The sequence below is a fragment of the Lethenteron reissneri genome, chromosome 17, assembly GCF_015708825.2.
Source record: "Lethenteron reissneri isolate LAM-NWPU_2019-01 chromosome 17, ASM1570882v1, whole genome shotgun sequence".
In the NCBI taxonomy this organism is placed as follows: Eukaryota; Metazoa; Chordata; class Hyperoartia; order Petromyzontiformes; family Petromyzontidae; genus Lethenteron; species Lethenteron reissneri.
Window position 1 is genome coordinate 9,684,516 of NC_083795.1, and position 144,179 is coordinate 9,828,694.

The window sequence follows — 144,179 nt, forward strand, 5'->3', positions numbered from 1 at the left end:
GGGGTGCGTGAGTTGTGTGGAGTGCGTGAGTTGTGGGGGGTGCGTGAGTTGTGGGGGGTGCGTGAGTTGTGTGGAGTGCGTGAGTTGTAGGGGGTGCGTGAGTTGTGGGGGGTGCGTGAGTTGTGGGGGGTAGCGTGAGTTGTGTGGAGTGCGTGAGTAGTGAGTAGTGTGCGTGAGTAGCGAGTTGAGTAGTGTTCGTGAGTAGTGAGTAGTGTGCGTGAGTAGTGAGTAGTGTGCGTGAGTAGTGTGAGTTGAGTAGTGTGCGTGAGTAGTGTGAGTTGAGTAGTGTGCGTGAGTAGTGTGCGTGAGTAGTGAGTAGTGTGCGTGAGTAGTGTGAGTTGAGTAGTGTGCGTGAGTAGTGAGTAGTGTGCGTGAGTAGTGTGAGTTGAGTAGTGTGCGTGAGTAGTGTGCGTGAGTAGTGTGCGTGAGTAGTGAGTAGTGTGCGTGAGTAGTGAGTAGTGTGCGTGAGTAGTGTGAGTTGAGTAATGTGCGTGAGTAGTGTGCGTGAGTAGTGAGTAGTGTGCGTGAGTAGTGAGTAGTGTGCGTGAGTAGTGAGTAGTGCGTGAGTAGTGAGTAGTGTGCGTGAGTAGTGTGCGTGAGTAGTGTGGGGTGTGCGTGAGTAGTGAGTAGTGTGAGTAGAGAGTAGTGCGTGAGTAGTGAGTAGTGTGCGTGAGTAGTGTGCGTGAGTAGAGTTCGTGAGTAGTGTGGGGTGTGCGTGAGTAGTGAGTAGTGTGAGTAGAGAGTAGTGCGTGAGTAGTGAGTAGTGTGCGTGAGTAGTGTGCGTGAGTAGTGTGCGTGAGTAGAGTGGGGTGTGCGTGAGTAGTGAGTAGTGTGCGTGAGTAGAGTAGTGTGTAGTGTGCGTGAGTAGTGTGCGTGAGTTGAGTAGTGTGCGTGAGTAGTGAGTAGTGTGCGTGAGTAGTGTGCGTGAGTAGTGAGTAGTGTGCGTGAGTAGTGTGGGGTGTGCGTGAGTAGTGAGTAGTGTGCGTGAGTAGTGTGGGGTGTGCGTGAGTAGTGAGTTGAGTAGTGTGAGTGAGTAGTGAGTAGTGTGCGTGAGTAGTGAGTAGTGTGCGTGAGTAGAGTGGGGTGTGCGTGAGTAGTGAGTTGAGTAGTGTGAGTGAGTAGTGAGTAGTGTGCGTGAGTAGAGTGGGGTGTGCGTGAGTAGTGAGTAGTGTGCGTGAGTAGTGAGTTGAGTAGTGTGCGTGAGTAGTGAGCGTGAGTAGTGTGAGTGAGTAGTGAGTAGTGTGCGTGAGTGAGTAGTGTGAGTGAGTAGTGAGTAGTGTGCGTGAGTAGTGAGTAGTGTGCGTGAGTAGTGAGTTGAGTAGTGTGCGTGAGTAGTGAGTAGTGTGCGTGAGTAGTGAGTAGTGAGTCGTGTGCGGGGTGCGCGTGTCACGCGGAGTAACCAAGGCGCGCCTCCCGTTGACATCAGCGCACTGGGAGCGCGCGGCGCGCACCAATGGAAGCGGGGAGAGGAGCGGGCATCCTTCTTCGCCTGCGAGCTCCCGCCCACCGCCCCCGAACACAACCATAAAAGCGTGCGCCTCGCCTCCCTCGCATGCAATAAAGAGCAGACATTTCCAGCGCGTTGTGCGACATGGAAAAGCCGAATCAACAATAAACGCGAGAGAGAGAGAGAGCGAGCGAGAGAACCTGTTGAGAGGTGTCCACCGACTGCCATCTTCTTCGTTTTTTCCTCGTCGTCGTCGTCATCATCATTGTTGTCATTTGCAATCAACATCAACGCCGTCAATCACATTCGTGGCCACGTCCACGCGCAAAACGAGATTTAGTCAATCCCGCGCCGTGAAAAAATTAGTGCGACCACTTAAATGCACGCCAATATGGACTATTTAAATTGCAATTACCTACGCGAGTCGTACGAGCACACCTTCAACTCGTGGAACGACTACCTGGGACTCAGCACGCTGGTCACCAAGAAGGAGAAGGTGGTGGCGACACCGGAGCCAGCCCCGCCGTCCATCTGCGAGGCTCTTCGAGCCACCCTGGGGCTCGACCTCCCTGCCAGCTCCCCGCTGCCCGTCGCCGCAGTCATCGGCGCGGGGCACCACGGCGCCTCGTACCCGCCGCCGCCGCACGAGCGTCGCGGGGCCCCCATCGCCATGCGCGGCTCCCCGCTGGGTTTGAGCGCCCTGGGACCCCCGAGCTCGGGGCTGGAGCTGCCACCCCACCGCGGCGCCGACTCGGACAGCCTGGGCAGCAGCTGCTATTCCGAATCTCCGCCGCACTCGAGTCCCCGCGAGGAGCTGGAGGAAGGAGGGGTCAGCGAGGACAGGGTCGCCTTCATGGCTGAGCTCGAGGAGAGATTCTCGGTGCTGAGCCTCTTTGGCGGCGCTGGTGGTGGAGGAGGTGGAGGAGGTGGTGGTGGTGGAGGAGGACGGATCGGAACCATAGGGGACCAGGATCCTTGGTTTGTCGACTCGGAACCCGAATCGTTCCCGTCGCCCTTCTTCGAAGCGGAGCGGAGGAACCGAAAGGTAAACATGTCGTGCGTGCGCGATTGCGTGCAGTAAACAACATGCGCACATGCACACATTAAAGCCTGGGCTGCCATAGCCGCGGGGTTGAGGATGTGCATGGCGCGCAGTGTGATCATCAATGATCTATACAGCACATCTCATTGTCTTCAATATTCTCGTAACGTCATTCAGTCTGTTCCGCACGCACACGAGTTGCGCGTTGTGTGTTTCCACGGCGGAATTCATCAATGCTCTCGTCATCCGTTCGAATGCGCCTTCCCGGCTAGAGGAATTGTTGACGATTGGGATTTGCTCGGCAGCGTCTTCATGGACATGAAACGCGTGTCGTGTTTCGGGACGAGGGCGATGCGAAAGAGACGATTGCGTTTTGTGGAGCGTTTGAAGGAAGAAGGCAAGCGGAGCGCTCCTTTGTGTGGCGCACTTGCCTAATAGGCACCACCGCCTCCCCCCATTGTCTCTTCCTTCACGAAATGACGACGCTTACTTAGTGATGATTTATGTCAATGGAGCAAACGATAAGTTAATCCACCGCAGATTTAGTTTTTTTTTGGGAGACGGGGGAATTATTTAAAACAATTACACCTCGGCACGGACACTCATCAATGAGGCTGTGATAATTAATTGAGGCAGGACAAACGCAGTTTTTAAAGCCATCTTTTGTTGGGTCGCGTGAACAGGTGTTTGCATTCCGTGCGCAAATTAGCACGGGTAACCAATTAGACAATGGAGGTTGTAACCCGTATGATGCCTGCTGCGTTGACATAAAGTTATTTTTGTTGTTTTTAATCCAAGCGCAATTACGTGTCTTTGATGAGCACGGAATATTTCCCTGTAATTGTCTGCACCGGGTTTTTTTTTGTTTCCATTACGTAAACATTGGCAGCTGCGAACTCTTCCGGCCATTGAAATGCCTGCTATGCGGCAGGGCAAGCTCGACTACACATTTGACATTTTGTCGAGACTGTTGAATGTGTTGTGGCATGCCTCAAGCGTGTCTAATATGACTGGGTGCTAATTATCTCGGTGCGACGCAATCCTTGATACGTACACGAGCCAGGGTGGTGAAGTATGGTCAAGTAACCCCCATGACCCCGCACTGAATGAGGTCTTGATTCAGCAGTGGATTGCACAATATGTTTGTGCATGTTGGTAGGCGACAGAATCCAGTTAAGGTTTAGAATATTAAAAAAAAATCCAGTGATCCAATACCTCGTGCTGTATTTGGTATAACTTTTATGCAGTTGCTTGTTGGCATGGTTGTTAGGCGATTTTAATTCGTAACTCATGTTTGAGCATGCACATACGGCACTCGATTGTGTCTGGGTGAACCGGTGATGTCACCGTTACTGTCGATCCATTTCGCAGCCAGTTTCACTCCGTGAACCACGAAGCGCTTTTGTGCTGCGTAGTGGCGATGTCGTGTGGTGGTGGTGGTAGTGGTGGTGATGTCGTGTGGTGGTGGTGGTGATGGTAGTGGTGGTGATGTCGTGTAGTGGTGATAGTGATGATGTCGTATAGTGGTGATGCCGTGTGCAAGTTGCGTGCTGCGTACGCGAGAACGATGAACGTTACGGGTCACGTAGGCATGGGCTAACCAGCACTCGCATTGTTAAGTGGGGCATTCATTCCTATTGTGAAGCCACTGCTGTATTGAACGCCACACCACGCCATGTCGGTTGTTTGGTGAAGAGGGATGGCGGGAGACGTATCCATATGTTATAATTCGTTACTGAAATTAGCCGTGATCGGGAATCGATATTTTATAGCCCAGTTCATATAATTCAGTGTGCTATAAGGGCGCTTTATACAATTAAATGATTATATTGTTAACCACTTCGACACCCTGTAGGGGGTAAATTAGGTGCGTATTAAATAACACCACCTCTTCCATGCCATGTTAAAATGCGGTTCAAACATAGACCTTTTTAACACGGTGTTTTCCATACTTTGTCTATTTTCATCGCTACAATTCTAACGTCGCTACATATAAATAATAACAATAATATAACTGGGAAACACGCCCAACATCATGTCAGAAGTTTCTCGAAACGTCGGACACGGCTTAATTTAAATATCTGCCAGGCCCCCCTCCCAACCCCTTCCGTGCGCGCCTGGGAAGGCGGGGGAGGGGTGAATGTATTCCGGAGCTCAGCTGCGGACATCTGCGGCTGCATTTCTGAAATTAATCCTTGGTCCATACTCTTTTAAGTTTTTTTTGGTAAAGTCACGTAGGTAAAAAAATTATAAAATAATAACTAAATTAAATCACGACGTCTCGGAGGCAACACAAGTCTCCTTGGTCGCAAATAATTCCAAACAGCACGCTGCGCAACCCAAAGCCACGTGCATCATAGGACAGTGGTTCTTAACCTGCAGCCTGCAACCACGTTGGTTCTCAGGGCATCTCGTGACAGCACAAACGCAGAAACAAAACGTTTATGCAGCGCAGAAGTACAACTCGACAACATTTACTACGATAATGATGAACCAGCCCCTCACAATAATAATCATGAACAGGTGACGTCCTCCACATGTAGCACCCCCCCCTCATTAATAATCATGAGCAGGTGACGTCACTCCACATCGAACAGCCCCCCACATTAATAATCATGAAGAGGTGACGTCTTCCCAATGGACACCCCCCCCCAACATTAATAATAATTAGCGGCTGACGTCACTCCACATGGGGGGGCTCCCCCCCCCTCCTCGGTGTCAACTGACAACCCTCACTACAAAGGCAGAACCCTCACGTCACGCGATCTCAGTAACGCTGTTGAGACATCGAAGTAAAAAGGACGTCACGATGAACAAGGGATTATAACCTTTATAAATGAAATAAGTCTCTGTCACCGCGCCCTTACAAATTGCACACGAATCGATGCAATGAATATCACGTCGCGGTCTGCTTTTCGCTTGCAAGCTCCAGATTTACTGCAATACACCCGTCGTCCTTGGACGGGCAAAAGGCTAGTTATTAATATTATCGTCGTGGATGGCCGTCTTCCCACCCCCTTCCCACCCGCAGGTCCGTGGTAAATGCGCGGAGCCGCCACGCGTGTGCGTCTTCTGCCGCAACAACGGCGAGGCGGAGGCGGTGTACGCGGGCCACGTGCTCAAGGCGCCCGACGGCCGCGTGCTGTGCCCGCGCCTGCGCGCCTACACGTGCCCGCTGTGCGGCGTGAACGGCGACCGGGCTCACACCATCAAGTATTGCCCCCTGTCCCGGGACGCTCGTGGGGACCCGCCACCACCACGCAAGCTGCGCGCAGCTGCGGCTGCTGCGGCTGCGGCGGCTGCTGCCGCTGCCGCTGTGACGGCGACCCCAACCGCCGGAGCCCCAGCACTGCAAGCGAGGCGCAGGATTATCTGATGGGGATTGGGTCATGATGATGACCAGTGATGGTTTGGGTGGGTTTGATGATTGGTGGTGGTAGCGTAATGATGATGTTCTGTGACGACGACGACGATGACAGCGATGACAGTGATGACCACGATAACGAGTACAAATTATGGGGATTTGATACGAAAAAAAGTAGAAATTTAATTTTCGTGGAAATTAATTAACCCAAATGCAGCGGCAAATACTTCCCGGTAATTATCCAGTCCCCGTCCATCCACCCCACACCCATCGAAGTCCTGGTACGCTGCATAATATTGTTGTTTTAATTTGTAAAAAAAATATATAATACTTACACTAATGTTGACTGTGGATGCCACCACATCAAATATGGAAGGCAGTTAATATCTGCCACGTGGAAACTGCATTCGCGTTTTGTGAAGGGCGTGAATGGGGGAGCTAGAGAAATCACTTCACGAGTTGCCGTGCGAACATGGACCAACATGTGCCTAGTTCTGGAGTGTTTTGCCACTGATCCTAACGCAGTAGGTCTATTCATATTATTATTGGTACAATCTTGTCCTTCTTTCAGAGGGACTGATTAATGTGCAGTATATCTCCAAAGGAGTACTTGGTGCATTTCATTATGGCTATTTAACAGTCGCTTAATTTGGTTGTGGTATTTGGTTAATCATAGGCTCTGGCTGGGCATTGTGTTTGCCGTTGTTTCATACACTATCATATTATTTTCAGTTCTGCATTTTTTTATATCAGCTACTTTTTCATTTCTCGTGATCAAACGATTTTGGACAAAGCACTAAATTGACAGTACTGCTGGTCATATTTCAACTTAATTTCTCATTTTCATTTTACCTTATGCTGAAACGCAAACATTGTACATTAATCACATTTAAGCAATACATACTCACCAATGTATTAACATTATTTTGTGTGCTTTAATATACAACTTTATTAAACAAGTACCATGGTTGTGAAGCAAGGATCCTCATGACAGAGAGAAACGCATGTTCAATTGGTACACTGGGTAGGAAAGATTGAGTATCCCTGTCAATCTTCGTGTCAAGGCTCGGTGGAAGGGATAGCCCTTTCACCTGAGGGAATAAAACATTTCAGAGCTCATTTCGAGGCCCACTGATTGCCCTCGTTTAAAATGGCACTTTCCCACAAATTAAACAGGGGCCAATGCACGTTGAAAAAAAAGTATTGTTAAATGGATATGACACACACGTTTAAACTATAGTTGGGTCAATGACTGTTCCATTTGAAAAAGTTGCACTTTGCCCAAGCAAAGGTAGGTCTCCATTATCCCACACTCCAATTTTCTGCACGTTTGGACATATCTTGTGGGAAAAAAACGAATCAGCTGGTTAAGCAATTTCTATATTCCATCTCAGCATGGTTTCAAGTATCAGGCATAGCATAATACAGTTTTTTCTTACCATGTTCTCTTCACATTCAGTCAAATATCATGAGTTGTGCAACCTTAATTGGTAGAGGTGGATCGGGGTGGGGCCTGGAGGGTGATTTCACTCACTGCTTGAAATCTTGTTTCTGCCCTTGTCCCCTGTCCCCTAATACCAACCAAAAAGCCCCATGTGTCTGCCCCTTATTTTGTATCTTGCTGGCACTTATTCAAAACATTCCAACTCCAAAACTAGGTAAAACAAAGTCAATTTCAGACACAAGTCAATATTTGACGCATTTTATTAGATGCCAATTCGATTGGATAACTACTAGAAATTCAGTGTTTATATGTAAAGGGCATTACACAACATTTGTTCTCCTAAAAGGGAACATTTTGTGTTCAAAATGGTCAATAACAGGGGAATTACTCTTGCTGCTTTATATACATTATAGTCACGGAAGTAGTCACAATACAATTGTCTCCTAAATATATTGTTGATTACTGAACAAACGTCATCTACTTTAAAGTTATGAGATGTAATTGTGCTGTTAGAATTAAGGTCACAAAAGACCACACACTGCACTTGACAATTAAATGGAAATTACAATTCAGAAATAGCGCTTAAAAGCATTGTCTGATCAATATGGAATAATTGTAGAATGTTTTATTTAATTCTGAACACTTTTTAAATTAGAACCTTAAATGATGTAGGGTTATTTCTCTGATTTATAACGGTTGTAAATTTCTTTAGCTTCTTCATTTCCCCTAGTACGCATAGCCTCCATGTTGCACAATTCCTATTAAAATCAGCCAATGAAAATTTAATTATGGCACATTAAAAGTGCTGGTGATGTTTTTTTGTATTCCTGGCCTGGATAAGTATTCTGCAGTAGTTACACCTTGATGTACCTTGTACTATATGTAATAGTAATATTTGCTGTTTGAAAACTGTTTTACATATATGGCCCGCCAGAAGGGACTGTTGTGTTAAGCTGCCCTTGTATTTGTTTAATACTAATTCCTGGATTTCTTGGTGCGTTACACTTTTAAACTTCATACGTTATGCATTTTAATGAATTTTGTGCTGTATCACGTTTGCTACTGAAGAATTTGGGTTTAACTATACCATTAATATGCCAATAGAATGTACCTTATTTTGCCACAATCTAAAATGCTCCGTTTGTAAAATATAATTTTACAATGTTTTTAACTTAAAGTGTTTAGTGATCAAACAAATTTGCGTAGTATTTTGTGGGGTGCTTATAATTTAACCTGCATAAAACCCCCAGTATTACATATGAAAGGGAAACAAATATTTACTGTTATCAATTTATTTTCTGAATATTACACAAGGTCTGCATTTAAATTACAAAAAAATTGTTCCAAATATTGCATAGAAGTAAAATTGAAAGTACATTAAAAGAAAAAAATAACCTTTTATATATAGCATTTATATATTGGAAAATTTACATTTTAATGACCTACACCTTTCAAGCACTGTTTAATTTAAAACAAATGTACCCATGTAGCTGGTGTCTAAAAAAATTAAAGTGTATTTTTGCTAAAGTACATTGGTACGTTTGCAAACTTGAACAAGGCTGTAAATGGCCTTGTGTTTAGATTTATGTACGATCTTAAGTCCCTGAAGCACTATGGTTTCAGTGTCGCGCAATAGGCATTACAAGCCCTGCTACAAATGGGACCCAGTGTAACCCCGTTGCCTGAAGCCACAAATTCCCCAGTGAGTTCAGCACTGTATATGAAATTGTATGCTTTTTCCAATGAATGTAGCAATTTTTGTTTACTGTATTTTTGTTATTGACCAAAGAATATATGATATAAATGGTGTATTTTGAAATATTTTCATCAATATTGGAGGTTTGTAAAGGCCTTCTATGCTGGTGCAAATGATCAGAATATTTTATTAATAAATAAAAAATAGATTTCATTGACTGATTACTGTTACACTGCCTTTACGGAAGCTTTTTATAGGTTTTTGATGTTTTTGTATGTGATGATTTGTAGCTGTAATTTAAATGTTAAAATGCATAATACTAAAGTAGCCTAAATGACAATGTAAATATTTCAAATACTGAATGGAATTTAAAAAAATGTATCTATTTGCTGTTTATATTTGAGTTTATTGATCGGTCCATGTTGATTTATTGGTATTGCAGTAATTAACAAAAGTAAAAGTGTGTTTTTGATTTCAATTGTAAATCGCACATTTGAGGTATTGCCAGTGCTTTGAGTAAAAGAATTTAGACTGCGGCGCAGAATGTGAAATACCTTATACCGGCATCTTGTATGACGATGAAGTACTAAAAAGTACATATACACTTTGCTTAATAAACATGTTTATACAACGTAAGTGTGACTTATTTAATGGATGTTGAGTAAACTACGCGTAATTTTAGGTGGGTAGATATTTTCTCGGAATTGTAATCTCAAATATTTCTGGGGTATTTGTCGATGCTTGGCACACAAGTGCAAGGCCAGCCTATCCCATTTGTCCACAGAAATGTGTAACTTTCAGATGTCGCTTGAGTACATCCGCCAAGCTGTAGCACCCTGTCCTCCATGGCATTTTCCTTGGGACAGCTCTCCATACAAGACTGCTTTCAGCAGTGTCATGCATTTGAACATGCCAGCCCACCTTCGCCGAATGGCAGCAAGGATGGCTTCGATACTTGGCACAACTCAATGCTTCCCATCTCAAATAATGTAGTTTAACTCGAGCACTACATGAATTTAAAGAAGTTAAACAGAAGGCCCTTTTAAAGTGATGAATGTAATGTTGTTTATTGGACATTGCATGTTTACAGTGAAAATAATTATCCATACAACGTATCATTTAAAGTCATGGTATATTAGTTGTGCATGTGCACCACTGCAAATGCTCATGTTTTGCTTTATGCAATTTGCCAGCTGTGATGTACTCTAAAAAAGTTACTCCTAAATTGTTTAAGCAAATCACAATCTTCAAGGTAACTAAATGAAAGTCGTGTATCTAATGAACTTCTTTCGCAACGTACAAGACGTTCAGGTGGACAAGAAAGCATTTACAAGGAAATGAGTCTTCAACCGAGATTTAAAAACGCATAGCTCAAGTGGCTTCCTAATATCGGAAGAGCGTTCCAGGCAGTCGCAGAAGCGCATCTTAATAGGATTCCGCATACAGTACTGAAATTGGCCACATTACCAGCCACATTGTACAATATTCTGTGGCTGGTAATTAACATATTTTCACCATGACAAATCAGATGACTATAGTTGGCAGCATATGGAATTGACAAATGTACAAACACTAAAAACAACTTGGATTAATGCATCTCAAACAGCAATTTGGCCATACTAATTTTTGGAAATTATGAAATTGCAATATAACTGCGATCTCAACTTGGGATGTTTACTTAATGTAAACTCAAGCTGTTAACCTGCAAGATATTGGTTACTAAGGAAATTAGGCCTTTCCAAATGTGGGAAGCGTTAGCATTATGCAATGTATTGGTCCACACACACCAATTTCATACAATTTTAACTAGGCCAATGCAGGCACACTAGGGCTTGAAGATTTGGCAACTCTCATGCCTAACAAACCACATCTTCCCATCTATTAAGAAAGGCACACCTGTCTGCTAAATGTCGGAAAGTCTTGATATGAAACAGAGAGCCACAAAACCAGATAAGCATGTGATTTGGAAAATAACCCACGAGTGTTATGTAAACTTGAGCCAGAGTACATTAACTCGATCCATAGAATAATCAGTCGTCTTTTATCCCACGATGAGGATATATTCACACTGTGAAGCTGCAGCACAACAGAAAAATGAAAACACTAAAGGCTATTGCTCAAGACCTTTGTTTTTATTGGTTTTAGTATTAAACTTCCACACAACTAAGGAGAGTAAATCATGAAAATGCTCTGGGCTTCCAATCCACACGACTGTGTTTATAACCAACAAAGTCAAGTTTTCCACGAGAATACATTTTAACTTAATGCATCAGAAATGACAACAGGGCAAAGATTATAATTGTTAAATGCACATAATATTGAATACATTTAACCTTGCAAGCTAATTTTCCAATCTTAAATTTAATTTGGCTTTAATTACTCAAAAATAATAAAGCCATACTTCAACATGATAATCTGCAATTCTAACAAATGGTTGATACGCTACTTATGCTTGAGGAAAATGTTAAGCTTAAAATTGAAAGACATTGGGTTAAGGGTCAGGTTTTATCCTGTTTGACCAGCTTTTCAATAGTCAATCCCCAGAATGAATGGTACTATTTTCAAACTTAAGCCATTTTATCAGTCTAAAATCCTGTACACACAGCTATATCTTGTTACATTTTCAAAAGCTTCAGTTTGAATAAATATCTAAAATGAAGCCTATAATCACAATGGATAGGCAGCCTGATATAATTGCATGGCAAGAACACAAATCACACTGTTGAGGTGCATGCAGATTTTATATTTATGCATTTTGTGCCTTTCACAAGCAAAGCATATACTCCATTTGATTAATTCTGAGGCTGCAATAATTTGCTTCTATCAAATTCAGAAAAACAACAGATTTTAAACAAAACAATGTAATCTTTTTTGAAGTGTATGGGGCCAATTTTGGAATTTAGTATTACATTGGACGTTGTCCAAAAACATTTCTGTGCATGCTTTGGATAAAGAAATCTCACAACTCAAAACCAAAACCAATTATACGGTTGTGTGGAAATGTGGCTTTAGCGGCGGACAGTTGTCCAGCCATCGTCATCCGTCTCATTGCGGACTGGGCGCTTCGGAGGTGCAGCAGCAGCAGCTGCAGGAGCAGCAGAGGCCGGAACCTCGCGAAGCTCTTTGCGTGGTGCAGGCTTCTCCCTTTCAACGCGCTCACGATCCCGGTCACCATCTCGGCCCACGAAAGGCGCTCGGCGGGGGGCATCCCTATCCCCGTCTTCACGTCGGTCTTCGGATCGCCGCCACACGCCTTGAAACATGAAGACGTGAGAAGTGGGTTACAGGGGAAGGAGTGCTATGGAGCAGGTAACAATATATTTGACCCATTATTTGGATCCAAGACCCTCATATGATCATACAAATTGCATTGTATCAAAAAGTATATGATTACACAACAATGGTGTTTATTAACGCCACAAAAGATGTTTTAGCATTTGAGTAATTTAAGCAACCCATTTTGACACCAAGTGAGAAAATCTACTTTTAGGTAATAAAATGCAACATTAATAAAAAATCATTATTAAATTAGATATATCCTGTTTTGTCGAAAAACTACCTTTAGAGGTAGGCATTAACTAGCTTTTATATTATTTCAATGTAACATTGTATTGTATGAAAATACTGAGTTACAAAAGAAACAAATACACTTTTTTCAACGGTTTTACTTAACTTGACTCCTGTGTCGGTCAAATCTTGAAATCAAAAGTTAGTCTACTTTCTGTTGTCCAATCAATTCCAAATTTTGCACACGTACTCAGATCCGGTGACAATGCACGCCTGTATTAAAATCGGCATCAATTCATCAATTAATTATATATTTTTGTGTAGGTGAAAAACGCCGTGGTCCCTAAAGTGTGGAATCGGTTCGCATAAAAAGCAAGCCCCGCATGTTTCTTGTCATCAAGATGTCATCCACTTCCCATTGTCCAATCGAGTTATTTACTTTTTAGTGTACTTTAAAATAAAACCGTTTAAAAAAACTTTTTAAAGGAGTTTATTACCGAATGGCCTCTCACGGGCCCGAGGATCACACGACCACTGTTTCACCACCCGCATTTGTGTTTCTGGTCAAGCCAATTGAAACTGTACTGCTAAAATGCTTTGGGTGTTAGTTGGCATTAAATTTAAATGTCATATGTACTCTGCATTCCTAGTGCCAATTTTGGAATTAAGCATGAAATTCGACACTTCTGACCAAGTATTGTATATCAAAGGGCAGCCATGTACACACACCATTCTCAAAGGTGATTCCAAAGCTTATGTACGAATACCACCAAATGCCAACAATATTTTATGGTTCTGCTCACCTTCATCGCGATCTGCTCTGGGTGGCGGTGCACCCCTTTGGTCTTCCCAGTCTCCCCCTCGGACTGGTGGTGGGCCACGCCTCTCCCTGTCAAGTGGCTCCCGACGTGGAATATCTCGATCTCTCTCACCATCGTCACGCTTTGGAAGGTCCCTCCAACCGGCGGAAGCCTGAGAATCCTCTGTACCAGGCCTCCGCCATACACTTCCTCCTCCTTCCTCTCTGTATATTTTAATCACAAGACATTAAAGTGAAGTATTAGTCATCATCATCAGTAAGTCATAGTTTGTTCATGCAAAGTTGACATTTCCCGCAAAGATCCCAAGATGGCACGGCATGTCTTACGTACAAATGCAAGATTTATGTTTATATAATTGTGTAATCGTTTCTGTAAAAGCCTTAACACAAAGATAAGTTTGAAGGTTTCAACTATCTTATCAAATTCATAAGATAGAGCTAAAGTGACCTTATTTAGCTTGGTTGGACAAGCAGAGCATAACATGTGGGTTTTATCAATTGACTGTCCAAGTATTTATTTTCCCTTATCTCCCATCAGTGCAGCTTTCAAGGTTGACCGAGTTTGAGAGTTTTCAAACAACCCCCATAGGACAAACGAGTTGATATTTTATGTAAGCTGGCACAAAATTAAGCAGCCGCATGTAGAGCTTACAACATTTCCTTCATGTTTCATAATGTACATGAAATGTAAAATGTAAAAACAGAACAGAAACCAGGGAGAAAAAATATGGACAAGTCATGGCCATTAATTAAGAAAACATTTAAGCAATCAGTGTAATGTGATGGGTATCAATGCCATACAATACTTATGCAGCATGTTCATCTATGCAAAGTTGGTTAAATATGAATTTGCTTAAACAAAGATACAAATTTTCTATAATATAATGACACGTTTTGCTAAATCCTACAGTCAAATGGGGATAAAAAACTAGTTTATGCAGTACATTTGGCTTGGCCAGGGTACTAAAAAAGCATTTTTCAAAGTGCTATAAAAACATATTGCGACTGCAACTATTACAGAGAGTATGTTCATTGGATCGTCCGAATGTTCATCAGTATTTTAAAATATAAATCACCCCAAGTGCAATTGTACCACATCTTGAAAAATACCTTCCCTCAATGAGGTCCAATGATTGCAATGCAAAGGAAGTGCATCACAAGCCAGGACAAGCAAATGAGAGTCTCATTAGCAGCAGCTCGGATTAATTACTGGAATGTGATCTGGAGCTGGGTAATAAGGCTGTCACAGCACACCAACACCAAATTGCTAACCACCACCACATTCCCTACCTGCAGGCAACCAATGATTGCTAAATCACAGCAGATGAAAAAATAAAAGCTTTCAAAACCTGCCATGGCTGAGTGCTGGTGATCTAATCATGTTGTTACTTGAAATAAATCATGACTTGTAAACTCACATTTAATAACCGATGCAGCTACATTGCGAAGCTAAACATAATATGAATACCATTTTATTAAGATGCGCACTATGAGTTGCTATACTATAAGTGAGCTAAGTGGAAAAAACAACGGGTACACAACTAGTCACCAATATGGAAATGAAAATGCATACCTTGGTGGACGGCGGTCTCTGTCGCCAAAGCGGTCTCTGTCGCCAAAGCGGTCTCTGTCGCCAAAGCGGTCGCGGTCCCCGAAGCGGTCGCGGTCCCCGAAGCGGTCGCGGTCCCCGAAGCGGTCGCGGTCCCCAAAGCGATCTCGGTCCCCAAAGCGGTCTCGTTCTGGCGCTCGTTCTGGGGCTCGTTCTGGGGCTCGTTCTGGGGCTCGTTCTGGGGCACGTTCTGGGGCACGTTCTGGGGCACGTTCTGGGGCACGTTCTGGGGCTCGTTCTGGGGCTCGTTCGGGGGCTCGTTCGAGCGCACGTTCGGGCACACGTTCTGGGGCTCGTTCTGGCGCACGTTCGGGGGCTCGTTCGGGGGCTCGTTCGGGGGCACGTTCGGGGGCACGTTCGGGTGCACGTTCGGGCGGTGCTTGTTCGCGGTCCGCAAAGTGATCGCGGTCCTTGGTTTTTGCTTCATGGTCACCGAATTTGTCTTCCTCGCCCTCTTCGCGTTCAGCCGGTTCTTCTCCATCACCATCCGCCGACTGTGACCCCTCGCGAGGGGGCTTCCACACCTCATCACGCGCTTTCTCACGGTCACGCCACCCACCTGGCCAATGCAAGGACAAACAGAAATGTATACACCTCTGCCATTAAGGTGCATTACAATTTGGGTTGCTGCTCGTTACAATTTGTATAAATACTAAAGAACATACCCCCCAAAATACAAATCACATCTTATCAATACTAATAATTCACAAAATGTTGCCATCAGGAAAAAGTCCTCACCCGGCTTGACAGCAGGTTTCCAGGCAGAGAGAGGTTTATCAGATTCACCCTTGGCATCCTCATTCCATCCTCGTGGTGCCCTCTCTTCGTCCTGGCGGAACGGAGACTCGACACGACGCGGCGCTGGCTTCTCATCCTCCCAACGCGATGACGGAGCGGGGCGCTCATCATCGTTGCGGCCCCAGCGAGCTGGTGGCTTGTCCTCACCATCACGACGAAGGGGCAGTGGCGGTTTTTCATCGGCATCACGCCTCATAGACCTATCTTCCAGATCGCGCCTTATCGGCTTCTCAAAATCTCGCCGAGGGGGCATGCGTTCTTCGTCCCGGCGGCGGAATGAACGGTCATCGTCGCCACCACGGGGACGCCAATCCCTCTCACTGTACACAGGACCAATAATAAGTGAAATCATTCCGCTATGCAACTGTATATTTTTCACAAAAATAAGAGAAACTACTAAGTTGAGATTATATCTTATGAAGCTCGTTTTAAATAAAAGCAACAAAATATTGTTCTAACTTCATCACATTCCCACATAACCATCACCAAAATGCCTAGTGCCTTCTATTTAGAATGATATATTTAGTAAGAGCTTACTGACCCATCATCAACTGGACGCTTGGGTAAATCATCACGGTCTGCAGGAATATCACGTCGCCATTCCGAATCTCTCTCACCCCATCGACCTCCATCTCCATCCTGCACATGAAAAACAAACACGTTAAAGCTCTTAAAGCTCGTCTCTTCCATAAAAGGATTCATGTTGCTTGTAATTATTTAAAAACTCACGGGTACCCGTTTTGATTCTCCCATCTCTCGTTTCCGCTCCCGCTCTTCGATTTCTAATTCTTTCTGTCTCCGCTTTCTCGCTTGCTCCTCCAGTTTTTGAATCTGCTCTTGGTACTCGCGCTCCTCTTCCTCGCGCTTCTCACGCTCAATCCTTTCTGCCTCATCTCGCTCTGCAAAAATGTCCACGTGAAAAATTAAAGTTTTGCTTTGTTTTAATATGTAAGCCCAAGCCAGTTCTCATTTCAAATAATTAATTACATTTCATGAACGACGACATGCCGAGATGCTGCCCCCTCCGAGTGCAGAGCAAAACGGACACCTTTTTTAAGTTGCTCATCGTGAATTCTCTGTGCTTCTTCTTCTCTTTCTCGGTGAAATTTGAGTCTGCGATCTTCCTTCCTTTGCACTTTTCGTTCAGCAAGGCGTTTTGTCCGCTCTTCTTCCATGCGCTCTTCAAACACCTTAAATTTGGCCTGGAGTATGAACAAAATAAATTAGTCAGAAATGTAATGCCTGAATTTTCTCTCCACTTCAAAACAGGCTTTTACCGCCAACTCATATGTTTAAAACATAATGCAACTCCAAAACAAATGATATCATAGTTGGCATTTGCCAGTGTATTTAGGCACGGTTTCACATTTACATCAGCTGACAAAAGCATGTATAGTGCATACCAAGTAGATGGCACGGCGTGAGGATTTCAAGCCTGACAAGAATGAATCCTTGTCCTCTTGCATGCGAATCATCCTGTTCTTGTTCTCCAGCGCCTTTTCTCGCTCCAATTTCACAGTTGAAATCTTAAAAAATAAACATCATTATTTAGATTGTGTATTCACATGAGCAACATTTTTAATTCGGCAATAACAAATTAAAAACTCATATATTCACCCTCTCATCTTCTTGCTGCTCCCAGAACTCCATGTCCTTAATGCGCTGCTCTTCAAAAGCCTTCTTCAGCAATGGAACCTCCTCGACACGTTTGGCTCTCTCAAAATAGTCAATCTAATCAGGGAAAGAAATTAATTATAATGTACAAATAGTGAGCCTGACATGAACGAACAACTTACGTGTTAAATTAACAAAAAAAACATCAGATTTAGTTGCCTTCGATTAACTGTACCTTTTTCTCCTGGTTTTTCAAACGCTCTTGAAGCTCTTTCTTTTCCTTTTCAAGCTGCTCAACTTGCTTGGCCATAATGAAGTCAGGATCAAGTTCATCAAGATTCTGAACAAAAGCATAGGGATAACACATTAACATTTTATAAGAAACAGCCGATAATGTAAACTGCAGACTTACAGAGTACTACAAAATCGACATACACAAGTGATTATTCAAATTCATTGCACACACACGCACCTCAATATCAAGGTCTTTGAGGGCTTTGGCTCCAAGTTCAGTCTTCTTGATCTGCTCCAGACGCTCCCGAACATGTTTGCGCTTGATGCTCTCGTGCTCCTGCATTATGCGCTGGTTCTCTCGTTCACGCGCTTCCTTCTTGAGTCGCTCCTCTTCCTCCTGCCGTATCTTCTGCAACACCGCCTCGCGTTGCTCCTGCTCCTTGCGCTCCCGGGCCACGTTCAAGCTCTCCAGGCGTTCCTTGCGCTCTTCGATAGTCTGTCGCCGCCCTAGGATCCGCAGGTGCTCCTTTTTGGAATTCTTGAGATATGCCATCACAGCCTGTTGCTTCTGCTCTTCTTTCTCGGTCTAATGTAAGACAATGTTGATTAATAAACAAAACTAGAGTGCAAACAAATGCCAATCTTGACAGCTGCAAGTAAATCACTTATTTATACATATATGCAGAATGAAGAAATCGTTCCAGTTTAAGATTCTCTGTGTCTCAATTGCCATATGCATTTACAATAATATGCCGACTCGGTTTTTGGCACACTTACCAGAATGTTAGGAGGTTTGATAATGTCAAGGGCACGGGTCAAGCAGGAGGACATTGCAGTCAGTTGATTTCGAATCTGGTCCGATGGCATGGGCTGCAGGTATGGGCCTGTGGGGGCATCATCTCTTGGAGAGTAGTTGAGGTCCGATCCGAAGCTCAGTGTTCGTTTACTGTGGTCCAAGCGCACCTAAGAGTAGCAAACCACGCATACCAACAGCCAATATAAATCATCTTCTGGATAAAACCTTACCATATATATGAGGAAGTTCCATATGCCACACTTTAAGCAGCAGGAAAAATGGCAATGTTGCCAGACCAGAAGGGATAACTGTGGCTGCTGTTGGTTGGGTGCCAAAGTAGAGAGGTGTTAACTACCTCGCCTTGTATACAGGAAGACGTCAGTTCGTTCCAGACCCTGAAGTCTATGCATTTGGAGTTTGCATTTTCTACCCGTGGTTGCGTGGATTTTTATCCAAGTCCTCCGTTTTTCCCTCCACATTTAGAAATGTGCGTTTAGAGTATTTGGCTGCTATAAATTTCCACATAAGACACTTAGTTCAGCTATCATTTGTGGCCAGATCACTTCTATTATAAAAGCCCGGCGTTTTGTTTGCCGTCAACTAAATTATAAGAGCCTTTCAGAAGGCCTGAGCAAAAATGAGGCGGCCAGAGGCCTTACCTGCTAAATAAAAAAGTTTAGTAAAATAAAAAAGTATTAGTATAAGTTCAAATTCAGAAACATTTATAAAAAATGATACACTACTTAAATAGCTCAAATCATGAAATGCCTCATTCTTCTGTTCTTAAAGGGAGAGTGATTACGAGAATTAGACCCATTAGCCTCTTTCCACACATCTACATTGTTCAAGCAATTGTTCAATCGTGTGGTGAAAATATTTACCTGCAGATCACAGTGGCGGGCAGCATCAACGATGATTCTCTCAAGTGAAAAAGGGTCAATGAAGGGCACAAGAGATGCCAGCCGACTGAACTCAATGCCCTGATACACTTGGGCCACCTGCAAGAATAGCAAACGTTAAGCTTGTATCAATAAATCTTGACTTAAAGCATTCGTGACTGCAGGAATTCATATTCTTTGGGTCTTTCGGGAAAGTCACATACATAGGTTCAAATTAATAAAAACGAAACAAAAAACGACGACGTTTCGATCATAACACAAGTGATCGTCATCAGAAGAAAGAAAGCCTCCTGATGACGACCGCCTGTGATCGAAACGTCGTAGTTTTTTGTTTATTTTTATTCATTTGAACCTATCTACGTGACTTTACCGAAAGACCAAAAGAACTTGTATCAATAACTACATTTTATAAACGGTTCCTAAGTTAACATGTAGCAGTTCTTTGACAACCAACCTGCTGGAGTAAGCGGAGGATCGTGTTGTTTTGAAGGAGATTGACATAATGCTGCAGTTCTTGTTCTTTATCCGACTGATCTTTAAGCCAGTTTAGCACCTTTAAATACAAACATGACAAATTGTATGAACACAAGGCATGCAACTCATTAAGATGGATTTTGAAAAAACATGTGCATTTAAATGTTTAATATTGTTACTTGCTACTATGCAAACGATATGCTGTTAGGGAGTTTTACTAATGAAATGAGGAAACCATCAAGAAAATAATAATTCTAAAAAATATGGTCAGGAAAAAAACCGATTTATCCCTCAATTAAATCTGAAACCCTGAATTTCATTTTAATATATTGGTATGGTTTTCAATATTTTTCTTGTAAATGTGGGAAGTGTATGAAGGTGACTGACAGCATTGATCATAAAAAATTAACCAAGCTGTTAATTAACCAACAAATTTTCTCTAGCACATTAGAAATATCGCTACTCCCACATTGAGGGAGCAGGACAATGATATGTGCTATTACTGTGAAGCAAAATTTATTGTGTAGAGTATAGTTTGTAAGGTGTTTATCATTTGTAAAATAAGAGAAACACAGAAATGTAAAATTGACCTAAAATAACACGTGTTTGGAACTCTTTTGATCGTATTTGAGAGTGTATATACATGCTATGCTAGGGTATGTTTTTGACTGTAAAAAATTAACCCATAAAAACAAAGTTTTTCACTATAAATCCTTTATATGCGTGGCGGCTAGAGTCCTCTCGTCCTCTGGCTTGAGATGGCTGCCACCTATGGGTCAGATGATTGCCTGCCACCATTAAGCAATTGGTAATTACATATACATTTTTTTTCCTAAAAAGTGTAAAATTTTGGAAAAAAATTCACGAAAATTAATTGTCACGCACGAGTCTGTGTGGAAAATGTCAGCTCGATTGGATCACGGGAAGTGGGTTAAAAAACGACCGAAAGATTTGCACGGTCGTAAGCGCACAAGTGAACTTAATATAAAGGATTAAAAAAATCAAGCTGTCAAACCTTTGTGACACGCCCAGATAGTTTCAGCGGGTGAAAGTCAACCTCCAACCAGTTGTACAAGTCTTTCACTTCTGGCACAACGTACTGAATCACATTGAATCGCACCTGCGGAAGAACATTAACATAGAACATTAAGATAATTATGTAAATGCACCATTTCATCACTTTCCATCTGAATTGAAAGCACCATCTTTACTATGTTAAAGTCCTCTCATGATGACAATAAAATTACTAAATACTATCCGAAGGTGACTGACAGCTCTAGCTAGTGAACAAAGCTAGGCTGTTAATTTACCAACGTTATTGATCTTGCACAAAAGATATATCATGGCTCCCAAGAGTACTAAGAGCATGAGAATAAAATGTGCATATGCCAGGGTAAATGCCAACATATATAAAAAACAATAAATATGATCAAGTTCTTAACTTATTTGCAATGCACATGTACAGCGTATGACAAAATTACCCGACATGTACCCAGTTTCATATTTTGAAAGCTGAGCAGGTTTGATTGCGACTCGATAGTGCTTGGAAGGGTGACCACCATGCACACACCAGGGTTGTCATAAGTGGCTGCAGATCTATGTGGTGGTCAGCAGAAGATAGCTGAAAAAATATTTTATTGTACTATACTTCTAAGCTCCCCTGCCTTCAAAATCCTGCATTGGTCAGCATGCTAAGAAATAGTCGTAACACTCATGATCCTCAGAAGTGTGTGGGGGGGGGGGGGATTAAATTCACAGGTAATTGACAAGAGGGTTGCACATGTAGGTCGTACGGGTGGGTGGTATGTTGCATACCATGTCATTAATGAGGGACTGACGAGTGGGAGGACTCTGAAGTCCCAATAGACTTGAAAGGCGACGCTGCTTTTCAACGATGATCCCATCCATGTCTAACAGGCGAGCAATGTCTGTGCGCTCGGGAGTAAGAGGAATGGAGAGTGTGGCTAGCAGCACACGGGTGGCCATTCTGTTGGGAATAACGAACATGGCAAACATGGTTTAATGGCACCAACTAAAAAATATACTGCATTGCTAATAACTTGGTAAATATATTTATATGTTTGATGCCTGACCTTTGCATTTCGTCTTGAGTGAGATTCTTTCGCATCTCACGGGAGAGATGAAAAAGACGGTGGAGTGTGCAAGCATGAAAGAGAGCATTGCCAGACTTCCAGAACACCATAGAAACTTTCTGGTAATAGTTGGCCATTAGTTGGGGCTTCGGGGGTTTCTTGGACAGTGAGAAGAGCCCATGGATATCTTCAACGGCCTTAAATGCTTCCTGCATAATCAAGACAAGACAATACAATGAAATTATACATATTGTAATACTGGCAAAAATGTTATCTGTGGTACTTCAAAACAAATGTAAACATCAATGTTATTCATCTTGCACTGGGAAAAATACAGATATTAGCATACCTGCCACAGCTCCATGCTGATGGCACTATCCAGCTGCACCAGCCTTGTCTCCAGGTGCATGGCCTGGCTCTCCGGGTTGTTCAGATTGATGGCTGTGCTCTGGTTATGGTGGCGCTGAATCTGGCTGAGGTGCATACGCAAGTTGTCGCATAACTTACGGAATTCTGCTTTTCGTGTGTACTGCAGGCAGAATCTGAAAGCTGATTAGATAAGGAAACAAGATCAACATTAATTTATGTTGGCAAGTACTACAAACGTGATTTCAACAGTTATTTTACAGGTATCTTGCCGTTTGCATAAAAAGTCAAGTTAATCAAAATACCCTGTTGGGCAATGTCCTGGTAGAGACGTTCCACGCGCGAGTTGTTTCGCAAGAGATCCAGGCACTGGCGGTACGATTCCCACAGAAACTTGACCCATGGCGTAAGCAGGAGACGATCCGTTCGATCTTGGGTGTCTTCACCACTGACAGCACTCAACAAAACGCTGCACCACACACGCAATATTTACTCAAGTGTTTGACCAAAAGCTCTTTAGAGGGGTTATATTAAAAAATATGCATTTCTTTCTTCCTTAAAATTTATATTCACTTGCAAGGAAAAGCATTACAATTCTGCACAGGTCTTATCATGCGAATATTGAATAAGGTACCTTTCGGGGGTTTGAATCTGATCAAGATCTTCAATATCCAGCACCATCTGCTGAGATTCCTCCTTTGCAGCTTCAGTCTTCTCTTCTGCCAACTTTAGATATGCTCTCACCACATCCTCCAGAGACTTGATGTTAACCTACATCGATAAAATATGGAAATATCGGTTTAATATATGGTAAACCTACACTGTGTCATGCATGATTAAACATTTATTCGAATGCTTTTTTTTTATACCTGCTGACAGATGTTCTTGTACTGGTAGAGTCCCTCTTTGGCCAGGTGACTCTTGCGCAGGTCCACACACAACTCCAGGTACTTCAGCATGATGGGCTCGTGGATCTTTTGCCATGTTCGATGCTTTTTGCTCTTTATCACATCATACAGGACATCTAAAGCAGGCTGCCTCTTTCCCACCTCCAAAAACTCTGTACAGCAGTAAAAGGAAAATGACACACAAATATTTGATTTGTACCATGATTTGTGAATGTACCAACAGAGTAATACAACACCGAGTTAAGTTGTCAATAATTGGTATGTAAAGTGTAGGTTTAAATGTACATATGACCACCAAATAATGTAGCAGGCTTAACTCACCAATACCATTGCTATAAAAATCAACATTACATCAAGGTGTGAGCACAAAACGGTTTTGCAAACAGTAAAACAATTTCAGCTCAAAAGTATTAAGATGGTCCAAAAATGTCAATCATTGCATATGGCACTCGATTCACAATCAACTGCCATGGTTGGTTGTGCAATTTTTATAACCGTTAAGTCTGGACACCGTGGAAAGATGGGCAACACAAACACCCAGATGTTGGGGAGCACCAACAACTATAGTTTAGCCACTATTGAATCAAGGGCTCTCCACCCTGTTAAGAACAGTCATGATCTATCCACCGCTGGATAACCTTCCCACGTTATTACCATCCCTTATGGTCCAGAGATGTCACAATCCAACTCCTGCATGAGCCATGTTCACAATGTTTGTTATCAGGCGTAGTCTTTTCCCTTTGGCTGCCATTCCATGACCAGTTTGTGCATAATCCCTCTTAGCAATCTGTACAGTACTGCACAAGCCCAACTTGTACGTTAAACTTCTTTCGCACCGTACGTAGCCAACCGTGCTAATTGGAAGACTCCCCTAGTTGTATGCCTTTTGACCCACGTGTTTCATTAACTCTCATTGTGGTTCCATGTGCGCGTGGGGTGGCGCGGCAATGGCGGATAATGCAGTCAACTAAGAACCCTTGCTCGATTCCATATAATCAGTTTAATAAACGGGCTTGGCTACCTCCTCCCTTCACCAACCTGCACAAATTATCGTCAAGTATGGTCAAACCTAGTACCGAGACGGCGTAGTTAGGCCTTCATCCAGCAGTGGATTGGCCATGAGTTGTACAATACATCATTTCGACAAGCTTTACGAATCCTGCCTTTTGCTCCATGTGATACTTTTCAGTGTCAAATGTTTCTAATCCATGGCATCGCTAGATGAACGCACCCAAACAATAACATTCTTTGGTCATGTTTTATCCTACCGACGCCTACTTATTTAAATCACGTGAATTAGAGAAGCCCTTTATTCCGGGATTGATCATTTTCATCTGCTGTCACCAATGTCTCGAATTCGCACCTATGGTAAAACGCCTCAAAGACATTCATACCGTTTCTATACAGTATTTTTAAATGCCGTTGCATTTCACGCTGTTTAGTATTTTTTTCAGGATTGCACCATTACCAATTTGTGGCAAATCAATGATTACACGACGGATTTACTCGCGCCCGGCCATAGTAACGGGTAACGTCCAGTATATACGCTACTAGGAATGATTGACATGGCACAAGCAACACCGCCTACACGTCAAGTCTCTTGACTGCTGTTCACATTGCAAAGGTTTTCATTTCACGCCACGGAGTGAACGTGGCTGCCAGCAAAGGGAACAAGGGGGCACTTTCACTGCTCCCATATGGAACACGCGGACACCGCTTGCTGCATGCACAAACCACCCGAAGGCTGGGGGGGGATCATTTAAACATTGTTACGTACGTTTCTCGCGCGTATAAAGTAAATCAGCAGTTCATCTTTTGAGAGACAGAGGGAAAGGTGAGCGAGGGGGATGGGCGGCGAGTGGAGGGAACCACAGGCCGGAGCCTTCAGACTCCCGAGTCTGGCGATCCCTTTAAAACGTTGCACTTAAAGGGTATGTGCGTGCAAATTAAACGCGTCCGAATAAAAAAAACAGCGCATCTTGTTGCGCTCGAAAGCGAGCGAAGGGGAAATGTGGTGATGAAGAGGAGTGGAGAGGAGGGAGGGAGGGGGGTGGGAGAAGCCAGGCCGCAGCCTAAGCTAGACCACGATGCCGCCACCGCATCCTCCTCCTCACCGTTGGCCCGCTTGAGGGCATTCTCCGGCCTTTGAAAATACACCGGCATGTTTGCTGATGTCGGCTTGTCACCACGTGCGGTAGCGAACAGACATCGACGAGCGCGGCTTTAATGCGGGGAAGCGAGCGCAGGACGATCGCGGGCGGAGGAGGCGGCGGCGGCGGCGAGACGCGAGGGCAGCGGCGGTCTCAAGATGGCGCGGCGCTCGCACCACGTGACGCGCCCTCGATACGAGGGGGGTTCCATTTAACATTTTTATTTTTTATATTCAATACGGTCACTTGAAGCGCCTTGGTTTTTGAAGTAGTTTGCTGAAGTTGTTTTGTGAAAAATTAATTTTTAAAAAAAAAATTTGGGGGTCGGTGTGTGGGGGGGGGAGAGATAAAGGGTTATGGGGGTCACGTGGTGAGGGGTTAGGGCCGCCCGGCCCCTCCCCTTCCCGCCCTTCCCCTTCCCGCCCCTCCCCTTCCCGCCCCTCCCCTTCCCGCCCCTCCCCTTCCCGCCCCTCCCCTTCCCGCCCCTCCCCTTCCCGCCCCTCCCCTTCCCGCCCCTCCCCTTCCCGCCCCTCCCCTTCCCGCCCCTCCCCTTCCCGCCCCTCCCCGCCCCTCCCCTTTCCGCCCCGCCCCTTCTCGCCCCTTATCGCCCCTCCCCTTCCCGCCCCTCCCCTTCCCGCCCCTCCCCTCCCGCCCGCCCCTCCCCGCCCCTCCCCTTCCGCCCCCGCCCCTTCTCGCCCCTTATCGCCCCTCCCCTTCCCGCCCCTCCCCTTCCCGCCCCTCCTCTCCCCGCCCCGCCCCTCCCCGCCCCTCCCCTTCCCGCCCGCCCCGCCCCTTCTCGCCCCTTATCGCCCCTCCCCTTCCCGCCCCTCCCCTTCTCGCCCCGCCCCTTCCCGCCCCTTCCCGCCCCTCCCCTACTCGCCTCGCCCCTTATCGCCCCTCCCCTTCCCGCCCCTCCCCTTCTCGCCCCGCCCCTCCCCTTCTCGCCCCGCCCCTTATCGCCCCTCCCCTTCTCGCCCCGCCCCGCCAGTCACGTGCAATGGCGGTGTCGGAAGTGCAGCTGGTGCTGTCGGCGGGGCTCATTGGTCGGTGCCGTTTATTCATTTAATTCAAGTCATTGCCTTTATCATAGTTGTTGTTGTTGTTGTTACAATTAGTGTTGTTGCTCATAACGATATGCTGTGGTGCAAGTGGTGAGAGCATGCAGGCACACAAACCAGCAGGAACCCCCCTCCCCCCCCCCCCTCTTCAATTGAGCACTTTGGCCGGGTTGGATAAAATTTGTACCATTTTGTGGCAAAAGGCACTGGTTGTGTTGTGTTATCGTTATCAGTTTTGATGATAAATACCCCCTCCGTCATGGGAATGTCGAATAGCTCCTGCAGGCTTAGGGCTGTATGTAGGAAGTCAGGGACGTGCTGCTTGTTTGAGTGTGACATCACTGACTTTGGTATATGAACATGCACAAGTGCATCCCGAAGAGGGCTTCTCCAGGACATACGGGCGATGAGGGTTATTTGACCATAATACTTTGCCTCTCCGGTCGGTGTGGCTTGGTGAGGAGGCCTAGATAAGTGTCGAACGATCTGTGCCCTCTACTGCAGTTTACGCCTGCTACACGTGTTTTATTTCTGGTGGTAACACAAACAACAAGCACGATCCAGGCTCAATTTAGCAAAGCTGATGTTGGAAAGGATCGGGCGCATTTCGTGTGATTTTGTCATAGCATGTTGTTTAATTTTGACAGTGATTTAGCGTTCATTTACGTCCGTTCATGTGTCAGTGGTCCAGCCTTCTGTTTTGCCCGCTGACTTTGAAACGGTGCGAAGGGACGATTGTGATTTAACATATATAGAAAAAAAAGCATTTTAGTATGATCAGTCTACAGGCTTTCTTGGACCAATGTTTATCCAGAAGGGTTTAATCAAGCACAGACTATAGACCGGTTTAATTTTTTAGGGTTTCACCAGCAGAATCAAGCCTGCCGATACAATGCAGTGGCAAGTTGAATTGAACTGCATTGTACCACGTTATAGAAATTGCCCATTGAGACAGTCTAAAAGAAAGCTGTCTCTGGTGTGGACCAATCAGTTTGAAAGTCAATGCATATACTATCAGAGTATGTTTTTTTGTTTGCATTTTGACCGCAAGTTTATGTGGTAAATGCAGATATGATTCCTTGCAAAAGGTTTCAGTTTGGTGTTTTAACATCTTAACACCTGTTTTGTTGCCAAACAAAAGGGGAAAACCTATTCTCATACATTTATTTTGGAAGCATTTTGGGTATAGACTAGTGTAATTCGTGAACGTGCAATATAATTGGATTTAAGCGCAGCCAAAAATGTGCTGCTGAAGAGGCAGGAGAGGAGTAATTTCTAATTACACAAATCATCGTATTCAGTACTGGCCAATGTATGGATGTTGGAGGACTCAAGCTGAGACTTAAAACTCTCTAAATCTATGCCACGAGCCTTTTGCCCGTCCAAGGACGACGGGTGTATTGCAGTAAATCTGAAACTTGCAAGCGAAAAGCAGACCGCGACGTGATATTCATTGCATCAATTAGTGCGCAATTTATAAGGCAGCGGTGACACAGACCAATTTCATTTTAAGGTTATAATCCCTTATTCATCATGACGTCCTTTTTACTTCGATGTCTCAACAGCGTTACGGAGATCGCGTGACGTGAGGGTTCTGCCTTCATAGTGAGGGTTGTGAGTTGACGCTGAGGAGGGGGAAGGAGGCGCCTCGCCCCCTCATGTGGAGTGACGTCACCCGCTAATTATTATTAATGGCGGGGGGGGTGTCCACTTGGAGGAGGTCATCTGTTCATGATTATTAATGAGGGGGCTGGTAGACGTGGAGTGACGTCACGCGCGAAACAGACATTCGTGGCTCATAGTAGTAAATTCTACAATGTCTGTTGAATGTTCTCAACTGCAGATTATCTTGTTTCAGATCAAGAATGTCATTGAAACTCTATAAAAAAAGTTAATAATGTAACACGTTGAACCGAACTCGTGCAGAATGAAATCGTAACATTTTGCTGACTAAATGTAGCACATGTTGAGTATGTATTCTCTTTTGTCACGTGCAGAAAAGGACCGCAGCGGAGATGTTCTCTGGGTGTGGTGTTTCCCGTCTGTGAGCAGCGAACTCCGAACATTGCTTCTTAGGAAATGTCCACTCTCGGCAGACGGGAAGATACGCGACCCTTTTATATTTGGCCAACACCGCCGCGTTTGGTACTACATCACCTCTGGAGATGTCACAATCCCAGACGTTCTGCCCAAGGTACGTCTGTGGACCCTGTTTTTTAACCAACACTACATGTAAAGATGCGTACCATGCAAACTATGAACAAAGTACGGCCATAATCAAGATGACAAAATGGTTAAAAACATTTTCTCATCATTGCTCAGGAGAATATTACAATTTTCCATAATATGATTTGTACAGTAAATTGTTAGATGAGCACGTTTCCAGAGTTTGTATGTGTAAATGGACCTATTTTGTGAAACAAATTGCCTCTACTTTTGGTTGTTTAGTCTCGTTTTTCTCTTTTGACAATGCAGTAAAAATATTTTTCTTTCACTGCAGTGCAATAAGGTTTAATGTCGCTATATATCACTTGGCCAGTAAACATGTCACACTGTTGTCATTGCAGGCAATGTGTTCGTAGAGCATTCTTTAAGACTGCTGTTACTAAAATGAAAACAGTTTAAGCATTTCATTGGAAGACACTGTTATTTTTCACTCAACAGGTTCGACAGTACAGCCTTGTGCTCACCTCCAAAGACTTTAACCCAGAAAAGTACGCTGCTTTGAGTCGTATTCTCAGCAGGCAAGTAATATTGCAACGTCATATTTTATTTAAAATATATTGTATTATTTCCAAATTTCATCATGATTATGCTATTGACATCATGCCATGAGATAAACAATCTATTTGGAACTCTTTGTAAAGCAATTACATCTTCTCCCCCCTCCTCCCGTCTTAGAGAATGGATCACCCAACCAAATGTTACAAACTACCTGAGGTTCCTTCAAGTGACCTCTTATCGACATTTACACTAGGGGGCAACACCTTCCCTCCTGTCCCCGCTTCAGCATAATCTTTGTTGTATTTTTAATTTTAAGAGCTGTTATTTTATCGAATTAATGGACAGAGACCATCAAATTTCGATTTAAAGCTTTGGTGACTGCGTGGATTCATGTTCTTGGTTCTTTTGGTAAAGTCATGTAGAAGGGAAATAATAAAATAATAAAAATAAAACATAATAAGATTATATTCCTTCTACGTGACTTTACCGAAAAAACCAAGAACAGAGAACTAATTTTAAGCAGGTGGCAGCTGGGATCAGCAATCATTGCTTATTACCCTGATTCACTTTGCCACCTTGAAATTCAACACATTTCTAAAGTTTAGCTGTATGTGTGTGTGTATGTCCAAATATATATATCATTTAAATAATATCCTTTTATTTTTCAGGTTATATTGCAAATATGGTAGCCCTGCCAGCATGATGGAAGCATACCTCTCTGTGATTACCAAAGGATTGTGTCAAACGGAGGAGAATGGATCTTTCCTGGTTCAGGATTACCAGGCCAAAAAGACGTATTTAGCAGGATCAATTAAGGGTATGTGTGTACCCGATAAAGCAAATTTTTAATGTGATTTATGTTTGTGACATTACGTAATTAATCTTGCTCCTTAAAGCATTCCCCAGATACATATCTATTTCACCAATGTTGAGTGGACTGGTCCTATAAAATGTTTCATGATTTATCTGCATTAATTAAGTCTTTCATGTTTCACTAGAGGTGGTGCGGCAGTTTGGGTTGGAAACAATCATTATCTACACCGCACTGATGCTTCGGAAGCGTGTGGCTGTTTACCACCCTCAGCTTCAAGTGCTGCAGGAATTTACCAGGTGCTGTAAACAATAAGTAAAGTTTTCTACCCTTTAGGCACACCATACTTTATGGGACCTTCACTGACCTCATTAAGATTTAAGCTGAGAAAGAGGTCTGTGCCTTGAAAAGATGTTTGTGACCTATTCTGTGTTGTTTTCTCAGAACACTGCCAACTTTGGTTTGGCACAGACAAGACTGGTCCATTCTCTACCCATGTGTTCACTTGCAGGAAGATGAGCTACAAGCTCTTAAAATGTGTCCAGGTGTGCATATTTGTTGATATTTTATAAATACTTAATTATTTTAACCGTAATAAATAATAAATATTGTAGCGAGATAAATTGTGGAAAACAATTGTGTTTTTACAGGGTATGTGGCAGGGTTTCTGGAGGTGGAGATTGAGAACCGGACAGAACTATTTGATGTTTTCATCAATCTTCCAGAGACTGAGATATTGGTGGAACAACATGCCAGAGGTGATGTGTGGCTTTTGTAACATGATACATTATGTAAACGTTTTCATATTTGTTGGTGATAAATTAACTCTGATATCTTTTTGTAATTTCAGAATCCATGGCAATGGGAAAGCTGCACAAAGACATTGGGCTGCTTATCGTGCAGTCTGCAGAAGACCCAGAAAAATCTGATGCACAAGTAGTGAAGGTATGCTTGGGACTAACTAGCTGCTCCTTAAAACCTCTTGAATCATAGATGTGTGAGTTTTGTAATTCATCAATATAGGTGTCATGGTTAATGGTATATTGTCAATAACACTTCCCTAAAGAGGAAACAATATGTGATCGGCGATGTTTTGATCATTACGAATATGAGCCAAGAATGTGTGTGTGTCTCAGAGGTCGCAACCGGGTACCCGATACCCGTACCCTACCCGATACCCGGCTACCCGTACCCGGCTGGGTACGGGTACGGATACCCGTTTTGTACCCTGATGCGGCCGGGTACGGGTAAGGAATCAAAGCCCGTGTGCGACCTCTGGTGTGTGTCCTGCGTGTGACGTCACTCCACATGAGGCCCACCCCTGCGTGATGTCACACCACATGAGGCCCACCCCCCTCATTAATATTCATGAGTGGGTGGATTTTTACACTAACGCAGAGGAAGGTGGAGCCGAATTAAATAATTTAATATGCAAAGTAGCTGCAAATATGACGTTTCTTTACAGAAAGTGACGGTAAAAAATAAATTTACGCAGCACAGTGCTACATCTGTGCGTGACGTCACTGCAAAAGAGGCCTCCCCCCTTCATTAATATTCATGCCCGCGTGGAAATTTAGACTAACGCACAAGAAGGTCGCGCACTCCACATGCCGGACCCCTCCCCTCATTAATAATCATGAGCTGGTGAAGTCACTCCACATGCCAAACCCCTCCACAATATCCATTAATGGGCGACGTCACTCCACATGGCGAAACCCCCCCCTTAATTAATAATCATGAGCTGAACAATTTTTCTATTGGATATTTCATATTTACTGCAATATACACCCGTCCTTGGATAGGCAAAAAAGCTAGTTACTGTTAAAAGTGTAGTTTTATGGACAAATGTGAGTATCACAAGACATCGTATGAAGTAAAACGTGATTATACATTTCCTAAAACTCCCAAATGAGAAATAATTCAGAGTGGTTTTGTTTGTGGCAATGGCTACTTGCCTCAAATATGGTGTACACATTATATATTCAACGTCTTTTGGAAAAAAGTTATTACATATGTTGTAATTCATGACTTATTTCAAATATTAATAAAATAATGTTTTAAATATTCAAAATGAGGACAGGGATTTAAATGTGCATGCACACATGGATTAATCATACACCAGTCAGTGTTGCCAACATTAAACAAATGCTCTTTTTTATATTGCTATAGTGCTGTTTGTTGCTGGCTTCTTGAGTCTTCGGGCCTATGCTCCGCAATAATTTTAACAAAATAATATGATCAGTTTCATACGTTGATGTGTATATACATCTACATGCCAAAAGTAAACAACACTATATTCTTGATAATTGGTTTTTTACCCTTCTATCTGGCAACAAAACTGACACCTTTTTACAATGAGTCATGTTTGCATAGACCGCAATACCTGCAGTCATACAAAGAAAAGACATAACTCTGATAATGTGCACTGTCCTTGAAGTTGATTGGTCCACACCCGAGACAGCTTTCCCTTGAAGTTGATTGGTCCACACCCGAGACAGCTTTCCCTGTCTCGGGTGTGGACCAATCAACTTCAAGGACAGTGCACATTATCAGAGTTATGTCTTTTGTTTGTATTATGACTGCAGGTATTGCGGTCTATGCAAACATGACTCCTTGTAAAAAGGTGTCAGTTTTGTTGCCAGATAGAAGGATAAAAAAACAATTATATTTTTACTGGCAAATGAGGTTCCCATGGTGACTATATTCTTGGTTCTTTCGGTAAAGTCACGTAGAAGGGAAATAATAAAATAATAAAAATAATAAACAATATAAATTCTCACGACGTGCTTGTGTTGCAGTCGAAACGTCGTGAGAATTTTTATTGTTTTATATTTTTATTTTATTATTTCCCTTCTACGTGACTTTACCAAAAGAACTAAGAATATGAATCCCTGCAGTCACGAAAGCTTTAAATCTAAATTTTAACAACACTACTTTAATTGTTTTATTTATCCTTAGGAAATTGCACAAAAAACAAAGGAACTTCTGGCTCATCTGACATCACTAGCTGCCCCAACTGATGAAGGTGGAAAGCCAAGGATAACCATGGAGGCACTGCGGGAACGCCGATTTCCACCAGCAACAGAAAACTTCCTATTTCATTTGGCTGCTTCAGAACAGATGCTGAAATTGTGAAAATGTCAGCTACAGTGAGATGTTTCTGTGTTGCAATCAGTTGCTCATTGTTACAATGGAAAGTGGAAAAACTTGATTTGAATGGTGCACTTAATATACTTCTCAATATTTTAACCTTGCAATATATAACATGAACCCAACAGTAATTTACAAGATAACATTTGTTTACTTTCGTGACATTTCCAACTTTGGGTACATAGAGTAAATCAGTGGCATAGCATGGTTGGCATGGGCCATGGTACAAGGAATTAAATTGAGCCCCTTGTCCAATTTTCCTCTCATTGTAGCCCAGCGCCTGGGTCCCTCTGGCCCATTGGCCCTCGTGCAGTTGTAGCGAACAGTTTTGTGGTTGTCTTCACATCTGGCAAGTTAACAGTTTTATGCTGGGGAAAAAAACAGTTGTACTATAAAAGATAGCTTTATTAACACATTAATTTGTTATAATGTGGGTGAAGGTTAGCATTCACCAAATTAATATTTGAAGACTCTGTAATGTACCGTAAAATTTTCTTCGCAAAAAAAAAAAAACTTGTATGTTTGAAGTTACTTATTCTTTGGTTGTTTCGGTAAAGTCACGTAGATAGAGAAATTATAAAAAATAAAGTGAATACAAATTAAATGAAAACAAAAACCATGACGTTTCGATTGCAACACAAGCGGTCGTCATCACGACCGGGCGTCATCACGACTGCTTGTGTTGCGATGGAAACGTCGTGGTTTTTATTTTATTTTTTATTATTTTCATTCAATTTATTATTTTTTTCGATCTACGTGACTTTACCGAAAGAACCAAAGAATATGAATTCCTGCAGTCTCGAAAGTTTAAAGTCAAAATTTGAAGTCACTATATCCAATTATGTACTGTACTTGTAAATCATTGTTTTCACAAAGTGTTCTTTTTCAAATTCAACATTGCTTTTATGAAAAAATGTGAAACTTATTTGTAAAATTAAAATAATTTGGTCATATTTTTTATGAAGTTTCTTTTGTCACTTCTGCACATTTTGGGAATGTTACTGTGGTTTTAAATGGCAGGTGTTTTCCACAAGGTGGCAGCATAATTCAAAACAATGAAATGCCAATCCTACCATAGTACAGTACTGTACTGGAATACTTTATACATTGGGGATACGTTTTGGTTATTCGATTTTCAGATTTTTCCTAAATTTGGATTTTTATATTTTCAGATTAAATTTGTAACACATACTAAGTCTTTTCATTTTTTATGCACTACATTAAATTTTGTAAATTTTTAATTGTAACCATTTTATTTTCTTCCATAAATTCGCATCAGTAAACAAATTAATGATATGTAAATATTTTTTTTTTACCAAGGTGATTACATGTGAATGGAAAAGCACGGAAGTGGTAGCACATTTTAGGATTAATCCGAAACATTTTTTCAATCATCTGAACCTTTATACCTTGGCCTACTGGACATCTGTCAAACCCTGTGAAAACCTGGACATCTGTGAAAAAGAGCTTCATAGCTCATCGGATTTCCCCAATCTAAATACAAATTATAATTCTGGATATAAGGGATTAGCCCAAATACTGCATGAGTAACACCCCTCGTGGGCATGCATTGTAAAGCAGCACATCACCCCATTGTAAGAGGAGTTCTGACCAGCACGGCTGGTAGTCTAGAAGTGCATGAGGACCAAGTACAAGATTTACACCTCTGACTAGCACACAGCCTGGTCGAACATGAACGGCCGGCCGCCTATCCATTTGCTCAGGGTAGAGTGGTGAGGGAGAAGGCAGTGATGCAGCGGTAGACAAAGTGCAATAGCAGATGCACAATCGTTTCCAAGCTGTGGTATTGTTTTGCAGGTAAAGTTGCCTGGCTGATCGTAATCATAATTTAAACTTGTAACAGTATTTGCTCATTCTCGACGAGAGAGAACGACTCAGGTGTCAGGAATCGCAAACAAGCTGGAAAGCAGCCACGCGTTGAGCCGGAGCCAACAATTCCCCAAGATCTATGGTCCTCTATGTATATTAATATTTTCAGTCAATTAATGACTATACATGTAGGAGGAAACTGAAGCACCTGGAGAAGACCCACACGCCTGAGGGGGGCAACATTGTCTCCCACACACGATGGACATTAGCCCACATGTTGCTGTACTGCCTTCTGGCAAGCCAGGTTTATGGTATCTCGACATCCACAAAAAGGGAGTTTCGCAACATTTGTGTGATCCACATACCCTCGTCTCCACATTAGCAGATGCACAAACGTTGTTCCGTTGCGTTGGGACTGTGTCCCTCAGTTGGGGTGCATGTTATGCAGTGGGTGAGCGATGGCTTTTCTCAGCTCGGTCGGTACAGCTGTGTTCTGCGATGCGAGTCTTGGAGAGATACTCGGTTGAAGTTCCCCCGATGCGTCGCAACCCCCCGGCAAATCGTATTGCCGTAGAGGTCGCAGCGCTTCATTGGGACGATGAGCACGTTCGGCAACAGATGCAGGCTCATTATTTTAGTACATTTCCCCTTGTGATAGCACCTGCTCACCAAGCAACCACATGGCAGTTTACGATCGAGATGTCGTGTTCAATCACATGGCGCATAACTGGGGAAATATACTAACTTTTAAAGGCGCTGCATGTGTAATCGTCCAGCGTTTCAGCCTTTGTGCAGTTGGAAAAAGCTGCCAGCAGATCCGGGGAGTTACGTCAATTGACAAAAGAACATAGTAAAGGCAAATTATTTCTTGGCAGAGAATTACAGAAACCACATGAGGTACGGGTTATAGCGAAGAGGCTCTGTAATTTACTGGGCATGGCGTAACAATGTGCAGTCGCCTGCATGGTAGGTATATAATTATCAACCATGGTCAATCCACTGTTGGATGAAGGCCTCCCCAATCTGCCGCCATCTGACGATCCTCCAAATAGCAGAATGTGTACCTCGGACAGCTAATGAACGATTTATCGTAGTAGTATCGACATATCGTGACAACCCTGTGGTGTAAAAGCATAGAATCGAGGCCGTCATAATCGACCATTTACGATCTATGCAAATAACATTTAATACAAAGTATATTTTGGGCTTCTGGAGCTTAAGAAGAAGACTGTCCAAACGAGATAGACAATACCAACAAGACAACATTCGCTGGACAGACAATACAAATTTAATAACGTATGTACTAGACATTTGGTATAAAGGAGGCAGAACAAATGAGATGTAAAATAAATAAGCATATCTGTGTTCTCCACGCGGCGTGATTCGGTATTATGACAAGTAAGATTCTCCAGGGCTGGTTTGAGTCGTGTATGTATGGTGAACTTCTTTCGCATCGTACGTAGCCAGCCATGCTAACGGGAGGGCGGGGGAGGAACAACACATTAATAACAAAAATCAGCTCTAAAGAAATGAATTTTCAATCTAGATTTAAAAGTGCACAACTCCAGTGGCTTCGTAATATCGGAAGGAAGAGCGTTCCAGACAGCCGCAGAAGTGCATCCGAAAGCACGCGATGCGGTCTTTGTTCGATGGCCAGCCAAAAGCCGCTGCGAGGATGACCGGAGTTCGCATGATGGTTTATGCTCCTTGAAATCAGCAGGGTATTGCGGTTCATTTGTGGCAAGTACTTTGTGTGCAATAATGTGTGAAACAGCGTGTTGAGCCTGAAGTGTGCTAGACCACAGCTGGACAGCAGTGTTTATCAAACTTCTTTTGGCCCGCGTACCACTCAGCCGATGCAAATATTACTGGTAGGAACCTCCTGGTTACACCAGCCCACAGGGGATTATTGTGTCCGTCCGTCCGTCCGTCGTGAATCCAAAAATGGGAAGGGTGGGGCTGGGTGGAGAGGGGAGGGTGGGGAGGGGCTGGGTGGGGAGGGGCTGGGTGGGGAGGGGCTGGTCACCCCGTGGTGCCCTTATAAAACGCAACGTTTAACCTACTCACGCCGGCTTGTGCCCGCCCTCAAAGTCGGGCATATTTGCGGAATACACCACGCCGCCGTTGACCCTGGCCATTGACTGAGCAACCCAACGTTCCTACCAGCTCCCTCCGCAGGAATGTGTTTCCGTAAACCCCCCCCCCCCCCACACTCCTAGTGACAAAACGCAATCTCTTCTCTCTAAATACCAGGCGTACAAAGTTATTCATATTACCGGAACATACTTTTTTTTTACGCAGCTATAACTTTTTTTAGGGGGTGCATTTACATCTTAGGGGTCAAGTAGTTTAATGAGGGTAGTTTAACTCACTTCATTTTTTTTTTATTAAACATCACGAGTAAAATATGAATTAATGTATGTTTCCAAATCACCCTGCGTTTGCATCACAGTTCCGCGGGACCACCTGGAGGACTGTCCCGAAGCACCTGGTGGTCCCGAGATCCACACTTTGAGAGCCACCGAGCTCGAGAATGTTGCCACCCTCCGTGGGCGATCACCGTGGACACGTTGCCACCAGAGGGCAGTGCAGCAAAATCCAACATCGCACTGACTCGCGTGCTTAAAGTCTTCTTTTATCGTACGGCCGATGTAGATGCGGAGCGACAACTCAATTTTTTTCCGTTTCAGTTAGGCGGTCAAAGCCAGACAACCGAGTCAGGAGCAGCCGAGTGCATCGCTGAGATGTCCCCTTCGTATCTGTGGATCGGGCATTGCGTCGTTATACGTTGTCTGGTTTGTTCAGGATGACCACAGACACGTGGTGAAGTGTGGCAAATAAGCCCCACGGCCAAAGGTGCAGGGCGTGGTGAAACCCTCACTTACAAAGGGGCTTGCAATGTACCGCGTACATTGGCGAACAAACACATTCCTGCGGAGGGAGCTGGTAGGAACGTTGGGTTGTTCGGTCAATGGCCTGCAGGGTCAACGGCGGCGTGGTGTATTCCGCAAATATGCCCGACTGTGAGGGCGGGCACAAGCCGGCGTGAGTAGGTTAAACGTTGAGTTTTATAAGGGCACCACGGGGTGACCAGCCCCTCCCCACCCAGCCCCACCCCTCCCACCCCTCCCCACCCAGCCGCTCCCCTCCCCACCCAGCCCCACCCCTCCCACCCACCCCCCACCAAGCCCCACCCAGCCCCTCCCCACCCAGCCCCTCCCTGCACGACGGACGGACACAACAATCTCCTGTGGGCTGGTGTAGCCAGGAGGTTCCTACTAGTTACTAGTATAATAGTTCATTTAACGCGGGTCGTTTATTTACGTCCGAGCATACCGATGAGTCCCCACCAGAGGGCACCGCTAACATTGGAAAGACAATGACGCACCCACACGACGACGCACAAGACCGAAATGCTCTGCCTGGTCGCTGTTGACACGATCCGTCACCCGGAGCGGGCGGTTTTCTGAATAAAGCAGAGCGCCTGCCGCAATGACAACTCACATTTGACTGCCTTCCTAGACAGCAACGGAACCAATGATGAATGCATGATGGTGCCCAACCCAGGGGGGCAGCTCTTGACGAGCTTGCCAGCAACTGGTGCCCTCGGCAAACCATGCAGTCGGTGGGCCCCCACCCACAAGGGCAGGTCGAGGCTGAGGTTTTTGGTAAATTGGGAAACATTTTGGCCATATTTTCCGTTTTAATGTTTTTTTAACAGAGGCATAGTTATTCGGGTTTGTCCGTCTGTCCATGGGGCCGTCCATAAATGACGTCACGTGATTTTGGACGATTTTTGACCCCCCCCCCCTTTCGTCACACGGCGTCACAAAAAGTCAGACCCCCCTCAAATATGACGTCACAAAGCTCTGCCCCCCCCAAAATAAAACGTGCTTCAAATCGCTTTAAACTATTGTCATTGTAGTGCGAATGTGGCGTTGCACTCTGATGTTGTAGGAGAAAACATTTATCAAAAAGTATATTTAATTAAGTAGAACGTGTTGTCTATATTTATTTAAAGTTGCGCATTTTGATGTGACGTCACATTTCTAACCCCCCCCCCCTCGTCACACATCGTCACAAATGTCTGACCCCCCCCCCCTAGGTGCGTGACGTCATTTATGGACGGCCCCCCAACCAACAAATTCTCAGAGATGTTGAGAAGTGAAGTATAATTCATATTCCCTCTGTACGCGCACGGGAGTCGAAATAATTACATCTTAGTTATGTTGTTTGTATTTCTTATGAGTATTTTTTCCCCTCCAATTGGGCCGAGTTCGCCTATATCGACGGGCCGCCCCTATCCAAACCCTATTACGGGACTTTGTTTAAATGAGGTGGGGAAAGAGTAGGGGCGGTCATAAAAAAAATTCATGTGGGGGGATGGGGTCAGGACCGGATTAAGATTTTGTAGGCCCCTGGGCTACAGGTATTGTGAGGCCCCCAGTAATATTTTACAAAAAGAAAACGTATTTTTACAAGGCTAACAACAAATAAAATTCAGCATTGACAAATGAAATAACCTTTCACTTAATCTCTGGAGGCCCTCCAGCTCGCAGAGGCCCCTGGGCTGCAGCCCCGAGAGCCCCTGTGCCTTAATCCGGCCTCGGATGGGATGGGGGACACAACAGAGTCGATAGCTAAATAAACTTTCAAAAAATGAATCTTATGGCGGGACCCCGGGGTCCCGAATAAACGAAAGTCAAAATCATAATTAATACATAAAATTTGGTCGACTTCGTTCCACCGCGCACATCAACGCCGCGACCCACCTGGCGCGGATCATTCTGTTGTTATGTCATGTCTAAGCGCAGCAGCGAGGACGAATGCGCAGAAGAAACTAAACTTTGAAACTTTGATTAGCGCATCGTGTAGAGCTCCTCGAGAGGAATAGATTTCCGTGTCGTTCGCCTTCAACAGACATAAAATGACGTCGCAACGCAGTTTATGCGAGAGCCGGGGGCTTTGGAACCCCGGGGTCCCGCCATAGGGTTCAAATGTTATCCGTTGAACAGGAGTACTGTATACTGCAACTAGATGGTCCACTTTTGTTATTGTGCACGTTCTGCTCTAGCTGTCACCCCCTATATGAAAGGCTGTGGTGTCCATCGCTTGAATGAATATACGATTTGGAAAGGGGTCTGAGCCCTTAATATTTTTTCAGAACGCGGTTAGGCTGGCTTGGAATTAAGATTATTGGCACAAGGCACTATCACTAGAGTACAAGGTTCGTATATTCATAATGCAAGTAATCCTATTCTAATTTATTATATATCTCTATGAGCACCAACTAAGTATCATGATGACAAAATAAGGTGAGATGGATGTGCCATTCCAAAATAATTCCAGGAAGAACACTGGATATAAGGTTAATTCAAATATAATGATAATGGATCTTAAAGACTAGTTTCCAAAGGGACTGCATAAGTTGACGTCTATGCAAGAAGGGGTGGTGTGAGCAACACTGAGGCTTGACCCAACGAACCGTTTGCGTCTGCGTTGAATTGCTTCACAATGCAAAGCTGTGTGCTCTGTCCCTCACAAAATATGCTGAGCGGTTCATAAAACAGCTGCAAAAGGCCCTATGCGCTGTTAAAATGAATTCATTTTAAAGGCTTGTACTATAGTTATCAGTATAATCAGCCATGATCTATCCACTGCTGAGCCATGATTTATCCATTGCTGATTGAAGGCCCCCCCACTTCTATACTACCCCTTATGGCCCTTTGATACCACAGTCCATCTCACTCCTGCAAATGAGCCGATGTCATTACTCCATCTCCATGGTAGTTGTACTCTCGGGCGAATTATATCCTTTGGCTGCATTTCCATCACCAGTCCATTGACCTTCTCGCGATTTATCGTGTCCAAGCCTACTTACTTTTCTGATTTGTATTTGTTCTCCGATCCGTGTGTTTCTCTGATCCTCAGTGTAATTCCAAGCATGTATATCTCCATGCCTCTTTGGAGAGACACCACTGGAAAGCACGATGAAGTAAGTATATCCACGGCATTTTTTTTAGGGTGGACTGGGATGAAAGTGATAAAATAATGAGGCGAGAGCAGGATGGAGTGCTTTTGAATTTGATAAAGAAAAGCAACATGTCAATGCGCTTCAAGAACGTTTTAAATCTGATGATTACCTGCTATGGCATACAGATTGGAAATAGTGTGCTGTAGTTACTACTATAGTAAAATATTTGCAGTTCTCGACTGCCGCATCCTTCCAGCCTTGCAGGGGGCGCAGGCTGCAGTATGGATACCGTGCAGGAGACATTTTAAACGTAAGCGGGATCGTCAGTGCCACGTTACGATGACAACACATTCATACACAATTTGAAACAAATTCCTAATACCGCGTTGAATAGACACAAAGACAGCAGCTGTCAGTGCAAGCAATTCGTGCACGCCAATACTGTTGAAATGTTTAAGTGCCATGAGTGTGGCTAGGGGGGTATAAGGACTACAGTAGTTTTATTTATTGTGGATCGCAATCCCAAAATGTTGTAAACCACTGCAACAATATTCGACTTACATTCACGAGTTTGTATTTTAACTAATATGGATTTAAAAAAATAGAATAGATGCCTCTATAATAACCTATTGTGCTATGGGTGGCGTTCCAGTGTCTCTAAAGCCTCAGAGGATGTGAGACAGCTGTGTGGATGAGGCTTGTGATCACCACCCATCCGGGCAGTGGTTAGAGCTGGCATGACTCACACCATGGCCTCTAATTTGTTTCAGCATTACTGCAGTAAAACTTAATTTCTCCAAACATGTGGCTTCTCTAATAGGTGGGTCCGCAACAAGTTTACATACAGCTTTTCATATATTGCAGACCATAAACACGACGAATTGACAATGCGCACTTTTAGATGCACTTCTGCAGCTGTCTGGAATGTTCTTCCTTCCGACATTAAGAAGCCACTGGAGTTATGCACTTTGAAATCTAAATTGAAAACCCATTTCTTTAGAACTGCCTTTCGTGTTTAGTTTCTTGTCCTTCCACCGCACCTCTGATTAGCAAGGTTGGCTACGTACGGTGCGAAAGAAGTTCAACATAGTGCATATCAGTATATTATTAATGGCCATGATCGTAAAAGCAAACACTCAACATATCGTTATCTGCATTTCAACATTGCTGCAAAGGTTCTTGCAAATGTGATCCTGTAAGAATGTTGCCTTCCTCTCATCACAGGCACAACATCTGTAGATTTGCAGGGATTTACGATGTCTCTTGTTGGAAAATCGTGGGCAAAAGTCAGTGAGGATACAGTAAATAGCATATGAGAGCCATGTGGAAGATCTGCATGTGCTAAGCCTTTAATACTGCAAATATTTGGCAGTAAATCATTTCCTATATCTACGGTCTTCTTAGGGCACTAATACTGTCTTAAGGAATTTTGAGGCAACCAAGTGATTGGATGCCAGATGTATGCGTACGTGTACCCATGCACATGAGTGACGGATTCTCTTTGGTCAAGACCACCACCAGTTCTTCCCGAATCTCTTTCCTCCGCTTTTTATTCAAGCAGCAACGATAATTCAAGAAACACAGCTTGTAAAGTCAGTGAAATCAGTTTAACCTGTAGGCTTTCGCAAACAATATTATCCATAAGATAGTTTTTTGGGTTAGATCGCGTAAATATAAATGTGTCGTTAAACCCGCCACCAACCGACGCAGTGTAATCAACTACTTTAAATGTAAAATCGCCAAACGAACCCCAACACGTCGCTGGATCTTGACTTAAAGCTTTCGTGACTGCAGAAATTCATATTCTTTGGGGTTTTCGGTAAAGTCACGTAGATAGGTTCGAAGAAAATAACAATTTTTTTTTTACAAAAAATTACGACGTTTCGATCACAACACAAGCGATCGCCATCAGGAGGAAAACAGATGTGATCGAAACGTCGTAGTTTTTTTGTTATTTTCTTTGAACCTATCTACGTGACTTTACCGAAAGACCCAAAGAATATGTCGCTAGATGTCGCTAGATATACTGTACTCCATGAGGTCATTAAAATATGCCGCTTGACAATTTAAATTCCAGGAAATCGCCCGTTCGATCTCCCGTCGAAACAATGGGCAAATTCTCTAAATTCCCCCGCCTCTGTCCACCCAGCAGTGTAAACTACAACCAGTTAAGTCGATCGCCAAGGTCGCGTGTCGTGGTCTAAAGTGTGGGAACTTCCAACAAGATGTCTGGTCAGCGTTGAAGAGTTGGCCAAATTACGCTCTCGAGAACGTCTCTATATAGATTTCGCCAGCAGTGGCATGAGCATTTGCAGGACTACGCCTTTACGTTTCAAACTTTACATAGACCTCAGTGTTTTTGTACAGAGTTGCTTTTTGCGTTAAACGGGGGCTCCATAGTTTATATGGAGTGCTCCTGCAAATGATGCCTTGGAAATTCAGCAGTATGTATTAAGCAAGCCTGGCCGCTAATAAGATCCAGAAAGCTGAGCATGTTTCTGAGTTTGCTTACGTTGAACAAATGCTGCTTGATATTGTTTTGTGGTACTGCATTAGCAGTGGTGCATAAGCACAACATTCCACAAATATCAAGGGGCATGCCCCAAATGTTAGTTATATATGAAACCGGTTCAGAGTTTCTTGTATTTAATCAGTGCTGCTGAAATCATGGATTCCCTGGATTGTGAAATAAATATTTGTATTTTTACTCGGATACAGTATATGGAGACTTTTATCTATTTTGTATTGTTTCCTTTGAGAAGTGTTATTGACGAATATTTTGTGATGATGGTCGAGAAAGTAATTAAGGCTGATGCGCTTAAAATATTTGAATGTGATAGATAAATAACGACATTGTGGATAATACTGAATAAGTTACAAAATACATAAGCAGAAAATATCATTGATTAATATATATGTTCCTCCACATTAACAAAAAAAGATAAATTTACACATCCCATCAGCCATATGGCTTTCTGGCCGCGTTGAATTTACACACAACTCTGGACTGGTTTCCAGTCTCTCATTCGTCAGTCTTGCTTGCACTACTGCTGGTGAATTGGACATCTGTGAAAAAGAGCTTTATAGCTCATTGGATTCCTCCAGTATAAATAAATATGCTGATTCCGAACTGCCATATGTCTTCTGGAAAATGTCAGTTTTAAGTTTATTATATTTGTCAAACGGATGATCCCCTTGAGCCAATTGCCAGATATGTTTTACAAAGGGAGATCCGTGGTGCGTGTGCACAGCAGCAACATCATAACAAAGGCAAAAAAACACATTCCTCCGGAGGGAGCTGGTAGGAACGTTGGGTTGCTCGGTCAATGGCCAGGGTCAACGGCGGCGTGGTGTATTCCGAAAATATGCCCGACTGTGAGGGCGTGCACAAGCCGGCGTGAGTAGGTTAAACGTTGAGTTTTATAAGGGCACCACGGGGTGACCAGCCCCTCCCCACCCAGCCCCACCCTCCCCACCCAGCCCCTCCCCACCCTCCCCTCCCCACCCCACCCAGCCCCTCCCCACCCTCCCACCCTCCCCTCCCAGCCCCACCCAGCCCCATCCTCCCCTCCTCACCCAGCCCCTCCCTCCCCACCCTCCCCTTTCCACCCAGCCCCACCCCTCCCATTTTTGGATTCACAACGAACGGACGGACACAATAATCCCGTGTGGGCTGATGTAACCAGGAGGTTACTCCCAGTAAAACCCATAATCAATATTGCAGAGAACGACCACCGAGTCCTAAATGAATATTGCACAACTAACAAACGAGGTAACGGTCGTAAAGGAGCCTCTCTGGAAAGGGCCCACTCAGTTAGAAACTCGTCCATCCATTCGTTCCGAGGCTAAACGAATTTACATTCCAGTAAAATTGACTAAATTCCGTTGAAACTTACGGTCAGGTTCACATCCCCCCCTCCCCCCCTGTCCATGCAAGAGTGTAAATACGCGACACAAAAACATTCAATACGTTAACAGTGGTGGGCTCTGAATGGAATTGTCCTTTATGTAGAATGTGTGTACAATGTATATATTGTATACAGAGGGGTGGTGTAGCGGTTAGCGCGCTGTACTTCGAACCCGGCCACCCGAGTTCGATTCTCGCTTACGGCCAAAACCATTGACGGTTATCTGAACCAGTCCTGGGCCTCCCGTAGGTCGACTCAGCCTCAAATGAGTACCTGGTGCGGTGTGTAAACACCGCCACTGGGGGGATACAAAGACGGCCCGGCGTGGTGCTTGCCACTCACCCCTCGTGCGCCGTGTCGGCCTTCATAGGTGCTACTCACTAATAGCACTCGCCCCAGCAGTCTGTCTGGTTGTGTTTGTATATATGCACACACACACACTCCCCGGGTTGCGGAAACCCCGACTTACGGAATTACGGACTTACGGAAACGCTCCAAAAATTACGTGCCCAAATCGATAGGCGGAAATATTCGCGTTAGTTACGTAAGCGCGGTGAGGTTGCGGATTAAAATAAAATTAATCTTGATTTTTTTTTTTGGTTTGAAATTTGTTCAGTTTCGCACATACGGAAATTCGGGTAACGGATCGTTCTCGGTTAAAAAAAATAATTAAAAATCGAACCCTTCCGTAACCCGGGGACTGCGTGAAGTGACGTGGGTCCGGGAGCCGCCCAGTGACCCCGCCTCAGTGAGAGGGCGACGAGGGAGGAGGCACCCGGGACCCCTCCTCCTCTTCCCTCCTCCTCCTCTTCTCCCGGCCCTCCCCTCCCATGGCGGCTCGGCTCCCTCTGCCGTCTGCCGGGCCCCTCTGAACTATCCTCAACACACAACACAACACACAACAACAACAGCAGCAGCAGGAGCAGCTTCCCACCATCTCCCCTCCCCACCTCCATCAGTCGAGCTCGGGCCGCCGAGAAACGGTGTGGGGTAGGTGGGTGGGTGGTGGTGCTGGTGGTGGTGGTGCTCCTGGTGGAGGTGCTCCTGGTGGAGGTGATCGGTGGTCAAGGCGGAGGAACAGCAAGAAGAAGAGGAAGAGGTGGTGGTGGTGGTGGAGTAGAAGAATCCTCGCAGCTCGGGCTGGAAGGAGGTGGAAGTGGAGCGGTGCAGGAGGATTCCTGCCGAGGTTTGTGCTTGTGTGGTGGGTGCCCGTGCCAATTCGTCTTATCTGCTTCTTCTTCTTCTTGCTGCGTGGCGACGCACGCGTTTTTGAGCGGTGTGTTTTTATTGTAATTCTCCGTGGAGATCTGTAGTCTATTTGTTTTGGTATCGTGTCAATGTCGTGCTTTGGGAGCCGCTTGCAACCGGCCTAAAGCTTTGCCCATCTCGTCATGTGCGGAAGTGCTGGGGGGAAATGTTGTTGTTTTGTATTGTTTTGGCCATCTCCGTTACGTTGTCATTTTTGCGTCTGTTTTGTATGTTTGTGTGTGTGAGTGTGTTATGAAACATTTTCACAGTAAGGTACTGTGCTCCAGTGAATGTTTTGGAAGGTGGTGAGCAATATTATAATGGTTTGATGATGATAATTATACAGTCCTGTACAAGCGTTTATTATTTCCCCCGAAATGGCTGCATTGTAATGTAATGCCTGTGTGTTGCGAGACTATTTTCACGCTCTACTACGTTGGGTTCTGTGAAAGTGTTGTGGAAGGCGGTGATGAAGACGACGATGATGATGGAATGATGCTGGAACTGTAATGCAATTACAACTTCGACCACAACGCGATTACACTGCCCACATTGAACGTGTGAAGTTACAGCAGTTGTCTTTAAATAATTCGTAACAAACTAAACACTTTTGTCAGTCACCACTGTCTTAAAGAGGGGAAAAAATATATCTAAGCGATGGTTCGGGCAATGGTCCTACATAGCAAAGATGTGATTTGATCTTGCTTTTTTCATGTCTGCACTTGTGCTGCTGTCATTGCAGTATCACCATTTCCCTTCCCTCCCCTTATAAGAATGAATACACCAAGTACTGTACAGTGGTGTGTGAATAAGAATGAAAGTAAACACAAGCGGCTTATAAAGTCGTGAACCGTGCTTTGGAACGACACTTTAGTGATCCGATCTGGTTACTTTCCGTTATTAAATGTCATGAAGCACTTCTGTTTTTTGCTTGGGGTTATGTTCTATATCAGTTCACCTTACCACACCACGTGGAATGTTATTTAGCTTTTTCATTGCGTGGTTATGTTGAAGGTAGGGTATAGTATTCTGCGCATGCCATTGCAGTATTGTACTTGCTACACGTGCTTGTTTGTACCTGCGTCTTTAGTTTGTGGACAGTAGTTGCTTTCTCTCGACCTGATATTACTTGACAAACATTTGAGATGTACAGTAATGGCAGGTGTACAATAGTTAGAACCCTCTGCTACATGGACTTTAGTTGGCACTGCAGGTATTGGATTATCACAACTAAAATAATCAAATTGTTTACACAGAAAAAGAAACACGTGCAAAACCGTAAGTGCCGATGGGAACATAAAAAGTTATTTTTTTCCCAATGAGTGGGGAAGCTGGTCTGGTGATCAATTCCATATTGTTGATTCTCATTTTAAACTTTCCGAACCAAGACCACTGCTGACTTCTACCAATAAAAGCCGACAACACTCCCCTAATGACTAATACGGTAACAGTTAAAGAGAGGGGTCAAGCATATCGCTGCTAATGTGGACATTTGCAGATTCGCTTCTACTGCGGCCGTCTGGAACGCTCTTCCGATATTAGGACGCCACTGGAGCTATGTATGCACTTTATGTAGAAATGATTTTTGTGTTTACCTACGGTGCGAAAGAAGTACAGCATACAGTACATACATTTGAATGTGAACATTCAATCTCTGTACATTTCAGGATTCAGAATTAATCCTTTTTTTGTACAGTGCTGTAAAATTAATGAGGTAGGATAGCAAAATGTTACGAAGCCATATTAGAGGCATGTCAAGTCATTGATGTTGTCGTCAGATTTTCATGACTAACAGCTTTGCCTGGATTTGTCTTTATTCACCTTTGATCTTGGGATTTGGAGTTGACGCAAGGTGGAGATAAATTACGAATACAGTTCTATAATGCGCAAGAATCAAATAATTACCCAATGCTCAACTTCGAATGACCATCAACAAGTGACAACCCATATCACGAAACCTCCATACGACGAAACCTACAGCTACAAAGATTGCACGTTTGCACATCATCTTAAATAAACACACAGCGTTTGCAGTAGAAGACACGTGAGTTTTGTGCATGCCCTCGAGCAAATATGCTGTGGTCGTGTGAACAATCAAAACCTCCATAGTCAATGTACAGTGGCCATTTGTGTAAAAAAATTAGTACGGTTCTGTATATAACATCCCTCAATCGCCCGCTGTGTTCTGCCCGCGTCTGTGAACGATCCACAAATATTGCACGGCGATAACTCGGGTCGCGTTGGAGTTGTTCGTGACTTGTTATGACCCAGTGGCAAATTTGGAGCAGTGCAACAAAAAACACATGGTAAGCTCCACCACCACCAATCCACTGCTCGATAAACGCCTCTCTCTCTCTGTAGCAGTGTCAAGTCTCGTGGGGGTTGGTTTGATAGTTAGACTCCTCTGCTTCGCCATGCTGCTCAAGTGCGGCTTTAGTGACCCCTGAAACGCTGGGTTCAGGTGTCACTCGCCACGAAAGGTCACCGTTGCCCGGAGTCGAACTCTGTTCATTGGGTTCATGGTCGAGCGGGCACCGACCAACTCCACCAACGCTCCACATCAATGGCAATAACAGCCACAGCACTTTGGCACGTAAAGTCTTGCAACGCAAGCTGACAATGGTTGTACTTTAGATAGAACTTTAGAATTCGCAGCGTTGCGTAATTGCATGCATTTTTGAGTTCCAAAGAGATTAGTTCCAGTATTTTTGGTTAAATAGTAACGCTGCACACAGAACTGGGGGGCATACAATATTTCAGTTGAAGTAAGTTCCAGGTTTGGTATAGTACTGGTACTGTAGTTTACAAACAACGATAATGGTGTTTACCTTGTGAGAGAAAAGAGAACGGCGTCAATGTATGAAAAGTGATGAAGCCAAGCAGGCATTGTGCTTCATATTCGTTGGGATGTCATTTCGTTTTTGGAGGACGTTCGATTGCCGGCTGTGTAATTAACACTGCTGCAATTTATCAGGAGCTTGCTCAAGCGTAATTCAAGGTGGAACGTGTTAAAGTAAAGTACTGTATACACCATGCGTGCCAAATGCGCAATTGTTATGTGACGGCAGTTCTTGAAGTGCGCAAATTTGATATTGGTGCTTTCGCAAACAAACAGCCTGGAAGTTATGAAGTCGTTTGCCAAGGGCAATCTGGTTGTTTACACGTGTTTAGTGCCTTTATTTGACCGGATTACTATACAGTACACACAAACACCAGCAATTGTATCATTGCGGTTGTAGTTTGAGGTTTATGAGAAGCATCGTTATATATTTTTTCTTCTCGAAATGCATATGCGGTCAGATGAGAAGTATTTCAATGGAGAGGAATGCAGTTCTCGTTTTAAATATTAACAATGCCATTATGTTCAATTACGCTGCTTGAAACATTTCCGTGCAGTCATGCCATGAGCTAAGTTGCCGTAAAATGTGGCCACTGACAACCAGCGCCTATTTTCTGGATGTGCAGACAGACACAGGGGACATTATTTGATCTTTACTGTAAATAGCTGCAGAAAAACATTTAAAGGCCAATGTGGTCACCACAAACACTGTTGCCAGTGTCAAGGATTTGTGCATGGTGATGCGTGTTCAATCATTTCATTTTATTTGGCCCAGCGTAAGAGTTGTAGCGTAGCGAAAGTTAGAACACGCACTGGTTGTACACTGATTGTCAAAAAATTTTAGTTGATTGTCATAAAATATTGTGGTGCAGTTGTGTGGCGACAATAGAAGGGAGAATGTTGCAGCTGTGAAACTATGGCACAGTTTTGAAGTTCAGCACACACAAATCATGTAATGATGCATAATTAGCCTTAATTGTCATTAACTTTAAAAAACATAGACAAATGTATTATTATTACCGCATTATGTTATGCCAAGTTACAATACATTATAATCAGATTTTTCAAATTGAATTTTTTCTGTTTACGCATAATATTCAATTTCTCTTTGCTTTACAGTAATGTAGATGGAAGTAAATGTGGAGCGATGGCACATTGGTTAGCACACTGCTCTGGACCCGGCAACATCAGTTTGATTCCCGATCAACCCAAACCGGTCCGAGCCCCCCCCCCCCCCCATTCTTCACCATTGCACACTGAACACTGTTAAGTCCTGTACAATATTAAACAGCCCCCTTGAATTATATGGCATGGGACTTCATCCATCAGCGGATTGACAGAGGGTTGTAAAATGTTATTATTGTAATGTCTTTAATATCAGATCTTGTGATATTTCAATTTGTCAAGATATGAATGTGTAACTGAAATATAATCATAGTTAAAGTAAATACTGTAATGCATTCTCCTCCACAGAGGTGATAGAATTGTTATTAAGATCAATAGAGGAAGCCATATGGCACATCTTTGACTATTTGGCATTATGGGTGCAGTCATTTATTATTTACGTCCGAAGTAACGCATTAGATGCTGAGGCTGTGTTCAAGGAAAGAGCCGAGGTGCTGGCTATGGGTACAAGGGTTGGTTGGCCCTTGGCACACATTTAAGCTTGACTGGCAGCACAATGAAAGCTCAATGTCCTTCATCATAAGGGATGTTAAGATGTTAAGTTCACTGAAAGACATGCCATGAAGAGGCAGATGAAATGTTTACCGTGTTGCCTCGACATTCACATTGTTGAGGACAATTTGTATCAATCTGTACGGTATTTCATGTGGACATTTTAAGGAATATTGATTGTGTTTCGCATTTACCCCTATATCACATATAAGTTAGCATGGTAGATTTATTTGTGTGCACATGGATGAAAATGTATCATGTTAAACACTTTAATTAAACGTCCTTCCCCCATAACTTCGATTAGCACGGTTGGTTATGCATTGTGCGAAATATATTCAACATACATTCATTCATTACCAAAAACTTAATTTGTGAAATATCATTGCTTGGAATGTAATAATTTTCCAGTAGTTACACCTGAATAAGTTAAAGTTTGAAAGTTGAAATTGTGGTTGTGGGCATCACTTGGCTTGGCATTTCTGTTAATTCAGCATATTTATAAAAAAAAATAGAGTTTTTGTACCTTATATAGGTTGAGATTTTTGCCATCTGTACATGCATTGGCTTGGCTATTTTCATCCATTGCATAATATGCACGACTGTACTTATCACATCGCATACGTATGTAAAATAGTTGTAATGTTGTATGCTGTTCTTTTAAAGCATCGCCACATATTTTCACGTCGTCACTGAATGTGGTTAAACGCGTTTATTGACAGGTTGCTTATAGGGCAACACACATGTAAGTTTTATACTTCAGGGCACTGTTCAAGCCCCTCTATTATACTGTGTTTAAGCTCCTGGGAGAATGAGAATTTATACAATTAGTTTCCATGAAGTTCAATCACTTTAAATGCTATAGCTCAGTGGTGATGGCTCAATTATGAATGATTTTGTGGAGTTACACAATTTGTCTTCACTTAATTGAGCAAGGAACAATTTCCTAATTAAACATTTGCACTGGACTATAATCAAATACAATACAGTAAAGAGAAGGCATGAGTAGTTGGCACAGTGTTGATCACAGTTAGAAAAAAAATGGGTTAAATAAAGAGTGCATTGATTCAGTATTAGACGTTTTGTAATACGTTTATCTGAGCTTTACCTGGCTTAGTGTTGCCTTGGGGAGCTCTGGAAATAAAATGAGGATCAGTGTTTTTCTTAATTCTGCCTACTGTAGTCAGCACATCAGTAATGACCAAAATACCAACAGCATTTTTACAAACTTCCTCCAACCAAACTACCAATGTATTTTACGTATAATACTTTACAATTAAAATAAAAAGTAATAGCCTTACATAATATTCCAGTATACCAATACAGTACTTTCCAATGGCATAGATTGTCGAAATAAAAGGACCTCCCTTTTAGCAGAATAAAATTTGCACTTAGATGCCATCAATCCTAATTGTAAATTAATAAAAGTGTTTGAAGCAACTTGACATAACCCACTTTATTTAAGGATATTCTTATGAAATACTCTATTTCATAACAATGCATTTTTATCTGTAAAAGCTGACGAAGGCTTATAACAATTTTTTTAGGAGAGCCATGCAGTGGAAAGTTTGGTCAATTGCATAAATACGCGTTGGGAATGTGAAGAGGAAACTAGAGTGCTCTGAATAAACCCAAAGCCATGCAAGGGGATTGCAATCAAAAGCATTGCACAGATAGATTAAAAGATTGCATTGTTCTACTACCATCTTCTGGTCACCTTCCAGCAGAAGCCTACAGCACCTGGCATTCTTAGACACTCTCCCATCCAAGTACTGTATTAGCCAGACAAGCCTGCAAAGCATCGCAGGATCGTACGAGATTTGGTGCATTCAGGGTGAGTTGGTTGTGCATTGTAAAATGGAGTGGAACCATTATACAGTGCTGCACTTGAACTTAACTTTAACTTGGCATGATACATGAAACCTTTGCGAAGTCAGCTATGTTTGTTCCTTAAGGGAGTTTAGAGAGACATGTTTGGTCATTGCACCCAGCACTTTTACTAACATAAACTTGCAAAGGCTATATAAATATCTGGATCTAAACCTGAAGTTGAAATGTTGATATGGCAACACTGTTGTTAAAGGCCTTGGCAACTGGCTTGCATGTTGAGGGCAAATAATCTAGGCTTTTGGTCTGCTTTAACCACAGCCGCCCCTGTATAACAACAGTGGTATGCCATTAGTAGTAATGACAAAGTATTGTGGGTGTCTTGTTATAGAACAGGATGTTCCTTGCACGCAACACTCCTACTGTAATGGGTATATGGATTACATACATTCGTTATCTTTATAGAAACTGACAATGCTCTAATTGTTTTTAATTGCAAAATCTACTTGAAGGCATAGTTCATATAGGCGACAGGCATTTGTTGGGACCTCCGTATAACATACATTACACAACTCTGTCCCTTCTGACCTATTTGCCATGATTAACAAGAGCTCCAAGTTATTTGCATAGCAATTTGTACGACTACGTGAGGTTATTGTTAGAGGCACGTGAAAGTTGGCCATCCTATGTTTTATTTGCTTAAACAACCAAATACAGTATTACTGCATATTTAGCTATAACAAGTGTGTATTGCACACTTGCATTTTAAATAATGTAACTTTGTATTTTACATATTGTTACCAAAATGGTTCATGTATGCATTTGTAGTAATTATATTATACATTATTTTTTGTCTTACACGTTGCAGTATTTAAACTTATCTAAGGTGAATAGTTTTTCACAATCAGTTATCAGAAAGGAAACAGTGGCAGCTGTTTTTAATGCCTTAATTAATGTAAATGCTATTTAGATTAAGTAGTGTACTGTAAATAGATATAGTACCATTTTAAGCCTGCAGCCTTGATAAGAGGAAGAGTATGCCCTTTACGCCACCAGTTGCAGAAAATAGATAAGCCCTTGAAAAAGGGTCTTGTGATATCTGCTCTTGCTCTTGAGTATCTTGTAATCGCGTGAAAGTGAGATTAAGTTGATCAGTTTAGCATATTGTTAACTACAGTCCTGAAAGTGTGTGAAGCGTCAAAGTACTCGACTGTAAAAGGTGCTTCATCCACAGTTACAGTTCTGTGTTTTCTGCATGTAAGGTGGATGCACACAGTGCCATAGTATGTAGAAAAAATAACAGTGAAGTTTAAACAAAAATGATTGCATACTACACGTAACGAGGACGAAGAGCGTAATGGATTTTATTTTTTACGAAATTCAATATATTTTATTTTCCCACTTAAAAAATGTGTTTAAATCTAACAACTGATCGGATGTGCTCTTGGTAATTAGTCACAAATACAACCTTTGAATGAAGACGTGTACTCTGGAGTGATAAGTACTCTCTGCCATTAATTAAACTGAGCTAATGAGGAAGGCTGTGCGGGATATAAATGATCTGGAGCAGTGTTTTTCAACGCAGTACGCTGCTCATGTGTTAGTTGTTAGGCTGCTGGCTCCACAGTGATCCATTGTGTCTGTCTTGGCTTCTGGCTGCCTTCCCGCTGGGCCCACGCCCGGATGGCCGGCCCTCTGACGGGAAATAGAGCATGACCTGCAACCTTGGGGCAGGATGCGGTTAGGCCCCCTGACCTCACAAGAAGATACGGCCTGAAAAGTTTCACTTGCTGCGCTCCACAAGTTTGACCTTTGCAGCAAAGGTATCATGATACAGTGAATGTTAAGTGGCCTCAGCGAGGAATATGTCAAAATGACTTGTATGTACTTTATTTTGTCCTCTTATGTGCAGATAAATGCCGTGTGTCCACCCAGTTTTCATCTATTATTCGATAATTATACTTAGCGCTTGGATCTGCGTGGTTGATTGTTGAGGTTACGTGAAAGATAAGGTGTATGCCAGAAAAACCTGAAAAGCCTGAGTGATCTTCATAAGCACACAAGAGAAGCATTGGAACGGTCACACCCAAGATGTTGGAAAATACCTGGAACTCGCTGATATCTCGTTTCGTGGCAGACACGTGAATCTTTCGAGGGACGACACTCATGCGATTAAAATGTTTATGCTGACAAGTCTATGTTTATATTTTTCATCAACCTAGCTCTAACTGCTGCCTATAATTATTTAATAAGGGATTATACCTTTATGGACACCCTGTATAGATAATGTAAATTCCAGTAAATGATCATGTGTGTTAAAAGACTACGAGTTGCTAAGATAAATGGACTCTGCGATATTTTTACCCTTATTGTGTTTTGCAGGTTTATCATGGAGCATTTTTTGTTCATGACGATGCTGGGATACATAGTCATCTCAAGGTTGCACGTTCAGGCTGAACCCAACACAACCGATAGTGAGTAACACCCGCTCAAATGAGTGGAAAAACTAAAAATGTAAAAATAGTTTTGTCCAGATATGTATTAAAAACAGGGATGGCCAACCTATAAGAGACCAAGTGCTGCAGAGTACCCATGACTTCTGCAAAGAGCCAAGTGTATATGTAATATTATATCATACAACTTTAATTGCTTATTCTTTGCTACTGTGATAATATGTTCTACGTTATGCCCCTTCGATAGAGCCGCATGTGGTGGATTAAAAAGTTGCCGCATGTGGCTCGGGAGATGCCAGTTGGCCACCGCCTGACATGAAATGTAAATGCATTTTTTATGTTCTCATTAAAGCCATGTTTTTCAGCTGTATATTTTATGTTTCATGCATGTCAAACTTGTTATAGTTGCAATGCAAAATGTGAAATTGCAATGAAGTCTGCCTTTATTATGTTTTTGATAATGAGAAGCCAATGTCGTATGTGCCCTAACCATCTATTTATCTTCATTTCATGAATAACATCATGTTGCTCAAATTACTACTGACATATATCCCCTTTCCCAAAAACCATCCCACCCACCAATCCATCCACCCACCAATCCATCCACCCACCAATATTTCACTCTCATAGCGGTAATGGTCCATTCCGTTGCCACCCAAATATCTCGACTGACCTCCACTGCGAGTGTGGTCGAAACACACACAACTCGCCACAACGTCATCTCCGACAGCACGACAGCCACGCAGCCTCTCACCACTGCTCCTGGTCCCGACAGTAACTGTAAGCAATCAGTTAATTTGTAATACAATGACTGAGCCAAGAGGGTTAATTGAAACTTTTAGATAAGTTGTATTTCATTTGAAGAATGTCCGTTTTGTTCAGTATTCCTTACAAACCCTACCTTTCAAAAAAGAGTACACTGAAAATGGATTAATATGCATTGTTTGATGTTTAGTGTAGCAGTTTATTTAAATGATTGTTATTTTTATTCTAAATTTAAGTCGCTGAAGGTTTTCTTCATATCATGGTATTCATAATAAGGGCTTGATTTTCAGTGATTTGGTATTTTTCCATTGACTAACATTAATATTGACGCAATACAATACTCAAGGTCCTAGTAAATGATAATGTGAAAAGTAACGATTGTTTTTTTGCATCCCTGGTTGACCAGCCTTAAACAGCGGGTAGTATTAATTACCTTCACAGCTTTAAGGATCACATTTTATTGATGAATATAAATATTACTCATGTCCTAATTTCAGTATTTGTATTTTATTTGTCAGCAATAACAGCGGCACATATTTCAACTGCACGGTCTCCCTTTACATCCTTGGCACCTGGACCACATTTGACTGGTGGGGCGACACAATTAACCACAACAGGAGCAAAGGCATCTACGCTAATGCCAACCAATGGGTCGGCAGTAGATAACTCATCAGTGCCGACAGCAGCAAGTGGCATGACCACTGCTGTGCCAAGCAAGACACCTGGTGCGACAAACCCAACCACACCTGTAGTGACTTCCAAGGTACACACAACAAGGACAGCAACAGACAACAGGACAGATGCAATCAATGTAACAACCTCTACGCCTCGGCACTACTTTAATATAGTCACGAAGAAAGACTACCTGTCACAAACAACACCTGCAGGTGCGTGGCATTTCCATTGTTTTTTCAGACCTTTCAGTGATTTATTTTTTAGTGAGAGCACATCTTTAGTTTTTGGTACCAGCGTGTAATTTGTTACTAAAATGTTTTTTCTTGTTCAACAGATACGACTACAACGTCAACACCAATATCACCATCTTCTGATAGTAGAGGTAAAGCATACTTGAAGAGGCTGTTATTATAACATGGCCTGTTGCAAGTGCTGGTTATTTAATTGTACTAATTATGTCTTGTGTTTGTTGTCTGTCTTTTCCACAAAGATTCAATCATCATGGCAGCCTGTGTAGCTCTGGCCTGCATTTTGGTAATTGGAGTATTCATCATTGTCCTCTACATGTTGAGGCAAGGAGACCATTTTACTATCAGCTGAGCCATTAATATATACAGAACATACTTAAAGAGAGCTTTTCTGTAACAAAGATAAACAAAAGTAATACATGAACTAACTAATCTATATTTAATGTTTAGCAATGAAAACTGTTCTGTTTCATGCTGTATTTTTACATTCTTATACCGTTCTCCGTGTATTTCCTCTGAAGATTTCGTAAGTACAAACACAATGGAACCAACTCGCTTCGGCTGGCCAATGGCAGAGGAGAGGACGCAGGTCTGAATTTTAGCATATTTTATATTCTGTGATGTTACTTTGAATACAATATAGTCTCACAACAGCCTACAACACCTGTTTAATCCATTGTGGGTGTTCATCTAAGGACAATCCAGGCTCAAAACCTGCTTAGCTTAAGATTTGACAGTTTCGCGCATTCCGGGTGATTTGGTCAGATGCTGCATTGTGTGCTGCGGAGGGCTCTGCAGTACAATCCATTGTTGTACTGTACTTGTATGCTGCCACATGCTTTCCACCTTCATTGGCCGACATTGACCATTGTGAAGTATTGGCAAATAACCTCCACAACCTGAGGCCCTCATCCAGCAGTGGATAGACTGAATGGCTGCACATGTGTATGATACTTTGTATATGTAGGCAATTTTACTCTTGTTTGCTTTTGTATTATTTATTTTCATGTTGTTACTGATGACTCAATGTTGTGGAAAGTTAAAAATGACATACATTTCAGATACTGAATAATGAAAATCTGATATTTTACATATTAAGTCTTTGTGAAGCTCGGCTGCTTGATTTTATTGTTTTTTAGAATATAAAGTATGATATTAACTTTGCACCGTATTAAGACTGCGTGTGCCCCTTTGTTATATTGAGTTTTACCCTTTTCGCATTGGTATCTTTGGGAATCTTGTGGCTAACTTCCCTATATTGTTTCGGCCTAGGTCGTATGTGCTGTGCTCATTTGAAGTGTAATGGATGGTGCTGTTCACTGCTGCTGTGCATGTGCCTGTTTTCAGAGATGCAAAGTATGCCATTGCTGGCGCGTAGCCCAAGCACCAACCGCAAGTATCCACCGCTTGCAGTGGATCGTTTGGAAGAAGAATTTAATCGCCGAAGCGCAGATGACAATAAACTCTTCAGAGAAGAGTTCAATGTAAGTGAATGGTAACTGTATCTTATCGTGGTCAATTTCTATGGAGGAGGCTGTGCAACAAATGGCAACTGTGCAATTACAACAACTCCAAGGCATATTCTATGGTCTTTCGGTAAAGTCACGTAGATAGAAAAATAATAACAATAAAATAATAAAAATGAAAATAAAATGAATAGAAAAATCATAAAAATATCACGACGTTTCGATTGCAACACAAGCGGTCATCGTCAGGTTTGGATGGTGCTGTTCACTCCAAGGCACTTTTGTGTAGAATAACTGATACATGGCAGGGATTAATTATAGCTAGCTGGGTCTATACCCAGAAAAAAATTCATTCTGCACCCTGTACAGCACAGCAACAGTCATAGCGAGAAGTATCAAGGATACTAGTCGCATGCCTATTCCAGTCTACCAGTGACCCCGAAAATATACATTGAGAAATTAAGCTGCTGACACAGTGTGTATTTTATTTGTTTAAGAATATGTGATTTTTGTGAAATAGAGAACACAAATACACATGTCAAGATTTGTAAATAAAAACAAACTAGTTCGTAGTGTAGCCGACTTTTTTGAAGACTTTTTGTATAGTTGGAGAAAAAAAAAAGACATTGTCCCAAGTCCTTTTGTTGGAATATTCGATTTTTTTGGTGAAAGAAAATCTACGTAAGTATTATTGGTAGTTAACATACTTTATATTTTTGCAAAGAAATATTAGCGTTATTGACAAAAAAGTGAAGGCATAAATTAGCACAGGTTTGGAAGAAGTGTACAAAGTGAAACTCATCTTAATTGTGACTGGTCATATCTACTTTGTTAGTTGGTCTGTGATTCAACCCATTTTCAGCCTGTCAACTTTTATATCACCTTCAAAGTTATAGATAAAAATGTGAAAGGAGATGTGAATGATACATTCATCCTTTTAGTTGCAGTACCTGTGGATAATAGTAATGTTTTGGACATTTAGGTGCAAAATTCATCCTGTTTTTTATTATTATTTAGAAATACTAGACATGATGATGACAACAGTGATGATGAATGATGATGACAACAACAATCGTAGTCCCTGCCTGCATCATAAATCAGTGCCGTCACGGCCGATGATGGATAATAATGGTGATGGCAACAATAACTATAATAATCTTTGATCGATCAAGTCACTGCCACCAAGATGGGTTAGTGGGATGTAATGGATCAGCACCCTGAGAGGTTTGCAATCATGTTGAGGCTCACTTTTATTCAACAAAATGGATGTATACATTGCAAATCACACAGATACATTATATAAGTACAATGAGCACGTAGTGTGGAAGAGTAGGCCACAATACACTCTAGTCCAAGCCCTTCCACCACCAGCAGTGACATGAGCAAGTATTTGTAGAGTTCCACATTTACCTTTGCATGCACACAAGTACTTAATTTACAATGTTTTTTAATATCATCTGTGCTATGTTTTTTTCCATCCAGTCTCTCCCAAGCTGTCCAATTCAGGCAACCTGTGAAGCTGCCTCAAAAGAAGAGAACAAAGAAAAGAATCGATATGTAAATATCCTGCCATGTAAGTACAAAAAATTATTTTCCAAAAATTTATTTTTGTAATTCTACGATAATTTTTGTGTACCAAATATACACACATTTCGTGGATGTTACTACAAACAGGGACTTTCTTTTTTTACATCAATTGTCAGTGATGTTCGCCATGGCCCGTAATCAAATTCAGGGGACTGGGTGCATTGTATACTGCTCCACCAGTGGTAATCTATACTGCTTGGATAATTTCGTTTATTTACAACAACAACAAAAAATTGTTCAATGGTCTGGTGGCTATTTTTTTTAAATGCAGACACATGACCATGCTCTTATGTCTGGTTGTGATCCTATGTACATTATTCCATTGTGGTTGATGATACAAATGTATTCCACAATTCATATAGTGTTTGAATGTAAAATATATCACACAATTCAGATAACATTTGAATTTAAAATGCTGTGCTCATATCCATGCTCTTATAGGTTTTCCCAAGACGTTATAAGTGCAAACATGTTGATTTTATGCCTGAAATGCATTGGCCACTATACCTGTCTGTGGGCACTGTATAATTCAACCATTAGTAATTCCATTAAAATGAGATTCCCATGTTGTATTTATGTTATCTCATTCAAATTCCCAGGTATTTTTTTCTGTAAGGAAATTCACTCCTATCAGGCACCATGACAACGTTAGATAGCACAGCCAATAGGAGGTGGCTTGTCTTTGCAGTCATTCTGCATATGCCAAAACTCTGTTATTCCAGCTTGTTCCACTTTTTATTGTTTTAACAACTTGTTTAATTTTTCCAGATGATAACTTCAGAGTCCACCTGACATCATTGGAGGGTGTTCCAGACTCTGATTACATCAATGCTTCATATGTTAATGTAAGAGTAATATTAACTTTTTAACGTGCACTTTTTACATAAAATGCTAAAAAAGGCTTTGTAGTTAAATACTAAAAATAATTTGAGCAAATATTACTATGTACTGTAGATTTGAAAAATGTTATTCATGTGACCTTACTACCAAATGTAAAGTAATTGCTCACATTTAATGGTTAGAGTTGCTTTTATTTTTGTCATAATGCGTACATCTATAGCTCTTTCATCAGTTCTGTTGCTGTATGATTGCCTTCCCATGCCGAGCAGGTCGTGGGTGGGTTATTTGACTATACTTTACACGGGTTTGTGCAAGGTGGTGAACGTGGGAGTATAGACATTTGAGTATAGCACGATAGATACAAAATTAGATTTTTTTTAACTGCCCTCTGCTGAAAATGTAGAATCAATACCTGTTTTATGCATGGTGGATGCCTATCCAACCACTATCCTGGCACAATCCAGCTTAACTTCCATGATCTGATGAGATCGGGTGCATTCTGGGTATTTTTAGTCATTGGTTTTTCCATCAAATATTTTACAATTATGCAAGGATGAATTACGTTTTACACTAAATACAGACAACTATCTACACTTTATTTTCTAACAAGTTGGAAGCCCAGTAACTATAAATGTGATAATATATAGATTTTAGTCTCAAGTGCTAAGCTAACCACATTTGGGTCCTATTTCCCTTATCAGCTCTCTGGTTAAACACTTTCACTGACGTGTTGGTGCAACGCACACATGCAAAACGCCTACCCTAATCTCCTATACAACAGATGCATGCCAGCGGGAAGGCACTGGCCTATCGTCCAAACATGCCCATGTCACATTTTCTCATCTCGGCCAGGAGCATTCGATGGTGTATGAATTATGGCATATGAGATTAATATATTTCTGCATCTTGCGGAAAAGTCTGCACTGTTACATTGGGTATGGCAAGAACTTACGAATGCTGTGTGTGTACACATTTTGTACACGTGGCTGTTCCCATAGCATGAGTAGGTAATTGTGTTTATGGGATAATAAGTTGGCACTGCCATGCTGATCATGCTACGTCTTGGGGAATATAACAGTCATTTAAAACATCGGTTTAATAATGCATTCCGAGTGTATGTACTTTAGTTTTCACGTACGAAACTTACTTTTGTTTTATTCTCTTACATTTACTGTGCCAAACATAATTGTTACATTTTGAGAAATGCTGACAATACAATTTACTTAAGTAAGCTTTCCTGCCTTTTATAGCTGTTTCCTGAGCTAAGGCTGGTTGCCCACATTATGATTCATACTTCATATAAAAAAAGTAATCAAAACACAAATGAACCAAAAGTGAACTAAAAATCAGACATGGTTGTTGGTTTTATTTTTTATGGATATATTTCATTTATTCAATTATAGGGATATCAAGACAAGAACAAATTTATTGCAGCTCAGGGTGAGTGAAACTAACATATCAGTAATAATCCTAATTACTGTTTGCTAATATATAAGTTATGTTCTTAATGTGTGCAGTCTTGAATAATTTTCCTGTTTATTTGTTGCTGGTTATATTTATATATCGATATCATGACAATACCTGTTTAATTTGACACTGAATATTTTGGTATAATAAAACAAACTTTGGCTCACACTTTTGTATGCTTGGTTGTTTAAAGATAATGGATATCGCATCTGTGAGTCGGGATAATAACCAATTAGGGGTGTAATGATGCAAATATATATTCATTAATGTGTTGACTCGTGTGTGTTAGAATCAGTCTCTTTTTGGTTTTCTATTTTTATGTGCACTAGCTTCCCCATGACTTCTGTAGTCACTTGAGACCATCTCATTCATTTAATGTTAAATGTATCTATCTTCTTGGTTCTTTCGGTAAAGTCCGTAGAAGGGAAATAAAAAAATAAAAGAAAAACATACTATTATTTTATTATTTCCCTTCTACGTGACTTTACCGAAAGAACCAAGAAGATGAATCCCTGCAGTCACGAAAGCTTTAAATCGAAATGTATCTATCCTCAAGGTGAATCACGACCCTGAACCACAATAATGTATTACATTGCAAGGGGGTGAATAATTAAACCCCTGCAAATCGTTCACAAATACTGTTAAAGGCTAACTACAATATACTTTTCTTGAGAAAGCATACATATTATTAACTGTTAAAATTCTATTTTCATTGCTTTACAATAGTGTTGTAATCATCATTCATTGATAATGGTAATCTGTTAGTAGAAATATATATATCTTTAAATCCTTTGCATTATCCTTGGTAATATAATCTATATATGTCACTCTGCTTATTGACCCTTGACCTCTGTGCTCATCGTTAAAGGCCCAAAAGAGGAGACCCTAACTGACTACTGGCGGATGATCTGGGAACTGAACACTGCCACTATCGTCATGGTGACCAACCTGAAGGAAAGGAAGGAGGTAATTTGCAAGGAAATTCACTCGCCATCTTACAGGGAGGAAAATCAAATGCCATTTCCTCCCTACTTTTTTTTTTAAAAGCGTGACTCACTTTGAGGCCAATTTGTGATTTAATTGGTGTACACATGATCTTCACCGCTGAATAAAAGTTTCAAGCAACTGCAAAGTGTTTGACACAGCTGAGTAATTTTCACATGTTTATTTTTTTAGCGTGATTTTTATTATTTATTGCAAAGTAGTCAAGCATGGCTAAGATGCTTGGCTGAAAATAACTAAAAGAGCAGCACGACTAAATTATTTTAATAGTTCAAAAGCAGCTCCCCAAGCGAGGTCTGGGGCTGAATAGCCTGTTGACCGGCCAGTTCACCCAGTCATGCTTCACAGTGCATTTAATTGAATGTGCAGCTGTTGAACTCGAATGAAAGCCACACACCCATAGCTTTTAATTTTGAGGTTTGTCCACTTGGCAACTGAAAAGTTGTCATCTTATTTTCCCAATGTGCTTCATACCTGCATACATTTGTGAATGTGCACATGTCTATGTACAACCCTCTTGCGTAAATTAATTGCTGGATGATGAATCTTCCCATGCGCATGGATTATGAGTCTTATTTGCCGATACTTAACCACACTTGTCAGTGAGAGTTGGTGAAGGTGAGGAGCATAGCTCTTCGAGCTTAGAAGTATCATACAACAATTGACTTGGCAGCACTTCGCTCCACTGCCCATAACCCCGCAGCCTATAACATCATCCAATCACTCTCCAGGCTTAACTCCACTTCGCTTCTGATATTTTATGAGATCGGGTAAATTCTTGGTAAGCTCGTTATAGGGACGTTTGTGAATACTGAGCAGAAAATGTGACTTTTTCATATCAACGTTTACTACAACTTACGACTATGTGCTGCTTTGGCGTATTGCTCAGTGTTTCAGTTAATTATGATGTTTGAAACACCTCTCGGAGTTTCACAGTGAAGGGCATGTGTTTTAAGCAGGATCATTTGCCTTACCGTGCCATGGAAATACATGATTGTTGTGACTGATTCATCAAACGGCAAATAAGAGTTTATTCTGCTAAGGACCGCCAGTGATGATTACAAAAGAGAGCTTTAATGTCAGCGTTTTAATACCGTGCAAGACTACATTATTAATATTCATGTGAATAAACCACTTTTTTTTACACACTGTCTATGTCAGCTGCCTTGGAATTCTGCTTACTGTATGGAAAGTGAATATAGTTGTTGGACAAGACAATGCAGAGTGTCCATAACCTCAGCATCCTTACCCCCCAAGCATGTTGCCCTCTGCAAGACCTACCTTTCCTTGAATTGTTGGGGGCCACCTGACAAGGCCATACTTGGCAGATTAGATTTGCCCATTGCCAACAGGAGTTGCAGGTTGTCCTTGCATCATTGACTGTCTTTATCCTCGTAGAACTCGGTGTATAGTTCAAAGGTTAATGTATTTGTATTTACGAACACAAGCCCCATGCAGAGTCTGCATTGCTCCTCAAAGAGAATTTCCATCAGATTCAAAGTTTGTTAACACCCATCATTCTTTTGCTCCCCCACCCCTTCACCACCCCAACAAAAACACATTCAGGAAGTCTAAGCCTTTTGGAAGGTGGGGTGCAATATGACTATTTTTAATTTTGAAAACTTTGATAGGTGGCACATCCTGCCATTGTCGGCAATAGCCTCACGTAAAATAAGGCTATACTAGAAATAAAAATGAACATTCACAGTGGATGTTGAAATTGCGCCTTATGTACTTGAAATCTCCAGAGAGATTATTAGGAATAATGACAGATCGTGGTTTAAATTAGACTTGATAGAATGTATCACGTAAGATGCATTATATTAATGAATTAATAAAAAAAAGTAATGTAATGATTATGAAATGTGCCGGAGAGTGCTTTGTTCACATATAAAAGTCAGCCTGCGATATGTGCTTTTTTATTGCTCTTATGATTTGAACAGAATTCGTCCTCTAGTTTGATGTCTCTGTCTCTATCACGCATTGTGGTTCCATCATGCTCTCAGGGCTACTATTTGCGATGTACCAACAATTAACCAAACGCATGTGGTACATTCTATATGACTGTATTACCATGCTCTCCCATAGCTTGTCATGAAATCTTCAATCACCTTTATCATCTTATTTTATTTCTTTTGTGTTTCCAGCGTTTTTGTACGGTCCCTTATTTGGCATTTTCATCCATTTATAATATTTTTCATTTTATTCAATGTACATTTGTTGTTTCACATGACTTGGTTTCTTTTTTTTACTTTGTGACCCCCCCCCCTCCCAATTTCAGTCCAACACACAGCGCTAGTTAATTCATTATTTAACTGATCAATGGGTAATTTAGAGGCCTACCAACCATTTGAGCAAGTTGGATTGAGAAAAGTTTTTGTTTACCATTCACCACGTACATTCTATCAATAAAATAAATAAAGGAAAGTGTCATCAAATTCCATTCTACCTGGCTTTTTAAGACTAAGAAAGGGCATTTTTTTTCAATGTAAACGGATGCAGTCCTACAGGCTCCCACAAGGAGACCATAATGAAAATATATAGAAATCATCAAAGCCATTTATAAAGATAGAACAGCTGCATTGATGTTGAATAAAGAATGTAATAAAATTCAAATCAGAAGAGAAGCCATGCAAGGACATGAACTCCCACCATGGCTATTCACAATGACATAAGATATATTCGGAAAATTGTATTGGAGAAATATAGGCATACACATGAATGGAGAGAGCATTAACCATCTTTGATTTGTTGGTGACATAATGATTGTAACAAGCAATGCAAAATGACTACACAAATTGATGAAAATACATAACAATAAAGGCTGTAATTTTGATTATTTTGTTTGCTCATAAATAGGAGCAAAACAAAAATCGCATACAAGTTCGCGGAAAAATAACATAATTGTCAGAGGGAGACAACTGGAAAACACAATTAGAGTATTTATATATTTGGAAAATATCGAAGGTGAACCGAGATAAAAAAAACAACAATATTACATACAGCAAGTTTGGAATGCTTTTTATTAAACTGATTTTGTAAAAGAAAAGCAACATATCGATGTGAATAAATATTTATTTTCAATCGGCCCACAATGTTGTGGATCATAAACATCGTCACTGACAAATGGAACAATAGTTGAGAGACGAAACTGGTGATGGAGAGGCGGTCAAAGGAATGAAGAATGCCCCCGATGGGGCGGCCACTGCGGAGATTGAGCAATAAGATTTTGGCACGTGCAAGAGTGAGATGGATTACGACATCACGAGACTATAACACAGCGGTCGGGAACCTATGGCTCGCGAGCCATATATGGCTCTTTCAGTGACGGCATATGGCTCCCAGACAATTTTGAGTTGAAAAAAATAAAATAAAAAATCAGTTTGGAACTGATTTTAAAATACTTGTGATATTGCTTAATAATACTGTGTCATTTATAAGTAAACAGAAATTAGTTTTGAAGATAAATTTCACGGGTCACGGGGCCTCAACGCCTGCATGAAGCTCAACCTCACCACGTATGAACCAAATAGTAGTGTAAGGCCATCAGCAAAACCACGCGGCACCAGAAGTCGCATTAAAAGTAAGACATATTTAATTTATTATACGTTAAAAATACTATATGGCTCTCAATGCAATATATTTGGCTTTTATGGCTCTCCCAGTCAAAAAGGTTCCCGACCCCTGCTGTAAGAGATTGTGACAACGTGCGGAGAGGGCTTCATCTAGCAGTGGATAGGTCATGGCTGTTGATGATGAGATGATGGTGAAATATCAGTGGCTAACAGGCTGGTTCATGTTTTTTTCCCGGCATTACATATAAAAGGAAAACAACAAAGATAATCGATAATTGGTTGAAACTTCCACATAATCTCATATCTTTAAACTCAACTTTTTAAAATGATATTACTTTCGCAAACAATGAAACATTTAAAAGAAACCCAATTGAACATATTAGTGGAAAACTAAATGGCATCGGGTATTTTGGAACCTTGTGTATGGGCAATCAATCATGACTGCCGCGTATTTCCATGGCATGCTAAACTCACGTTAATGCTTGGATTCATTCATATCCTTCATACATATACGACATTTGAACCCTTTGGTAAGCATAATACAATATGAGGGTTTCATAATGAGTGACCATGTGAGATTAATGCTATTTATTAATGGTCATTGTCAAGGCTATGCTTATGAAAACACTTTTTGAGATGGTGACTGTTTGGCTCTAGTGTAAAAGTAAAACGTTCTAGGTGGCTTTTGCTTGTGTTAACCTGTAATACAACACATCTGCCAGACTTCTAGGACCTTTGCATAACTCTACCGGTTTATCCAGTTCAAGTAAGAATTCTCACCAAATAGGCAAAAGAATGTCATTAAAGTTGCTTGCAGGTGGCTCTGATAGTGTACGACTTGCAATCTGAAGGTTGTATATTTAAATCCTGGTTTGGGGGGTTGACTTAGCCCATAATATGGCAGGGTTCGATAAAATGAGTAACCTTTTCGGGATGTCAACAGTGATTTTATTACGGTTAGAGTTTAACCTGCCATAGGAATCGGGGATTTCCATTACTGGCTCCGAACTAAATGACCACGACCCCGATGTTCATTTGAGCAGATCTAGAATGTTCAAAGATGTTATTAGAATAACTGATTGTTTTAAGAACGTGCATTATATCCTTCACAAAATAGTAAGTGCGGTCTAAGTACAGTGTACATTTTTTTGAATGCTACATCATGCAGGGTTAGAACACATATCTTCTAATCTGGTGTGCTTTGGAGAATTATTTTTGAGGTTTGCATTGTGTGTTTAGCAATGATAAAGGAATAATGAAACAGGCATTATCACACATTTTGTGGTTGTCGGTTTGGGCTGCGCCAGAAAGAAAACGCCGATTTACATTTGGTTGCTGCTTATCACACGTACCAAAAGCCCCTGTATCTAGGAATGTAGGAAGGCAACTTGGGTGGGGTGTAATTGTGAGGTCTTTTGGGTTCCTGTGTCACAAGAGAAACAGGCTGCTTGCAGCAGGACTGGGCCAGACAGGGACAGTATATTTTCGAGCAGGAGTTATATACACCGTTAAGCATGAAGCAGAATATTTATTGCACGAATCTAAATCATCAGCCATGATCAATCCACTGCTGGATGAGTGTCCTTTCCCAAGCTGCAACCACCTCTCACAATGCTGCGATGTCATAATTTGGCTGGCATTTGCACACGGACTGATTTAATTGCACCGTCTCTTGGGTGGATGTCTTCTCTGGTGTGGCTGGAACTCCATCGTTAATCTAAATGCCATAGTGGTTATTTTCATACCATGGTATATTCATTGGTGCCTGTTGATGAGATGACTTGCAGTTTTAACTTAACTGAAGTTTGCCTGCTGTAGTTATTACTGCAGAAGATTTGTTTTTTTGTACTATTAATGTTAATGTATTAATTATCAGCCATAATCAATCCACTGCTGGATGAAGGATCCCCAAACCTCAAAGTCTGTGGTTTAAAGATCCAACTAGCACCTACAAAAAAAACTAGTTGTCTTTAAAAATTATAAATCTCAATCTGAACTTTTAACATACATGTACGTTGAGCTTTAGGCAATCGTGCATTGTATTGCTTGTCAGTACAATGCTAAGGGATAGGATGAATGACCTTTCAGGACATGTCAGAAGTCACTTCCCCTGAATAACTAAAAGTGATTACTTGAATCACAGTACTTACAATATCTACTTTAGTGCCTTAATTAAATTCATATTAAGGCACATGTACAGCTCTTGTGTCAATCCACTGCTGGATGACATCCTCCCCATGCCACGTGGATCGTGGAGGTTATATTACCAGATTTCACCACCCTGATCAATGCCAGTTGGCACTGCATGCTGCTAACAATGTAGCCCAACAGCAGTCTGCATGGTGTTCACCCATTTAAGCACTATCCAGGATCAAGCCTGCTTGGATTCCAACATCTGACAAGATTGCGTGCTTTCCAGCTAATTTGGTCACAGGCAAATGAACAATAATCTAGGCAATTAAAAAATACATGTATTGCATGTACCGTCATTGCCACTTTAATTTGTTAAGTATCTGTGAACTGAACTGGCCATACGTGATAGTTTCGCTAAATGGTGCAAACTTTTGTCCTTGCAAAATAATGTTCTGGTATGTGCCTTTTAATTGCAAGTAAACAATTACATGGCTTATTTTAAAATAGCCTACATTTCAATATATTATCATGCAGGTGATGGAGCTTAAGTACATTTAAGATCATTTCAAAAGCGTTTGAACATTATTCTCATGTTCCAATTGGCTCACTGCTCATGCTAAGAAAATACATTTGCATTTATTGGCATATCAATGATCAGCTGATTCGTGTTTAAGCAAAAAAGAGCCTGATGTTCTTTTTCAGATAAAGTGAAGTTGGGCAGACATTGCATTTTGTTTGAGTGTCTGCTTCCATGGCTTAATTGGTGCAGGTCGTTAAAGTGCTTAAAGCTTGCAGGGCTGTTTACCCACGCCATTGCAGCTCTGCCCCAGGGAGATCTCTAATGACCAACAATATGGAGCAAAGTGCTTCCTGTTTATAACTTAATTGTCTTGGTCAAAAGGAAATGTTCATGTCCTTTTTACGAAGACCGTTAAAATGAATATACGTAAAACATGAATTTGGAAGTGTTTTTTTTACGTAACTTATTCGTACTAACTTTGTGATGTTCAGTATTTTTAATATATATACGATTCTGGCTTGTATACAAAGCACGGTGTCTTCAAATTTATCAAGTGTTATCCATCGGCAGCCTATTTTTGACTCCCAAAGGCAGTACACAGTCTACTACCAGGCAGGGTGTAAAGAAAGAATATCCATTGAGAGATTGTATTGGGAACCCAAGTGATGATTCACATGCACGTTTTCTGGACCAAAATAGGACTTAGATGTTCATGTTTGCCGTGACAGAAAGATAGACATGGTTTTGAACCAGAACCTGCCCGTTTACAACAATCCAACTCGTGAAAAAAAGTTTAATAGTGATTGGCTGCAAGCCTCCGATCATCAGCCATGATCAACAATCTCCTGGATGAATGCCTCCCCAGGCCATCATCTCTCAATCCTACGATGTAACAATTCATCTAATACTTTCTCTCAAGCTGATTTTATCCCTCCATCTCTTCGTTGTAGACATCCTTTACAGACACGTTCCCTCCCTTGTCTGCCACTATCGTTATGGACGTGTCCTGCTCAATATATGCCTGATAGTTCTTGTTTAAAACTTAGGTCATGCATCAATGCCACGCTATCTCTAAAACAAATGCCCATTAACAAAACGGTTTGGTGTGTATATCTGTAGCAATCCAGTGATGCATGCTCTACACTTACACAAATATATATATTTTGGCATGATTTTAGGTTACTCAATGTGAAAATAGTTAAAAATGTTATTACATGTGTTTTATTTAGGCTGAACTAAATTTTCTTCAATATAACAAAAATATTACAAACCTTTTACCAATTACTGGTAAAGTCGCAATATTGTATTTTAATAATCACTCGCGTGAAATTTCTAACGAGCAATTGTCAGGCCTATTTAAGAATGTGTGTTTGTCTGTAAGGCCTATTTTGTATTTATACTATTCTCTTCACTGTTTCCATAAGTGTTGCAATATGTATAACTTTGCTATTGTAAGTTGATCTCACAAGAGGAAGTATTAGGAGCAGTGGTCAAATGAAACTTTATAAGCTACAAACCATATATTTTTCCCCACACTAAACAAATGCACGTTTCAACCAGTTTATTTCACCTTGTGTCCTTTCGTGCCAGTTCTGCCTTATGTTTAAACCATAACACATTGCTTACATGGTTGTCTGACCCTCACTCTCCCCTTCCTCGCTGTGTGTAGTGCAAGTGTGCACAGTACTGGCCTGACCAAGGGTGTTGGACATACGGCAACTTACGGGTGTCGGTGGAGGATGTTACCGTGCTGGTCGATTACACCATCCGCAAGTTTCTCATCCAAGTGGTGAGATTTCTGCAGTGTGCAATTCTCCTTTTTGCCTCCACTGTCCCAGTAATGCATTGCCACCTTGTGGTGGATGACTTGAAGTTGCTTTTTCAATCAGGCATGAACGGGCCTTGCGGGGGTATATTGGAAGTCGAGTGTAGAAGGTAAAGGTGCAGCCTTGCAATTGCTTGCTTACATCATTGCTAGCGGAAGGGCCTCCTCAAGAGGAAGCTTGAGAGAGCTCCTGTAAACGGTGTTTAGTCTACTCTTCTACCCTGGCCTGACGTCTTGGAAGAAATTTGAGTAGCCACATAATATCCCACACACCACACACGTGACCTGCCACTCAACAAACGGTGGAGTTACCCGTTCATGCTCCTGGGTTGGACAGAGGCGATTGAATGTAATTAGCGAAAAATTGCAAGATTAATACTGTTTATTTTACTTGACCATAACGACTGTTTTTGTTTATTTTCACAAATAATGAATGTAATGAAAAAAATGTCATTCATATCCACGGAGGCCGAATGTTAGTGTTAGGTTATCTGCATGTACATCTTCATGGCTGAAATCGGTTTCTACACTGGGAATGGTGGCCAGGTTATTCCATAAACCCAATCAGTTTTTTTTAAGTGTGGGCTAGATCAAAAACGTTGATTATGAATAGATCACAGTTGCTGAAGTTCACTAACATATCTGAATTGCCCAGTGCTGACAGCTGAAACTCATGGGCACTAGAGGTTTGTTGGCATCATTTGCACGACATTGCACTTGAGCCAAGAGCCTGTCATGATCCATGACTGATCATGACGGAGCTGTGTGTTCATGTTATTTTCATGTCATATTTATGTCCATTAAGCCCTTTGATAAATAAATTGTGGACACAAATAGAGAATGTAATTTTATATATGGCTCTGCTTTTTATCAGAGAAAAGTTCCAATATTGCATAGGGTCGACTGCTCGGAACTGTATCTGTCCACATGCTCCTCTAATCACATCCACTCTTAGATCTTGTTCCACCATATCCTTCAATCTCACCCTGTACTGCCCTGCACTGGTGACATCTCCATAGCGTTTATCATTGCATCCTCTTTGCCTCTTCTCAGCACATGCCCACACCTTCTAAGCCTCGCCTCCCATAATGTGTCAAGAATAGTAGTAACCATTGCTAAAAATCTGACTTTTTTTGTTCCTTTGGCTATTTTTGTTTTTGCAATAACATTGCAAATTTTTTGTGCATTTGAAATGTTGTTTAAAATTTAATCGTAACATGTACCTTTTAATGTCTTACTTTCATTTGTTGTCAATTAGTGGCATTCGAAGAAATTAATACTTAGTGCTTGCTCTTGGCACAGGTGGGAGACATTCCTAACAAGAAGCCTCCCAGGCTGATCACCCAGTTCCACTTCACCAGCTGGCCAGACTTTGGAGTACCCTTTGCCCCCATTGGCATGCTGAAGTTCCTCAAGAAGGTTAAAACCTGCAACCCACCATATGCTGGGCCTATTGTTGTGCACTGCAGGTATGATTGTTTTTGATCACTTTTGTTGCATATAAATAACACATTCCTGCGGAGGGAGCTGGTAGGAACGTTGGGTTGCTCGGTCAATGGCCAGGGTCAACGGCGGCGTTGTGTATTCAGCAAATATGGCCGACTGTGAGGGCGGGCACAAGCCGGCGTGAGTAGGTTAAACGTTGAGTTTTATAAGGGCACTACGGAGTGACCAGCCCCACCCCTCTCACCCCCCCACCCAGCACCACCCACCCCACCCAGCCCCTCCCCACCCACCCCACGCAGCCCCTCCCCACCCTCCCCTCCCCACCCAGCCCCACCCTCCCCTCCCCACCCACCCAGCCCCTCCCTCCCCACCCAGCCCCTGCCTGCACGACGGACGGACACAATAATCCCCTGTGGGCTGGTGTAACCAGGAGGTTCCTACCAGTATTAGACTGCTATTTTATAGCACTCTAGAATATCTATGTAGCTCCCTTTACCTATAACCTGTATGTACTTGTGACACATTTATTTACTGTTATTCAGTTCTACCTCAAAGCTGTTTATATGTACATTGGCAATATCTATTTTAAAATTGTTATTTTAATTTGGAACACACATAGCTACACCACTAAATGTCTCATTAGCCATCCAAATAAAAACAGTTATGCACATTTGCATGTGTGCATGACCAAAACTTACATGCAATGCTGAATTCACATTCCTGCACTTGGGAACCGTTATTTTTAATATAAGTTTTTTCTTCGACTGGCATTGCCTGAATGTCACGTAATGTCTACCACAGCAACAATCATTCCACGAGCCAGATGTGTTTCGCGGTCTCACATGCACGCGCCCGCTCGCCCGCTGCTGCATGTTCCCTTGCTCAGCGCGGGCGTGGGCCGCACGGGGACCTTCATCGTGATCGACGCCATGCTGGACATGATCCAGACGGAGCGCAAGGTGGATGTGTTCGGCTTCGTGACACGCATCCGCGCCCAGCGCTGCCAGATGGTGCAGACGGACATGCAGTATGTGTTCATCTACCAAGCCCTTCTGGAGTTCCAGCTGTACGGAGACACGGAGCTCGAGGTCACCTCGCTCGAGAGCCACCTGCAGAAGCTCTACAACAAGAACACTCCCTCTGGCTGCACAGGCTTGGAGGATGAGTTCAAGGTGCAGCAAGTCACAAAGACAGTGTTTGCCAAACATGCCTCTCAATAGAGCTCTTTAATGAAAGGCTCCTGCCATAGCTTTGTGACGAGGGGGGTTCGTGTTACATAAAGTCATGCGTGGCATTGACTGGACGGCTGTTCATGGGGTTTTGTTTTAACCTTAATTGGGGGAGGGGGGGGCATGGGGGAGCGGGGCTGCTCTGGACCGATTCAGATATGACTCACTACTGATGCTAACCATGGTTCGGGAATAGAACTAAGGTCAGCTGGGCTCGATTGACCCCAAAAGCAATGACGTATTGATTTTAAAAACATGACTAGTATTATAAATACTATCTTATATTTTTATTGTTATCAAAAAGTTTTATTTACTGTGGATTATTTCAGTCAAAACAGATTTTAGGCTGACTATAGCAGCTGGATTTTAGGTATATTTTTTCCAAAATGCGTAACACTTCTTTTTTCACTTATGGAAATGTAATGAGCCTAATTAATACCAAAATACATGTTCTTATAGATGTGAGAAATATTAAGTCAATCTCCTCGTTTACAAAAATAATTGTGCAAATACAAATTGGGCAAACAGAATTTACAGTGCTTTGTTAGTCTACAACTGGATGAAGGTCCCCCCATGCCACGTCAGTCATGGGGGTTGTTTGACCATACTTCACCACGCTGGTCAGTGTGGGGTTGGTGAAGGGGCGCACAGAACCAGCTCGGAACGTTTTCCACCGATTTTAGCTGGGAATCGAACTTTAGTCTCCAGGTTCATATTACATTGTGCCAACCAATGTACTAATTACAACTCATTTGGAAATGTGCAATTAAACAACATGTTATCTCTTTCAGAAACTAACGACTGTGAAGATTCAGAATGAAAAGATGCGCACTGGCAATCTCCCAGCCAACATGAAGAAAAACAGGGTGCTTCAAATCATTCCTTGTACGTGGCACAATATATTTTTGGACAACAATTTTATTCCATAGATGGGCACCTTTGATTTGCCTTTGGGAATAGCAACCTTCGCCAATTTATTAAATGTACAGCACATTCAGCAAAAGTGCTTGGCTAATGATCAAGGTTATTTTATCACTTTAAAAAGTGACAATCTTACCTTTTGCCATTAATGCCACACACAAAGCGTTCCCCCGAGTTCAGGGGCACATTAGCATTGATCTGCAGTATTTGATTACCCAAGAGCCGTCTAGACTTTTTCGCTCGCCATGTTGCCACATTAATTATCTGCTTGGGTCTGCTTTTGTAAATAAATTAATGAGGTCTGCAATGTTAAAACACATTTTCACGAAGCCTTTTTACACAAACGTTCCTATATTTTGACATCGGTAATTGCCGATAATAATATGCGCAGCGAATAAGTAATTGTTGGATCAAAATGTCAGAACAATCTTACCTCTAAATTTCATATAAGGAAAATATGTAAAGCTCATAATTTATTGAGGTAACATCGCCATCTGCTGACTGTAAGAAAATGACAGTTGTGCAGCAATGCTGCAAGAGCAACCGTTGTTTGTTTCATGGCTCAAGTTCAAACGTTTACAGTGCTGACTTCACATTGCATGCGTGTAGATTTGTGCATTTTCTTTTGATGTGTTTAATTTATTGTTGTGTTACAGATGATTTTAATCGCGTTATTATACCTATGAAGCGAGGAGAGGAATTCACCGATTACATCAACGGATCTTTTATTGACGTGAGTGCTTTTTTGCATATATATGTTTTGTGTAGAATAATAAAAACATTGGTCTAGAAACAAGAAATAAAGCGTAACTCTGCTTCACATGTACAAAAATGTGACATTTGTTTTGCACAGCAAATAGAACGTTTTCAATGCTTTTGCTATATGAATAGGATCTATGAAAATACAGCAGAGGTTTATACAGCCACTTTAAACAAGCAAAACATCTGCACAGATATATAGGACTTTGTTACAAACATCTATATGTGCCGCCAAATTGAATTGATTATTGCCAAGCTATACACATGCCACCTAATTGTGTTTGCCAATGCGGCTGAGCAAATACAATTATGTTTGGGAATCAATCCCCACATGGTCCATGGCGAGAGGCTTCGCACCTGTTAAATAGCCTGATATTTGCTTGCAGCTCTGCTGTGGCCATGAAATTGATTGAGCGCAGTGATCTGCCATACAGTCACAGGAACTGGCTGTGACCTGTGTGAAATAAAGGTCACCTTCATGTGAATACACTTCGTGTGTTTGTGCATCAATGGGGTTAAAAATACCATGGCAGTCTTGCCCAGTTCATATTTATCTTTAAGATAAATGATTAAATTTCGATTTAAAGCTTTCGTGACTGCAGGGATTCATCTTCTTGGTTCTTTCGGTAAGTCACGTAGAAGGGAAATAATGAAATAATAAAAATAAAACATAATAAAATAATTCTCACGACGTTTCGGCCACAACGCAAGCAGCCGTCCTCAGGTGAAGAACAGCTTAAATATACGCTGCCAAGCCTGGTGGTGCCCATTCAGACGCTGTCTTTCCGACAGACCTGTTTTTCGCCTGAGGACGGCTGCTTGCGTTGTGGCCGAAACGTCGTGAGAATTATTTTATTATGTTTTATTTTTATTATTTTATTTTTTCCCTTCTACGTGACTTTACCGAAAGAACCAAGAAGATAAATGATTAAGCTTTTAATTTTAAACCATATATTTGTTCAGCACGTTTATCAATAACATTGAAATGATATTTAATAGGTGACGTTTCAGGAAATGGCCCTTCTTCATATCACTTATGTATATATGACATCCTATATTAGTGTGAAGGCATATAATTTGTATGTTTTCTTTTATATTTTGAAACATGTTGTATTTAGGGCTATCGGCAAAAAGATGCATTTTTAGCTGGCCAAGGTCCCTTGCAGCAAACGGTTGAGGATTTCTGGCGGATGGTGTGGGAGTGGCGATCCTGTTCCATCGTCATGCTGACCGAGTTGGAGGAGAGGGGCCAGGTATTGTTTCCAAGATGTACATTTGCTTGTATTATGGAACCCACTTGATTGCAGAACTTTATCTTCAGCCTTGATTAATCCACTGCTGGATGAAAGCCTCCAAACGTCGTCGCCATCTCTCATGGTTCTCCGGATGCAACAATCCAACTGGCACCTGCACATGAGCTTATTTCCTTGCTCCAGCTTCTTTGTAGACGTCCTCTTGAATGTGTTCCATTCCTTGTTTAACCATACTTCACCACTGATCGGTGCTTGTTGTGGATGGCGATGGGGTGGAACCCAGCACTGGTTCAGATATCACATGCATCAATGATATTAGCCATGGCCAGGAATCGAATATAACTCATTGTGTTTGTAGTTTAGTCCGCTATAACTGCTGCTCCACTGCTCTACCCCTTGACTTATATATATAGAGAGATAGAGATATATGAAGAAAAAATTGTGCGAAGAAATTTATTATGGGTTTCTAGTTTTACCAACTATAACTTATACAAAAGAAAACAAACACTGTGCCAAATGCTTTGTTTCCAATATATTTGAACTCGCAACCTTGGTAATAGAACCATTAAAAAAAAATTGTTTCATAGTGCTCATTAGTTTAGTTTGTACTTGAATCTGTATACAAATGTATGCAAACTTAATATTATTTTGCAATTTCTACCGAAGTAAAAAAAAGAGTAGCAACTTGTATATTCAATCGTAAAGTAATATTTTTTGTCAAAGCTTACCATTGCAATCGAGGTAATACTGCACTGGTGTAAAACTCAACCAATTCGTAAACATCAGCAGGGCACGTATTAGAACAAAATAACGTGTTGATATTTTTTGTGCATGTGAATTCAGGAGAAATGTGCCCGGTACTGGCCCACGGAAGGCACGATCACATACGGCGACATCATCATCGAGCTAAAGCAGGAGAATTCGCACGACAGCTACACCGTGCGTGACTTCAGCGTGTCTAACACCCGGGTGAGCTGCTGCTATTTTTATTTGAACCACACTTTGCGCGCGTTTCTAGAGTGGTAGTGTAGCGGTCAACACACTGCGCTACGAACCTGGCGGCCCGAGTTCGATTTCTGCTCACGGCTAAATGGGCACCTAGTGTGATGTGTTAACATTGCCACATGGTAGACAAAGGCAACCGGGCATTGTGCTGGTTACCGACCCTGTGGCGGCTTTAATATGTGCTAAAAAACAGTACTTTCCCCAACAGTCTTAAATGCTATATGGGGCATCTTTGTCTTACTGTGAAACTCAGCATGGCAGTCACCTATGACAGGTCCTTGAGTGCATTGTTGTTGTGAAGCATTGTGGGTAACATTATTTATAAAGAGAACATTATCTATAAACAAACCTCCATTCTTTGTCTCAGCACAAAAAATATATATTTAGTCATTGGTTTTCCAAGCAAACATTATCCAGCAGCATTTGTTTAAGCATGCCAATGCTTAGTACATGATTTGTATGTGGAGACATAATGGAGGCCTGTTTATATCATGTACAGACAGATTTTGTGGACTTGAAGCAATGCGGTATCTCTTTGCATCTCTGTGCATTATTTCATATCTGTATATACAGTGGCAATTTGCGAACACGATAATAGCAGTGTATTAACTGTATATGTTTCAATTTTAAAATGTAAGGTGAGGAAAAAAATATTCGTTTGCTTTAATTAACTTTAATTGACAGTATTAGCCAACAACAATAAATATAAAATGAGTAAATAGGTTGATAAATAATATAATTGAGGTTTTCAAGAAAATAACTGGGGTTTTTAGGGTTTAAAATCGGGATAGTGTCAAGATTAATGGATTATGAAATTATGCTGATTCCAGCATTGAAAACCTAAAATATAATGTGTGCACTTTTATAAAAAGTTGCATTGCAAAAGTGAAAAATTACACTTCTTGGAAAACGAAGTGGTGCCAACAAGTGATGTTTTACATGGGGACAATTATTTCCATTTTAATCCTTTCACACTTTGCATATGTTGTCCTTCAGGAAAACAAGAGTCGACAGATCCGTCAGTTCCATTTCCATGGCTGGCCGGAGATTGGCATTCCAGAAGATGGCAAGGGCATGATCAGCCTCATTGCTGCTGTACAGAAACAACAGCAGCATACCGGCAACCATCCCATCACTGTGCACTGCAGGTGTGGCATTTTGCGTGGCTATGGTTCGGGAGGGTTGTGACAGATGCCTATTCTCTGTGTGAGATTAAAGCAGTAAAGGCTCGTTAGCTCTCTTCTAAATTGACGGAAGCAATTTCACTATTATCATGAAAACAGCCATATGCGTCAGCGTAATGTGATAAATCACCCAAATGTAAATTGGAATTTGCAGAATTAACTGTCATTTACATGTCACTGACATTTTAAGTAATTCTCCCAAATATAGTGACCTCTTTTAACACAATGTAGAAAAAATGTAAACAACAAACAGATATTTAGATTTTCACTCATACGTGCACAGAATTCTGATTATTGCTCAGATCAAATTTGCTTGCATTTTTTATATACACACTTTAGGAAACGGAAATAAAATTACTTTTTAATTTGACTGCGTCATTGTCATTTTAAACGTGTCTTTTATGATGATGACGTGGGCTTCTTTCACGGTAAAGTTTGGAATTTTCTTATAAATGGGTGTCACATTACCGTTCGAGATTTTAATCATTGTGGGGCATCAAAGCAGTTCCTTAAAGTTGTCTTAGCCTGGTTGATGTTCTTCACCCTGCTTCTGATGGTGCAACTTTTTTTCTTACTTTGCAGTGCAGGCGCTGGTCGCACTGGCACATTCTGTGCCCTGTGCACCATCCTGGAGCGTGTGAAGACGGAAGGAATTCTTGACGTATTTCAGACGGTAAAGAGTCTACGAACACAGAGGCCCCACATGGTGCAGACCTTGGTGAGCGATTTCATTTGTACCATTGGTCCTTGGCTGGACTCTCATCGCAACGCTTGCTTTAATTTGGAAATGCATTGTAATGTTGGTGTTGCTAAAATAGCATTTCCCCAAGTCTAATCAACCTTTAAAACTTCATTTGAGATTTCACAAGTTGAAAATGTATTTACTGTAAAGGTTTATCTTATGAAATGCAAAGGCACTAGAATACTGTTTTCATGTAAATAAATATAATTTAGCTTGTTTCGCTTAAGATTGTTGAAAACTCACGCAAGAATACAATTATATCTTTGATATCAGTCGCGTGACATTCTGGCTGCCTTCCCGCTTGTCTGTGGTTTTCTGCGCCTCAGATTCATTGTCTTTCATGAAGGGGTAAATGAAAACTGCACATTCCCCATCATTATAATCTAACTGAACATTTTAATGATAGTATTTGCAATCAAAAATGGCAATTACTTTTTGCATATAATTCCAGTTATTTAATCCTTTCATGCATCATGCCAACTGGTGGACTGCTGTGATTTATATGACTTTGAAATTATATTTTTAAAATCACATTTTACATGGTTCCTTTGACTCCTATAATTCAAATTAGTCTAATTCCTTAAATCACTTTTAATTTAATACTTCATGCATTATAGGGTTAATGCTACCCCAATTACCAAATCCGGTTGTATTAACATACGGACAGCTATTCTGTCTCCTGTATATGTTTCCTGTATATTTACTACGTTAATGAGCCAAGAATGTCTGTGTCACGTGCGTGACGTCACTCCACGTCGGCCAGCCCCCCTCATTAATCATCATGAACAGTATACTTTCGGTAAAGTCACATAGGTTCAAAGAAAATAACAAAAAATAACAAAAAACTACGACGTTTTGATCGCAACACAAGCGTTCGTCATCAGGAAAGGAATAAGAGGGGGACAGCTGCTGAGGCAGACTGTTTTAAAGGTTTATAATAGGTGTAGCCCAAGGGTCATAAACGAAGTGGGTGGGGCTAGTGATGTTAATGTGAGAAATTAGCATGTTAATGTAAGATTGGTGAGCCACCTCCATGACGAGGGGACGGAAGTGGCTATGTTAATGTGAGAGATTAGCATGTTAATGGAAAATCGCAGAGCAGCAACGTCGATCTCGGCGAGCGAGGTGGCTGTGTTAGTGTGGGAAATGTAACCTGTTAATGTAAAATCAGAGAGCCCGAAAATAACAACTCACATTGGAAAGTGGTAGGATGGGAACATCACAGCCAGTTATGACTTAAACTGGTTGATAACGTCCTTCCAATGATTGCTCAGTTTATACCCATCTTCTCGATTGAAGTTGTGTCTGTGTCTGTATATGTGGATGGTTTCATGAACTAATCTTTGTTGATAGCCAGTGGGTTTGCAAAGTACCTTCGTCTTTGAGAAATCAATGTCTCAGACCGTGTTTGTGAACATGAGGCAGATCTGAAACACGGTAGGACCAATACCTCGGCCGTGGCCGATCATTGTATTAGTGCGGTGGGCTCACACGAAATTGATTTGTCTAAGACGAAGGTACTTTGCAAACCCACTGGCTATCCACAAAGATTCGTTCATGAAGCCATCCACAAATATATACACAACTTCAACCGAGAAGATGGGTACAAACTGAGCAATCATTGGAAGGATGTTATCAACCAGTTTAAGTCATAACTGGCTGTGATGTTCCCATCCTACCACTTTCCGATGTTAGTTGTTATTTTCGGCTCTCTGATTTTACATTAACAGGTTACATTTCCCACACTAACACAGCCACCTCGCTCGCCGAGCTCGACGTTGCTGCTCTACGATCTCCCATTAACATGCTAATCTCTCACATTAACACAGCCACCTCCACGCACACGTGGGGGCCACTCTCTGATCTTACATTAACATGCTAATCTCTCACAGTAACATAGACACTTCCGTCCCCTCGTCATGGAGGTCGCCCTCCAATCTCACATTAACATGCTAATCTCTCACATTAACACAGCCACCTCCACGTACACATGGGGGCCACTCTCTGATCTAACATTAACATGATAATCTCTCACATTAACATAGCCACTTCCGTCCCCTCGTCATGGAGGTCGCCCTCCAATCTTACATTAACATGCTAATCTCTCACATTAACATCACTAGCCCCACCCACTTCGTTTATGACCCTTGGGCTACACCCATTTTACACCTTTAAAACAGTTTGCCTCATCAGCTGTCCCCCTCTTTTTCTTTCCTGATGACGAACGCTTGTGTTGCAATCGAAACGTCGTAGTTTTTTGTTATTTTCTTTGAACCTATGTGACTTTACCGAAAGACCCAAGAATATGAATTCCTGTAGTCACGAAAGCTTTAAGTCACTCCACATGGGCGGGTGATGTCACTCCACATGGGGGGGGGGGCGAGGCACCCCCTCCCCCCTCCTCAGCGTCAACTTACAACCCTCACTACAAAGGCAGAACCCTCACGTCACGTGATCTCCGTAACGCTGTTGAGACATCGAAGTAAAAAGGACGTCATGATGAACAAGGGATTATAACCTTAAAATGAAATAGGTCTGAGTCACCGCGCCCTTACAAATTGTACATGAATTGATGCAATGATTATCACGTCGCGGTCTGCTTTTCGCTTGCAAGTATCAGATTTACTGAAATACACCCGTCGTCCTTGGATGGGCAAAAGGCTCGTTGTAAATTATAATATTCCCGAATACCAGTTGGCCAAAACATGAAGATTATATTGTCCTTTCAGTGACCGTTTTTATTAGTTTGTTACATTCTGAAACATTAACAATTTGGTCACTACATAGTTACTTTATCAGTCACTTCTACTATCGTATATTTTTCAAAGTTCAGTTGCATAACTTTTGTTTTTATGAAAATTTGCAATATAGTTTAAAGCTATCCTGCTGTTTTTCAAGATAGGGAATATGTCAATAAGTCTTTTTTTTACTTCTATTTTTGTTGTGGGACCATTCAACGAATAGATATTTTCCATTATATTTTTTATATATTCTTCCAGCGTATTTATTGGGGGTTTGAACCCCGTCATTGATTAGTTGCAACCACCTTTTGAGATGTCATGTTGGTTGACTTGAAAATACTTGGTGTCTGTTGAATATCAGTCCCCAAGGAGCAGTTTTTAAGCTTTTGTCATCCTTGTTTGTCATTGTGTTTTTTTCCCTTTCAATTTACAGGAGCAGTACGAGTTTTGCTACAAGGTCGTACAAGAATATATTGAAGCATTCTCTGACTACGCCAACTTCAAGTAAAGCAAAATGTGTATAAAAAAGCCCATTCCGAGAGTGGAAGAGCTTGGCTGTAGCTTGATATAAAATTGCATTGATTTCGATTAAAGCCGCAGTCGATTCTCCACAAACTGATTCCTCCCCCCCCCCTACATTCCAGGTCTTAATAAAAATGCTTTACAAACCACGGTGTATGCTTGCAAATGCAGTAAAGAAATTGCAATACAATGTATTCATTCCAAATAGAAGGCAATGGTCATTGTTTGAGGCTTCAGTAAATTAGCCGCAATTCCAGTAGCCTTATTGCATGGAAAGTTTGAAAGCGTACCGTGTTGAAGGCTCAACAAAGCTACAGACATATCTTTTGTGACCAAAATTAAAATAATTTGCATTGCACAGGGTCGACCATTCATATTTGAAAAAAAGGTCTTTTGAAACTTAGTCATATGGAAGCAATGCCTTAGAGGCCTTCAACTATATTCCAATCTCTCAATTTCCTCTCTGGAGACATTGAGAGTTGTATATACATCACATTGCCTTTTTATATGTTCTCTTTCGTAACTGAAACACGTATGTAATGTTATGAAGCAAGTGCATTGTCTTAATAAATGCACTCAATTGAAAAATATTCAATCAGCCTCTAGAATATGTAGCATGTAATGTGACATTTTCAGTTACCATTATTTAAACATCGATTACAAATGTATTATTTCTGTTCACTTATTGTTTTTATATAATAAAGATCGAACATTTGGAATGGGGGGAGCAGTGGCGCAGTGATTAATGTATTTCACTCTGAACCTGGTGACCTGAGTTCAATTCCAGACCACAGCAAACATCTGTGGCCAGTTATATCAGAACCAGTCCTGCCCCCCCCCCCATCACTAATCTATGATCAAACAACCCCCAAGACCGACGTGGCTCGAAGGATTGTAAATTATTCTTACATTTTCTCCCAATTATATAAAACAGTTATAATTGGAATGCAATGTGGTTGATTCCGGTAGTCTGAGGGTTCCAGCACCACAACACTGACCATACGGCTAATAGTCCCTTTCACACCTTAAAAGCTTCCTACAGCACAGCTGAAGACATTTATTAGAACGAAATGGGGATGCACCCTCCTTTGTAGGGAATGAACCCCTTGGATCTTTCACTCCACACCGTGTCGCTGAGAAAATTGCCCATGTCACATAACGTGACGCATTGGAACAAAAAAAATGCAACTAATCTGACCTTATTTCTCTCTTTGAATTAGTCTGTTCCTTACCAATTTTTTTCAAATCCTGTACGGTAAGCGTATCTTTTTTTTCAGTAAAAATGTCATTTATGCCCCGAAGTAATATACTACATGCAGATAATAACTTTCCTTTAACTTACAGCAGTGAAGTGGTAACGTAGTGTTTTGTGCACTGCAATGAACTGTATTCGATTGATGGCCAGTTAAGAGTGATGTTTGAACTGGTCCTGGGCTTCCTCACTTTTGTCGAAAACCCCGTCACCAATGTCGGTAGCGTTGAGGACTTTTCCTCGCGGTGGATTAAGAAAGGGGCTGTAATTCTTTCATTGGGGTAACCACAGTTTTTGAAATAAATAAAAATAGATCTGCCCCATAACTCCCAGTGGCACATTGTGTGGCAGGCTATACGCATGACCCATGTTCTCGTGCACACTGACTTTGAACAGTATCATTACCGTCAATGCATGTTATATGATTATGCTTTATAGTTGCTGGATATGGCTCAACACGAATACAATTGGAGTCGAGAGATCGTGTGCAGTTAACTAAGAGCTATGTTATAATTTGTTACACTAATGTCAAAAATGAACGTTTACAACATTGCCCCTTTTTACCAACTTTTTAGTCAAAGAGATTGAAATTGTATAGTATGCTATAATCACGTTGGTTACATTTATTTGTAAATAATTGCTGTTTATGCTGCCATTTTAAGCGGTTCCTCAATGTTGGTGGGATATTTTGCTACGCGCTTGTAATTTGCTTCAAACGTCACTTGGATATCTCATTTTTATGTGTACATGTGTTTTGGGAAATGCCTATGTGAGACATGTAAAACTTTAAGCAAATTGAATGCTTCTTTATGATGAAAATTTAAATTGGTTTAATTAATATTCTTGTCTTAGTCGTGACCGATTTTAACAGCAAGTATTGTACAAAAGGAAGTGTGGGGATGATGCTCTTTGGGCATTGACAATCCACGAGGTACCGTGAGCACAAATTTGTAATTGTTAAACATTGGTTGCTTTTTTTATTGCCAAACAGCTGTTGATTTGAATTTTATAAAAATGAATGTGACACTCGCTAACTCTAAAGTGGTTCTATTTGTGACTTTTGAACATTTTGTTATTTTTTTTAGAGCATGAAGCCAAAAAACCCAGTTCGTAATAACTTGTTAAAACCATGCAAGTAACATGTCGATTCTTGTGTAGTTTTGTAAATGTTAACATTTGATTCTTGCCAGCATGCACTTGTATGGTCAGCTATTGTTGCCTATGAGCGAAGTGTATCAATACAATCAATTCAGGGCTATGCTTCATTCCATGGGTATGTGGGACATTTTTAAACCAATATAGAGGCCATGTGAATAATTGGTAAATGCTAATTATGCTTTTCTAAGTACAAACGGTATGCTAACACATGGCTTTGTATACGTTACCTTGTTATTCAGGTCAATATTACCCTCGTGGTAAAGATTTGTACCCAGCGGGTTACCATTCAGGGCACTGGGAAAGAGAGGACCCTATTGCACCCTCTGGGTATAGTATTTCTATCTGGAAGGTAATAGTAAGTAAATGCATAAGTTGCGTACTATGGCATTGTGTTCTTCTTACAAGAGTGTTAATTTTAATATTTTCACGTATTTATTTTCTTTTTTTTAGGAGTTTAATATTAATACCTTTTGTTATTTCTAAATGGATGTTTCACAGACCCCTAAAATAAAGTATTAATCAATGTGAACCTACTAATGACATGCCGTTTACCTGATTAAACCATCTCTGACCACTATTTGTTATTCTGTAAAGAGCATTCCTTATTCACGTTTGGTATTGCAGCTCTTGTGTTGTTTTAATTTTGCACGATTGCTGAGGCGGAGGCCCAGAGGCCCAAAACTCCAAGCAACCAGCAACAAATAGCACGATTGAAGGTGTAATAGACAAGTAAATGTTTTCATTAATTGAGCAAGGTTACAGTAACTTTGGAAAATAGCCAATGGAAGGGAATTCTAAAGTGCAGTGTGGGAAAAGGAACAAATACAAATGTTGGGACCTGCAGTGGGGTGAGTGAACACTATATGGAAGAGAGGAAAGTCAGTCTAGTTGCCCAAGCATTCAACTTGGATAGAGGGATAATTTCATGGAAACCGTAACCATAGCAATAGCATCACAAGTGTAATACAATGATCCATTGCATTGAATTGCTTAGGACTATACAGGGTGGTATGTCCCAAGATAGATAACACGGAGAGCTGGACTATGGTCAGTGTTGAAGAATTATTATACGTCTACTGCTTCATATTGGGAATGATCAAAGGCGTCTCTTAAAAGTGAACAATCTCATTGTGTCCGCACAATTAGCTTCTATAATCTTAATTCGATTGTAATAGTTTGAGCACAGTTATTTTGTCAAAATTATACCTACAAGTTATAACCATCAGATCAAAAGCAAACCTAAGATCTATCGTTTGCAGTTTTTTTTTTCCCGATTGTAGTACAATGTGCAATTTAATGTAATCATTTTTTCATTATTTTCCTCAGTGTAGCAGACTGGATTTCAATAGATTTCTTATGAAGTGCATGGAAAACTCGATCATTCGTTTAAAACTTTATGCCTCGAGATGTATGCAGGGCACACTTTAAATTCAGATCAGTCTCCATGTTCTCACACTGCATTCTTTACCGAGTTTAAATTGGGTTATCTGATTTAAATCCGCCTCTACTCAATTTTGTGCTAACACGTCTGCTCCTTGTTTAGTATAACCATGCAATCATGCAACGGGCATACGTGTACAGCTATGTTATAATATATACGTTAATAATCGTGTACATGACGTGTACATTTCTAAATCATAATAACCGTATCAGTACGAGCACTGATACTGGTTTGGGTGTTTTGAACGGTATCACAACAAAGACATAAAATGCGTTAAGCAAACCTCACAATAATACAGGATTATTATGGATATGCGTACCTTGCAACTCGTGGTAGTTAGTGCCTTACGCCGACAATTCTTACTTCTCAGCCAGCTTTAACAGCGTTCTGGAAAATATCGTATGATCAATGAAACCCTTGCGTATGCGTTTAAAATAGTTTTGCTTTGGTGTTCAGGTGTGACGCATAACGTAAGATGTGCTCACAATGTCACCATCACGCTACTTTGTCGTCGTCACGTCCGTCTTTGGTCGATGGCGATCCGAAGACGCTATCGATTTTGGTTTTGCAATTCTCTGTCCCGCGACAACTCTTCCTCACCTCTGCTTTCAACCCGTGCCCTGCCCATGTCTCTCTGCGGCGGCGGCGGTGGCTATAAATACAGCAATGTGATGCACAGGGCAAGCTCCATTGCTGGCGGCCACCACCTTCAGACACCACCTGTAGCTTTATACAACAAGTCGGCCAACATTATTACTCTTTTTTGCTGATAAGGTAAGGCTTTGGATTATTTTATTCCTACAGATATCAAACCAAATGCGTCTTAGAACTTGAATTTTAACGTCTAACAGACGCACGACTTTACACGCGATTTAAAACATTTAAGAACATACAAATATGTTTTATATCTTTAAATTGTGTTATGCTCGTGTAGAGAAGTGTCTTATGATTTGTTTTGTGAGTGACGGAACTCAGCCAAGAATAATGTGCCATGTATACATGATAAAGTGGGTACTACTGTATTTAACTTATCGCTGCTGTTCTTAATTTGTGTCTGAAGTACCCTGAAAGTTTAATCGACCAATTACACGAAAGAGCCAATTGCATTAAACATCTGTTCGCTGGGTATAAGTGTAATTACTGTTAAACAATGTGTTCTGTACGAACGGCACGCTTGGTACATCTGTCGGTAGCGTGGGTGCCCCAAACACTTGAAGTCATGCTACATTGACTAGGACTATACATTAAATCTTCAGAATAACACTCGGTTCATCAATCTCGTATCCAAGAATACACATTTTGTACACAATTGTGCTCAACCTACACGAGAGGCGATCAAACCCCATACGTTGATAGTAGCAAAAGCGTACACGGCATTAGACGAAGACTGTATACTTCGTTTCAGACCAGTCATGTATATGCGATCGTGACCGAATGATACAAAGTATAATTATGTTCTAGAATAAATATTACATTTGACATATAGTCGAGACTACGCTTAAAAGGCACAATTAAAATAAAACCCAACATGTCAAATTCGGGCACACAGAAATGTTAGCCCTGTGTTTGATTGCTTTCAAAGGTCAGCATGAAGTTCTACATTTCTGAAAGTCTCGTGTTGAACATTCAAAATATACTATCATTACCAATGAGCCAAGTAATTGCCTCATGTTCATCGCGACGGTCAGTGTGGGATTTTGAAGGACGCGGGCAAATATCATTCGGCACGAATGTTAATCGTTGTTTGAAATCAAACTCAAGGGTCGTTGGTTTCATAGCGCAGTGCGTCTAACCACTGCACCATCGTTACACCCCAGTATTAAATCATACTAACCCTAAATAACGCATACATGTTGTGACGTTGCGTGAATTTAATAATAAGCATGGGTACGAAGTTTAATATTAATCTAGGTTAGTTTTATCTTTTGTGCTGTGTTCAACCTGGAGATAATCTTCCCTCGTCGGTTTGTGGTACTGTCACTTATGTTTGGAGTACTTTAAATCCCTCATGTGATACAGTTACTTTTATTCTGATGTTTATTTGTTTTGCTTTTATAATCGTGTTGACCCAGGTCATTAAACTCTCATTGTCTCTTGAGTCCCCACCTATATTGGCTTCGGTGTATTGTCGTACCGGGAGGCAATGCCAGCTAATAAAGCAATGACAATTGGAGATGAACGAACGAATCGATTGCTGTCTGTCCCTCGCGCTGTGGAGGATGGAACGCGTGTCGCTGTCCCTGGTGCTGATCCTGTGGCTGCTGACGGCCCCGCCGGCATCGCTGGGGCAGCATTGGTCGCACGGTTGGTTCCCCGGGGGCAAACGGGGCGTTCAGGAGCCGCCCCGACCCTCCTACGAGAGCGTCAGACCGTCGGATGCTTCCCCCTTCACTCCTGTGAGCTCAGGTCTTTAGGCAGCGGACTGGCATCTTGTTTGTTCACGCTCTCCAAATGGGTTTTCGGGTTGTGCCATGTGTTGGTCGTCAGGGAATGTCCGACGTTTCTCTCCAAGTATTGGGAGCTTCTTTGGGAACTGAATTCCGTCCATCCACGTGTTGGTAGCTTCTCTGTGAATTAACATAGCTAAATATGTATTATTTAATTATTCGAATATGACTACACACTTAAATTTCGATTTAAAGCTTTCGTGACTGCAGGGATTCATCTTCTTGGTTCCAAGAAGACTACACACTTGTTTACCCTAATTCAACAGTAAAATGATAATCTTATATATATTTTGATCGAATCTGTTTATGTATTCGACGGACGTAACCGTCATAACCTATCTACCCAAGGCATCACACCAGACCAAGCTAGCACAGGATGGAAAGTTAAGTTATTCCGATTGCCTGTATGTGTAGTTAAATCTGAGCGTATGGTATCACGTACAGGTGTGCGTGAATTTTGTGTTGGATATGACCAACTCCATTCACATTTGCAACTGATTTAATAACGTGGTATAATTTGTAACTATTGCTGTTTTTTCATATTATTCTTAATTTCTTGTATACACTATATATAGGTATATTATTTTGTTCAAGTTTATGAAGATTGTTTAATTTGTCTACCTATGTAACTTCGCCTGTCATTTTTCGCCATTGGCGCCCCCCCCCCCCCACTTACGCCTCGCTGGGCACCTGTTGTAAAAAGAGCTTCAGAGCTCCTCTGGTTCTTCCAGCCCAAATCAAATGTCTTTGCCTTTCACGCAGGTGCTCAGCAGAGCAGGCGCCGAATGCCCTGTCATCGCTGACACCGACTACCCACGCATACACCTTTTGCGCGACGTGCTGGTGAGTTTCAACGAAACTATTTTATTTTACCAGGAAAAGCTCATCGAGCTATTAGCCCTTTTTCAGAGGAGGCTTGGCCACGCATGATAGCTCATAGAAGTGGGTTATGTTATATGTGGGAATTTATTGTAGCAGGCAAATAATCTAAATGCATGATTCTAAATGTACAGGGCCAAACCGGAGGACCTGGTAAAAAAAATCTACACTACTACAGGGAGAGAGATCACGCGAACTCAAAATAGACAGGCATCAGGGTTGGGATAGAACCCACGACCTCCTGCGTACCAGGCGATACCCCATACCAAGAAAACACGCATTTGGGTCTCATCTTGACGAAACCGCCGATACACAGTCGCTGTGACCATTTGTTCCATTGTTGATAACAGAGACATCGGCACGTTTCGGAATAAAAACATTGGACATTCGCTTCCAACAAGTGAATCGGGCTCAATTGGCAAGATTTGATTATTAACAGAGACAAGGAAAATGTAATAAAACAAGACAGAATGAAAACCGGAGTTACCGTACCGCAGCGTAGTCCCGTGAGCCACGTCTTAATCCTCGAATTAAGTAACTGCATCGTCATTACTTGTGATGATATATTCACTGTTGGATGAATGCATCCAATTAAGCCACTGCAACAGTAAACCTAACATAAGCACTGTACATGGTAAGTAATATTTTGAGTTGGGGGCGGGGGGGGGGGGGTTCGTATTGCACAGTCTTATAACGGCACCAACATCCCAGACTTCTTGAAAGTCAAACACCCAAAATGCTGTGATGAGTATGATGGCCAAATGACAACGGCGGTGTGTGATGTTTGTTATGCACACAGGTGGAGTTAATGGAAAGAAATTCACAGAAGAGAATATTTCATCGGAATGAAATGCGAAGAAATGTTGGTTAGGAAACGGATATCCATGGCCAGGACGTATTGCGAGCTTGTATTCGTGCATATAGTTGCTACTTAATTTGATTTCTCACAGCTTTATATGCTGTAATATATAACGTATCACAAACGTACGCTTAATTATACGTAAAATTATACCTGATTAAACTTCGTTGTACCTGTATAGTTAAACTGTGTAAGCCATGCTCCACGTTGTATACTAAACATGATCAGTAACTCCCGTTGGAACTTATTTAAAATATTTATTGATATATTACAATATGATAATCAATCTAAAATTGTGTTATCAGGTTAGTTGTTATCTAAGCTTTTTATTTTATTGAATGTTTATTGTGCAATATGGATATTGTAGTATTCTGCGTAAGCAAGTTAATTACTCTTTTCAGCAAAACATTTCATTTTTCACAAGACATATTCATTGCATTATAGCCTCCATTTGAGTATAATTATATGTATCCTTTATTAGTTTTATATTCTGCAGTGTTTGTTTTTAATTAGGCCAATTGCTCACTGTGGTCAATTGCCATGCCGTTCAAACTTCCAATACTATCGTCCCATTACCAGCTTTGGTGCTCAGATGCAAGTCTGGGATAATGATCATCATGGCTCTGAATATTGGACACTCAAGAAATTCGTGACATAGCTGATGAGTAAAAATGACATTAAGAGATTCTCTCCTACCACTGGATTGCTTCCAATAGCATAATAAGGGTAACTAGTAAGAAGGAGATGAATAATTATAGTATCCACAATGCGAATGATTCGGTCTATCATATTGTACAGCCTTGATTTTAGGGAAAATTCGCAATGGAAAAAAGATGTATCATGCTAGAAACACATTCCTGCGGAAGGAGCTGATAGGAACGTTTGGTTGCTCGGTCAATGGCCAGGGTCAACGGCGGCGTGGTGTATTGCGCAAATATGCCCGACTGTGAGGGCGGGCACAAGCCGGCGTGAGTAGGTTAAACGTTGAGTTTTATAAGGGCACCAAGGGGTGACCAGCCCCTCCCCTCCCCACCCAGCCCCTCCCCACCCTCCCCACCCTCCCCACCCAGCCCCTCCCCACCCAGCCCCTCCCCTCCCCACCCAGCGCCTCCCCACCCTCCCCACCCTCCCCACCCAGCCCCACCCTCCACACCCTCCCCTCCCCACCCAGCCCCTCCCAACCCACCCAGCTTCTCCCTGCACGACGGACGGACACAATAATCCCCTGTGGGCTGGTGTAACCAGGAGGTTCCTACCAGTATAATAGAGCGGCTATGATAGCAGTTGTAACTCGATGCCTGTGTGTATGAGGAGTTAAAACAGAAGCGAAAAGCTGACTTCTGCATTTGTGTAGAGATACTCATTTAGAAGTTCTTCACTATAAAAAATGTACTCGAATTCCGAACTTGAATGTGCTCTGAAGAAAGGGCCATTGCCTGAAACTTTACCTATTATATGTATTTTATTGTTTAGGGCAGTGTTGCTGGCGAGTGTGTTGAGGTTTGTTTTGGTGATGGTCCTTGTGTGCACCACTGCCACCGCGGCAGAATCAGCAACCAATGTGTTTCACCGAGAGCACGCTGTCCAAATCGCGAGCTTCTTGTTTTTTTCTGGTTTCTTGTTTTGTTCTGGTTTCTTGTTTCTGTTCGACGGCGGTGTTATGTGCGAGTGGAACTGGTTTATCTTAAGGGATGGGCGAAACGGGGGTGGCGGGAGGTCCGACCTGGAACGTTGCAAAATAGGGTTTCCAAAAACTCTAGTCCTCGCGATCCACCACCACGCTACGTCTTTCCGCGTCTACCAATTAACTCCCCGTTCAATTACAAACGAATTCGTTGTATCCCGCACGTGCCTGATGATTGTTAAACACGCCCCACGTAACGTGCCAAGCAAATAACGCTGTTGACTTAAATAGTGCTTTCGATTTAAAGCTTTCGTGACTGCAGGGATTCATGTTCTTGGTTCTTTCGGTAAAGTCACGTAGAAGGGAAATAATAAAATAATAAAAATAAAACATAAGAAAGAACCAAGAAGATAATAAAATAATTCTCACGACGTTTCGGCCACAACGCAAGCAGCCGTCCTCAGGTGAAGAACAGGTCTGTCGGAAAGACAGCGTCTGAATGAACACCACCAGGCTTGGCAGCGTATATTTAAGCTGGGTTGGAGGGGGAAGAGCGCCTTTGTCAAACGTCGTGAGAATAATTTTATTATGTTTTATTTTATTATTTTATTATTTCTCTTCTACGTGACTTTACCGAAAGAACCAAGAAGAGTTAAATAGTGCCGTTTCGAATTAAGATGAAGAGCTCAGTGTGCGTGTCTGTCCACGTGTTATTCGTGTTCCATGTGTGTATGAGTGTGCGTGTTCTTTAGAGCACCACCTGGGACGTGTTTAACAATCGGGTGCGTGTGGCGTAGAAAGAGTTCATTTGAATGGGGATTACATTTGGTAAATGCGGAAAGAAGGAGCCGTGGTGGTGGTGATGGGTGACAGGACTGGAGTTTGAGAAACCCTGTCTTGGAATGGCGAACCCATCTGCTGAGCGCAACCATCGACCCCGATAGATGAGTCCTGTTTGCGAATGGTTATTTTGTTTCTTCCTCCATGAAGCAGTGTTTTTAATGGTATATAAAATATTTCGACACATTGCGCTCACTGGGATTTCAAAAGCACGGCTACATCAGCGTTCGCAAACTGCTTCAAAGCGAATACATCGGGGTAACCGTTTAAAATGGCGCAATTATCATATTCTGTAATTACTGCCACGTGTCCTTGATCTCATAATAGAGAGAAGTAAGAATCCTGCATTGTGTATTTTAATACCCATTATTAGTCTTACACTGCGGTATTCGACAAAGCCATTGCAGCTGCCGCACATTCATAATGAGGACAAGGTTACTCGGTATAGCCTTGCACGTGCGGTCGTGTTGTCTAGATTAATTGTTTCCCCGTCTTGTTTGATCTATTATGATCATTTCTCCGGGCTCGCGTCTTTGATGTCCCGATAGTAAACACGCGTTCCGATCGTCGCGCCGCGCTGAAGGAGCCGTCCTTGAACTTTGCACGCACAGAGACGTGTGCGGTTTGATCGTGAAATAAACACATTATTTATTTAATCGCAACCATGCACCTGGTTCTTAGCACATTGACGGACGTGTTTACAAATAGGTTCGGTTTCTGTAAAATCGTCAATAAATGCTGGGGGCTGGGGGCGGGGGGGGTAAGAGACAGAGAAGCATGGAACACACGCGCGCACGTAGGAGCGCGCAACACGAGATGTGGGTCCATGAGCGCAGACCGGACACTTTCACTTTGTAGGTACCACCTGATGTGGCATCACTTTAGCGATCTTCCAACGTCTTAATGTGGCCAACGACAGTGAAATCGTGCGCTGACCATTTGAATTAAGTGGGTTATCGAATAATACCATTCTTATTCGCCGTATAAATGAATCGATACCACTTAAAGTGTTGCTATTGTAGGTGGTACCAATTTGTTTTTGCTCTGGCCCATGGATTAATAATGACAGCAGCGCGTCGCAAGGCTACACGTGTAGTGGTTGGAAATATTAGCGCACGTACCAATAACATACAAAACTCATTATACCAACGGGACGCCGACTAGAACAGTATGCACAGGCATTACGGGGGCTCGTGATTACATTAAGACAATGCGACCCTATCCGTATTGTTTAACACGTTTAGACGCTGCAAATAAAACCATGCCGCACAGCGCGTGGACACGTGTCAGTCTCGCAGGCTGTTGGAGTTGATCAGTTCCAGCATCGCTTCCGCAGCCGGGGACTGCAGGCGGAGAGCGGAGTGCGGGAATGGGCGCTCCCCGGGGGAGTCTCCCCCTTCCCATCCACAAGACGCATCCTCCGCGCAGCTCTCTGCGAAGGCACACGTCGTGGCATCGTCACACACGTGGTGGCATCGTCACAACCGTGCAACAACACCAAGGCAACTACCACCATCATCATCATCATCGCTACCACCACCATCATCGTGATCATCGTCGCAATCACAATGATCGCTAACATCATCGTTCATCGCTACAACTGCCACTATGATGATGTCCATCATCGTCATCATCATCGCTACCATTTTTTTACAGTACCACCATATCAACCACTACCACAATCGTTAGCATTATCCTGACCGCCATTACGATCACTACAACCGGCACCGCCACCCCCACCAGCGTGCACAAGTATTGCCTTGCATACTCTTAGGTTTTTTCGGTAAAGTCACGTAGGTAAAAAATAATAATGAAATAAAATAATAAATGAAAATAACTAAATTAAATCACGGCGTTTCGGAGGCAACACAAGTCTCCGTCTGTGTTGCCTCCGAAACGTCGTGATTTAATTTAGTTATTTTCATAACTAATTATTTATTTTCTTATTATTTTTTAGCTACGTGACTTTACCGAAAAAAACCTAAGAGTATGAATCCTTGCAGTCACGAAAGCTTCAAATCTAGAATTATTGCCTTGCAGTCGTCTTTGTCAAGGTGGATTCCTCGGATCAGGGCCAGAGACATTGAAACGCAGCGAAACTTTACGTTAATGAATTAGCTCTGGGTAATGCTCCAACTGCGGCTCCCATCCTCCCAAAAGCACGTTTCGAGAGGTATTCTACACGATAATCGTACAAACAGCGTCGGACCTGAAATGTTGGTGTCTCTCTCGCACCGACATTGATCAAAAGACGGGCATCAAAAGGAACACTGATAAGCTCCAGGGGTCAAGAGGTCACCGTCTTGAAGTCCAATAAGTACGGACCAGGGGATCAGGGGTTTAGGGTACCGAGTGAAGGGCGCGTGTTTTTCGACATTGCACGTAGACGGATCTCAACATCAATGGACCCATCAATGGACATCAACACCTTCACAACCAACCAACCAACCAACCGCCCCAAAGAAAGCCACTGGAGCTATGCAGATTTAAATCTGAATTGAAAACTCATTTAGTTTCGAACTGCTTTTTGCGTTGAGTTTGTTGTCTTTCCCCCGCACCTCCGATTAACAATGTTGGCTACGTACGGTGCGAAATAAGTTGAACATACATACACGTGGAAAAAATAACCAAGTTTACGACGTAAAGAAGGTGCAGAGACACAGACTGTGGCGTCTCCACCCACTCTCTGCGGCATTGATCTGAATATGATATTGTGTGGTGAGGAACGCGTATAAAATCGAATTGCTATCAATGAAAAAATTCGAGTAATGTGGGTTTATTTTTGTGATATGATGTGTGTCTATATGTGGTTTTTGCATGTTTTGAGTGCCAATGATGACATATAAAAGTAGAGTCGGCGTTACTAGGACCACACGTTACAGACAAAAGAATATGTAGCATATATTCACTTGAAAGCATTGAATATTCTTTTGAGCCAAAAGATCCATAACTGCACGGGGTCAGCTGATTTATTTTTGGAATGGGAGAAAACACATTGGAATGGGTGGGATGACAGATGGGTGTCAATTAGGATGGGATTTCAACCAGAATCAAGAATGGCTGGAATCCCACGCGTCCCCGCAATGCGTTCTGAGTAAAGGGCTTTACGTGGTCACCACCCCGTCACAGCTACACCATTTTAGAGGTCCTGGTTGAAAATACTATCTTTATATTTACTATTTCTATTTGACCAGGCAAGGCCCACTGAGCTATACAGGTCTTTTCGTAGGTTTTTACCCTTTTAAACTGGTACAAAATTGACACCTTTATTCAAGGCATCATGTTTGCAATAACCACAACACAAGTAGTCAAAAAAGCAAACAAAAAGAAGCAACTCTGATAATGATAATAATATGCACTGTCCTTGAAGTTGATTGGTCCACACCCGAGACGGCTTTCTTTAGAGCCTAGTCCCCATTGGTGTTGGACCAGATGGCGTACAACTCAAACACAGTGCAATATACAGGTCTTTTTAAGAAGCAACCTGGCCACAAATGATAGCTCAACGAATTGGCGTATTATGTGGAAATGTATAGCAGCCAAATACTCTTAACGTGTAATGTTGATTATAAATGTGAAGGGAAAAATCGGAAGACTCGGAGAAAAATCCACACGACCATGGGGAGAACATGCAAACTCCAATTATACAGGCGTCAGGGTCGGGATTGAACCCACGACCTCCTGCATATCAGGCAAGGGAGTTTATATCTCGCCACCGCGGCGCCCATATTATGTTGTAATGGGGGCTTTTTCTACGTTGTTACTGCAGGAAGCCTTCGACTCTCTAACTTGGTAAAAGTAGCAATGTACACGGTGACAATACCTTCGGCCATACAACACAGATTGGTTGGGATCGACCCGTTCATGATGTGTTGCTCACATTCGAGGGATGGAAATTAATGTGACAACAAGGGGTGTGAACTGGGGTTCAATTACTTTCCACTTTCCCTTGGGAAATAACTTTGCCTAACTCCGCCATCTCCCACCGCTTCCGTTGTTGCTGCGCACCTGCAATATTAAATTATCTGTGTTGTAGACGGAGCGCTCTTGACCAATAACATCTAACAACCCAGCATTATTGGCTGAACAATCCTGACTCGACTGATAAGACCATTAAGGTTGAAACCAGTCCAGAGTGCACTTGTTTAAACAAGTGCTATCTTCATAATATTGGGTTGGAAGCCTATAATAGGCTGATACACTGCAACGTATTTTGTTTTAACGGATACTATTCATGTATTTAATGATCTCAGTACGGCGCTAGCGTGGTACAGATGTAGACATGGCTTCATTTCAACCTGGTCGGTGATCCAGGTGAAACATGTTTCCACATCCAGCACATCACGTGCAGAATAACGAATTGTTTTGAGTCAGTGAGACTAAGAGTGCTTTACATCACATCTAATCTAAAACACTAGACAATGCACCCCCAGTGACAGCTGCCCCTATAGGCACAAGGTGACTCAACACCTGGCCTGAAAACGGGTATTAGTCTGCCAGTAGGAGGCGACCATTGCTATATATAATCTCAATTGAGCAATTTTAAGTAATGTGCGGGTAATTTTCGAATTTGTATTGCTATGTCTATGGCTACTAGTCCCTTGTCACCTACTTCTGAAACGCTCTTCCTTCCGATATTAGGAATCCACTGGAGCTATGCACTTTTAAATCGAGATTGAAAACTAATTTCTTTAGGACTGATTTATCTGTTTAGTTTGTTGTCCTTCCCCCCGCACCTCCGATTAGCGCAGTTGGGCTACGTACGGTGCGAAAGAAGTTCGATATACATACACACGGAAAAAATAACTCCGTGACAAACGAAGCCGTGGGCCGTTGCAGAACCTCACCTGACGAGCAACACAGGCCGGGAGCTCCGCACTTCCCCCCGTGACCGCACGGCTCCCCTCGGCTCTCGCACGGAGACGGCATCAGTCGCTCGGCGCGGCAGATGGCCACGTCCGGGCCACCCAGGCGACAGCCCATGGCCTCCCCGCAGCAGATCCTGGGTCCAAAGCATCGGCCCTGGCCGCCTGGCCCACAAGGCAGGCACTGGCGTAGTCGTGGTCGTTGTCCAGGCGTCACATTTTTGTAAAGGAGAAAATGCGACAAACAGCGTGGGTGGCGTTTTTTCGTATTACACCGAGTGTCGCTTGTGTATGCGTACTCACATGCCAAGAGGGAGAGAGAGAGAGTGGGTGACTGCAAATTCTACTTCTCGCGTATAGCTCTAGATTGTGTGTAAAACGCTGAACTTGAATAGCGAGGTTCGTGAGCCACAAGTGTGGTTTCGTTGATATACTCGTGGTTCCTGTCACATCTCAAAAGAAATTGACATTGCTTAGTTCAGACATGTCACGGTGCATAACACGACGTTTGGCTACGTACCCTGCGAAAGAAGTGCAACATATGTATTGTCAATAGCGGAAGACCAATGCATTATTCCCAAATGTAGACGCTATTAATATCTGTCTCTTGCCAGTTGCATAAAACAATCCAAAGTGAACATTAGCTGTGGGTAATGGAAATGTTAGACGTAAGTGATTTTATGCAACTGACCCTTGGCAAACAAGATACCACTGCTGGAACGCGAGAGAAAACACACATTTTAAGCGAGCAACTCTAATCCTTTTCAGCGCGCACACGTTGAATCACTCTAAAGTGTTTCTAAGGAAAGTGTAATACATTTAATTCAACGACATCGTCACAAACTCCCTCGTAGCGGCATGCACTTTAACGGTGGTTCGCTCAAACCGAGACGAAAATCATGCCCGCACTCGGTTGAGGGCACACCTGCCGGACACTGTCGGTGAGATCGCGCTTTCCTCCCCTCGGGCAGTTCTGGATGTAACACGCGGACGAGATCAGCACCAAGGACAGCACGCTGACAGCCAGCGTTAGAGGTGCGCAGCGAGCCATGGTGTCGATACAAGAACACTCGTCTGAGTCAAATGCAACAACGATAACGGCAGCTCGTGTCCTAATGCAATCCAATCATTAAGATGTCGCCTTATATACGATGAGAGTGCAGCTGATCCTCATCTGTAGCACATACCACCCCCACGATACCCCCACCACCACCAACTTCCCCCCCAACATGACCATAATCGTACACGCGAACAAACGCATACACACACACACAGGTGTGTCACATGACTAAGTAATGAGACATTTACAGATTTCTATTCCCGCTTTCAACGTGAATCAAAGTGCGGCACTCCATCAATTTTCTCGCCTACAATATTTTGGCCCGCACATTATCCCGCTGTTCGAGCAAATTTTTTTTTTTTTACGAATTATACGCATATAAAATGCACGCGCTAAATGTTGAAAACGCTTTCAACAAATGAAAGCCCTCATTTTGGACACACAAGTCCTTGACGCCGACTGTGTCCCTGAGCACGTACAATGCATTATCTGCTGTGCACAGACTAACCGAATCACATTACTTTCTACTGCAAATTGACGTATATCTATGGACGCGCGGAAGTTGGCGGCGCTGGGTCATCTCGGACATTTAAAGCACGATGCCGCGCAAATCACTGCATTACGAGTCTTCAATGGCTGTCATGTTTTGCCAGTGTCTGACATTGTGCGAACAACTTAGGCCAACTAATCCACGTAATGCATGTTTACTCACTGCCCGTGCATGCTTTAATCCCCTTGATTTGCGTATTGAAGGCCAGACAGTAACAAACACATTAAGAGTTATGCACGGTGTTGTTGCACTTTGGTGAATTGCTTATATATGTGATATATAATTGGCGAGGCACGAGTTCTGAAATAGGAGGCTTCTGTCCGCTGCATGTTCAGGCGTGACTGGATAATATACCTAACGACTTAAATGGCAACGTTTGTGTTATTTGGGTTTATAATTAATGTATGAGTGGTGTCAAGAGTGAATTAAGTTCGAGCATAACAACCTCTCCAAAATGAACTCAACCTCTGTTGGAATAACTGCACTCGTCTTCTAGAAGTACAACCCTCTACTTAGCAACTATTTATTATGGCCATTGTCCGATGGTTTGCAAATGAGAGACTTGCTTTGGAGTGTGCAATAGGATTGTGATACGCAGGCTGTAGCAGCTCAAACACTTCATTTTCTAGAATCAGTTTCAAATCAAATCAAATTGGACATCTGTGAAAAAGAGCTTTATGGGTCATCGGATTCCTCCAGTAGAAATACAAATTTCTATTCTGATTCTGAAATTGGAGTTTAGATTTTGTAAGGACAATATCAGATCCTTTTTTTCGCAGATAGATTAATTAATCAATTGCATTATGTAGTAATTCAACGTGTCTTCGTGCTAACAAAAGTGACGTCACCAAATCCGATGTGACACCACTATTGGCAGGGAAATTACGGGCGTGATTTAATGTCACGTTATTTGCCCAGACGTCAATCTTCCGGATCATCCAATATTTCGTACCTTGACCTGGTTTTCTGATTATCTTGGATGAATATGAAAAACTGGGGAGCACATTCCTAGATTAAGCGCACGTTACTTTGTATTTTAGCTAATATTAGTGTCTTATAACAGAGATTTTCTCAGCTTTTTTTCAATGGATATCTGGAATAAATTTCAATTTAAATTGTTCCTACCGTATGACCTGTGCTGGGCAGAAATGTATTATGTTTATCCCTTCCACACTTCAAGGAGGCGAGTCACTATGTATAAAAAATTTAGTTGTAAAGGAAACATAGCATCGACATGACCTGATTATGTTTAAATTGGCGTTATTCTTCATCTTATACTGATCTCTAACCCAACACCAATTCAATTTGAAATTAATTTCATAGTAGTTGGTGTATTTAATCTATGGCAGACTTACTATTACACGTATTGTTATATTGTTTTAAATGTAATTTTGTTCATATGGTTGGCTAGCCACAAAATTGTCAATTATTTGGTTACCTATCATCTTTTTGAATAATTGATATACAAGTGTGTGTTCTTCCCGTGGTCGCGTTGATTTTTCTCCGGGTCCTTCAGTTTTTTCCTCCACATTTAGAAACCTGCGTTTAGAGTATTTGGCTGCTATACATTTTCACGTGATAAGCCGCTTCGTTGAGCTATTATTTCAGGCCAGGTCGCTTCTAAAAAAGAACTATATAGCTCAGTTGGCCTTACCTGGTAAAGTAAAAATTTTTTCTACACACGCTTGCTTATATGCAACGTATACTTATCGTCACACATAAATAAGCATACTTTTTAATACGTACAAATTATTTGGTGATACGCCGTTGTTAGTGGCATACAAGTACAAAACAACTCAACACATTAGTCGATATCACTGGCTTAAAACGAAAAAATATAATAGGCGACGTTTTGGATAATGGCCCTTATGCATAGAACACGCGTAGCAAATTGTGTTAAGTGTTTTTCTTTCTTTCAAAAATACCCTTCTTTTTCAGAATTATAAAAAGTACAGCTTGTATAACACAGTAACCATTTGCATGCTTTGTAATTTCATGATATTCGCTTTCACAAAGCAACCATATTTTTACGTAACAACATACTGCAGTGGTGCTTGCACAATGGTGGACAAATATTGATTTGAGTTCTTGAAGCATATTCACCAATCATCAATTGTCTGAAGCTCAGATGGTGAAGTTACACGTATTACAAATGCAGAGAACACCAAAGAAAGCCATTGCAACATTCCACAAATTATTCACATATGCCTGGCGTCCCATACAACTCGTCTGAATCAATTCTGTCGGTGTGTATTTTTTTCTCTCTCCAAGGTGCATCATTAATGACGAAAGTGGATTTTATATATTAACAATCTGAAACATTTTGCCATAGCGATCTTGGATGGATAATTCACGCGTTTAAATGTAGCGCTGAGGAAACCGAAAGGCTCTTCTTAAAGCATTTTTTTTATACAATGGGTAAAATAAAACTGACCTCGAGTCTTATTCATCTGCCGTGCTTTGTGATGAACATGTTTGGCGGACATTGCACGTGTGCGTGTGTGCTATCATATTTTAGTACCCTGCACCTGCGTGGGCCTTTATATATGGTGCAAAGATGCACTTTAAAATGGCATTTCGTGTCAATAGATGTTTTAAAATACGCGTTTGACTGTTGGTGATCTGCGGAAGCGTGTCGCTGGTAAAATGTATGCGAGTCAAGGTGGGGCAGCCGAAGCCAAACATTGTTTTTTAAGGCTCGATAACAAATGAGAATCGTGATTTTGCGCCCTGTGTAATTTATATTCTGAAGGCGTGCGGGGAAAAAAATGGTTTGATGTGTTTTTGTTATTTTTCGTGACAAAATATATATTTTTAAGCATAACCTAATACAGTCATTGATAATTTTCCACGGCACACAAACAAAAGATCAACACTCATTTTAATTGATCATTTCATGTATTGTCAGGGTGGACCAAATTATTTAGGATGCATTGTTTTTGTCTTTACGAGATGATATGGCAAGTATGCAATTATGCTTAAAATGTAATTTAGCATTACATTTTTTTAGAAATGTGTACAAACTTGTAAAGTTGAATACTTGGTTGTTTTGGGGGGGGGGGATCAAGAATAATCACACCTTCGGTCTGTGACGTAAATCATTCATGCTGCTGAATAAGTTAATAACATAGTCACTGTGGATTGAATAACGAAGCCATACGAGTAAAGTTAATTCCCTTTAGGGATTTATACTTTCACCCTAGATTTTCTTGGAATCAGACATCCAACGATGCATCGATTTAAATAAACTAAATGCTTAGCCCTTCTTTGACCATCTTGACTGCCGTTTTTTTTCTCTATTTTACCTCTTCCCCCATCCCCTCATTCTCCTGGGTGACTTCAACCCCCACCTCAATTTGCCCTCCATCTATGCAGTCCTCCTCCCTCTAAGCAGATCATTTAATCTCCACGCCCCTTACCCTATACATCCGGAGACACCCCGGACTTCATGTTCCTCCCTCATTGCACAGCTTCCTCCATCAACACAAACCTCAGTCCCCCTTTCTATCACCTTCTCCTCACCCTCACCATGTACCTATGTATGTTGAACTTCTTTCGCACCGTATGTAACCAGCCGTGTTAATCTGAGGTGCGGGGACGGACAACAAACTGTGAAGAAGGACAAGTAATCATCACTTTACCCTCGCTTCCCACCACGATCCCCTGAGCCCTCACACCACAATTCTTCCCACCGTCATCTCCGTTCTCACCTTTAACTCTTCCCCTCACCGCTTCCACCCACATCTCTGCTACTGCTCGCATCTGCCGCTTTTATCTATTCAACATCATGAAAGTGCCGCCCTGGTATGTCAATGCATGTTGCCAAACTGCTGGTTGATGCTTTGATGTTTACAAGGCAATTATCTTGTTCCCCCTTGCCTCTGCTCTCACCCCCCTCCAAACGAATTCAAAATGTCCCCAATAAATCTACCACTTCGCTTCCGCCGTCTCTTCAAATATCTGATGCTCATCTTTAAATCCCTTCATGGCGTTGCCCCGCCGCACATCGCCTCTCGTCCTCCACGTTCCTAAACGTCTCCCTCTCTCAGTCCCTCCTTCTCCCTGTGCCCAATCCCCTTTGCGGTCCTGCCCCCTCCTTGCACCCCATCCACTGGACGCGGTTATCTGGCTTGACCACCTCCACGTGGAATTGTAGTTGATGCTCTGTATCTGCTTCTTTCGCCAAACGAAAGAATACTGGACTAGATGCCCCCTCTTCATTAAGCGGTCCCCTTCCTTCACATCATTCCGTTCCTTTCTTAAAGCCTCACCTCTTCTCCATTGCCCATTATCTTCTTCTTCCCTCCGCTCGATCAAATGTTTTCTTCTTGAATGACGCTTGGGAAGAAACAGTGGTCAAACGGTGATTTGCGCACTGAAATAGGCGTCCTAAGTTCGATTCCCAAGCCACAGCTACTTCCCCAACCCGTACTGACCGAAGCAGTGACGTATGGGGACGATCAAACAATGAGCATGACTGACACAGCCGAGCAAGGTCTCCGTTTAGTAAGTGGACGCACAGAGGGCTGCAAAATTCGTTCCAACGTCTTTTCGTTGCAGTTCGGGTACCGCATGACGTCCCGATATTTCGCTCCACGTCCTTGGAGCTCGTTTAAGTTCCTGGTGGGAGTTTGGAAGCGCACGTCGGTGAGCTGTACGCAGGGGCGATGGCAAGATACGACTGTGCTCTCCACCCCCCCCCCCCTTAGCTGTCAACCCGTATGGTTCACCCGTACGTATTCTCGCACAGGATAAAAGAGCTTTCAGGTCCACACGGCGTACAACCGTTTCAATACGGGCAAAACATTGTCTCTTTGTGTTGTGTTTCTCCCTTTTGATGGGACTTTGTAGGATGAACGTTGAGATTGATGAGGGCACGGGACGACATAAAAGGTCTGAATTGGTCTGTAATAAGGCACTGAGGTTGACAGGTACCCCCCCCCCGCCCTCTTACCTTTATCCTGACTCACTTTTACTGAAATAGCTATGGATGTTTTAAACCCGTATACAATAATATGTAGATTATATCGATATTTGTGTGATGTTGGTTTAGAGGAAGACAGTCTCGCAGGGACGGTATTAATAAAATAACATTCAAAGATAATACAGTAGTCACGATTAAGTTATCATGAGTGTTGCTTTCATGCGCATGTCAGTTGACAAAATAGCCTGGTGTTCAAGAACAAACACCAGTAGAGGCCACTATATTTTACGCGATGTATTTTTTCGGGAATATTGTTTCTCAATTTGTAACAATGTTATTTTGGCATTTATGGTTAATTGTTTTTAAATCCTTTATATTAAGTTCACTTGCTTGCGTGCTTACGACCGTGCAAATCTTTCGGTCGTTTTTTAACCCACTTCCCCTGATCCAATCGAGCTGACATTTTGCACACAGACTCGTTCTGCGTGACAATTTATTTTCGTGAAAAAAAAATTAAAAAATTTTACACTTTTTAGGAATTTTTTATATATTTAATTACCAATTGCTTAATGGTGGCAGGCAATCATCTGACCCATAGGTGGCAGCCATCTCAAGCCAGAGGACGAGAGGACTCTAGCCGCCACGCATATAAAGGATTTATAGTGAAAAACTTTGTTTTTACGGGTTAATTTTTTTTATCTGTTGATTCGGGGCCCCCTTGTGGACGACTGGGCCCCGAAGCGTCGCATTACGCTGCCACATCCCCCATCGTCGTGTCCCTGGCTGTACAGGCGCGAACACGAAAACCTATGCAGCCGGACATTCTTATTATTTCTTATTATAATGGATCTCACAAATCCATTGTTTTGAAAATAGCAGGAATCTGCTGGCAGTAGCTACACGTTTGTGCGATGAGTGTCGGAAGGCTGCCTGGCTCAGTCGACACTAGAATTCTATACCGATATATCCAGATACGTATACCGTTTCTATACATTATTTCCCCATTCTGCGCCACATTGTGCTTGCACACTTTAGCCAGGATGTGGCTGTGAATTGATTTCATTGACAGCTGGGGACTGTGTGCAGTTCATGAGAACAATATTTGTTTTGCTCTATTTATTGGTTACTATGTCAACTGGTAATTGAAATGTATTGAGAATAAATTGATATTTCGTAGGTTTTTTTCTGCAACAATACTTCTATGATACAAAAAAAACCTATGCTCACATTGGCGTAACTACAGGGTGTTTGAAAATAATGGACTCACTTTCAAAGCAGTATATTTCATGATGGCAACATGTTACAATTACACAAAAAGTTATAAACGGTTTAATGAGTTATCAAGTTTTACTAACCATTTTATAAATGCTCTATGTGACCTCCACCTGATGTACAGGACAACATCGAGATAAATTTCGATTTAAAGCTTTCGTGACTGCAGGGATTCATCTTCTTGGTTCTTTCGGTAAAGTCACGTAGAAGGGAAATAATAAAATAATAAAAATAAAACATAATTAAATAATTCTCACGACGTTTCGGCCACAACGCAAGCAGCCGTCCTCAGATGAAAAACAGGTCTGTCGGGAAGACAGCGTCTTCCCGACAGACCTGTTCTTCACCTGAGACAGCGTCTTCCCGACATACCTGTTCTTCACCTGAGGACGGCTGCTTGCGTTGTGGCCGAAACGTCGTGAGAATTATTTTATTATGTTATGTTATGTTTTATTTTTATTTTATTATTTCCCTTCTACGTGACTTTACCGAAAGAACCAAGAAGATGAACATCGAGATAGTTGAATTCGTCCCAAACGCCTCTCAAAGTGTCTTCTTCCACTGAAGTCACCGTTGCCGTGATTCTGTTTTGAGGTCATCCAGGTTAGTCGTTAATGGTGGCACAAAAACAGGTCTTTTGTACCACCATGCTCTTTGACATTGGCGGATCAATGCCAAAACGCCGTTGAAACGCACGCTGCACCGCAATTACGGATTCAGTCTTGCTGAACTGCAGAACGCAAAATGCCCCTTGTGTTGCAGGGTCACCATCTTGCAAGTGACTGAGGCTCGGGGCTGTTTGTGCGCTGTGACAGGCATCTCGCGGTAATCATTTGAAACTCTATGCCCCGCCCTCTCTATGCCCCGCCCTTTCAAGTGGTAAGAGTTTCATTCATGGGCGGTTCGTGGTTGCAGAGATATAGCGATTTCAAATCGGGTCCATCTTTGACAAACACCCTGTATTCTGGAGATATTTTTTACAATGCAAAGCACAACACCAAGGGCACGGAAGGCGGTGGTGTAGAGCAGAGCAAGTTATATTTAGAAATGTATATATTTTTTAAATGCTGAAATTAATGCCACATGTAGCTTATGGAGGCTCACTAATTGAGAGTGTCTGTTTATTTTGCATCACAAAGTTACGATGGGACGAACGCGCGCATGTCAAATCCGCCTTATTACGGAACACCTGTCAAATCGACACGTTACTCAGCTTATTAGTCACTCAATTAAGAATACCGTTTTTTATAAGCCATTTTAAATGTCCCGCGTATAATTTGACATTTGGTATTCCTGCCTGCCTCACGTTAAACACTCGCTCACGCATTTAAAAGAGACGCAGATAACACATGTATTGTTTCCCTTGAACACCCAATCACAGTGCTATCAAGTGAGAGATTTGCTGTTATTGATTATGTAAAAATTAGCAAAGGTGATAAATGCACCGTGGTGCAGACATCGGTGTTGAGTAAGGAAGCACAGATATTCTGTTTGTGGGTCGTGGGACTACAGCTAAAGTGGACTTTAGTAGAATAAATAATCTTTGCTTATGTCCCCTTCGTTCTTATAATGATCTTATAACGGCATCATTTTCGATTTAAAGCTTTCAGTGACTGCAGGGATTCATCTTCTTGGTTCTTTCGGTAAAGTCACGTAGAAGAGAAGTAATAAAATAATAAAAATTAAACATAATAAAATAATTCTCACGACGTTTCGGCCACAACGCAAGCAGCCGTCCTCACCCTCATCTTAGCCAAATGAAGCGACAAACCAATTTCATAACGATGATTTTTGTGCACGTAGTCATTGGCGACTGGGCTGAGATCATCAGTTCGCTATACGTGGGCGCCCAATAAATTCACAGGTGTCTGCCCACATTCAAACCTAAGAACTCAGAGTTGCTAACTCGGTATTGGCCCCTGAGCAACCACTGTTAGATTCACTCTATTCTTTGTGGGACGAGTCCGTAGCTAGGGGACATCGAACAAAGACCGTCACTGCTTCGCGCGCTTTCACATACGCTACTACAGCCGTCTAGAACACTCTTCCTTCCGATATTAGGAAGCCACTGGAGCTATGCACTTTTAAAATCTAGATTGAAAATTCATGTCTTTATAACCGTTTTTTCTGTTTTGATTTAAAGCTTTCGTGACTGCAGGGATTCATATTCTTGGTTCTTTCGGTAAAGTCACGTAGAAGGGAAACAATAAAATAATGTGACTGCAGGGATTCATATTCTTGGTTCTTTCGGTAAAGTCACGTAGAAGGGAAACAATAAAATAATACAAATATAAAATTATAAAATTCTCACGACGTTTCGAAACGTGAGAATTTTATTGTTTTAATTTTTAATATTGTATTGTGTCCCTTCTGCGTGACTTTACCGAAAGAACCAAGAATATGTTTTTTGTGTGTTTAGTTTGTTGTCCTTCCCCCGCACCTCCGATTAGCACGGTTGGCTACGTACGGTGCGAACAATTTTCAACATACATACAAAAAAACATGCAACGTATTTTCTCTGGTAAATATTTATAAAATAAGAGGACCAACTGCTGGGATCTCAATGGGTGCCACCTTCACCCTTCCCCTGGATCTGTCACTGGGTGAGACTGATCGGAGCTTGATTGGTCTACTAAGACTATGGGCGGAGTCATGCTCATCCTGCCCATACACGATTGATTGATTCCGACAATGAGTGCAGACGCAACATGCTCAATAATGTTACGAACCTGCTACGGCAGGTAATCTTATGTTCATGGGATTGCCCAATGCCTTGAAATGCATTATGTTCCTGAGCCGTACCCAAGGTTGTTGTTGTTGCTAAAAACATCATATAGCTGTTGCATGTACACCTTATTTTTCAGAGGTTTTTTTTGCAAAGTAATGTCAGACGGAGGTTTTAAATATATATTGAATTCACTTTACTGAAACATGGCTATTCTTCACAGAGACTTCTACACCAACGTATGATGAATCAGACAGGCCACGTGAAAATAGTGCTCAAAGAGACAGCTGTAGCGAATTATTGCTGTGCAATGTGTGTTATAATACATTTTAAACAAATTAATGTGTTGCTGATTTGCGAATGAGATTGTTTTTTTAATAGGGAATCTTATTGGGAGGTGAACATTTGAACGCCGTCGTAATGATCGTCATTATCGGTAATGATCGTGATTATCGGTAATGATCGTGATTATCGGTACATTTTGCACACCTGATTTGCAATCAAGTGGCATGTTGTTTGTCTGTTACATTTACCGTTACTTTGACATTTGAAGTTTCGGTTCAGGATTGCATTTACTGCATTCTCGCTCTCCCTCTCTCTTCCCATCCAGCCCCTTTTACAGAGGCTGCTGAGTCCACGAATGTGTGGCAGCAGGCCTCCACAATCGGCGATCATCATCGTAGCCCATCTGTTGTTGATGTTTCCATGTCACTCTGCTCCGCTCTGGTGCCTCTTCCTCCGCTCCATCAGTCCCGTCTTTTTCTAAGTCATTGTCTGCCTCGGTTTCCTTCCACCAGCTTTGCCGTTTGCTTTTGTTCGATTCCTGTTTTGAGGCATTCTTCTGATATCACCATAGCGTATGTATGTTGAACTTTTTTCGCATCGTACGTAGCCAACCACGCTAATTGGAGGTGTGGCGTAAGGATCGCAAACCAAACACCTTTACTGTATTAATTTCATAAATATAAAATATGTATTAAAAAATATTTTACCTAGAATAGAATCAATTTGATTAAAAGCACGAAAATAAACAATTCAGGTCTGATTAATATTTTAGCAAACATTTTCCCAGTGGTAAAGAGGTGGGACTTAAGTCCAGAGAAAATGTGGCACTTTAGAAAGGTTTAAAGTTGACACTTTTTCCACAAGAAAAGTTAGCAATTTAACATCTCGAAAAAAAGTTAGCAATTTAACATATAAAAAAACTAAACGAAATGCCGATAACCATGACATAAATTTGTTGCACCAACAAAAATTACCACTTTGTGTGGATTGCCTCGTTCCTTAACATACTTTGTTAATACCTCACGTTTTATGATTACCGCGATTTTACTTGCAATGTTCATGTTGGGTGTGTTGACTTTTTAAATTATTTGATCATTTATCATTTGAGAACATTATTATACTTAAAAATTCTTAGATTTCAGTGCACTGCTGTGGTGGTGTCGTGGTTACCTATGAATCCAATGACTTGGGTTTCCAACATCACTTGCTACTGCAAGTATATCACTTGCTACTGCAAGTGATATCTGATCTTGTCTTGGATCTGCACGGACTAGTGTGGTAAAGTATGATAATAAAAAAATCCCCACAACCTATAGGTGGCCTCCATCATAATTTACATGGACATGTGGACATACCCTGCCAACCTCAATCCAATGGTGGATGAGGGTCTCCAAACACGGTTGGTAATGTGGGTGGGGGTAGTTTGATCCACACTACGTGGTCAGGGCGGGTTGGTCAAGGTGGGCAGCATAGAAATGGGAGCAGAGGTAGTAGGGTACAGCACAAGACAAGGATCTACAGCAGTAGATTTTGCTGCGCTGCCCTCTGCTGTCCACCACCTAGCCCGGCAGTCTTCTTTGGCAACGTGTGTGATCTACGCGGCAGAGGTCGCAACCGAGTACCCGATACCCGGCTACCCGTACCCAGCCGGGTACGGGTACGAGTACCCATCCCATTTGCGACCCTGGTGCGGCCGGGTACGGGTAAGGAATCAAAACCCGTTTGCGACCTCTGCTACGCGGTGGTCACCCATTCACCTACAATCCAGCCGGGCTCAACCCTGAAAAGCATCTGAAATCTAATGGGTTTGAGGCCTTAATTTAATACGTTGAGAAAATAATTTGATGTTGCCTGAGGGTTGAAGAAATTAACAACATATTTTAAATTGAGTTATTTACGAAATAAGGTCAAAGGATTCTCATAATTGATTCGGAATATTTGTTCATTAGAAACACTTTCTTATAAAAGCCAGCAGATGGCAGTATTGGATGTCAGCAGGACATTTCTAGTGAATGAAAAATACACTTTTATATATTGTGCTTAAGCTTTCAAGTTACAGCCTCTAGTGTTACCATCCTCAATGTAGCTCTTTTGGATAACAATTATTTTGGAATAATGTTAATGGTGGTGGCATAAGCACATAACATTGCAATCGAGGGAATCAACTGATCTTTTAAAATCTGATTTGATATTTATGGATAAAACCCCACCAAACATGGTTCAAGACGCAGAGAAGCAATAACATTGCGCTAATGTGAATTTCAAAACAGACCTTGGAATTATTATTATTTTGTTATATTGCTCATACGATTTCAAAACAAAGCTGTAAATGCAATTTTGAAAGATATTTCTCATTTTTATTTGATGGTGACATTCAGGTAATGATGCCAATTAAAACATAAACATTCTTTATACTGAACGACTTTCTTCAACGCTCATTGATATCCTGAAAATGTTCACTATTCTTTCAGTAGCTTTTGCAACGAACACTTAAGTAGCTGCATTTCCTGAGTTGCAATAAGTCTATGGCGAGGGCAATGATGGGAGTGATGACTGCCAAGCTGTAAAGGTAATCGCACTACATTTGCCCACTTTGGAAGCAGGCGGTGCTCTGAGTACCAATGTTGGCTGTGCATATTTTGAGCTGCTTGTGTTACGGCACACATTTCCAACATTTACAATTCCCAGTCCATACTAACACGCAATATGAATTAACATTTTTCCCAAGCCTAGAGCCAGAATAATATTTTGATCCAATCCATGGCTTATTGTCTGCCATCCACCTGCCAGTTTCTGAACCCATATCTGGGCCCAAAGACAAAAGTCTGTTCTAACTTCATGGGCAAATGGTCCCTACCAGTGAAATTCCCTGTGGCTTCAGTTTAAGCCAGAGCCCTTCATGCGCAGCGGTGAAGAAGCCACACGGCTATGATGCTGTGAGCTGCCTAGAGAGCTAGGTCCTGTGCACTGGTGGCACCGAAGGTGGTGGACAATCCTGCTTTACCTGCAGAAATTATGCAAAGACACAGATCTCCAGTATACCAATGTTAAGCTGGTGAGGCAAGTACTGCCAGTAAGCACCTATCAAAGCCAGCATAGCACACAAGAAGGTGGTGTGGCCAGCACAACACCCAGCCACCTTGTTTCCCCAATTGCTAACGTTTACATATTGCTCCGAGTACTCATTTAAGGCTGAGTCGACCTCAGCGAGGAACATGATCATGTCCGATATTCATCACTGATGTTGGCTTTGAGCATGCATCTAAATACGGTCGGTGGGTTTGTAGCATAATTTTCCAACCACCTCTCCAAAGATCCCCCTGTATCGCCTTCACAGACTGTTGGGGCAAGTGCTGTTAGTGAGTGGCACCTATGAAAGCCATAGGTGTCCGGTACCCTTCCTCACACATACACACATGACACTCTCACACACAACGTGCATATTATTACAAGACCAGCTCACTTCACGCATTTTTTTTTTATTTCATCTGGGTCACTTCGTGACTTTCTGGATACCCCCACCTATTGAAGCATAAAAGCAATGCGTTTCACACCGGCACCATGAAATTGGGCAGAGCAAAGCATATGTCGATTAGCGGACAATTTAAACCTTCGGAGTTCTTACTACGCTGACCCAGCGCGGGCCTCGTGCTCGCGACGAGGAGAGGAGTCGTTTATTTTATTTACGGTGACAAACATGGAAGTATCTGTTACACCCTGCGATCCTCCCGTCATCCCATTAATATAATTACTCATGAACAAAAACTCGGGAGCACTCATTAATTATGCAAAGCAGTGCTAATTGTAATGCAGATGTATTTGGTGGCAGCAGAAGGTGTTTGGACGCGGCAGTGAGGATTAGCATATTAAATAGCAGGAGCGAGCCATTACCCATGCTAATTTATGCGCCTTTTCCCAGTAGCTAATTGCCAAGCCATATGCCCGGTGTGGGGCTAAAGATGGCACCCTTTTTAATCATAAGCTTGCATTCTCCACCCAGTCCCTGCTGTTTTCTCTCATTTTGTGGAAGCAGAAACGTATAAAGCGCTGACCACGAGCACTGTATGTGACTGAAATTAGGCTTTGAGTCACTTGCGTATTTCCGAATGAAAAACACTGTTAACATTAATTTCGTGGTATCATTGCAATGTGCGAATTATGAAAGTGCAGATGTTTCCTACAGGCAGACATTATTAAACTGTTCCATCCGTCAAATAATATATTTCAGTAATTACACGTTTGTTAAGGCCTCTTTTTTATTTCACAGATTTAATAACATTTATTATGAAACATGATAACAAAAAGAATGATGGCATTTTCAGGACTGTAAAATAAAAATTAAGACTTGTGCACTTATTATCATTTCAGAATTGTATTTTAACGTGGCATTTGGAATCTCCTAATTATTCAATACATTCTAAAACGACAACGGATAAAATAATTAACAATGCAAAGCTTCCTTTCCGCATGGTACACATTTCACCCTCTAAAGAGACCGCAGGATATTCGTAAAAGTGCACGAGCCTCAACGTTTATTTAATCTACGTTTACGCTGTCTCTCTCTCTCTCGCTCTCTATTGCTCTCTCTCACACACACACCACACCACTACTCCTACAACTGTAGCACAGAGTTAATGGCCACTTGCACACTCGATTGTGGCATCTTATGTGCCCACAAGCGGGGGTCCTTGAGGGTGGAGAAAACAGACAACACGAAGTCATGCGTGGTGCAGGCAGCGGCGGCAGCGGCAGTCACAGCGGCAGCATAGCCCCAGGATGCACGTCGTGGCAGCACACCAGAGAGAAGCTCTCGGAGTAATTAGTGAGGGAAGGGGGGGATGTGCACGCGCTAGGCCGAAACTGGCTGTCGGGGAGCGAGGTGCCACCAGTCACTCTTCATTTAATTGTTATTGATCACTGCGAGCTTCAAACATCTGGCGCTCGCGCCGCGTTCATTTCCTACTCATGAAATTAACCGACTGAAATTGACGTGTGAAAAATGCTGGCTCGATTCGCTAGGGGTGCCGCGCGAAGTCCCTACGCAATTTCATTAAAGAGATTGGGAATTTTTCAGATTAGAGCAAAGCAAAACTGTTGAGGAAGTTAAAGGACTGCTGTTTTTGTGCATAGACAACGTCACGTGTGTATTTAACACACAGCGGCCTGGTGGCTCGGCGGGAGAGCAATCGGAATTAGGTTGCGAGTTCGAGCCCTGGTTATGGGTTGACTCAGCCCATCATCTTTTCGGGTCGATAAAATATTGATCACTTTGTGGGGAAGTCAGTAGGGGTTTTCCTATGGATAGACTCGCCCCAGTGATATATTACTGGAATTTCCTTTACTGGCTCAGGGCTGTAACCGGGAGGTGAGCAACCACCTCAATGTTCATTTGAGCAGGACATCATTCAGGACATCACTCAGGACATCACTCAGGACATCATTCAGGACAGGCGCATCCTTGCAAATTGATGTAAACACCTCCCAGTCAAACGTCGTGTAAAAATGTGGCCATGTATTAAACTTCATTGGTCAGGGCACATAGCATGATTTTTAAAATAAAACTATAACTGGCGTTGGTAATAGTATTACAGAAATGTATTAAGGCATCTGCTGTCATGTTATTTCAGCAGCCATACATACAGCTGGGAATATTGTTTCCCATATTATATATATAGAGTTGATTGAGAGGTCACGTGTGGTGGGGTAAAGTGAGAGTACTCCCACCGCTTCAAGGATGTCTGGCCAGCGTGAAAGAGTAGCCCAAATATATTCTAGGGGAGCACTCTTAAGCTCCCTTCTGCCGGCAGTGGAGTGCCCAAGCAATTGCAGGACTGCAGCTTTACCTGTACCCACCTTACACTCTATGATCTGGATCTTGAGGGATTAAGGAAGATTTATATTACAAGTTTAAGTTTGTTTCTCCAGCTGTTCCGATTCTACTAATTATACCGTGGATGCCACTGGTAGAATTTGTGCTGGGTAATATTAAGAGTTGCCTGCAGGCACTTACTTGCATTTGTTTAATTAATTACCGCCAGGTAAGAGATTCTGTTATACAGACAAATGTATAATGCGTACACCTTTACATCAATAATTTCAGTATCATTATTGTCAGAAGCCATTGTCTATCTGCTGCTGGATGATGCCCCCCGCTCCCATGCCATCACCAACCCTCATGGTCCTTCAATGGCAAAAAAATACATTACTATGGTGATTATCATCTCCTTTGGTTGCCCATTTCACTACCAGTCTCATCCATCTGCCATAACCACATAATGACGTGTTCTGTCCAATCCTACTTGCTTTCCTTAACAGTCAACGTCTCTGATTTATATTTTTTCTTATTGCATCCGTTTCTCTTTCGGTCTCTCAGTATAATTGAAAGCCTGGATCCCTCCATGTGTCTTTGTTCACTTTTCAGCTATTGTTCTAATGCAGTGTGGTTCTTCTTAACCTGGGGTGCACGCACCCCCTGGGGGCGCGAGATGCCCTTTCTGGGGATGTGAGACAAGCCAGATTTTAGAAGGTAAATAATAGAAACACAAATTAAGCACGGGCACGTAAGTACAACTTGTTTGTTTCATCAAACCTATGTTTTTATTTATATTATACTTTTTTGACGATTGAGAACCAAAGGGGTGTAAGGCTGCAGTAAAGGTTAAGAGCCAGGGTGGTCTCATGGATTTTTCGGTGATTTAATCAGTGACATGATTTCCGTCCTTTCTAAAGGCCTTAACTTTGCCGTTGCCCCACGCACAATTCCAGTAGATGAGATAATTGCCCAGGTGGAATCAGCGGTAAGACATCTTCCACATAACGAGGCAGAGAAGTCTAGACACGAAGTTGCCAAAATAATTGAGAATAGCAAAATACCAAAAATAAATATTAGCTTTGATGAAGCAAAAGCTTTAAGAAAGCTTCGACTAAATAAAGAAATTCTAATTCTGGCAGCTGATAAAGGCCGCACTACTGTAGTGATGTCCCAATCAGATTATGATAATAAAATAAAAAAATTACTGGAGGAAGATACCTACCGTATATTAAAATTAAACGAAGTCCAACCAATACTTTAGAACGCAAGACTTCTGCAATCATTGCAAATTCGTTAATCACCAAGACTGAGCAATACCAAATTAAAACACGGGCCTCAAAATCACCAAGATTGTATGGGCTACCAAAAATTCATAAAATCGGTATCCCATTAAGTACAATAGGCTCTGCCACATATAAATTAGTAAAATATGTAACTAAACAAATACAGCCCTACATCGGTAGGACATCTTCATTTATAAGAAATTCAGAACATAATGTGATTAAAAATATTAAACTTAACCTTAATGATATTCTGGTAAGTTTTTACGTGATTTCTCTATTCAGTAAGGTTCCAGTTAACGAGTCACTTAAATGACTTGATACACTAGTAAAGAAGATAGGTTTACCAGAAGATATTCAAAAACTATCCGACCATTGTCTAAATAACACTTATTTTTTATGGAGAGGTGACTTCTTTAAACAAAAGGAAAGAGCAGCAATGGGCTCTCCTTTGTCTCCTGTTATAGCAAATCTGTACATGGAAAACTTTGAAACAAGAGCACTTGTCTCAAGTACATTAAAACCATCCTTTGGTTTAGATATGTCGATACTTTGGTTGTCTGGCAACATGGTAGAGATACACTTAATTAACTTTTAAATCATCTCAATGCACAAAACCCAGCTATTCGGTTCACCATGGAAATGGAGGTGAACAACACACTCCCCTTCCTGGATATTTTGCTTGGACGCGGTCAAAATGTCAAAATAACACACAGCGTCTACCGAAAGGGAACGCACACTGATGCCTATCTGAATGCAGATCCGCATTACCACCCAGCACAGAAATCCTCTCTCATCAAGACGCTCATACATCGGCAAAGACAGTGTCAGATGGTGAAAGTCTAAGGAAAGAGATTAAACATGTTAAAGAAGCACTAAGACTGAATGGCTACAATAATGCTCAAATTAACAGAGCATTGAATGCCAAACCAAGACAGAACAACAATACTGCTGAAAGCGATCAGATTATCAAAACAATTAAAATACAATATATCTCGGGAGTTACTGACAATTTAACCCGTGTTTTGCAAAAGCAAAACATTAACGTGATATTTGGTAGGTACACAAAATTCTAAAACTCGTGTCTTGTACTAAAGATGAATAGCCGAACTTATCAACAGAAGGTGTATATCGGATCAATAGCTTATGCAGCAAGTGTTATATTGGACAGACGGGACATAACATTAGCATAAGACTGGAATGACACCAAAGGAACATTACATTTTCCCAAACACAGCTGTCAGCAGTGGCAGAGCATGCTTGTCAACAAGGACATTCAATTGATTTTGATAACGTTGAACTGTTATGCAGAAGTAATTATTACTGGCCAAGACTAGTTAGAGAATTGAAATTGAGAAGAATTCAAATAATTTCAACCGCTGTGATAGCTACAGATTCAGCGCAGCCTGGAAGCGTATTACTAATATAATGAGCCAAGAATGTGTGTGTGTGTCCCGTGCGTGACGTCACTCCTCATGAGGCCCACCCCCGCGTGACGTCACTCCACATGAGGTCCACCCCCCTCATTAATATTCATGAGTGGGTGGATTTTTACACTAACGCAGAGGAAGGTCGTGCTGAATTAAATAATTTATTACGCAAAGTCGCTTCAAATATGACGTTTCTTTACAGAAAGTGACGGTAAAAAATAAATATATGCAGCACAGTGCTACATCCGTATGTGACGTCACTAAAAAGAGCCCCTCCCCCCCTTCATTAATATTCATGCCCGCGTGGAAATTTAAACGAACGCACAAGGAGGTCGCGCACTCCACATGCCGCACGCCTTTCCCTCATTAATAATCATGAGCAGGTGACGTCACTCCACATGCCGCACCCCTCCACAATAATCATGAGGGGGTGACGTCACTCCACATTTTGCACCCCTCCCCAATAACCGTTAGCGGGTGACGTCACTCCACATGTGGCAACCCCCCCTTCATTAATAATCATGAGCTGAACAATTTTTCTATTGAATATTTCATATTTACTGCAATATATACCCCTCCTTGGACGGGCAAAGATGCGAGTTATTAAGTAATACACAACACATATTGCAATTCCTTACAGGTGAGTCACATAATTGCATAAGCCCCCAACTCCACCTCTGATCTTGAAACCTGATGAGGTTCAACAATGATGACGTCATCCTGCTGCTGCTGCACTATTTAAGACCGGAAGCAGGTGGATGGCTTCACTACTCTGCCAAATCGGCCGACGATGCTGGATGTAATTTCCAGCGAAACGTCGTACTACTCAAATTGTAAATGTTGTGGATCCACTCTTCAACACACCGGTGTGCTAAAGTAGTGAACTATTTGTCTTTTGTCAACGTGACACAATTTTTACTGATTGGCCATGTCGGGTGGTGGAAGGTTGCGACACGTTTCTAAATAACGCGATCTCACCCAAAAACCTTTATTATGATCTTCTGTTGCTATCAGGCTTGGTCAGAACACACAGAGCCAACCTTTTCACTGATATGTATAAAATAAAGCAATTGTAGTAAGTTGCAGGAGGCTTTGGACGACGTGGTTGGAGGCACACTTATTTATTAATACCAACTTGTGTACAGTAACGGGAATACACAGCACTTGAAGGGGTATCGTCCCCTTTACTCGTCTAACAGGGAGACACCACGTCTAACCCCGCTAACCTACGCCCGAGTCCTCCACTACGGAGCTAGGGGAGGCTACCTATCCCAGCCCTGGTCAAGCTGGGATCCCGGCACCCTGAGTCTCCAGACCAGCTCTTATAAGAACGTCAGTCTGGGCTCGCGGGGCCACGCCACCGGCTTGCCCTGGTCGGTCCTGACAAGGACAGCGAGCCAGGGGAGCTCCGGGGCCTACTCTAGCTGGTCTTCACTCTTCGCTGGTTTAAGCTAACACTCGACCTCGAGCCCTCCGGCTCACCACCTTTTATAGCACTCGGCCCCCGGGAGGGGCCCGTGGGGGAGGCAGGTGCGGACGTCGGTGTGAGCACCTCCTCTGTGTACGGCCCTAACCACGCCCCTTGTGTTTGTTACCCATCCGTGCCCATACATCTTTACAATTACACCTCTACACAAGTATAAAGCATAAATGCGTATCTCCTTGCTTGAATCATTTTCTAAGTTTTACTTTATTGCTCCCTTAAGTTCATCTTACTGCAATGGTTCCTTAAATGTATTTTATAAGTTTATATTTAGCATTTTGTGGATGTCAAAAATCTGTAACTTACAAATCGACCATTACGAACAAAGTATATTCTTGAACATAAAACTCTTCCTCACGAAACGTTTATTTTGATTGTAAAAAATATTGAAGAACAAAGAGTGACTGGACGCATAGGTTTATTTCTCCAAATATGTATTGCTATTCGCACAACTCTTCAGTAGGTGGCAGCAGTAATATGTGGCGACGTGTAGTTTGTCATGCTGCACAAACATGTATCATTGCACAGTTGCAATGTAAGTTTTTACTATGTATAATACACCCAAGTATCATGGGTGTATTATAATATTATTAATTTCACGAACAAAAACTTCTTGCTTAGAAAGACGATCATCAATGCAGTGTATTCCTCATCCATTAATGATCAATTATTAGTTGGGTGACTAAATATGGAGCGGTTCACAGGTTTGAGCAATCAGCTGGCACCTTGCAGATCTTGGGATCGAATCTGAGCAGGCACTCGAGAGCCAACTTCGGGTTCAAGTGGAGTGAATTGATGATTTCTTCGATATGTTTTAATCCTTGAGTTTAACACGATGATGGCTTCAATTACGACAAGTTCTTGATCTGCCACAGTTGGACTACTAAAACTAAAAAGTTATTTTTTTATTTGACCAGGTATGGCCCACTGAGATATACAGCACTTTTTCAGAAGTGACCTGGCCACAAATGATAGCCGAATGAAGTGGCTCATGTGGAAATGTACAGCAGCCAAACACTTTTAACATGTTTCTAAACGTGATGGGAGAAACCAGAGGACCCGGATAAAAATCCACGCTACCATGGGGAGAACATGCAAACTCCAAATTTACAGCCATCGAGGTCGGGATCGAACCCACGACCTCCTAGCATACCAGGTGAGTAAGTAGATAGTTTTCAGTAAGGCGGTTGGTATAGTTTATGTGGGAACTTGAGATGCTGATTTTGGGCCACTGTTCCATGAAAGTTCTTAGGTTCCCAGAAGTGGCACAGCTATCGAGTGTGCAGGCAGTGCAACTGCATGATGTCCACGGTGCTGGAGGGGCCTAAGCACCAGAGGAGGTCGTCAAATTGGACCGGGAGCCTTAATTCCAGTCCTTGCACCAGGATCCATTCCAACCATGCAATGGCCAATGGCCTCCAGTGAGGCTATTGATACTGATTTAGAGGGAACCTATAGAGGCTGTCATGTGTTTTGGGTTGTACCGTGCAACGTTTTTCTCCACCGGCTGGGAACGTCTTAAGGAACTCAATACGTCAGACATCATTGTGAACAACACGCGTTGCAAGCCAAGAAAACTGCACACACGCACAGATCAGAGAGCAATACGGCACAACCGCGAAGACCAACGCAGAGGCTGTTTGCGCACACCACCGCAGCACGCTTCTGCACGGCGGCCGAGTGCCAGGAATTAGATTCCAATTTGAAGGACGGTAAAGGGATCCCTGGGTGAGCGCGGCAGGGGATGGGTCCCCGCGGGGAGGAGCGCGCCTGCAAGGAGGACCCACGGGTCCCACAATGCAGTTTCTGTTTCACTGTGGGGGGAGGGGGCCAGGGGAGGAGGGCAACCCCCACGCCTCATTCCGTATTCATCCAGTGCATGGCTAAGTAACTCCATTATGAATATTTTAAATTTGGAATGAATTATGGCCAACGCAGCAGCCACACGGCTGTATTATAGACTGGGAGGACGGCTGCAAAGTGGTTTTGGGCAATGACCTTCTTGTCTTTTGAAACCCCCGTGTATACATTGTGTTCCCCGGGCTACTCGAAGTTGGAATGAGAAGTGCAGAGCAAATAAATATCTAAATGCTGTCTGAGGGCTCGGTGGTATAAGTAACACGTGCACCGTCGTTTTGTACCGTGGTGTTATATTGCCTCTGAATAACCCGACGGTGATGGAGATTTGCTCACTTAAAAGCAATGTTGAACTTGCGACTAGATTATGCTTTTGTCTTTAATGATTTGCCAATAGTTTTTTTTATCTTGTTACTTTAAGCGGGATCATTGTATTGGCAAATGTTTTTTTTTCTTTTTCAAACTCTAAATAACATAGCTCCCTTGACAATGACTTACTGCAGCAAAGTGTATTTGGAGTCCTGAGCGAATCATTAATAATCTTGACAAACGTGCATTAATCTAGAGCCTGGGATGAATGACTGATTAATTATTGTAATTACTAATTCAACCAGATTGTTAAAGCCAAGCATACCAACGATGGGGGGAAAACATCACCTGTTTGATAAACTGTGATGAGTGTGCTGTTTGAGAGCGAAATTAAGATGAAGATTCTGATACTGACAATGCATTTTTCAGCTCAAAGCCACAATGATAAAGTGTTTTATTCACTTTGATTTCAATAAGTGTTGTTTTTTGGAAGATATATATATATATTTTAAACCGATGTGATGGATAAAAAAGTACACGTCATTCCAAAAAACGTATATACTCACGTGCAGGATAAGTATTTATATATTCCTTGAATATGTGGATGCAACATAAACATTTAAATTCCAAGTTAATGTGTACATGACAACTTGTATACAATCACAGATAAATCTTTTTATTTTTACATTTGTATTTTACCAGGTAAAGGCCACTGAGCTATATCGCACTTTTTCAGAAATTACCTGGCCACAAATGATAGCTCAACGAAGTGGCTTATCATGTGAAAATTTATAGCAGCCCAAAACTCTAAAGGTATGTTGATTCTAAATGTGGAGTGAAAAACCGGAGGACCCGGAGACAAATCTACACGACCATGGGGATAACAATCAAACTCCAAATATACATCAGCAGGCGTCAGGGTGGGGATCACATCCACGACCTCCTCTATACCAGGCGAGGCAGATAACATATTGGTAGCCGTTAGAGATAAACTAATTCCATATTGGCCAGTTACATCATCTTCATTTATTATTATTTAAATCGTGCCTCACACCTATACGGTAGCTCTGAAGGTGCTAAACGGGGTTTGACATTGAAACACCACACATGGGTAACATAAATATCCCAGAGGACATCACAATATGCATCAACAACATATATTTCACAAGCTAAAGATATTTCACCCATGGCGGTTGTCGCGTTGAAAAGTAGGCCTCACATTGCAGTTTTGCAATCTTTTGTTTTATTTGTAATACCGTTAACACAGTTCTAGCAAAGAGTGCCATCACGAAGGAACCAAAAAAGTGAAAGGTCTATCATTGATGCTGAGACACGTGTATCTGGAAGATTCAAGGTGTAAATTGTCTTCTTTGCTGATCTAAGTACCCTTCCTGCAGTGTATACTCGAGGTAAATTGGTCAGGTTACTCGTCTTACACAAGAAGACGTTTTTTTATAGTTCTCCTACATCTTATTAGAAAGGCAGTGACTTTTTTAAAACAAACAAAAAAACATTCCTGAAAATGTTGTGAATAAAACAAAGTTGCAAACTGCCCAATTAACCTGCATATTAAAACAAAAAGTAAATGGTGCATCCTTGCAATAACTCGCTGGCGGTACTGATGGCAGACGTGCCTCCACTAGAGGGCGCTTTAAAGAGCTTATTTAGAGGGCATTTAGTCTATTCTTCCACTCTGGTAAGATGTCTCTTAAGAGGTGAGAGTGCCCACACTTTACCCCACCACGAGCCACCTGTCGATTGGCGAAATGGAGCATATTCATACAGTGAGGGAAAAAAGTATTTGATCCCCTGCCGATTTTGTACGTTTGCCCACTGACAAATAAATGATCAGTCTATAATTTGAATGGTAGGTTTATTTGAACAGTGAGAGACAGAATAACAACAAGAAAGTCCAGAAAAACGCATGTCAAAAATGTTATGAATTGATTTGCATTTTAATGAGGGAAATAAGTATTTGACCCCTCTGCAAAACACGACTTAGTAGTTGGTGGCAAAACCCTTGTTGGCAATCACAGAGGTCAGACGTTTCTTGTTATTGGCCACCAGGTTTGCACACATATCAGGAGGGATTTTGTCCCACTCCTCTTTGCAGATCTTCTCCAAGTCATTAAGGTTTCGAGGCTGACGATTGGCAACTCGAACCTTCAGCTCCCTCCACAGATTTTCTATGGGATTAAGGTCTGGATTAAGGTCTAGGCCACTCCACGACCTTAATGTGCTTCTTCTTGAGACACTCCTTTGTTGCCTTGGCCGTGTGTTTTGGGTCATTGTCATGCTGGAATACCGTTCCACGACCCATTTTCAATGCCCGGGCTGAGGGAAGGAGGTTCTCGCCCAAGATTTGACGGTACATGGCCCATCCATCGTCCCTTTGATGCGGTGAAGTTGTCCTGTCCCCTTAGCAGAAAAACACCCCCAAAGCATAATGTTTCCACCTTCATGTTTGACGGTGGGGATGGTGTTCTTGGGGTCATAGGCAGCATTCCTCCTTCTCCAAACACGGCGAGTTGAGTTGATGCCAAAGAGCTCCATTTTGGTCTCACCTGACCACAACACTTTCAACCAGTTGTCCTCTGAATCATTCAGATGTTCATTGGTAAACTTCAAACGGGCATGTATATGTGCTTTCTTGAGCAGGGGGACCTTGTGGGCGCTGCCGGATTTCAGTCCTTCACGGCGTAGTGTGTTACCAACTGTTTTCTTGGTGACTATGGTCCCAGCTGCCTTGAGATCATTGACAAGATCCTCCCGTGTAGTTCTGGGCTGATTCCTCACCGTTCTCATGATCATTGCAACTCCACGAGGTGAGATCTTGCATGGAGCCCCAGGCCGAAGGAGATTGACAGTTATCTTGTGTTTCTTTCATTTGCAAATAATCGCACCAACTGTTGTCACCTTCTCACCAAGCTGCTTGGCGATGGTCTTGTAGCCCATTCCAACCTTGTGTAGGTCTACAATCTTGTCCCTGACATCCTTGGAGAGCTCTTTGGTCTTGGCCATGGTGGAGAGTTTGGAATCTGATTGATTGATTGCTTCTTTGAACAGGTGTCTTTTATACAGGTAACAAGCTGAGATTAGGAGCACTCCCTTTAAGAGTGTACTCCTAATCTCAGCTCGTTACCTGTATAAATGACACCTGGGAGCCAGAAATCTTTCTGATTGAGAGGGGGTCAAATACTTATTTCCCTCATTAAAATGTAAATCAATTTATAACATTTTTGACATGCGTTTTTCTGGATTTTGTTGTTGTTATTCTGTCTCTCACTGTTCAAATAAACCTACCATTAAAATTATAGACTGATCATTTCTATGTCAGTGGGCAAACGTACAAAATCAGCAGGGGATCAAATACTTTTTTCCCTCACTGTATCTACCATTTGGTCGACAGAGGCGTTGGAATTGAAAACATTTTCGCATAATTTCAACTTCCATACCAGGAGATCGAACCTGCTGACCTCCGCATTGCATATTTAATACTTAATATTTTTTTTGCTAAATATTGCAATACTTACCACACATCCACTCTGCTGTTTTGTGTGTGAAATCTGTCAAGACTGTTTAGACCCACAGGGTTTTGCCACTTTTTTTTCTACAGAAAAAGGTTGTGGTTTTTTTCTGTGACGGGGCCACGGAGCTGCTGATTTCTGCATTCGGAAATGAGCCGCTTGATTGGGGGAATTCCCGGGCGCACCAATCCAATCGATGGGAAAGGCCAAAAGGGGACGATGATTGGCAGAACAGTTTACCAAACAAGTCAAAACAAATCATGCTTTCCCCACTTGCCAATTACATTTACATGTGACCTCCTTTCAGACAGCTCGTAAGTTGTCGTTGCAGGTTCTCTTGATGTTGTGGGGCAAGTAATAGCAATATAATTGAATGGTGTTTCGCCAATGTTTTCTGTCGCTACTGCTCGCCGGGTCATGTGGATGTAATATGTCATTGTATGTGTGTGTGTGCGCGCGAAGTCTATACTTTCCCAACGTCCTTAAACTTTTGTATACAATTTTATAACCTCTCGCTCAATGTGGAGGGCTGATTCGGTTGTGTAGGAAATATGAGCCTTCTGTGCTTTTCGGGACCGGAATGCATTGCCTCATGTGAAAAAGATTTACATAAATACAGTAAAATATTTTTCGTGTGAAACTTGCACTGACATTTGGCATTTTAAGTGCAGTTCAGTGACGTTTGGTTATCAGAGGCAGTAACACGTGTGATGACACAATTCAGCACTAATTTCACCCCAAACAAGTTTTAAGTATTTATTTATGACTGCTTCGTTTTTAGTGGTACGTAAACATTGAGATTGTGTGCTTTAAAGATGTGACCTTTGATTAAACTTTATTGCAACGTTGTGTAGTCATGTTAGAAACTAAGCATTTTTATAACATTGACGCTTAAACATTTGATGATTTAGTTATTGCATAAATATTTTTGGCGACATCATCTGGCAGTGTTCTGTGAGGATATACTTTTTTTGTATCGCTGTATTTTTTTTCAAAGTCACAAATAGTTTAAACAGAACACAGATGTTTATTTTCGTTATCCTTTTAATTCGAGATAGCATGATGCGGCCGACGTTACAGCTGATCAACATTGTAAATTTTTTGGCAGAGCCCTTAAACTCTTGCTGAGGACCGGAGGAAAACACCAAATTGTAAAACTAGATGTGGTCACTGTTTTATCAGCTGTTAGCAATTTTACCATAGCGACTGGAACACGTTGTGTTTGCTCAGCAGCTAAATGTAGGGGTGGCTTATTTCCCAAAATGTTAAGTCAGGAAACACATTTTTCCATGCCCCGTTTTTTTTGTCTTAAAAAAAATATTTGCTGCAAAAGCGAAACACGTCAAAGTAAAACGGCTTCTCATGCACTGGGTCGCTAGGCCTTTGTGGATGTCATTTGTGTCCCTTTTAAATTGAAACAATTTATTGCCGTAATTGTTTTGCACACAATCATATTACAGGCCCAACACACGGGGTTACAAGTGCAACATTGCTTGTGCCTTGTGAGTTCTGGGCTCAATAGATGTCAGTGTGCGAGCTCTAAAACTCTGCAATAAATCACTTTGATTGACAGCAACACAAATTGCTTTAATTGACTCATGGCAGCAGGAGCTTCTGGCTACCCGTAAAAAATATATCAGACTAAATATATTTATGACCGATATCAGTTCCAGTCTGTGCACGGTAAACCTCGACTTCAGAGTATCTGTATTGCTCTGGCGTTTGTTTTACCGGGTGGCAGCATGGCAGTTAAAGCAATGGGTAGGTTTTGTTAAAGCCAGCGTAAACAGGTTGCATGCGGTGGGGTAAAGTGTGAGGACTCCCACCTCTTCCACCAACAGTGGCTTGAGCAAGCGCTTGCAGAGTTGCACGTTTACCTTTCCACATGTTTGCATTTAGGTATGGATTTGGTTGTATATGTATTCATCGATCTATCCCAACACTGGCGAGCGTACGAGTAAAGCCTGTACAAACTACGAGTGTTCCGTGACCTTCAATATGACACCACTTGGTTTATGGATGTACTCGGACCTCCGATTAACGCGGTTGGATACGTACTGTGCGAAAGAAGTGCAACACACATCCAGACAACATACTCTGTAAATGTTGATTATAGCACCAGCTTCATGTGAATATTGCTCACCTTCGCTGCTGTGACAGCACACGTGTTGCTACTGGAGAATGGTGCAACGTTTTCCTGCAAAATAGCAAAGTAGTTAAAATAATAAGGAATAAGGAATGATACCAATAATGATTGCTCAGACCAAGAACAGGAGTATCCAATGAAATGTAAAACAAATAATACACAGGCAATTGTTAATCCACTGCTGGATGAAGGCCTCCCCATATCGTCTCGGTCATGGAGGTATTTGACCATACTTCACCACTGCTAGTCAGTCCGGATTGGTGATGGGGGGGAGGGCCTAGGACTGGTTCAGATATTATTCACCGCTGATGTTAGTTGTGGCCGGGAATCAAACTCACTCAAGTGACAAGTTTGTGGCGAAACGCGTGGGCCACTGCGCACAAGGCAGCTAATGCCAAAAAAAGATGCACTTACATTTTATTCAAATATCGACCGCTGCCTTTAACATTTCTTCCGGAGACAGATTTTTTTTTTACATCATGGCGATTCTTTTTGGTTGATTTCCAATGGAAGGTGGAGTTCAAAATTATAGTAATGGATGTCTTCTTAAACTTGGCTTCCATGGCAGTTGAAAGGTTTTTTTGTACATAATTAATTTCACGTATAAAAACGAATTACCGTGGCTGCAATGGTTTACTTACGTTTCATCGTGACGCTGTGCTGTCAAATCACGTTTTAAAACTCGGTAAGTGGGCTGAAAATAATTTCGGAACATTCCTGCGTGGCGCCGCGTGTCAGTTAACATTGCCGAGGATATAATATGTTAATTACATTGATATGGTTGGATATTTGAATACATAAAAATACAGTGATGAAGTCTATTGCTTTTTGTCCAATTGCCATTTTTTGTTGTAAGTTCACTGCTTTTGTGTAAATGTGTTTGAGATTTCATAATTTAGAGAATAACATTACCAAAGTTATTTGCATATATTCTGTGTCAATAATACATAATCGACTCTCACATTGTGAGCGACAGTGCTTGCACTGTGAGGATGGATATTAATTTATGAATTGACACGTCGCTTATTATTATTATTATTGATATTATGCTTGTTTTACCCAGGAAAGGCTTACCGAGTCTCAGGACGCTATTACAGGAGGGTCCTGCCAAGTGTTCCTGGTCAGGAGCGATGTTGCTGCTGTATGTAATCCCAAATGGGTAATTTTCAGGTTACATTTTTTTGCATTGGGATATTTCGCCAATATCAGTTTATGGGAGAAAAATCAGAGAAGCTTTATCTAAACAGGGGGAGAACATACAAATTCAACGCAGAAAAAGTGTTTGTATGCAGGAATCGAACCCAGGTCATTCTTGCTGTGAGGCATCAGTGCCACCCATTCCGGTCACTGCATAATTACGCAGCCCTCAGTTTGGTTACCACCCGTGATGACTTCTGAATATTTGTAAAATATCAAGGTAGCAAAATGAACGCTACATATTTCATACGAAAAAATTGTTACAAAACACGAAAACGTGCAGCAACCAAAATGTTGTTCGAATGAAATTTTGTGGACAAAAAATTTCCCAGACGTAATTTGTTCTATAACTACAGCTATGCAGTGCGCATTTTTTCCCGTGTGATAACTATTTATGACAGCGTTGCACATCTGGAAATCTGTTGTCGTTTTTGGCCACTCGCTCACTCTCCCTTGCCCACTCTGAGTTTTTTTTCTCTCTCTCTCTCTCTAAAATCAAAATTAATTGGAAAATAAGAGCGCATTGGTCACTGTGGCCTCAGCGGAGCTATGAAGATTTCCACTGCACATCATTTCCAGATGTAGCCACCATGTTCTGATAGAAACTTAGCACCGAACACACATTTTCCCTTACAGAGCAAAGGTTTGCACACATGATTTGTCACGGTTTCACAAATAAAAAAAAGTTTCAAAACAGTATGCAAAACAAAATGTTTTATGACCCAATCAGTTTATGTATTGCGAGCAAAAGGGAATCCAGCCCAATTTTTTGTTGTTTTTTACGTGAAAGCTTTTTTTTTTTGCTTACAGAATTTGACTTTTTATAAACTGGAACATGTTGATATAATTTCACTTTCTTAGACCATCGATCAAAATTTGGTAAAGGGAAATGACGCATCTTGTCAGATTCAACTGTCGTAACTGAATTATTGAGCAATATATGTCTTTAAACTCAACGTTGGGAAAAACAAATAACACGATAAATTAAATCTCATATTTTGGGGTACGTGATCACCATAAAAGTACAATTTAAAAAACCTCACCACATTTACTGTAAACACGACCTTGAATTAAATTACAGTATATAATACTGTACGATGACGTTTCAGGCAATGACCCTTCATCAGTGCAAACAAGTCATAAGCTGAGATAAAAAAGTGAAATTTTTCTTCACAACTTGCATAATGATCAATATTGTGCGTAATACATTTCCATACCTCACATAATCAGGATGCAAAAACAAAACTTCTCACATGTTATGTTCAAATGTTATTTATGCATATAGACTGTAGCATAGTTTAATGGGGTGGAGTGGTGGCAAAGTGTGGTTAGCTCACTGTACTATGAACTCAGCGACACAAGTGAAATGGCTTGCAATCTGCACTGACTGGCATGGTGAAGTAGAGTCAAACAACTCTCATGACCGACCAGGCATAGGAGTCCTTCATCCATCAGACCATTGACAAAGGGCTGTAAATGATAACCACTGCATTATTATTTAGACATTTTATTTTCATTTTTGTGTTCAATGTTGTCTTTTTGCAGTGTATCATAGTAGATAATAATAATAATATACATTCATTTAAGACTCTCTTCTCTTGGCACATTTACATGTTGCTTTTCATGATTAAATGTAATTTTCGAAAAGCACGTCATCTTTTTTTTGCTTTTTTCTTTCTGTCTTTATTTTATCTTTGTCAGCTTTCAATACCTGCCTTAGATATACACGCTCTTGTATACGTTCCATTTGTTCAGCGAACTAGTTCAGCTTCACTTTGCTTCTGTGTTAAGTTATTTAAACATTTCATGGCTATTTTCCTTGGCTTGTTATACTTACTATATTGTCAGTGAATCAGATAGATAGATGATACTTTTCCGCTGTTTGGAATATAATATCTAACGTCGCTAAGTAGTCTCGGTTTAGAGTGTATCGCCTTGCCTAACTCCTCGTCTGATTAAAATGTGGTATGTTCTTTAGCCAATCTGAGTATAGCTGTTCTATCTTTAAAATTATTTTTGGGGTGCCGGGGTGGCGAGTTGTTAACTACCTCGCCTTGTATGTGGGAGGTCCTGGTTCGATTCCGACCCTGACGTATGTAACTTGGGAGTTTGCATGTTCTCCCCGTGGTCACGTGGATATTGCTCTGGGTTCTCCGTTTTTCCCCCCCTTCACATTTAGAAATATGCGATTAGAGTATTTGGCTGCTATTCATTTCTAAATGAGAAGCCACTTCGTTGAGCTATAATGTGTGGCCAGGTCGCTTCTAAAAAGAGCTATATAGCTCAGTGGACCTTACCTGATAAAATACAACGTTTAAATTTCGATTTAAAGCTTTCGTGACTGCAGGGATTTATCTTCTTGGTTCTTTCGGTAAAGTCACGTAGAATGGAAATAATAAAATAATAAAAATAAAACATAATAAAATAATTCTCACGACGTTTCGGCCACAACGCAAGTATCCGTCCTCAGGTGGAGAACAGGTCTGTCGAGGAGACAGAGTCTGAGGACGGCTACTTGCGTTGTGGCCGAAACGTCGTGAGAATTATTTTATCATGTTTTATTTTTATTATTTTATTATTTCCATTCTACGTGACTTTACCGAAAGAACCAAGAAGATACAACGTTTAGTTGTAGGTTATAAATGAAACAGAAGCTGACAGTACATTCTGGGAAGTAGACCAAAATGCAGAATGAGAAACACATGGATTAAACAAAAAATAGATATATCCTTTTGACTTAAGAGTAGCAAGCAGGCTTCTGCGGGATACATTGCTTGGGTGGATGATAACCACCAATGTACGAGACTGGTGATGGAAGGGCAGCCAAAGCAGAGCACGTGGATGAGTGGACAACTATGGCGCAGATGGAGCAATGAGATGAGCTCATGCACAGGAGGGAGATGGATCACAGTATTGGAGGGATGTCGAATATATGAAGAGACAGTTTAATGAAAATTGATAGAATCGAATTGTATCGTCTCAGTTATCATCTATAGTTTACCTATTTGTGAATGAAAACATGCTCGTCTTTCTTTCTTTTTTACTTTACGAAGGTGTAGATTAATTCACTTGCACAAATGCAAGACCAATATTGCCCGTTTAGTCTTGTAAACTGCTGAGGTGAGAAACTTCAAGCGAGTACTTATCAAGGCCAGCATGGCACACGAGAGCGTGGTGTGGGCAGCCGCACGCCCAGTGGCTGAGTTGACCTCGGGGAGGTCAGGACCCATGGCCTGGAATCAAATCTAGGTCGCTGATATTGTAGTGCAAGACACCGACTACTGCACCACCACCACCACCACTCTTCATTGCACGCACGCACACAGAGGAATGGAAAGCCCTGCCAGAGCCTTCCTGGCTAAGGATAACAAAAAAAGATTAAAGACATTAAAGTGTGGGAAAAGTCAAGATGAAACATTGATGGATGCTTATGTCGTATGGTGGTGTTGTCTCTTAGGTTCTTGAATAGTCAACATCTGCCATTGGAGGCTCTAATATCATCCCTCATTCATACAAACACACTTCACTGTGCTTTAGCTGCCTTTCTAGGTCATACCACCAGGGTCTGGTGCTTGCAAGTTGAATGGCATGGGAACGGTGCCTCGCTGCTGTCACCACACTCCTGCAGTACGTAATGGAAATACTATCGGTGGCGTGACAATCCGAGCTGTTATTCCTGTATGTATAATGCAGGTGATGTCAGAATCAACTGGACACTGCGAGTGACGCTGCCGAGTGATCTGCTGTGTGTTGTTTTATGCTGTGGGGGTCGTGGAGGTTACATTTAACATACTTCACCATGCTGGTCAGTGTAGGTTGGTGAAGATCGGGACCACAGATGTGGGAGCAGACAACGGCCCGGTTAATGATGTCCCATAATCACTTTCACTTTAAGAGGCATATTCATATACTGTATATTAAAAAAGGACATGGAACGGAAAGTGCAAATTGCACAAAGGAGTGTGGAGAGATGCATGCTTGGAATTGCAATCTACCGAGGAACGGAAACAGAAATGCACAACATAGGGCACAAAGCAAAATAAAGAACATCATATCAAATGCTAAAAATGTAGGTAAGCTTGGACAGGGCAGTCCATGGTTAGAATGGATGACGTCCGATAGAGGAGAGTGGAGATGAAATGGGAGCCACAGAGAGAAAATGCAATCATTGGTGAACGGGCTGAGATCATCAACTCTGAACACTTGAGATCCCTGTTTAATCACTGCTGGCTGAAACTCAGATTCAGCGATGCCAGATCAGCACTCTGACCCTTGAATCACCAAGCCACGTCCTCCGTATTAACACCCATGCTCACAATACACACATCTAATCATGTGCGTGAGAGTCGAATACTTACGGTGTTTTTTCTGCAATATTTTGCTGTCTTTTCTTGAATTTTCTGTTTGCACTTAGTCACATATTCACTTTAAGATGTTTTTGTTCATGTTTTTGTTTTTTGTTTGTTGCGGTTGCACCCGATTCAAGAGCTGAATGGCTCACAGGGCTATACCTAATAAATGAACTTGAACTTGAACTTTTAATTTAAGCAAACATTCCCAAATATGATATAAGCCACTTCGCTGAGCTATCATGTGTGAGTAGGTCACCTCTAATAGCTCAGTGGGGTTTACCCGGTAAAATGAATAGTTGAGTTTTAGCTTATGATAGGCTAAGGTTACATTCAGAGCTTGCTTCTCTGATTATATTATTTAAACAATCAATGACTTCTCCGATTAACTGATCATATAGTTGATGAAGCGGTTAACATGAACATAGCCGTGGATAAAAAAAAAGGCTCACCCCTGTTCCCACGTGTGCCGCTGGACGGGAGGTGACGCCCTTGGCTTGTTGACATCATAGGTATCATTCTGGGAGTGGATTGTAGGGGGGTTTTCAGGATTCAAGGGGCAGGATGTCATCATTTCCAAAGATTTCCAAGTAGTTGAACGTAAAAAAGTAGTAGATTTTACAAGTTTTAGTCGACTAACTGACTAAGCGTATCGGCTCTATTTACAGTTAAGCTATCAGGCGAATCAGTGTAAACTAATTAGAAACATTGCAAGCGAGTAAGTCAAAACGATAAAACAAAATAATAATGAATTCTTCAATCAGATCACAACCCCCTGTTTAGTGACAGTTCGCCAGATCTTTTGTGGGTGAATAGTGACATACCTTTGCAGCAAATCACTTGCTCCATGACCTGTTCGAAAGTGGCGACAGCTTCAATGACAACGCATGCACAGCTGTGCGCTACAGTGGAAATGATGGCAGCAGCTCTCAAGCCCCAGTCCTGAGAACCCACCAAAGTTCAACTCCCCATGCCTACAACCCAAGCAAGGCGAGGATTGCACAAGCGATAAATTTAGACAGCAGATTTGAAAGCTGGTGGTCTGGGGTTGTAACTGAAGGCAGGAGTTTAGGAAGCAGTGAGTGAAGCCCAATAGGATGTGTTGCTCTTGGTCGATTGCACGCCTGTCAACGTAGATTCGTTTCATTATAGCAAAACCCAAAGTCTGAGGTTCATGGCGAGTCAAGTGCATTCGCAATGTTCATAAGTAAACAAGTGGTAGAGTTGTAGTAATACGTTTTTACCCTTTTACCTGCAACCAAAACTGACACCTTTATACAAGGGATCATGTTGGCACCCGAGAAAGCTGTATCTGGTGTGGACCAATACATTTCAAGAACAGTGCATACATTATCAGAGTTGTCTTTTTGTTTGCATTTTGACCGCAAGTGTTGCGGTTAATGCCAACATGACATGATCCCTTGTATTAAGGTGTCAGTTTTGGTGCCAGGTAAAAGGGTAAAAACTTATCACTATATCTTGCTACTGGCAAAGGAGGTCTCATAGTGTAAGTGGTAGAGTTGTCAATGTAGGGGTCATACGATGACCCCCAATGGAGCAAACGTTTAAAATATTATTAAGATCGCAACTAGAATTTGGGTTAATATAACGTCCATTATGCAACCGCAGATGGAGATGCTGCACACAGTCACTCGATCCTTCCCATTGGTTGTTAAAATAGCGATGTCTCCGGCAAAACATGAGATGGCTAATACTTTCTTCATTTATGTTTCTGCTTTTGTTTCTCCAATACAATTTAGGTTATAGCCTTGAAGAACATCTTAATTTATTTACCAGGTGTCTCGGTTCAATTTGACAGAATTCCATAATCAGGTGTAGCAATTGGACGTACGTGGTATATCTGTACGGATAGATAAAACCATGCATACAACTAAACGGTAAGGTCAACGTGAGCAGTCAGGCAGGTGAGCCTGGACAAATTGCAACCATTCTCACTTCCCCATGTCACGTTGGTCAGTGAAGGGTGTTGTTTGAGCGGACGTCTCCACATTTGCCAGTGCTGGTTGATAATGGGGAGGGATGGACAGGATCGGTTCTCACATTACTTGCCACTGATGTTAGCTGTGGCCCTGATTTGAACTTGGGTCCCTGCGTGTTCAGAGCGCAGCAGACTAACTGCTCTGCCACCCCTTCGTTGCTTCACCCCATTATCCCGTATTTCCATGTCTACTGTGTACAATATGCAGAGTACATATTTCCTACTTTATGTGTGAGTGGACACATTTGCTCGACTCAATGAGTTGAACGATGGGACTGAGGACAGGAGGACTGGTGCATGACGGACGCTCTAAGGCTCTGTCAAACCTAGCGTTCCGTCTACGTGGAAGGGAGCCAACTTGACAATTTTGTTCATGTTTTGTCTCTTTATATTCCGCCACGTGCAATTAATTTTGACATCGATATTAAACTTTCCGTTAATTTTAAATGACAAGAAATTACACAATGTGAAAAAAAACTTTTTAAATAATTTGGAACACATGTATGGAAACGCGCTCACAATGATTTGGCTTCTGTTGGCTGCATTAGATGGCTACAACAATGTACAGTAATTGCAACGTTCAAACTATTGACACATTCAATGTTTTTCCACGTGTTTTTGCCATGCCAAGTCCGAAAAATAATTATTTGTTTAAAGTTTAGGGCAAATTCTTATATTACGTTCAGTACAAAACTCAATGCATTCGTCAATAATACTGCCATATGGGAAAACATATAATAGGTGACGTTTCTGGTAATGGTTTTTCTGCATAACATCGAATTTAGGGTCATTGTTCGAAACGTTGCCGATAATGTTTTCCCATCAGGGAATGTTGTTGACAAATGTATTCAAGTATTTTGTTCATTGTGCTTGTGCACCAGTGCCAACGCAGCAGCACGAAATAATTGGTTACATTTAGTTACTATTTATGAAGGCGCTTGTCATTTAATATGTAGTGGGATAATATTTTTTGGATTCCTAAGACTTGTTAAATATGATGCCTATGACCAAATCACTCGGAATGCTCCAATCTCATTAGATTTCGGAAGCTAAGCAAAGTTTAGCCTGGATAGTGTTTGGATGGGTGACCACCATCCAGGCACCTTCGATTAGCACAGTTGGCTACATACGGTGCGAAAGAAGTTCAACATACAAACATAGGCCAGGTTACTTTAGGTCAGGGGTCGGCAACCTACGGCTCCGGAGCCGCATGCGGCTCTTTACGGGCTGCTTCTTGACGATGAGTACGTATGTACTCAGATGCATTGCGGCTCTTGAAATACTGAATTTTGTACCGAATTGGAAAGAAATGGCTCTTCTTGTTATTTTGGTTGCCGACCCCTGCTTTAGGCTGTTGTAGGGGTAGCAGAAGTCAGTATAACAAAATGAATTGTGGTACTATAATTATATACTCCTATGTCTACGCTCGCCACCTTCACCAATCCACTATAACTGGCATGGCAAAGCATGGTAAAATATCGTCACAGCCCACTCGGCACGGGGAGGCCCACATTTCGCAGTGGTTTGACAACAGGGCTGTACAATAAACATGAGAGCCAATCCGCGGCATCTAAACATTAATCACATTTCATTGACCGCATTACATGGCGAACATATAAATACTACAGGGTGTATTATATTATATTCGTCGGTGCATTTGTCGAGGAGGTTGATGGCATCAAGGTTTGCGATGGAGGCTTCCTGAGTTTCTCGTGAGTGGGGCTGTGAAGCTGTTGAAGTTCTGCTGCCGTCACTGCCTCGAGTAGTTTCCAGCCTTGGGGCTTCTAAATCCAAACCCGTCTCTGGTTTTTGCTGAATCGTAATGCAGGTTCATGACCTGCCTCCGCAGGTGTGAGCTCATGAGCAAGAGAGCTGTTCACTCTCATTATATTTGTGGGGGGAAACAATCGGCTCTGTATACGATTGAACTTTTACTTCGCAAAGTCTTATATGCGCTGGAGATATATGACCTCGAGTGTGGACCAATTAGGTGTTTGCAGTTGCTGTTTGCTGGAGGTCCTATCATATCTACGGAAGATGGCTCCCAGTTGACTTAGATAAGACCAGCATGTGTACATTCACGTGCTTTATTGTCAATCCACTGCCGGATGAGGGCCTTGCAATGTCGTATGGTTCGTGGGTGTTGTGCAGCCATTCTGGGTTGGTGAAGGCGAAGGGCATAGAAGTACAGCACATCAATCGATTTGGATTATTTTCCCTCTGCTGCTCACAATATAGCCCCACAACCTAAAACACATGTTATGCACGGTGGCGCATATAGGGTACTATCCAGGAACAACCCTGCGAAGCTTTGTGTCTTGCTGTAACGAAGCTGATGAGATAGGGTGATTTTCAGGAGTTTTAGTCGCAGGCAAGGTGAAGCGGTACACTGGAGTAATCCTGCACGTCCCTAAAGTGTTTGACAATTCATATCCATTGCTGGATTATTAAAAAGAAAGTTAATTGAAAAACTAAAATTAAGCTAACAGTGTGCTACCCAATTTTATTCACCCACTACATCGATCTCCGAAGCTTTGCTCTGGCAACAAGCATTTCCTAACCAACTAAACTAGTCGATGGCCACGTTGCATTCAGTGTACACAAAGGCGTGTCGCCCTGGTGCGATGGTGAGCACACTGGATTTGCAATCCAGAAGTCGCGGGTTCGATCTTCCGGCACGGCAGTCGAGGCGATTAGCAAGTTTATTTAACCACCCACCCCCCATCCCCTGCCTTCTCCCTGCCTCTGTACACTCATCGGTATAAATAGCTACACCACAGTTAGTCAATCCGTAGGTTGCGTGCGGTGAGATAGAGCGTGGCTACTCCCATCTCTACCAACACATCTTGACTGGCATGGAAGAGTCGGCCAAATGCCCTTTCAAGGGCCTCTCACGAGTTCCCACCAGCATTACACGCAAAGTGCTTGCCACAAATGAACCACGATACCTCGCCGATCATAAACCGTCACGCGAACGTCGGTCATCCTCGGAGCGACTTTTGGCTCTTCATCGAACAGAGACGGCCACTGCATCGCGTGATTTCGGATATGCTTCTGCGGAGGTCTGGAACGCTATTCCGTCAGATATTAGGAAGCCACTGGAGCGATGCACTTTTTAATCACGATTTAAAACTCGTTTCTTGAAAATTGCTTTTTTCCCTTCGCCACATATATAACGTCTTGTTGTAACAGCTCTCTCGCTGTGTTTCTTCCTGGTTCAGCAGTTCCACTGTTGGATTATTTTTTTCCGCCCGAGGACGACCGCTTGTGTTGCGATCGAAACGTCGTGATATGTTATTTTATTTTTCTACCTACGTGACTTTACCGAAAGAACCACAGAGAATTGTTTTTTTGTGTTTAGTGTTTCGTCTGTGTCCCACACCTCCGATTAGTAAGGGTTGGCTACGTACGGTGCGAAAGAAGTTCAACACATAGTAGTAGGTTTTTACCCTTTTAAACTGGTACAAAACTGACACCTTTATTCAAGGCATCATGTTTGCAATAACCACAACACAAGTAGTCAAAAAAGCAAACAAAAAGAAGCCACTCTGATAATGATAATAATATGCACTGTCCTTGAAGTTGATTGGTCCACACCCGAGACGGCTTTCTTTAGAGCCTAGTCCCCATTGGTGTTGGACCAGATGACACCAGAAGGCGTACAACTCAAACACAGTGCAACACAAGTACATACATTGGCATGAGCACGCAGTTGCAGGGTTGCACCTTTACCTTCAGCTATAAAGGGTCCGCTACTGTTGCTCCTGCTGGACGAGCCGAGTGCGTTGGGTGGTCGTGCCGCTTTAATTACTATCGGTCCTGATTGGACGTGCTGGAGAGACGTTTGGCCTGGACTCGGTGTATGAAGGGAGACGGGCAACTGGGCGAGATTCCCAGCCCTCATTGTTTGCTTTAGCGCGAGGAGAGGAAGCTGGATTGGGGTGGTCCATCGCATAACATAATTCATGTTTTACAACAATTTCATGACTCATTTTTTTCCCTCATCATATTTTTTTTTTACCCGTTCTTCTTTTATTTCCCGCAGACTGTGTTTAAATCTTTCTCCTTTGTGGTTTTTTTCCAGTGTCGTAATTTATAATAATAATTGTTAGTTTTCTTCTTGTTATTAAATCCTAAACCATTTCTTTCTCCACGAATGTCTTTGCCAATTGACTTTTAGATTTTTGTTGCTACGAGAGGTGAACATTTATGTGCAAGCGTAGCACAAATGTGCCTGTGCATGTATTCACTTTCGTGTATGGACCACTGAAAAAACGTATCGCATACGAGCCTAATTGTGCATTAATACCATGCCTCCCTTACTTAGCAAAGTAACTCGCAGCTACACATTCTCCTCCCGTAGTCCAACTCATTGTTGACTGGAAGTCATTATTGCAATGTAAAATGATTAATACAGTCAACATTCCATTTCATCTGAATGAAATAATACCAACGAAAAGGTTGCTTAGTACCGTATCAGGTATGATTTAGGCTACCATTTAAAATGAGTTGATAGCCCACTGTATACGTATCACCTGTTTCTCTCTCGTTTTCTATTCATCATTCTTCTCTGTTCTATGAATTTCATTTGCTCCTCTTTGCTGCCTGAGATCACAACTCCTTTAAGTCCACTCGTTTATACGTTGTAACCTCGTTCTGTCTTCGTGTTGTTGAAAATAGAAATGTGAATATTTACAAAATAATTAACTGCCACAACATTGCCTTAGGTCTATATGCGTGTGTACCTCTGTACTTCAGATCACATTTGTAAGAAGATAACTGCTCTACTCTGCTCATTTATGACCTGCAGGATAATGGGAAATTGCACATTCATGTGGCAATTTTTTTTTACTCTTTGAGTTTTCTTAAGAAAAACCACTTCGCAAAATTGAATCTTTTGTAATCCTGTTAAGGTTTTATTTAGCAGCGAGGGATGCAGATATTCCCAACAGAGGTAACTCAACCTGCGGCGCTCAGCTCGGAGTCTACCCCCCGCCGCGCTGGCTTGGAAGCAATTATGAAGAGAACAAAAAAAAGTTGTATTATGTATATGATCGTGTGCCCTGCGCTTGTACTCTGCAATTGCCTCAACGATGTCATATTTGTTGTTGTTGTTGTGTGGAAATCTTTTTTCTTTAAATAATAAAAACGTATGACTTTATAGATGACATTATGGCTGATTCATATTTTCGTTATTGCCATATTTGGTTATGGTGGAAACAATTATATCGTATGGCATTTGATAAGTTACATTTTAATAGAATTCAATAATACTGGAAAGTATGTGCGTGTGTGTTTCATTTCCTCTAAAGTTACTTACAAAAATGCATGCAAGATTGGCCACGCCAGGTGCCAATTGGAAAATAAAGTTAGAGTCGTTTGAGATGATAAAATATAGTTATAGTGGCTAGTTCTTGTGAGGTTAAAATAGTTTTTCAAAGTGCATATACAGTGGTTTTGTGGTGAGAGATAACTGGGTTTTCTCATTTTAGAAAAACATTATTTTGTGATTATAAAATGAACGGAATTGATAATTTTCCGAATAAAAAATACTTTCTACTACGAATTTAATTACAGTACTGTCTTATATTTTAATTATCGTCTTTAAAAATAACTAGTTTTCAATTTGAATCACTGAACATGTTAGTCATATTGCATAGAGAATAAAATTTGGTTTAATAAAAAATAGAACATGCCTCCTGAGATTGTTTTGTGTACACAATTGTTAAAACTTACCGCTTTTTAAAACAATGTAATGAGTTTTCTTCATTAACATGATCAGCTTTGGTCAATCCACTGCTGGATGAAGGCCTCTCCAAAGCTGTGATCTTTCACAACTGTGCAATGCAACACACCACCAAGCACCTACATGTACGCTGATTTTGTCGCTCCATCTTCCCAGATGTATTCTCAGAATGCATCCCACTCGAAGGCTGCCACTCCTTTTTCATTATTCTTAACCATCAGTCGTAAACCTATTTCATGACATATCCTGCCCAAGCCCGCTTCTTTGTGCTAAGTTTGAATACCGCCATTAACCTGCGTATGTTTTCCAATCCACGTCTTTCTCTTTTTGCCTCCCATTGAAATGCATCGCATCTCTTCACGCTCCTTTGTGCACTTCTCTGTTTTTCCTCAATTTTTTTGTTAAGTGAGCACAGGCAGAACAAGCGGGGGGGGGGGGGGGGGGAAGCGCGGGGGGGGGGTCTCATTGACTCTCCGCCAATAATGTCAAGAAAAGAAAAAAATACCATGCCCCCCTCAATCTTCCATGCTTGCAGATGAGCATTTGTGCCGTGCATGCCAGAAAGACAGAGGGGTACATGGTTTTGTGGCTGAATGAAAAAAAATTACTCTTCTGGGTAAAGGTTACCAAACGTCAACCCCCTTAGCCTCCGTCCAGTGTAGGAATGCATTCCCAAAGCCGAACCACTGCTAATGCATGGCAGATGTGTGAAGTTAGCAAGGGATATATGCCCACAATGAGCTGGGACTCAGTCCAAATTAACCCCTTTGCTGCCTGCCAGCGTAAAACACTGTTTCTTAAACCAACTACAGTTCCCCATAATTTCCCCATTGAAACCAATCACGCATACTTCGTTTTTGGCCAAAGAAAATCCAATATTAGATTACTACTCTTCAGGTATTAACAATAGATACATTGAAATAGCAGTAAACCAAAAGTTCTAGTTTTCCAAATAATGAGAGCTGTAATCACGGTAAACAATTTTTATAATGAAAATGTCAGTTTTGAATGGATGCAGAGAACATGTAATGTAAATGTACCACGTAAACAACAGTGCACTAAATGTTATTTTATTGAAAAAATATTCAGGAAACACACACCATGTGTCTCAATAATTACTGTAATCATTTTCGTTACCATCGGTGGTGTTTACCGAGAGTCTTTTCGGAATCTTTCCAAGTGTCACAACACGCAGAGGGGAGTCTCCGTACAACATAACACAAACTCTTACATACATAAACATTTTATTTCTTGGATGCACTTGACTGATGGCAATGACAGCAACCTATTTGCATTGACCTTTTTAGCCAAGCTTTTTAATGTACACACGCTGAAGGATTAGTAGTTTTTTTTTTGAAATATTAGCAGACGAACGCCCCAAAAAAAACGGTCCGTATGTGAGTGTGTTTCTTTATTTCTTTTTTTTCTGCTTACCATTTGCATGAAAGCCCCCAACCAACACCTGCCACTGCAAAACATTGTGTTCGTATCTGAGCCGCAGGCTTGCAGCCAGCTGCTGCTAAACGCTCGTCAATTTGTCAAGCATTTGCCTTTCATAGATCCCATTCATACGGTGCGCACAAAGATGGCACAATTGAAACCGCAAATTTACGGTCCACAATTAAAAATGTGAAGATGTAACTTTGAAAAAAATAAAACTGCAATCAGAAACCCGTATTGGCCTCGGAGCAGAGGAGGGCTGAGGAATGTCCGCAGAGTCCGTTCTGGGGGGCGGGGAATCTGGCAGAATTTGACTGGGATATTGAAACCAGACGCCGATTATTGATATGATGCGATATGAGGAAACCAAGCCCTAAAGGATCCCTGTGGAGGGTTATAAATCTTGCTGGAAACTGTCTTCTCATGAAAATACAAATCTTTGCCAAAATACATCTGTATAAGTTATGAATAGCACGTAATTTGTGTTACATGACAGGTAATATCAGTGATAAGAATATATGTGCTTTTCTCAGAGCTGCTTACTTAAAATGTGTTTGTGTGTAACAGTACGAAGAATTTGGTATAAACAAAGGTCATGTCAAGCTAAACATCACAATGTTGTGTTTGACTCTCAGAAACAACAGACGACACGTTTGACTTATTGATCTGCGCTGAATACGTTTTGTAATAATAATCGAATGCGCGACTTTCAAACATGTTTGCTTTGGTTCTTGTTCCCATTTGCTGGCCATCAAAGACTCTTTAAGGTGTGAGAGAGTGTGTGTGTGTATGTTTGCAGCGATGTAATGATTGGCAGAAGTTGGCCCACAGAACTGATAGTTGGGCCAAAATGCACATTTAAATTAACTCTGCGAAAGCTGAAGGAAACCTTGTATCACCACACGTGCCTTGCCCGCGGCCATTAAGTATTAAATCTACTTGAATATACATTTCTGCATACGTCGAGGTTCACTTGACCATAGTTTAAGGCTACACAGACAAGATTGATGCCAGCTGTGTTCGGCGTGAGCCCGAGTGTTGGCTGTTATCAGCCATTGTGGTGTATATATTTGTCAGAGAATGCAGCGAGTCACCAACTAGCGCATTATTGTTTCATTTCCATTGAGTATCAAAGCAGGCAGTGTGCCTAATGTGTGGAACGTAAATTCAGTGACTAAAATACACAAAATGTAAGATTGTGAGACAGTCTATATTTGTTAAGGTATAGCAGGACATATAAGCAGTAGGTGGCAGTATGCTCCCATTAACAAACCGACTTTACAAAAAAGAAAATCTGCAGTGCCGTGAATATCTTTTAGCTCCTTGCCTTGTATATGTTGTGAGCTCTGACTGCTGGTATACGAACCCTTAATCTTCTAAATTTTACTTTCAAGACGGCATGTAAAATACTACTATAGATATATTTTTTACATCAATGTGCTTATAAGAAAGAATGATTGACAGAATTCCATGAAAGGTGCCATATGACATGACTTAAAATTCATACAATTGATTGTGTAAAATTGTGCGCCGGTAAAGTTTTAAATTTAACTAAAAAAATACGTTTACTTTTTAAAACAAGGTGTTTGGCAAAAAAAAGTTAAGATAACGCAAAAATGTAAAGCAGAGTGCTCCTCTGAAGTCGAGCATTTCTTCACTGGTGGGAGTCCACATTGAATTTACGAAAAAATGCCCTCCACTGCCCGAGAAATGGAGAAAAAGAATTTCACTTCAAAAAAATTAACCCGTAAAAAGAAAGTTTTTCACTATAAATCCTTTATATGCGTGGCATCGGTTTCATTTTATTATTCATTTCTGTTTTTCTTGAGTAAGAGTTTCATTTTTATCACATTGGTATTTTAAATTAAATATGAAAAAAAATTTTCCTAAAAAGTGGAAAATTTTGGAAAATTTTTTTCACGAAAATAAATTGTCACGCACAACGAGTCTGTGTGCAAAATGTCAGCTCGATTGGATCACGGGAAGTGGGTTAAAAAATGACCGAAAGATTTGCACGGTCGTAAGCGCGCAAGCAAGCAAGCAAGTGAACTTAATATAAAGGATTTAAAAAGGAAAAAAATTACGTTAATAAAACAATTAAATGTTACCCACTGTGTTGGTTAAAAAACATTGCTTAGAAATACAGTAAAATGATATCGAGGAATTCATTTTCAGGATGACAATTACTTTAAAAAGTAATAGACTTTTTTATCAATCATATATTCTCTGCTATAAAAAATATCAAATCATGCGTTTTGGCATTCCATCAATGCTCACAAAGTGCAAAGGTGTGTTTATGAAACTGAAATTGCAAATGTAACATTGCCTGAGCTTTTACACCATTATAACCTCTTTTGCCAGGAGCAAAATATGATAATTGTTTTTTTACCCTTTTATCTAGCAACAAAATTGACATTTACTACTACTATGGTGTAAATGCTTACCTCGAGCTCTCATACTCTGATGGTGCATTGTCTTTGAGTTGTGCGCCTTTTGGCGTCATCTGGTCCAACACAATGTGAGACTAGGCTCTAAGGAAAGCTGTCTCGGGTGTGGACCAATCAATTTCATGGACAGTGCATACATTATCGGAGTTGTGTTTTTTGTTTGCATTCCGACCGCAGGTATTGTGGTCAATGCAAACATGACTCCTTGTAAAAACAGGTGTCAGTTTTGTTTCCAGATAAAAGGGTAAAAAAACAATGATTGCTTGAGCTTTGAATTTTCACACTCAATGTGAAATGCATTTTGAATGATGCTC

At 41.8% G+C, this 144,179-nt stretch overlaps 5 protein-coding genes and 1 non-coding gene across 8 annotated transcripts; 3 read left to right on the forward strand and 3 right to left on the reverse strand.

Moving 5' to 3' along the window:
- Positions 1 to 1,540: 1,540 nt before the first annotated feature.
- Positions 1,541 to 9,624, forward strand: NANOS1 (nanos C2HC-type zinc finger 1). Its single transcript, XM_061553088.1, has 2 exons — positions 1,541 to 2,492; positions 5,521 to 9,624. Exons 1-2 carry the CDS (start codon positions 1,827 to 1,829, stop codon positions 5,863 to 5,865), a joined length of 1,011 nt encoding a protein of 336 aa, XP_061409072.1. The 5' UTR covers positions 1,541 to 1,826; the 3' UTR covers positions 5,866 to 9,624.
- Positions 9,625 to 11,110: 1,486 nt separating this feature from the next.
- On the reverse strand, positions 11,111 to 25,431 carry EIF3A (eukaryotic translation initiation factor 3 subunit A). 2 transcript variants are annotated; one of them, XM_061553087.1, is made up of 22 exons: positions 25,226 to 25,431; positions 23,073 to 23,263; positions 22,838 to 22,974; positions 22,509 to 22,672; positions 22,187 to 22,386; positions 21,838 to 22,046; positions 21,560 to 21,731; positions 20,760 to 20,864; positions 19,725 to 19,823; positions 19,253 to 19,369; positions 18,353 to 18,538; positions 17,814 to 18,161; positions 17,577 to 17,681; positions 17,345 to 17,458; positions 17,131 to 17,253; positions 16,776 to 16,929; positions 16,463 to 16,626; positions 16,269 to 16,366; positions 15,668 to 16,047; positions 14,894 to 15,488; positions 13,304 to 13,524; positions 11,111 to 12,246 (listed from the first exon to the last, which is right to left on the reverse strand). In XM_061553087.1, exons 1-22 carry the CDS (start codon positions 25,272 to 25,274, stop codon positions 12,002 to 12,004), a joined length of 4,176 nt encoding a protein of 1,391 aa, XP_061409071.1. In that variant the 5' UTR covers positions 25,275 to 25,431; the 3' UTR covers positions 11,111 to 12,001. The 2 variants fall into 2 exon arrangements, with proteins under 2 accessions (XP_061409071.1, XP_061409069.1); XM_061553085.1 differs by having other exon boundaries at positions 16,457 to 16,626.
- Positions 20,111 to 20,243, reverse strand: LOC133343568 (small nucleolar RNA SNORA19). Its single transcript, XR_009755259.1, has one exon. It is a non-coding gene; the product is annotated as a small nucleolar RNA SNORA19 (small nucleolar RNA).
- A 776-nt stretch (positions 25,432 to 26,207) lies between the features above and the next one.
- Positions 26,208 to 33,962, forward strand: DENND10 (DENN domain containing 10). The gene is made up of 9 exons (XM_061553089.1): positions 26,208 to 26,304; positions 28,317 to 28,513; positions 28,984 to 29,063; positions 29,712 to 29,860; positions 30,042 to 30,153; positions 30,299 to 30,399; positions 30,505 to 30,612; positions 30,705 to 30,799; positions 32,813 to 33,962. The coding sequence occupies exons 1-9, from the start codon at positions 26,259 to 26,261 to the stop codon at positions 32,987 to 32,989; spliced, it is 1,065 nt and encodes a 354-aa protein (XP_061409073.1). The 5' UTR covers positions 26,208 to 26,258; the 3' UTR covers positions 32,990 to 33,962.
- Positions 33,963 to 45,484: 11,522 nt separating this feature from the next.
- On the forward strand, positions 45,485 to 91,675 carry LOC133343459 (receptor-type tyrosine-protein phosphatase alpha-like). 2 transcript variants are annotated; one of them, XM_061553090.1, is made up of 25 exons: positions 45,485 to 45,902; positions 54,687 to 54,778; positions 55,388 to 55,537; positions 56,041 to 56,409; positions 56,532 to 56,579; positions 56,688 to 56,769; positions 56,967 to 57,034; positions 57,793 to 57,929; positions 59,394 to 59,484; positions 60,267 to 60,343; positions 61,742 to 61,778; positions 62,674 to 62,771; positions 70,705 to 70,824; positions 72,163 to 72,329; positions 73,193 to 73,478; positions 74,327 to 74,420; positions 75,113 to 75,189; positions 76,334 to 76,468; positions 77,312 to 77,437; positions 78,470 to 78,621; positions 79,240 to 79,375; positions 82,574 to 87,287; positions 88,732 to 88,909; positions 89,723 to 89,803; positions 90,639 to 91,675. In XM_061553090.1, exons 2-22 carry the CDS (start codon positions 54,694 to 54,696, stop codon positions 82,646 to 82,648), a joined length of 2,610 nt encoding a protein of 869 aa, XP_061409074.1. In that variant the 5' UTR covers positions 45,485 to 45,902; positions 54,687 to 54,693; the 3' UTR covers positions 82,649 to 87,287; positions 88,732 to 88,909; positions 89,723 to 89,803; positions 90,639 to 91,675. The 2 variants fall into 2 exon arrangements, with proteins under 2 accessions (XP_061409074.1, XP_061409075.1); XM_061553091.1 differs by lacking the exon at positions 55,388 to 55,537 and having other exon boundaries at positions 45,487 to 45,902.
- Positions 91,676 to 93,382: 1,707 nt separating this feature from the next.
- Positions 93,383 to 99,154, reverse strand: OXT (oxytocin/neurophysin I prepropeptide). The gene is made up of 3 exons (XM_061553092.1): positions 98,953 to 99,154; positions 98,010 to 98,211; positions 93,383 to 94,594 (listed from the first exon to the last, which is right to left on the reverse strand). Exons 1-3 carry the CDS (start codon positions 99,076 to 99,078, stop codon positions 94,449 to 94,451), a joined length of 474 nt encoding a protein of 157 aa, XP_061409076.1. The 5' UTR covers positions 99,079 to 99,154; the 3' UTR covers positions 93,383 to 94,448.
- Between the last annotated feature and the right edge of the window lie 45,025 nt (positions 99,155 to 144,179).

What these genes read in the sequence shown, in the direction of transcription:
- NANOS1 (XM_061553088.1), top strand. Translation starts at nt 1,827, where the DNA reads ATGCACGCCAATATGGACTATTTAAATTGCAATTACCTACGCGAGTCG. An exon ending in CGGAGCGGAGGAACCGAAAG is followed by an intron (nt 2,493 to 5,520) that starts GTAAACATGTCG and finishes TCCCACCCGCAG; the next exon opens with GTCCGTGGTAAATGCGCGGA.
- EIF3A (XM_061553085.1), bottom strand. Translation starts at nt 25,274, where the DNA reads ATGCCGGTGTATTTTCAAAGGCCGGAGAATGCCCTCAAGCGGGCCAAC. An exon ending in TCAGCATGGAGCTGTGGCAG is followed by an intron (nt 22,047 to 22,186) that starts GTATGCTAATAT and finishes TTGATTATGCAG; the next exon opens with GAAGCATTTAAGGCCGTTGA. An exon ending in TATCTGGGCGTGTCACAAAG is followed by an intron (nt 19,824 to 20,759) that starts GTTTGACAGCTT and finishes TTGTATTTAAAG; the next exon opens with GTGCTAAACTGGCTTAAAGA.
- DENND10 (XM_061553089.1), top strand. Translation starts at nt 26,259, where the DNA reads ATGGCGGTGTCGGAAGTGCAGCTGGTGCTGTCGGCGGGGCTCATTG. An exon ending in GCTGTCGGCGGGGCTCATTG is followed by an intron (nt 26,305 to 28,316) that starts GTCGGTGCCGTT and finishes TGTCACGTGCAG; the next exon opens with AAAAGGACCGCAGCGGAGAT. An exon ending in TTGAGTCGTATTCTCAGCAG is followed by an intron (nt 29,064 to 29,711) that starts GCAAGTAATATT and finishes TTTATTTTTCAG; the next exon opens with GTTATATTGCAAATATGGTA.
- LOC133343459 (XM_061553090.1), top strand. Translation starts at nt 54,694, where the DNA reads ATGGAGCATTTTTTGTTCATGACGATGCTGGGATACATAGTCATCTCA. An exon ending in GTCACAAACAACACCTGCAG is followed by an intron (nt 56,410 to 56,531) that starts GTGCGTGGCATT and finishes CTTGTTCAACAG; the next exon opens with ATACGACTACAACGTCAACA. An exon ending in TCTTCAGAGAAGAGTTCAAT is followed by an intron (nt 57,930 to 59,393) that starts GTAAGTGAATGG and finishes TTTTCCATCCAG; the next exon opens with TCTCTCCCAAGCTGTCCAAT.
- OXT (XM_061553092.1), bottom strand. Translation starts at nt 99,078, where the DNA reads ATGGCTCGCTGCGCACCTCTAACGCTGGCTGTCAGCGTGCTGTCCTTG. An exon ending in TCACCGACAGTGTCCGGCAG is followed by an intron (nt 98,212 to 98,952) that starts GTGTGCCCTCAA and finishes CGACTACGCCAG; the next exon opens with TGCCTGCCTTGTGGGCCAGG. An exon ending in CGGCCTGTGTTGCTCGTCAG is followed by an intron (nt 94,595 to 98,009) that starts GTGAGGTTCTGC and finishes GTGCCTTCGCAG; the next exon opens with AGAGCTGCGCGGAGGATGCG.